The sequence below is a fragment of the Myotis myotis genome, unplaced genomic scaffold, assembly GCF_014108235.1.
Source record: "Myotis myotis isolate mMyoMyo1 unplaced genomic scaffold, mMyoMyo1.p scaffold_m19_p_20, whole genome shotgun sequence".
Classification (NCBI taxonomy): Eukaryota; Metazoa; Chordata; class Mammalia; order Chiroptera; family Vespertilionidae; genus Myotis; species Myotis myotis.
In genome coordinates, this window is record NW_023416325.1 from 5202693 (window position 1) to 5343579 (window position 140887).

General features: G+C 52.8%; 2 protein-coding genes across 2 annotated transcripts; both read left to right on the forward strand.

The window, feature by feature from the left end:
- The first annotated feature begins 331 nt into the window (after positions 1 to 331).
- On the forward strand, positions 332 to 51159 carry IGSF9B (immunoglobulin superfamily member 9B). Its single transcript, XM_036354404.1, has 20 exons — positions 332 to 546; positions 10988 to 11185; positions 13490 to 13636; positions 20034 to 20185; positions 20490 to 20607; positions 21756 to 21897; positions 22191 to 22336; positions 24826 to 24968; positions 25267 to 25407; positions 25495 to 25611; positions 25867 to 26017; positions 27059 to 27170; positions 29921 to 30096; positions 31654 to 31880; positions 32680 to 32764; positions 34574 to 34735; positions 35021 to 35066; positions 35670 to 37319; positions 44988 to 45109; positions 48231 to 51159. The coding sequence occupies exons 1-20, from the start codon at positions 483 to 485 to the stop codon at positions 48437 to 48439; spliced, it is 4308 nt and encodes a 1435-aa protein (XP_036210297.1). The 5' UTR covers positions 332 to 482; the 3' UTR covers positions 48440 to 51159.
- An 11448-nt stretch (positions 51160 to 62607) lies between these two features.
- SPATA19 (spermatogenesis associated 19) lies at positions 62608 to 66496 on the forward strand. Its single transcript, XM_036353484.1, has 6 exons — positions 62608 to 62685; positions 62852 to 62908; positions 63723 to 63815; positions 63981 to 64072; positions 66044 to 66121; positions 66433 to 66496. The coding sequence occupies exons 1-6, from the start codon at positions 62608 to 62610 to the stop codon at positions 66494 to 66496; spliced, it is 462 nt and encodes a 153-aa protein (XP_036209377.1).
- Positions 66497 to 140887: the final 74391 nt, after the last annotated feature.

The window sequence follows — 140887 nt, forward strand, 5'->3', positions numbered from 1 at the left end:
AAACTTGCCTTGCAGTGTGAGCAGAGAGAACAGAGCAGAGCCGCTACAACGCCTTCTCTCAGGCAATGCGCATGATTCTGCGGCTCTGGGCTGGCGACACTTCAACGCACCTTGAAATGGGCTCGCCTCCCCGGCCGTGACGGGCAGACCTCCGAGCCAATCGGCCTCGAGGCTGGTGGGCGGTGGCCAATAGGCGGGAGGTGGGGGCGGTGCCGGAGGCCCGGCCAGCTAGGCTTCACCGTGGGCTGGCTGCGCTCCGCCGGGGCTGGTAGTGCAGGTGCCGCTGCGCGGGGCTTGGGGAGCCTGCGCGCCGAGCCGAGCGGAGTCGCGGAGGGATGGGGAGCGGGCCGCCCGGGCTGCAGCAGCACCGGCGCGGGGCGTAGGCGGGTCGAGCGGGCGAGAGCAGGCGCTCGGGCGAGAAGTGTGCGGCGCAGGAGCACTTTGCGATAGGATGAGGCTCCGGGCTGGCGCGCGGTAGTACTATGATTTGGTATGTGGCCACTTTGATAGCAAGTGTGATCAGCACCCGAGGTCTCGCGGCTCAAGGTGAGTTGAAGTGCAGCGCCCCTGCTCTGCCCTCCCGTTGTTCGCAGCCCCTTCCTCCCCGTCTCCCGCTCCCCGGTCCCTCGGAGCGCCGCGCCTGTCCGCGGGCGAGGCTCCGGCTCCGGCTCCGGCTAGGCGGGCTCCGGCCAGGCACTGCGGAGAGGGCGGGGGCCGCGCGGGCCGGAGGTTCAGGCGGGAAGGGGTCCCAGTCCTCGGGCTGCTGGGCACTCGGGGAAAAAGACACCTCGCGATCGGGGTCGACTTCGCCCACCTTCGGCCCCACGTCTTCACCCCGGCGTGCCGTGCCCGGCGCCCTGAGCCGGCGCGGCGGTCTCCTGGAGCGCTGGGGAGTCGGCGGCTCCCCTAACTCTGGGTGCCGGGAGTTTGCGGGTGTTCGGGAGGCTGCTGCACCCGCGCCACCGATCCCAGACGAGCCCTCGCGGGGAGGTGCGACCCAGAGCCTTGGGACTCCTGGCACCCACGGCTAAGGGACTGGGTTATGGGCCCTGCGGGCGCCCACCGCTCCAGCGCGCGCCCCTCCTGACCCCAAATCTTGGCAGCCAGAGGTCGGGTCCTTCTCCCAGGGCGGGGGGCGCACGGAGAACCGAGAGCGGAGAAGAGGGGTGGGGGTGGGGGTGGGGGTCCCTCGGCGTGCTCAGAGGAGCGTCGGCTTTTGGCCAGCCCTGTCCGGCAGGCGTCTGCGCTGTCCGCGCCGCACCTGGGCCCGGCCAGGTAAAAGTTCCCGGGGAGCGCGGAGCGCGTCGCAGCCGGGCCGCCCCGGCCGCCCTCCCGGCTGCGAGGCAGAGCTGGCGGGGGGCAAGGGCAGCGGGGAAGGGGTCCCCACGGCTGCCTCTCGCAGCGCAGGGAGGTTTTCTCTTTCCCTTTTTCCCCCACTTTGTCTGAGCTGGGAAGGTAGAGGGAAGCCAGCGAGTTGGGTGATGCGCGCGTGAACGCGCGGGCTTTTGCTCTGGAGACGGGCAAGGCGACCTGCAAGCCGCTGGGTGGCACCCCCAGCTCTCGGCCCTTGTATGGAAGTAGGAGCGCAGGCTGGAGGGTGCCAGGTCTGAGCTCATGGCTCCCAGCCGCTAACACGGCCGGCGGGCGGCGGGCAAGTTTACGGAGCCCGGAGGAGGTGGCTGCGCAGAGAACCGGCCTTTGCGCGGAAGTCGGCGGGAGGACCCGCCTAGGAGAGAGCCCGCGCCCAGCCGGCGGGAGGGCAGCAGGGGTGGCAGGAGGCGCCTTTTACAGGGTCCTCTCCTCACCTTGTCTGGGCAGTGTAGGGGGCAGGGGAAGTGATTTGAGAAAGTTTCTGGAAGGGATGATTCCCATGCTATTCGGGCGGGAGGAGGGATCTGAAAACGGAACCAGAGGAGGGCTAAGGGAAGGGTGATTTTGTTAAATGGCATGGTGACCTGGTTGGTTTTCAAACCCTCCATTTGCCAGGTGGGAAAACGGAGCCAGGGAGACTGCAGGAGCCTATAGAATGGGGGTGGGTGCGAGGTGGGTCAAGTTGTGCTTGGGAATCTCCATCCTCAGCCTCCTCTCCCCCTGCTTCCTTGTAGTCTTCCAATGCCCTCATCCTCCCCTCCATTTTTTGGTACGTTCCTGCTATGGGACTGTCACTGAAAGCACAAAAGGATATGCTGGGATCTTTGAATAAAAAAGGAGACACTGAAGGGAAGCTCTGACATAGCCTCTGAAGCTGAGAAGCCAGGGCGAGGGGAATGGACTGTTTGCAAGTTTTAAGCACAGAATAAAGGAAAAGGCGCCGATGTAGTGCAGCAACACACAGCATGGCCAGACAGAAAGAAGGACTTCCTGGTGTTGCCTGGTGTTGGGCATGAAGGTTATGCCTTCTTTCTAGGTGTGGAGAGGGCCTTCTGTTTGGGGTGACTTGACCTGTACTCCTGCCTGCCACCCCTCATTGGTCTTGGGGGTCTTTTTTTTTTAGCTCAAAGAGGCTCTGAAGGTAGTGGTTAAGGACCTAGGCCTGGAGTCAAATGACCTGGATTCGAATCCTGGGCTCTGGCACGTGCTGGCCCTGTGACCTTGGGCAAGTTGTCTAAGCTCTCTAAATATCACTTGCCTCCGTGGGAAATGGGGTGAACAGGATGAGCAAGTAGGGTGAGCCTTCGCGCTATAAAGAAATGAGTGACTACCTGTTATATAGTAAGTGCTCAATAAATGTTACCACCATCACCATCATTTCATTATCTCTGGGGTTCCAGTCTTCTTAGTTTCTTTCCCTTGGGGCATTCAGGGCATCGGGCACCAGGGTATCTTGGGGAGGAGTTGAGAAGGCTGCCTCTGTCAGACAACAAGTACTCTTTCATGGGCTGACCTTGTCTTAGGGAGAACCTGGCATCCCTCTGCAGCCTGGGGAGATGTGTGGAGGGCATGCGGGCCACCGGGCTGCTGTGTGGAAAGCCTTTGAAAGGTCTGGGATTTTGTCCGTGGCCAGAGGTTTGTGGGAAGGATGCAGGAGGTTATAGCCTCACCACCTCTGCAGGGAGGGAGAAGGGAGGCCTGCCTGGCAGGCGCCTGCTCACAGGAGAAACAGCCAGTAGTGTTCAAATGCTGGCTCTGTCTGTGTGAGAGCTCAGCTGCTCTCTGACTGGCAGAGTTGACTTCCGGGGGCGGAGGGGGGGGGGTTGGAATTCCTGAAGGGGAGGGGCTTTGCAATGCCATGTGTGGGGTTGGGTTTGCCGGAAGCAGGGCTGCTCTAGCACAGGGGTGGAAGGGGGCAGCCCCTTGGGCATTGTTGGGTTGGGGCAGAGGTAGGGATGAGCTCCCCCTTTTGACTTGAGTTGTGCGTCTGGAGGGGATTGAGGTGGGTGGAGAGGCTGGGGAGGGAATGGAGAAGAGAGAGACTAGAGACGTATCTGGAGTCTGGTAGGTGGCGATTGGAGTCTGAGCATCCCAGACTTTTGCTGAGCAAGCTGAGCGGGGAGGGGGCGGGGAGCCCCCTGGACCACGCTTAGCTGACTCTGGGCCTTGATGTCCAGGGCTCCCTCCTCCCGTCTCCCACAGATTCTGTGGCTGGATTATCCCTGACTTCAGTGTCCCCAAATAAAGTGGAGCTCTGACTCAGATCCTGCGTGTAGCTGGACCAGTGCCCTCTCTGTTCTCCCTTTGGTAATGAAGATGAGAGGGAGGAGGTTTAGACCCGGAGCTGCTGGAAAGACCTCCTGGGCAGCCTATGGGCCAGGGAGGGCTGGCTCAGGAAGTGGCCAAGTGGGGTGCACAGGGCCCTCGCACGGCGTCAGAGGGGTTGTGTCGGACAGCATGCGCCCTGGGAGAAGCTGAGGAGAAACTGGGGGCAGAATCAGCTTTCAGCTCCTGGCCTGAGGCCCAGCACTTGCTAGACTTGGAGTTGTCAGGCCCCAGAGCTGGGTGGTTTCATGTTTATGGCTCTGATAGAAAGTGGGATCTGGTTACCCAAGGAGCAGAGACTGCCTAGCTGGGGAGATGCTAAAGCCAGGCATCTCCTGCCCTCCCTCTCTTCTGGCTCTGCTTTCTCTAGTGCCTGCATTTTCTCTCTCCCCTCTGCCCGCCCGGCCAGGGCGCCTGGGCGCGGCTCTCAGAGCCTGGCCTGCTCATTCTCTTCTCGTTGGCCCTTTTTTTTCCTCTGGTGTGCTGGGCACCATCCTGTGTGTCTTGCCCAGGGACTGAGGGTGGGGAGATGAAGCCCAAAGGGGGCCGGGCCTGGGATTTACCACACTTCTCCACTAACATCTCCCTCCTCCCCCCATCCTGTGGCCTCTTCAGGCTGGGGCTTGGGGCTCAGGGGAGCGAGTTTCTTCTGTCTGCTTCCCTGGAATGGGTGAGCAGCTTGTGTGGAGCGGCTCTGAATTGTGAAGAGCTGTCCGGAGGTGTGCGCGCATCTGCGTGCATGTGCATGTGTCTGTGAGCATGTGTGTTTGCACCTGTGTGTGTGTGTGTGTGTGCCCGCACACGTGTGGAACGCAGCAGGACAGGGGCAGTCAGTCTGCAGGCAGGAGGTGGGGAGTCACTCCTCTCCAAGTGCCGTGGGTGGCGGAGACTAGACTCAGAAGAACAGATGCCTCGCTTTCCTTATCCCCAGCTCTGCACCTGAGTGTAGGCAGCCCAGAAGTTTCCAAAGTTGGGGGCCCCGCCCAGGCTCTAGATTTAAGGATGCCTGAGGTTCCAAGAGAGAAAGCCTAAGTCGGGGGGACAAACCCAGGTCGAGCCCCCGGAATGCCAACAACAGGTGTGTCCTGCCCCAGTGGCTCTGACACCCGGTTTGTTACTCAGCACAGCCGAGTCGAGCAGGGCTGGGTCGCAGGGAAGATGGGCGAGGGTGCTGGGTTGCAGGAGCAGCTTGCAGCCTGGCCCCTCAGGGGCACTGCCCACGGGTGCCAGTTCAGTCTGCCCCAGGCAGCTGACCTATTTTTTTCTTCGGAATCTCCTGCTTTTGTGTTTTCTCTTGCGTGAATAAGCAGCAGGCTGGTGAGCAGAGGCAGGGCCTCCATCAGGGTGTAGGGGAAAATTCCATGTGGCCAGGGCTTTGAGAGAGGTCCCAAGGATGAGATGTTCCCTCTTGGCCTGTCCCTCTGTCCCCTGCCCCCATCTCCTTTACCTCCCTCCTGGTCACAGGACCTACCAAGACAGTCTGTGGCAGACAGCCTGCCCGGAGGGTCATCTTCACCATTGTGTGAGCCCAGCCAGACCTCATTCCCAGTGTCAGGGCAGGGAATGCTGACGCTCCGCCGTGAGTACTAATAGGGCTTTGATTTCCCACTTATCGTGTCTACCTGGCACCTTACCTGGGGATCGTGACCCTGTGGCAGGCAGAGCCTACTGTGTGCTCACCTGGCCGGGCCTGCCTGCCGGCTCCGGAGCACACGCGTGCATTTGGCCACGTGTGAGTGTGCAGGTGCAGGCCTCCGCCCAGGTGGTGGGCAGGGCTCGCGTGGGGTGTGGCCGTGCCTTGCTGCCGAGGAGTCATTAAAGGAGCAGAGCCGAGGTTGCATGACTGGCTCCATTATGGCTGCTTCCTGCCGGGAGCTCTTGGAGGAAGGGCTCCCGGAAAGATGGTCTGGCCGAAGCATTGCTGGAGAGGTCCCCCAGAGGAAGGCGGCCTGCCATTCCCGCCCCGCCTCCCAGGACCTTGCTGTTCAGAAGATGGGACATTCTCCTGGCCAGGCCAGTCCGGGCTCACCTGACCTCTGACTTCCGACCCGAGAGGTTTGAAGGGGAGTGGGGTCCGAAGGCTGAGAGCACACTGATGGGGAGACCATACGAGGAGGGGACTTCTCTGAGGACCTGCCTGCACGGGGGTGGGGGGTGGGGGGGTCCTCGCTGGAGGCAGATGAGGTCCAGGCGGCCTGTGGCCACCTGCCTGGTGGAGAGGAGAGCCAGGGCAGCATCTGGTGTCTGGACACAGCGTCCTGAGCCACACGTGCTCCGAGAGAGCGCCTAGCTTCCCTGTGGACAGCAGGGAGTCTGTCTTCTGTTTGCCGCCCGCCCTCCTTCTGGGCGAGCGCCTCCCTGGGCGCCTGAGGGCCCGCTCCCTGGAGTCTCCGGGAGCCTCCTGGCTGGTCAGGGGGGAAAGACTGGGGGGCTTCCAGGGGCTGTGCCTTTTTTGGACTCAGCAGAGATTATTTTTAGGTGGCAGTGGAGGTGGCAGTGGCTGCCACTCGTATTATTAGACAGCAGGCCTGTGGTTTGGGAGTCTGGTGCCCAGAGGAGGAGGGGGAAGGGAGAAGGAGCAGGAAGACAGGAGGAGGCTCCAGAGAGGACCTGGCCTCCTGAGGGCAGCGCTTCCTCGTGGTCTCCCTCACCACGGCGGCTGCCAGATCCAGCCGGAGGCTCCTGGGCCAGGTACAGTGACACTGAGCTCCGAGCCAGCCCACGTCGGCCAACTGCCTTCTGCAATGTCCGCCCCATCATTCTGGCCGGGTCCCGGTTACAGGAGCCTGGCTGGAGAGCCTTGCAGAGCATGCCGTGGAGAGGGGAGGTGGGGAGGGACAGCGGGGCATGCTTTGGGTGCAGTGGGGAGAGGGCTTGGTGCCTGGCCTGTGGCCGGCAGGATGGCACCAATGAGTGAAGCCAAGAGGGCGTGCAGGCTGCCCTAGCGGCCACCTGAGTGACCTGGCTGAGCCGCGGAGCCTCCCAGCTTGCTGGTTTGTGACATGGCAATGGCAGTGCTTCTGCCAGGTGGGCACCGTGGCCATTAAGTGAGCTCCGTGTTACATGCCCAGCACAGGGCCTGGCATATGGCAGGTGGGCAGAGGAAGCGGGAGCTCTCTGCACTGGCGCCAGTACCTTCTCTGATATTAGGAGTGTCTCCCACGCCAGTGCCCTGCCTCCCACAGCCCTGCCCTGGGAGAGCTCCAGGTGGTGAATGTCAGGTGTGGGGCCGAGCCAGGCCCTGGTCACCTCGTGGCCTCGTGGTTCTGTGCTCACGGGATCCAATGGCAGCCATGGACTCGGGCCCCCGCCGTGGACCACCTGGCCCCGGGAGCAGGAGATTTGTACCCCGTGGGCTTTCAAAGGTCAGCCAGACTGCAGGTGCCGCCTCCTCCTCCTTCGCCCCCCCCTCCCCTTTCCCTCCTGGGGTAGAACAGCTCCACAGGGGATTGGCAGGACCCCAAGGTGCAGATTGGCTGGGCTGGGGCACTGCTGTGTTCCGCCTTCTCTGAACCCGGCCTGTGAAATCCAGGACACCTCACAGCCTCCCACTGTCCTCACCCCTGCATGTCCCAGCTTCTCTCTAAGAGGTTGCAGCCCCCTCTTTGGGCTGCTCAGGCTCCTGTGATGGGGAAGGGGGTCTGGGGGGGTCTCTGTCCTTCTTGCAGCTTCTCCCCACCTCAGGTCACATCCATCCTTCTCTTCCCCTCCCCCCTGCCCCATCCTCCCTGCCTCTCCCTCTCCCTGCCCCGCCCTCCTCCCTCTTCCCTCCTCCCTTCCACCTCTCCCTCCTCCCTCCCTCCCTCTCTCCCTCCTCCCCCTTCCTTCCTGCTCCCTTCAGAACCAGTGGGCAGTTACTCCCGTCAGCTCTGCTGGGAGAAGCCCACCTGTTCCCTGGAGGAACAGCCTCGGCTCTCTGGCCCTCCTGGTTCTGGGTGCTTTGAAGGCCTGTGTGTATGTCCCTGTGGCTGAGTCTTCAGTGCCCGTGAGTTTCTCTCTCTCTCTCTCTCTCTCTCTTCCCCCCTTCATCCCTCCCCTTGGGCTGGCTGGGCCCTGCCTGTCTGATCTGCACTATACCCATCTCTGTGTCTCTCCTTTTTTGCCTCTTGAATCCCTTTCCCACTTTGGCTTCAGTGGGTGTCCCCTGGGTTTGAGGCCCCATCCCTCCTCTATCAAGCCCTCTTCCCTCTTCATTGCTAACCTGTCTGCTTCTTTTTTTTGGTAGCGACCTTTTTGGTACAAAGTGTTTATTAGACATGTTCTGGCTCAGAAAAAATCCGGCTTAGGGAGAAGCGCTTGTGGTGACGGAGGGAGAGAGCGTGTGCATGTGTGTGTGTGTGGGGGGGGAGGGGGATGGAGATGAAGAAAGCTGATAAATAGTTCAGGATTCAGAGAGCCAGGAGGGTGGGATTGAGTTTGGGGGCCAGGCAGGGCCTCTGCCTTCTTCTTGGGGAATTCCATCTCTTGCCTTTTCCCATCTTTGGGATGCTTATCTCACCGTGTCCTCTTTCAGCTGCTTGTGTCCTTGAGAAGAGATGGGAATGTGGCTGCCTGGCTGGGGGAGGGCGAGCCTCTCTGGATGCCAGGCCGCCCAGGCCCAGGGGCTGGCTGGGGGTGGGATGGAAACCTGGGCCCAGGTACTGGGTGAGGTGTGAACCAGGCTGCCTCCTTGCCATGCAGCGAGAAGGTGGCATCAGGAGGTGTGAATGAGCAGCTGGCACCGTGGGAACCCATGCCAGAGCACAGAGCCCACCCCCCTCCTGGGCTTGCCCCACAGGGTCCTCAACCCCAGTAGCCAGAGAGCTCTAGAGCCAGCCCACTGGCAGAGGTGGGCAGCCACCTGCCCAGCAGGGTTCGCTCCCTCTTTCTCCTGCCCTAGGCTCTAGTGCCAAGGCCTTGAAGGAGCCCCCTTCTGTGGACAGTGCCCATCCCCCCCACCTCTAGGAATAACTCCTCCCCCCACCATTCTGTATTTCCTCTTTTCATTTCCTCCAAAGTCTGTGCTGCACACACATGTGCACACACCTGTGCACACACACATCCACATGTCCCTTTGCCAAGAGCTACACACACATGCACAAACATGCACATGCACTTGACTCCCTCTCACTGGTAGCCCATTCCTCCTGGGTGCAGATCAGCCTTTGTGCTCATAGACGCTGGGAGGCAGGCCCTGCCCGATCAGGGTGCCCCTGGGGCTGTGGGGGAGGCACCGCTGCAGCAGGGCCGCTTCATGCTTTCCCTGAGGGGCTGGAATTCACACTGAGTCTGCAGCAGGGCTGGGGGTGGGGAGCTGGGAAACCTGCTGGGGCCTCAGGCAGGTGAGTGCAACACTCTGCTCCAAAAATACTCTGTGATCTTAGCTCTTTCTCTAGAAAACAGTGATGTCACTGGTAGCCAATCAGCTTCCGGAAGGTCTTGCCTCCTCCTCCTTCTGCAACTTGCAGGGGAGAAGCTGGAGAGGGGTGGGGGAGGGGGAGGAAGAGAAGGAGAGACACCGGGAGACACACCGACAATAGACAGACAGACACAGAACGCGATGGAACACGGAAACACACGAGCACACACCGACAGAGGCCCACAGGGGAAATAAAGCGGGCAGAACCCCTTCCCCATGCACAGCCAAACAGAAATCCATGTGCCCCCCTCCAACACTCACACGCACGCACACACACACACACACACACACACACACACACATGCACACACTCTGATAGAGACATTGAAACAGGGAGCCAGGAAAGCAGACAGAATCACCCGCAGAGAGTGGGAGCTAGAGAGACAGAGACACAAAGAGAGAGAGACACATAGAGACACGGGAAAGGAGCGAGAAAGAGCAGACAGACACTGCAGAGGCAGTGACAACTAGAGAAAGACAGAGAGGCATGAAGGAGAGACAAAGACGAAGGAAGGAGACAGGCAGGGGCACACAGGGGTCAGAGGTGTATGAAGAACCAGAGGCAGCTGACAGACAGACAGACAGACAGACAGACAGACAGACAGACTGCTCTTCTGGGCATCCTCTCCATGCAGTAGTGGGCGGGCCCAGTGGCTCCCTGCTTTCCAGCCTCAGTGAGCAGCTGCTGTCCATGGTGCTGCCTGCAGGGACCGGGACGGGAAGCGGGTGGGATGCGGGAAGCCCTGCTCTCCTCGGGGCTGTGTTGGAAGGTGTGAGGGAAGGCTGGATGGGGAGGCTTCCTCCGCTGCCCCTTTGGTTGGGAAGTAAGCTGGACAAGGTGACTCTGTGGGCACGGAGGCCGGTGTGGGAGTGAGGAGTGTCCGGCGGGAGGTGGGGGCTGCACATGTCCTTTCGGGGCTCTAGCATTGAGGGGTCCAGGAGCCTGCTGTCGGGTCGTGTGAAGCAGTGTCTGGGTTAACCTCCAGCTTGAGGGGTGGGGTGGGTCTTCTCACTGTGTCCCCCTCCGCTGCCAGGAGGATGGGTGCACCCTGTCCAGCTGTATGGTTTGTCCTCTGCTCATGGAATGGTGTTTTCCCCTCAGCTGGCTGGGGTTAGCGGGCCCAGGGCCCCCTCTGTCCCCAGCACCCCGCTCTCCTAATGGTGATATGTGGGGCTTTGCAGCATGATGGGTTTGGGGCTTGGAACCGGGAGAGCTGGAGCTCCCCCTACCCTCCACTGCAGGCCCAGCAGGGAGTGGGAGGAGAGGCCTGGCTGGGCTTTTCTCTCTAGTGTCGCCCCTAGCAGCCTCTGCTCAGCTTGTAGGGATTCCCTGCTCCTGTGTGGAGCACTCTTGTTTTGTGCTGCCAACATCAGACTGAGTGGGGTGGGTGTAGGAGGAGGGGCGGGAGGAGGCAGGAAGCGCCACCAGGCTCTGGCGCGAAGCCTCCTGGTGCAGGGAGATAGTCTGAATCCACCCTCGGCCATAGCGGCCCTGGCCACGGGTCTGCTGAGGTCCCTCCATCTTCTCAGTGTCCAGACCCCTTAGAATTCCTGGGGCGGGGGGTGTCACAGGGAGGGCTTGGAAATGGCTTCGCTCTTCTGGGGGGTGTAGGGCTGGCCTGCAGGACTGGAGAGAACTCCCTCCCTCTGCTCTTCCCCCCTCCTCTTCTCCTGAGGTTCATGGTTGGCGGGGTGGGGGGGGGGGGAGGTGGAAGATGCACTGGGGACCCTCTGGGGGGTGAGCGAGCTCCTCTTCAGGAGGAGGGCTGCGGGATAGCCGGCCCGGGGAAAGGGCAGAGGTCTTTGGACGTGGGCAGGGGGCTGCCTCTGGGGTCGCCAGGGCAGGACCTCCTGCCGCCTCCTTTTCTAAATCCCAGCCTTGCTGTCCCCTAGCTGCCCACGGCCTGCGAGAGGAGCCCGAGTTTGTGACGGCGCGAGCTGGCGAGGCCGTGGTTCTGCGATGCGACGTGATCCACCCGGTGACTGGGCAGCCCCCGCCCTATGTTGTGGAGTGGTTCAAGTTTGGGGTGCCCATCCCTATCTTCATCAAGTTCGGCTACTACCCACCCCACGTGGACCCTGAGTATGCAGGTACGGTCTGGCCCCTTGGCCTCTGTCCTCGCCTTTGGCTCCCCTCCCCTGTGGGGCCGGTGGTTAAGCTTCCTCCTGCCTTTATCTGTTGCCTCCTCTGTTCTTCTCATGGGTCTGAGAGCTGTTTTCCAGTCTCTGCCTCTTCCTTCCTGTCCTTTGGACTCTGGTAGGTTTTGATTCCATGGTGGGGAGAGAGGGAGGGGAGGTGATGCAGGCAGGAAGCAGGAGTCGGGGGTGGGGGTGGGGGGGGCAGGCCAGGAGGGCAGCTCTGTGCGGGAGGAGCTGAGTCACAGCCACCGAGCCTGGTCGTGTGCAGCTGTGGTGTTGCGTCTGCCTGTACCCACACCTCCCTCTCGCGCTGAAGTTGGGCCTCCTTCCCTCCTGGGTGTCAGTGTGTGTCTGTGCCTGTGGTGGCCGCCTGCTCTCTGCCACAGCTGCTCCTGCCAGCGGCGGCCACACTGAGTCACTGTCTGTGCCTGCCCCCGGCCTTGGTGGGGAGGTGGGGGGTGTGCACGTGTGAGCATGTGAGTGTGTGCTTGTGTGTGTTTGAACACATGAGTGTGAGTGTGTGTGAGCATGTGAGTATGTGAGTGTGTGCTTGTGTATGTGTGAACATGTGAGTGTGTGCATGTGTAAGCATATGCATGTGTGTGTGCGCGTATGTGAGCGTGTGTGCCTGTGTGAGCGTGTGCATGTGTGTGAGTGTGTGTGCCTGTGTGAGCGTGTGCATGTGTGAGTCTGAGCGTGTGTGCCTGTGTGAGTGTGTACGTGTGTGAGCGTGTGCACGCGTGCGCGTGTGCCTGTGTGAGTGTGTGCCTGTATGAGTGTGTACGTATGTGAGCGTGTGCCTGTGTGAGCGTGTGCATGTGTGAGTGTGAGCGTGTATGCCTGTGTGAGCGTGTGCATGTGTGAGTGTGTGCCTGTGTGAGCGTGTGCCTGTGTGAATGTGTACGTGTGTGAGCGTGTGCGTGCGTGAGCGTGTGCCTGTGTGAGCGTGTGTGTGCCTGTGCGTTGGGGTTTAAAGGACGGGAGGAAGCTGGCAGGACACTGCTTTGATCTTTCCTTCTGGCTCCTGAGTCTGCACCGCTTTTCTCTCGGAAAACTTCCGTTTCTCTCCCTCCCTCCTGTGCCTGTGTCTCCTTTCGTCTCTCTGGCCCGGCTGGCTTTGATAGTCTGGCTTTAGGCAGATTGCCAGTGCGGAGACAGGAGGAAGGCGGAGGAGGCTGTGACATTGGAGTGAGGCCGGCTGAGGTGGTGGGGGAGGGGAGAGAGGGCCTGAGGGTGCCCGGGCCTCCTCCCTTGTCCTGGAGAAAGGGGGGCCGCTCCCCATTCTGCTGGGCTCCTGCTGCCAAGCTTACCTTCTAGAGCTGTGAGACAAACTTTCAGCGAGCCAAGGATGACTTCTGGGGGGAAGAGGGTAGAGTTACGGAGGCCGCTGGGTGTCTGCTCTGCTGGCCAGCCCTGTCCTCAATCTCCAGCTCATAGGCCTGTGGCCTCGGCTCCTGGGGCCCTGGGCCCTGGCTGGACCAGCATGTTGCCAGCCCTGGTATCAGGGCTGGGAGGGGTCCTAGCACCCTGGTCCCCAGCCTGCCTTCCCTCTGCCAGACAGAAGGGGTATGGGGCGCGGGGCCCAGCTGGGATAGGGGTGTTACTCCACCTGAATGGAAGTGCTCTGGGGCCTGGCCTCTTCCTTCCCTCTCTTCTCCCCTCCCTCCCTTTCTCTCCCTCTCTCCCTCCCTCTTCCCCCTCATCTCTGTATCCCTCATGCCTTCCCTTTGTCCCTAGCGATGTTCGAAAGAAGGGGCGCATTCTAAGGCCTGAGCTCTTCTCAGTGCCAAGAGCAGGGAGGCAGTTGCAGCTGGGATGGGGCCCACTGAGGCTGGAGAGTGGGAGGGACTGGGACTCCATGGCTGAGGCTTTATGCCAGCGGTTCTCAACCTGTGGGTCACGACCCCTTTGGGGGTCGAACGACCCTTTCACAGGGGTCACCTAAGACCATCCTGCATATCAGATATTTACATTATGATTCATCACAGTAGCAACATTACAGTTATGAAGTAGCAACGAAAATAAATTTATGGTTGGGTCACAACATGAGGAGTTGTATTTAAAGGGCCAGAAGGTTGAGAACCACTGCTTTATGCCTTTTCCTTTGCCACCTGCGGCCAGAGGTCAGGGCCAGCTGTTATTTTGGGCCCTGCCCCCGGAAATGGCCTGCAGGTGACGATGGGGCCTGTGCCTTTAGCCGAGGTGGGGTGACGAGGTGTGGGCCTCACCCCTGGGCTCTTGTCTGCCTGTCCCCAGGCCGAGCGAGTCTTCACGACAAAGCTTCGCTGCGGCTGGAGCAGGTTCGCTCTGAGGACCAGGGCTGGTACGAGTGCAAAGTGCTCATGCTGGACCAGCAGTATGATACCTTCCACAACGGCAGCTGGGTGCACCTCACCATCAACGGTGAGTACGGGCCTCCTCCCGGGCCGGGAGCCCCCAGAAGCCTGCTGCCTGAGGGCCCGCTGGAGGGGAAGCCTCTTTTCGGGCGGCACCCCATCGCTACTCCCAGTCCCTGCTGCAGAGAGGAGCCTCAGCACGCTGGGCCCCCCTCAGCTGCCTCCCCTGAGCCTCGGGTCAGTGGGAGCCTGGAGGAGCTGCTCCCTGGGCGCGGGGCAGGGGTGTGCTGTGTGTGTGTGTGTGGGTGGGGGTGGGGGGCGGGGTGATTCCTCCCTTACTGGGAGGAAGGCATCTGGTTCTTGAAACCGGGACTAAGGCTTGGTGGAGGCACCATTCCCAGCCTCGGAGAGACCCTGCCAGCCAGGAAGTGCCTCCCCCCCTCCAGTGGAGTTCCCAGAGTCCCCCCATTACTGCCTTCCTTTGCAGGGTGACATTTTGGTTCCTTGTGAAATGCATTCATTTGCGTAAGATGTGCTGAGGGCCTACTGTGCGCCGCGCTCTGCACCAGGTGCTGGGAAGACGAAGCTGAGCGCACCCGGTTCAGCCCCTGCCCGGACCGGGTTTACCGTCTCCTAAACCAGGAGGATCCTGGGAAGGGGAACAGTTTTAATGGCTGTCAGTTATGGAGAGCTCAGGCTAAACGGGTTGTGCCGTGTGCCGTGCTGTTCCAGCGTTCGGGCGAGGAGGCCCAGGCGGAGGCTGCAGGGGAGCCTGCTGGCTCTGTGTTGGCCCAGGCAGGGGGGCCGGGTCGCCCCGGCTGGAGAGCCTCCTGTGTCACTGGGCGTCCTGACTTGAGAAGGCCTCCTCTGGAGGAGGCAGGAGGAGCTGGGGAACAATTGAAGGAGAGTGAACCCCATTGTGCGGGGGGAGCAGATATTTGTGTCTTGTTGTTCTGGCTAGACCCTCACTCTTCCTTATTCAGCGTTTGGCGAAATGTATTCAGCCACACTGTGCTGCAGACACTATGCTAGCTCCTGAGGCTTCGACGGCGCATGGGCTTGGGGCGAGCACACACAGCTGGGTCCTCATGGTTCTGATGTCTGGAGGTACCGTGGTTGGGAGAGGGATGGATGGCGTCCCACTCGGATGCTTCTCAGCATCAATCTGCCCCAACCTGCCCCGAGGGATGGCTCCGTCTGCCCACCTGTGGGGCCAGGTCGTCCTCCCAGGGCTCGGGTCTGGCGGGCCAACCCATCCAGGGTCCTGGGAGCACAGAGCATTTGAGCCAGAGCCCTGACCTCTGGGAAGAGCAGACTTAGAGGTGGCCGCCTGGGCCCGTGTTGGTCCAGGCTGCCGGACCCATTCGATGCAGCAGCCGGCTCGCGTCAGCCAGCCCCCAGAGACTGATGGGAGGCTGGCTTTAAATCCTGGGTGGGCTGTCCCTACCACCCGGCAAGCTTTTGAGTCACCTCCTTTGGCTGCAAGCTGTTGTGTGTGCCGGGAATGAAAACTCATCTTAATATTAGCCCCAGCAAAACATCATTAGGGAGGCACACCCGCGGCTGAAAGCCTCACTGAAGGCTGAGCCAGGAGTCCCCACGCTGCTCTGTCTCTCCTGTGCCCCTTCCTGCACCGGCTCAGCTTCCCTGCTCCCCCGCTCCTCCTGTCCTCCTGCTGGTGTTCATTCAGCAGCCTGAGACCCAGGTGTCCGTAGACACTACTTGCAGGGCAGGAAGTAGGGTTGTGTGTTTGGTACAGCCTCTGTCTTCGTTTGCATGAGTGGGAGTCGATTCTTCGGGGACTCCTAATTGCTCGGAGTGGAACCGGCATGGAATAAGAGGCTGCAGACACTTGGTTGATGTCATGAATCCATCACGTGGTAGCTGTCTGATCCTGGGCGACTTAAGTCACCTCCCTGAGCCACGGTTTTCTCAGTTACCAAGCACAATGCCTATCGGCAAAGCCGCCGTGAGGATTAAGGGCAGCGCTGTGTGAGAACGTGCCTGGCCCGGTGTCTGAAGGGTTCATGACCTGTGGGGTAATTATGGGTAAGATGCTGGCCATCTTCCTTCTCGAGAGAAAAAAACCAAAACACACACAGAGGAAATCAGAGGAGAGTGTGGCCCCAGGGATATATGGTGACACAGGAAGGACTTCAGGCTGCAAGATGCAGAGGGCTGTTATGGTTTGAAAGTGCTTGTGCGTCACCAGTCATTACCCATTCAAATCCCAGCGTCCGCTCTGTGGCAGGCTCTGGGGGCACAGCGGTGGGCAGCCACGTCCAGAGACATTTCGATATGGGCTTTGGGAGCGTCTCTGGGGGAACCACCCTGTGCAGAGAGAGAGACCGGGCAGGGACAGGGAGTGAGCCAGGTGCAGGGTGGGGCGGTGGGGAAGAGTGCTCCAGGCAGAGGGAACAGCATGCGCGGAAGCCCAGAGGAAGGCGAGCCGGCCCGCTCAGGGCTCAGGGAACGCAGGCAGGTTATTTATATAGGAGTGTTCGCTGGGAAAGCTAAGGATGTGCACCATCTGCTCCAGGCTTTAGAACCAGGCTCCTCACTTGCTTTTACCAAGGAGCCTACCTCCCAAATAGGTAGAACAGGCACAGACAGCTCCCACCGTGAGCGGGAGACCTCTCTCCTTTCTTCTCCCTTCCCTTCATCTCCTTTCTTCTCCCTTCCCTTCATCCCAGCGTACATGCTGTCCTGGCTGAGGAGGCTGGAGCCCCCACCACGCCATGGCTTCCAAACTAGAACGTTTAATGTCAGGCATTTTCTGACAGGGATCACCTTTGGAAAATGGAAAGGCCAGTGAAAAATTAGAATTACAAATTGTCTCCTTCTCCTTCTGCGTTTTCTTGAAGATCGGTTGTGTGGAAACAAACCCAATTATTTCTTTATCACATACAAAATACCTCCCCCGCCTCCCCGCGCCCCCCCACCCCCTCCTCCCAGCCAAGCCTCCCTTTAGGTTGGTGAGTTCCTTGGAGGCGAGGCCAGCCCATGTCTAACCTGCACTGGTAATTATAGGGCACTTGTAAAAAAGAATGAAGCCTGGAACGCAGCTGGCAAGCTAACACCGAATTCAGTAAATAATCCAGACTCAAACCATTATTTTCCTGAAAACTTGAAATTGTTCAAAGTACTTTCCTGATTAGCACCTAAATAATAAAGTAATTATGTAATTAGTAATTAATTTGTCACTTCAGGACATAATTTAATTTATTATCTTTCTTTTAAGCTTGATGCCAGAGGCAGTGGAGGCTGTGGCTGTATTCACTGTGTTTCCAGGGGCAGGCTTGGTGGTGGTGGGGGCGCGGGTGAGGGGGTGAAGGCGGCGGGGGAGGGGGGGTGTCTGCTGGAAGTGAGTGCACATTTCGGGGCAGGAGGGGAGGCCTGGGAGTGAGGACAGGATCCCCTTTTAGGGTTTGGATGATTTTTGCCATTACTCTTGGTGTAGGAGACACTGGATGAGAACTGCCTCCTTTGAGGATGTCTGTAGAGTGTGTCTGTGTGTGAGTGATGGAATGTGCTTCTCAATTCATTCAGTATTCACTCTCCCAGAGTCCCCGTGTGCCCATGCTGAGCTAAGGGCTTAGGAGGTTATGGGAGAAAATGGTCGTGTTCATTCTCTTAGGGAGTTTTTTGTGTTGTTTGTATTGGTCTGTAGGTGTGTGCATGTGTATGCACATTCATTCATTCATTCATTCATTCAACAGATGTTTGTGGAGTACTCTATTACATGCCAGGAACTATGCTGAAAGCTGGGCATGTGGTGGGATTTGTGGAAAAGATCTCTGCTCTCCCAATGAGAGAGAAACCCCATCCATCAGCTGCCCCTACTGGGGACTGAGCCTGCAACCCGGGCATGTGCCTTGACTGGGAATCGAACTGGTGACTTCTTGGTTCATGGGTCGATGCTCAACCATTGAGCCACACTTGGCCAGGCAAGACCTCTGCTTTCTTTTTTTTTAAAAAAAATATATTTTATTGATTTTTTACAGAGAGGAAGGGAGAGGGATAGAGAGTTAGAAACATCGATGAGAGAGAAACATTGATCAGCTGCCTCCTGCACACTCCCTACTGGGTATGTGCCCGCAACCAAGGTACATGCTCTACACCGGAATCGAACCTGGGACCCTTGAGTCCGCAGGCCAACGCTCTATCCACTGAGCCAAACCAGTTAAGGCAATCTCTGCTTTCTTAAGGAGAGGTAGTGGTAAGTGCTTTAAGGAAAATGAAACAGGCTAAGGGGCAGGGAATGCTAGAAGTGCCATCTCAGATCAGCTGACCAGGCCAGGCCAGATGGCATCTTAGCAAAGAACTGCATGAGCTAAAGGAGAGACGATTGTATGGAGCTCTAAGCAGTGAGGACAGCACATGCAAAGGCCCTGCGGTTGGATGTTCTTGGCGCATTCGCGGTAGACAAAGAAGGCAATATGGTTAGAGCACAGAGAAGGGGAGGAAATATGATAGATGAGGTTGGCAGAGGGGCAGGGGAGCACCAAGGCTAAAATGCCCTGAAATCTTCTCATTGCTTCAGAGGCTCCTGAGGAGATGATAGTGATTGTGCATGTTTACATTTTACAAGATCCTTTTTTCCACACAGATGTATTTCTCACATCGATCCTGGAGGGCGGGGGCTTCAGGAAAAGCCCAGAGAGGCTGAGTTACTTGCCCAGGGTTACCCAACGAGGGGCAGGCTGGTGCATGAACTTGGTCCTGAGCTTTGGATGCCTCGAGATGAGCTGAGCGTGGCATTGCGGCCCCACAGGGCTGGTGTTCAGAGAACGGATGGTCCCAGGCGGCAAGACTGACCATCCTGCCTCTATAGGCAGCTCTGAGAAGTGCGGCCCAGGCTCTTAAAAGCTTTATCCAACACCATGGCATTTTAGTTAAAAATCCAACGCAGGTGGCCAGGTGGTGGTGTAGGGGGGCAGCCTTGCATAGTCAGAGGAGCGTTAGGAAGGTAGCAGCCTGGCTTTCACGGCCCCGATGGAGGCAGGCGGCGAGTGTCTGGGTGTCACACCTGGCCGGGCTGGGGCCGAGGAAGCAGGGTGTCACGCGTGGTCATGAGGTGAAAGGGAGGGTGATGGGACGTCTGTGGAACTGGTGGCAGCAGCTGCGGGCTCTGTGGGAGCCTGGGGACAGCTGTCTTGTCTGTCACCGTCTTAGTGCTGAGCTCAGTGCTTCCCTGCAGATGCTCAGCAAACGTGGGTTTGTTGGGAATTTGCCAAATACAACGGAAAATGTGTCGAGTTTGGACACAGCCAGGCACGCTTTGAATTCCAGGTTTCCTCTCCCAGTGTAAGATTCATGGGCAGAGGATGTCTCCACCTCCCCTCCTCCCTCCGTACACCTTGAAGAAGGTCAGGCATGAGCCTACGAGGAATGGTTGCACGGGTGGTGCCTGGTGCGGGAATGATCACCGGGGCACGGTGCCTGTTGTGGGCGCGGTGCTGGTGTGGGCACGGTGCTGGTGTGGGTGTGGTGCCTGGTGTGGGCTCAGTGCCTGGTGCGGGAATGATCACCAGGCCACGGTGCCTGGTGTGGGCGCGGTGCTGGTATGGGTGTGGTGCCTGGTGTGGGCTCAGTGCCTGGTGCGGGAATGATCACCAGGGCACAGTGCCTGGTGTGGGTGTGGTGGCTGGTGTGGGCGCGGTGCTGGTGTGGGTGTGGTGCCTGGTGTGGGCTCAGTGCCTGGTGCGGGAATGATCACCAGGGCACAGTGCCTGGTGTGGGTGCGGTGGCTGGTGTGGGCGCGGTGCTGGTGTGGGTGCAGTGCCTGGTGTGGGCTCAGTGCCTGGTGCGGGCTCAGTGCCTGGTGCGGGAATGATCACCGGGGCACGGTGCCTGGTGTGGGTGTGGTGCCTGGTGTGGGCTCAGTGCCTGGTGCGGGAAGGATCACCGGGGCACGGTGCCTGGTGTGGGTGCGGTGGCTGGTGTGGGCGCGGTGCTGGTGTGGGTGCGGTGCTGGTGTGGGTGTGGTGCCTGGTGTGGGCTCAGTGCCTGGTGCAGGAAGGATCACCGGGGCACGGTGCCTGGTATGGTGCGGTGCTGGGCGCGGTGCTGGTGTGGGTGCGGTGCTGGTGTGGGTGCCGTGCCTGGTGTGGGCTCAGTGCCTGGTGCGGGAAGGATCACCGGGGCACGGTGCCTGGTTTGGGTGCGGTGCCTGGTGTGGGCGCGGTGCTGGTGTGGGTGTGGTGCCTGGTGTGGGCTCAGTGCCTGGTGCGGGAAGGATCACCGGGGCACGGTGCCTGGTATGGGTGCGGTGCCTGGTGTGGGCGTGGTGAAGGTGTGGGTGCGGTGCCTGGTGTGGGCTCAGTGCCTGGTGCGGGAATGATCACCGGGGCATGGTGCCTGGTGTGGGTGCGGTGGCTGATAGGGAGGGGGTGTAGGGGGGGTATGACATGCGGGGCAGTAGCCCTTGAATCACACCCTGAGCCTTTGCGGTCTCTTTGCAGCTCCCCCCACCTTTACAGAAACACCCCCCCAGTACATTGAGGCCAAGGAGGGGGGCAGTGTCACCATGACCTGCACAGCTTTTGGGAACCCCAAGCCGATTGTCACCTGGCTCAAGGAGGGGACACTCCTAGGTGCTAGTGGGAAATACCAGGTAGGTGTGCTGTTGGTGGGGCCACTGCCCCCCCCCCTCCCTTCTCCCTCCCTTCTTCCTCCCTTCGCCTCTTTCTCCCTCTCCAAGGCAGTCTCCCTCTCCATGGGACCAGTGATGCTGTGCAAAGGCACAGAGGGAGATGGAAGCAGCAGGCACACTGGCTGGGGTGTGTTGTTGGAGGGAGATGAAAAACGAGGCCCCTCCTCCGTCTCCCCCAGTGCATGAGCCCCGAAGCCCCCTCCGCCTGAGGGGGGCGTTGGGCGGGCTCCAGGTGGTGCTGAGCTTCGTCTCTCCCTGGTCCCAGGTGAGTGATGGGAGCCTGACGGTGACATCGGTCAGTCGGGAGGACAGAGGTGCCTACACCTGTCGCGCATACAGCATCCAGGGAGAGGCAGTCCACACCACCCACCTGCTTGTGCAAGGTAACAGGGGTCTCCCTGGCTGCTTTGTGCCTGGGGCCTTTCTCTGGGAGCCCCGCAGAGTGTGATTGCCTCAGCTGGGGGCAGGGGGAAGTGGGCAGCTGTGAGGAGCCGGGCAGGGCACCTCCCAAATACCACAGACTTAATGCGGGAGCTCCCACGGTGGCTTGCCGTGGCTGTCACCTGGGTGGCATGAGGCCCATGCTGGGTGGGTTTCTGTATCTGCCCAGGTAGGGTTTAAATAACTGAGGGCATTTGGCACTTGGTAGAGCTGGGGTTTGCACGGGCAGCACCTGGAAATGCCAGGCTGCCCTGCCCGGGGCCCAGACGGTTCAGAGGGGTGGTATCTGGGCGGCCAGGTCTCTTCTCTTCTCTGAGCCCACCCACCTGCTCTGCCTCTGCCCGCTGCCGGAGGTTGGTGGTGGCTGTCCGGGCTGCCAGGACTGCTGGTCAGCTCTTCCTGCCTGCCTGCTGACTGTTGTGCTGAGTAGCATGGGGCTAGGGTTCCCTCTGCAGTTTGGAGGAGAACTGGCCTCCTGCAGGAGAGCGCGGCCAGGGCAGCTGCAGCTGCCTGGAAAGCCAGCCCGGGGACGGGGATTCTCCCCTCTGTTTGCTCTGCCCCCCCCACCCCAAGTCCTCCCTCTGGGCGCCCTCTTACCCTCTGCTGGGTGAGCAGGGCATGCCTCTCGCTCCTCTGGGCAGCATTGCTCCTTGCTCTGGACTGAGAGAGCCCTGGGGGCCTCCCTCAGGGTTCTCGGAGAGAAGATGGGCAGGAAGGACCCTGTGTGTGTGTGTGTGTGTGTGCGTGCACATGTGTGTGTGGTGTTAAATGGCTAGCATTTGTAGAGGGGTTATGCATGGGGGCAGGGGGCAGGTAGGTGCCAGGCGTCTCCCGCTGGCTCAAGGGGGTGGGGCACACATCCAGCACCACCTGCATCTCTGGGGCCTGTAGGCAGAGTAAGGGCCTGAGCACTGACAGCAGCGAGAAGCGTCTCCATGACAACGGCCTGGGGCTGTGCTGCTGCCTCCGGCCAATGCTGCCCCCAGCCTCCCTCTCAGTTCCAAGCACCAAACACCCTTCTCAGAGGCCCTGGTGCTCCCTTCTCCCTGGACCCGCCCGGTGAGGTCATGCTGGTTTCCTGTGTCCCCAGGGCCTCCCTTCATAGTGTCCCCTCCTGAGAACATCACTGTCAACATATCCCAGGATGCTCTGCTTACCTGCCGGGCGGAGGCGTATCCCGGCAACCTCACTTACACCTGGTACTGGCAGGACGAGAATGTCTACTTTCAGAAGTGAGCACCCTGCCCAGACCTCCTGGGGGCGGGGCGGCCAGGGGCCCCTGGCCAGGCCTCCGAGCAGGGCCTGCTGCAAGCTGCCCTGCGGCTCCGGCAACTTGGAGGGGGTGGTCCGTGCACAGGTCCCGCCTGTGAGGGCCGTGTCTGCACCGAGAGGCCCTGGGATGCAAGGGCGCACTGGGCTCTTCCTCGTGCGTGGGGGTGAGGGGATGCGTTGCTCCCCTGGTGTTCATGGAAGATCCTTGTCTCCCCCCCGCCCCCTTCCCTGTGTCGCCTCGTCTCCTCTACAGTGACCTGAAGCTGAGAGTGCGGATCCTGATCGACGGCACCCTGATCATCTTCCGGGTGAAGCCCGAGGACGCAGGGAAGTACACCTGCGTCCCTAGCAACAGCCTGGGGCGCTCCCCCTCGGCCTCCGCCTACCTGACTGTGCAGTGTGAGTAGGGGCAGGGCGGGCCTCAGCTGGTGGGGGTTCCGGAAGGTTCGGGCCACCTTAGCCAGACGGGAGGCTGGAGGGCAGCCTCGGGTCAGGGGATGTGGGAGGAGGAATGACGGAGACAGGAAGCCAGGACAGCCCAGGAAGAGGCCCGCACCTGGGACGGTCATTTGAGGTGAAACCAGCCTCATGGTGTCTTCTGGGGGCCACATTCTGGCTGCCTCACGTCGGCTGAGCCAGCCTCAGGTTGGGGTCAGGGGTCGGCAGACCTTCTGGACAATCGCACTTGCACTGGATGCCAGCCAGCACCTGTCTCCACCTGGGGTCGGACACTTGGTGTTTTTTTCTCTGGCGTCTGAGGAGGTGTAGCTTGAACCCATGTGGGGTTAGATGTCCATCCGCCTGGACGGTGTGAGGGGCCAGGGGACAGGCCCCTCTTCCGGTCCAGCTCCCCCAGCACCTGGCTCCCTCTCGCTTCCTCGTGCCCCTTCTCCGGGGCTGCCGAGCTCCCAAGGAATGAGCTGCTCTCGTGCCAGAATGATGGGGGGCTTTTGTGCGAGATAAGAATTCAGTTTCCTGATCTTGACGACTTCAGCAGAGTCACTGCTCCCCGCCCCCTGCGAGCCAGCCATTGTGAGAGAGCAGGATGAGCCATGAGGATTCATCTCTTCCTTTTGATTTGCTGATGGTCCTGTCACTCAGGCAACAAAGGCCCCATTGCTGCCGTAGGTGACGGGCTCTCCATCACTTGAAGGCAGGAGAACTGCTCACCCTGAAGGCCAAGGCGGGGAGTGGCAGGGTGAGGAGGGTCACCGTCTGGAGACCTGGAGTCCGCACTTGAACAGGGGGCCACATAGAACAGCAGGTGACCCCAGGAGGCGGCTCACCTCTGACCCAGCCTCGCAGAGCTGGGTGCTCGCCTGTCTGCATTGCATGCGTGTGGAGGTGGAGCCAGCGGGACCCGGAGCCTGCCAGAACTCCCATGCTCCCGTGCCTACTGCTTTCTTCCCTGTGCAATGATTTTGCTGCTTGCGGCCCAGGCATCACCTCTCCACTCTGCTGGCCGCTGACCGCGAGGACTGTCAGCGTGCTGTGTCAGGAGGCCCACGTTGCTAAGAGCTGTGAGGCCCAGGCCATCAGGTCTGTCCCACCCAGACCTACAAGTGAGAAAAATCCAGGCAAGAAGCTATTATAAGCGACTTACCGTGTGCCTCGCGCTGTGCCGGACGCGCAGGGACCAAGGTGAGGGGGACACCTCTTCGAGCAGGATCCTGGCTGGCTGATGTCATCTGTGCGGGAAGGTGGCAGCGGCGGACAGAGAGAGCAGCGGGGGAGTCTCAGAGGGGCGATGTCTCTCTCCAGGACTGAGGCCGGTCCTCTGAGCCATGGGTGCTTCAGTCTACCTCTCCCACTTGTCCCTTTTTACCTCCTTCCTGCCTTCAAGGAGAACCCGGGGTGCGTGTGAGATTTTTCAGGTGGGTGAGACAAGGATCTTTATTTCTGCTAAAAAGCAGTGTTCAGAGTATTTCCCATTCATAAACGCTTTGAAAACCTTGGAGGAAAAGGAAGAAAAAAAAACACACCCTCTACCATACAAAAGTAGGAGGCTCTGTCTAAATATATACCTCGGCCTGGTATTTATGTAATGCTGTTCTCTGAAGAGCTCCAAGTGCTTGAAAGATCCCAGCTCATTCATCCTCTCCGCCTCCCTGGAAGTTCCTCGTCTTTCCCCTCGGTAGCCCTCAGGGAAGTCGGGGGGAATCGGAAGGTGATGGATGACTCACCCACATGGCAGGGTGCGCGGCTCTCGCTGCTGCCCCAGGAGCCTGTCGTCGGCTCTGTGGCCTGGGCTGAGGGTGCCCTCCAGCTGCACAGAAGGGAAACTGAGGCCTGAGATGGCAGCCAGCAGAAGGGACAGAGGGGAGCCACCTGTGGTTTGGCCTCGCCCACCTCGTGCACAGACGGCCATTCATTCCTCTTTGGGCTTAGGGTGTGGAGCGAGGAACCGGCTCGGTGATAGGACTTGGGGTCAGCAGGTGGGGGAGGGGGTGGTCAGGGTTGACTTTGAAGGTGGGAGTCGAGGGAGGGGCTGGGGAAATGGACAGGAGAGCCCCGCCCATCGGGCAGCAGTGTTCACATCTGCTGGGCTGGGGCAGGCAGCTCGTGCCTCAGTGCCTCTGGGCATTCAGAACAGAAGCGCTGGGCATCCTGGAGGCCGGGCAGACAGAAGCCTGCAGCCTGCACTGATGGCTCAGCGTGGCCTCGGGGCCATCAGCCCAGGAGGCCGGGGTTTGCTGGCCGCGGTGGGCCCAGCACTCAGCTCCGTGTTGAGCATTGAGGACACCAAGTGCTCACTGAGTGGGGGGGGAGGGTGTGAAGGGCTGTACTTTGGGGGGTGCCTGTGTGGTGGCTGGGCCCCCGCCGGGAGTTCTCTCTTCTTGACTTCCCTCGTGTCTTTCTTCTCTCCCACCCGACACTACCCTCTCCAGACCCAGCCCGTGTCCTCAACATGCCCCCCGTGATCTACGTGCCCGTGGGAATTCATGGCTACATCCGCTGCCCCGTGGACGCAGAGCCGCCGGCCACCGTGGTCAAGTGGAACAAGGACGGCCGCCCCCTGCAGGTCGAGAAGGTGCTAGAGAGACGCATGTGGGGTACCCATGAGACGCACCCTCCCCACACTAAGGTGCTGCCTCTGGGGGTCTGGGTCCTGCCAGGAGCCTTCCCCTGAAGCTCTGGCAAGCTTAGAGCTGCTGCCCATGGGGGTCCGCAGCTGGCAGGGCACCAAGACACCCCTTCCCAGGGCAGCTGGTCTCTGCCCGGCCTGCCCCCAGGGGGGCTAGTGGAGCCGCCCTGCTCGGGTCTGGCCCTGTTGGGGCCAGGACTGGTGCGCACCCCTGACCATGGCCCTGCTCTGCTCCCTCTGGCAGAATCTCGGTTGGACCCTGATGGAGGACGGCTCCATCCGCATTGAGGAAGCCACAGAAGAGGCCCTGGGCACGTACACCTGTGTGCCTTACAACACCTTGGGGACCATGGGCCAGTCTGCTCCCGCACGGCTTGTCCTGAAGGTGAGGCCCGGGGCTACAGGGGCCTCTGAGCGGTGGTGCCCATAGTGCCCCCCGTGCCCACCTCCACGCCCGCTGTGCTCCCTCCAGGACCCCCCGTACTTCACGGTGCTACCAGGCTGGGAGTACAGGCAGGAGGCCGGCCGGGAGCTCCTGATCCCCTGTGCTGCTGCGGGGGACCCCTTCCCTGTCATCACCTGGAGAAAGGTACCTCTGGGTCCCGGAGCTCCCGGGACTCGTGCTGGAGGGAGGGTGTCTGTGCTGGGGGGCCATGTGCTGAGGGGCCAGGGGACTTCTTGAGGGCGCCCTGGCAGGGGGCGTGGAGGGCAGTAGCACTATCTTCCGGCTCCTCCGACCCTGAGGTGTTGGTGGCTTCTCTCCTCCCCTGCCCGACCCGGCTCCTCCTCTCTGCGCCCCCACCCCCCGCTCCCACCCTCCTCCTTGCCCCCTTGCTTGGCCAAGGTAGGGAAGCCCAGCAGAAGCAAGCACAGCGCCCTGCCCAGCGGGAGCCTCCAGTTCCGAGCCCTGAGCAAGGAGGACCACGGCGAGTGGGAGTGCATCGCCACCAACGTGGTCACCAGCATCACTGCCAGTACCCACCTGACCGTCATCGGTACGGCTGCGGGCAGGCAGGGGGTCCGGGTGCTGGGGACTATGGGCGTCTCTGGCCGTCAGTCCACTCTAAGCTGGAGCCTCTGCAGGTCTCCGGAGCCTTCTGCGGGCTCTGTGAGGGCGGGGACGTGGGGCCTCTTCTGGGAGGTCTTTTTTGTCCCCAGCAACCCCCTGACACAGAGCTGAGGCCCCTGCATGGCCAGTAGCCATGGCTCGGAGCTCTGAGGCTGGGGCCTGTGGGGAAGCTGGGAGGCAGGAACGGGGGATCTGGGAGGAGGATGCCCCGAGATGAGATCCCTGGTGGGGCCTGGCACAGAGCAGGCGGCCGTTCACCTCTCCTGGGGCACCATTGGGCATTCTGCTCCCGCTGACCGGCCTGAGGTGCGTGCACAGTTTTGCCTGCACTTCTGGGTGCTGACAGCTGCAGTGGTAGCCACAGCCAACACGCCGGGAGCGTTTCCCGCCCGTTTCAGGCACTGACCAGCGGTGCCTGGCCATGTACCACTTGGGAGGGGCAGCCGCGATGGCCCAGGGCACGTGCGTGGACGTGAGGCCGGCGGAGTGGGCACCTTGCTCAGCGCCGCCTCACGGATGCGTGGTGGGCAGGGCAAGCCAAGTTGAAGTTCTTCACTGCTCACGCCCGAGTTCGGGTGCGTGTGGCTGTCTCCTGAGGCTGGGGACCCTATAGGAGACGGTTTGGGGTTTTTTGGCTTTGCCTGTGACCGTAAGGAAGTTTCTGTGCTCGGAGGCGAGCACAGGGCTCTGTCCTCGGGTGACGGAGTGATTAGGTCTCCCTTCGGCCCACGCTCCCAGGGCTGTGCCCCTCCTGCCGGGTGGACTAGGTGGCACGGTGGGCTGGGTTTCCTTCTCGTATCCTCCGACCCAGCAGGCCAGGGTGCCAGCTCCTCCCAGCGCCCCCAGCCCCAGCCCTTCCACGTGGGGTGCCGCCTTCTGCTACTCTGCAGCAAGGTTTGCGGGGGGCCCAGGTCAGGGGAGGGAGGCTCAGTTCTTTCGGTCTGAGAGGTCTCCACTTGGTCTCCAGGCACCAGCCCCCACGCCCCAGGCGGAGTCCGGGTCCAGGTCTCCATGACAACTGCCAACGTGTCCTGGGAGCCCGGCTACGATGGAGGATTCGAGCAGACATTCTCAGTTTGGTACGGACCTCTGTGAGTCAGCCCCGCATGCTTTGCTCTCTGCTTCTCCCTCCCCACCCCCACTTCGTTCGGTCCGTGCCTGGGTAGGTGGGGTTCTGAGAAGGAGACGGTTCTTCACCAGACCCCACAGGAAGAGGTGTGTTGACGCAGTGGCTAAGGTCTTGGGTGGGTGGGTGGGTGTGTATCTGGGGGACTCTGGGCACCCCTGTATTCCCAGCCAGAGGTTTGGGAGGCCGGGGCCTGAGCTGTCCATCACGCTCTGCTTTCTCCTCCGCTGACCTCACTGTTGTGACCTTGTTGTGTCCTTGGCCCATGCTGCCTTTCGGACCCCGGTCCTCTGGAGTCTGGGGGAGACTCCTGGTCTCCAAGGGCATTGCGAAGCAGCCCAGCCGGAAGTGCAGAAGCTGAGTTTTATTCTGTGGCCCCCTCCCCGGGGGATTACAGAAACCAGTGGGGAGAGGAACTCCCCTTCCTGGCCAGGTCTTCAGCACATGCATGTTCCCTCGAGGACCCTGTGTCTCTATTGTGTTCATGTCTCTTATGCATTTAGCCAGATTCAGCGATTTGACATCCTTGCCCAGACCGGGGGGTAGGTCGAGATCAGAATCTGGCTGAGGACCAGAGGGTTAGAAAAGGGAGAAAAAGGCCACAGCCGGCACCTCCCATCGCCTCTGGGTGGCCCTTTCCGACATTGCTCTCCTGAGCCAAGAACTGCCCGCCTGCACCATGGGCATCCCTTACAGGGTGGAGGGATGAGCCCCTCACTTCTTCCTCGAGAAGGAAGAGACCTGTCTCCCCTGGGTGGGTATCCGTGCCAGACTCAGCCCTGGGAGGAGGAAGCTTCAGATCCAGGAGGAAAGGCCTGGCGATTCAGGGAGAGCCCCCGATACACCTCTAACAGCGAGGGGACCTGAGAGGGAACCCGCTCCTTCCCATCATGGGGACGAGGTGGGTTTTTCCCAGACTGACATCCTGGGCATATTGAGTTCTGGAGCGGCCAGCTGGGCCCAGGTGGTGAGCTGGGGGACTCTGAGCTGCAGCCAGATCACCCCTCCCCTTATCTCTAGGCCTCCCCGGCAGGGTGGAGGCAGGGCGGGGTTCCTCACCACCCTGCTGGGTGACCCCTGCAATGTCCCGGCCCCGCTGGGCAGCTCCCTTGCTAGGGCCGCGTTGGGTGTGGCCGAGCCACCTTTGGGGATGCCAGGGGGCAGGTCTGGGCAGCGGTAGGGGTTTCGCTGGCTGCTTGTGGCTCTGCTCCACGCTGCTGCTCACCTGTGTTGCTTTTTACTCTTTGCTCACTTGCTGTGGTGCCTGGGCAGGGAAGGGCAGGTGAAAAGGTTGGGAGGTCTCCTTCCCTCCGTTCTTTCCAATGACCTCTCACTGTGTAATGACATTCATTTGGCGCTAGCATTTTTGGTTTCTTTTTTTTGTTTTTTCCTGTGCTTTTCACCACCTCAGCTTCAACTCCTGGGCATACATGGTACTGAGCCTTCAACCTACAGGGGAACCTGTTGGGCACCCACTAAATGGTAGCTCAGGCCTGAGAGGGCTGTGTGGCATCTCAGTCCATGGGGCGACGGCTCCTCCCAGTGGTGATGCCGGGCACTGCACCCGTAGGAGATGCAGATGGAGCTGGGTGGTGGTGGGCTGTGTAGAACAGGTGTCAGGGTGACCTTCCCCTTCATTGTGGTTTCCAACCCGTCAGGCCTCAGGGAAGCTGGTCCCCACTCCGGGGAAACCCCAGGCATCTTTGTTGTGTACCCGGGACCTACCTCCTCTTCCGACTCCAACCTGGTTGGACTGAGAGAGCCCCCTGTGACTCCACTTCCCACGGTTGGCTGTCCTTGCGAGGGTGGGTGGCCGAGGTCACCTGAGTGTCGATAGTCCTGCTGTTGCCAAATTGCTCATCGTCACGGTCGTGATGTGGTACCTGCCTTGTTTCCAGTGTCCTCAGAGCCTCTCTTAGGGTTGTGACCAGGCTGAGATGATCCCAAAGCACAGTTGATAATTTGACCAGTGGTTTTTTTTTTATTTATTTATTTAATATTTTTATTGATTTCAGAGAAAGGAAGGGAGAGGAAGAGAGAGAGAGAAACATCAATGATTTGAGAGAATCATTGACTGGCTGCCTCCTGCACACCCCACACTGGGGATTGAGCCCGCAACCTAGGCGTGTGCCCTGACTAGGAATTGAATGGTGACCTCCTGATTCATAGGTCGATGCTCAACCACTGAGCTATGCCGGCTGGGCTTGACCAGTGTTTTTTTTAAATTATTATTTTATTTTATTTTATTGATTTCAGAGAGGAAGGGCGAGGAAGAGAGAGATAGAAACATCAATGATGAAAGAGAATTATCGATCGGCTGCCTCCTGCATGCCCCCTACTGGGAATTGAGTCCGCAACCCAGGCATGTGCCCTTGGCCAGAATCGAACCTGGGACCCTTCAGTCTACAGGCCGACACTATCCACTGAGCCAAACCAGCCAGGGCTTGACCAGTGTTTTGAGCATGACTTACACCTGAGTGTCCCTTGTGGAAGAGGAGGTGCCACGGGGGCTGGTGACCTGGCATTGTGAGGCGTGGCCCCTCGAAGTCGGGTGGCCATCCTTCCTTGGCCGTGACCTCTTCCTTGAACCTGGGGAGGCCAGCCCAGCGCTGCCGCCTCCGGGAGGACCGTGCATGCTCTCGGTGTCCCCAGTGTAACCCACCCACCCTCTTGTCTTTGATCCTCTCTCTTTGCTGTGGCCAGGATGAAGCGGGCGCAGTTTGGACCCCATGACTGGCTGTCTCTGCCAGTGCCCCCGGGGCCCAACTGGCTGCTCGTGGACGCCCTGGAGCCCGAGACAGCGTACCAGTTCAGCGTCCTGGCCCAGAACAGGCTGGGGACGAGCGCCTTCAGCGAGGTGGTCACTGTGAACACTTTAGGTGAGGCCCTGCGCTGTGGTGCTGAGGGTGTTTCCCGGAGGAGCTGGCGTGGGTCAAGGTCCCGCGTGGTCCGGGCGGTGGCAGGAGGGGTCCCGGAAGCTGACATTGTCGTGCTTGCTGCGTGCCAGGCGCCTTCCTGGGTGCTTTCTGTGGTCCTGTCACTAGAGCTCCTGGGAAAGATGAGTCGTTCCATTTTGTGGGGCTCGTCTGTACCAAAGCACGTCCCCCCCTCCCCCCCCCCACGTCACTTTGGGCCGATTCCTTGTGCGTCCTTAGCTGGACGGAGGAGGCTTTGAATTTGTCTTCCTGGTCAGGCCACGTGTCCGCGCCTTCCTGTGGCTTCACGGGTCGGGGGACTGGGAATCCTTCCGCCTCCTGTACTTCGGCCGGCCCTTCCCTCTGGCCCCGGCTTTGTTCGGTGGCAAGCGTGTGGCTGACCCTTCCTTCCTGGGCTCAGCGGCCACTCCTCCCACCTGGGGCCAGAGCGGGCAGCTAGGAGCAGGGGGCACCACCCAGCTTGCTTTACTGCCACCCGGGGGGTAGCAGGGACAGTGCCAGCACTGCTTGGGGTCTCCTCGTCGAGTCTTGATTCCCCCTGGGCCTCGCGGGGAGCTGGAAGAACAAACGGTGTGCGGGAAGATATCCCTGCTTCCTTGGGAAAAGAACCTGAGATACGTTTGCAGTATTTTTGTAAAGATGCTATCTTATTAAAAAGCTGATTGCATTTAATGTGTCCTCCTTCCAAAGCTCCCATTTTATCCCTTCTTATTCTTTTTAAAAAGATTGATTTTAGAGAGAGGGAGGGAGACAGAGAGAGAAACATCAATGAGAGCCCTAGCCGGTTTGGCTCAGTGGATAGAGCGTCAGCCTGTGTACCAAAGGGTCCCGGGTTCGATTCTGATCAAGGGCATGTACCTTGGTTGCAGGCTCCTCCCCGGCCCGGGCCCTGTTCCAGGTGCATGTAGTAGGCAGCCGATCGATGTGTTTCTCTCACATTGATATTTCTCTCTGTCCTTCCCTCTCTCTTCCACTCTCTCTAAAAATCAATGGAAAAATATCCTCGGGTGAGAATTAAAAAAAAGAAAGAAAGAAAGAAAGAAAGAAAGATCAATGAGAGAGAGAGAGACATCGATCGGCTGCCTCCTACACATCCCCTACAGAGGACTGAGCCCGCAACCCGGGCATGTGCCCTGACTGGGAATTGAAGCAGTGACCTCTTGGTTCATGGGACGATGCTCAGTCCACTGAGCCGCACTGGGAGAGCCACACCGGCCGGGCCCATTTTGTTCCTTCTGTGGAACTGGGCTCCTCCTAGATGTTGGAAGTGCCCTGGACACAGGAGCCCAGGCGCTGGCCCACAGCCACGCCGCCTTCCTGTGGGGCGGGAGGGCTCTCTTCTGGGACACCCTGGCCCCTGAGATGGTGCCTGCACAGGCGTGTGGCCTGTGACCATCGCCTCAGGGCTACGGTGCCCCAGGGACACATGCTGAGCCAGAGATCGCGTGGACGGCGAGGCCACGGCGACCTCAGCACTGTCTCCCTTCTCTCCCGCCGCAGCATTCCCCATCACAACCCCAGAACCCCTGGTGCTGGTTACCCCACCGCGGTGCCTCACAGCCAATCGGACCCAGCAGGGTGTGCTGCTGTCCTGGCTCCCACCTGCCAACCACAGCTTCCCCATCGACCGCTACGTCATGGAGTTCCGTGTCGGAGAGCGCTGGGAGATGCTAGACGATGCCATCCCAGGCACCGACGGAGACTTCTTCGCCAAGGATCTGTCACAGGTGGGCATCGAGCTCCCCCTGCTGCTGCGTCCCACATTCTGGGAGTGACAGGACTCCTGGAGTCCCTCCCTGGATGCGGATCTGTGAAGTCTGGCCACGGGCTGATGGACCACACACACCCTGTTCATGTCTCCCCCAGAGCTGCCCATGGTGACTGGGGTTCCCCAGACTCAGGACCAGCTCTCCCAGGGGCAGTGGGGGTTGTATCACTGAGGGGTTTCTCCAAGCGCAGACACACAAGCGAGGGCAGGGGACAGGGGGCAGGGCAGGCCCGGGCTGGGTCACCAGACACTGACCTGAGCTCCTTGCTGGGAGCCTAGCTACGATGGACAGGAGTTCCCAGGACTGTCTTTAGCTTCACCCTTTACCGGTTCAGAGCCCGGGGCATACATTATCTTTTTGCAGTCAACCTCCTTTAGCTGGAGAGAGAAAGCCGCCTATTCCCTGGGAAAAGACAGTCTCGCCTACCTTCTGTCTCCCTTCCCTGGACACTCAGGGCTGGAATTGGCTCGTGGCTCCTGCGAGCCCCAGAGTGCCTCTCTTCCCATCTTTCCTCTCCATGATCTCACTTGACATCAGCTGTGGTCAGAGTATTTACACCACAGCAATTGGCAAAGGCTACAAACCAGAACTTCTTTTTTTTTTTCCACTTGAGAGCGGGTTGTTACACGCTTCAGGACCACTGCTTTGGGTGCCGTGTTCCACGACACGTCCTGGAGGGGTCAATGGTGGTTCGGTCGGTGGCGGGTCAGTGGCCGCTCAGGTCCCTGGCTGATGGGTGTTGTCCCTCTGGCTGTAGGACACCTGGTATGAGTTCCGGGTTTTGGCCGTCATGCAGGACCTGGTCAGCGAGCCCAGCAACATCGCCGGCGTCTCCAGCACAGGTACTTGGGGGTAGGGGTCCTTTTACAGCTGCGGGGACACAGCCCAGAGCCCCAGGGAGTCAGGTCCATGCTCCTGCTTCCACGGCGGGTGGGGTTTCGCCATCTCGAGCTGTGCTGACCTTGGTGTCCATAAGGAAGCCGCAGAGAGGAAGTTAGCAGATCTTCTCATACTGTTGTCAGAAAGAACTGGTTTAAGTTCTTTTTCTTTCTTTCTTTTTTAAATATATTTTTATTGATTTCAGAGAGGAAGGGAGAAGGAGAGAGAGATGGGAACATCAATGATGAGAGAGAATCATTGATTGGCTGCCTCCTGCACACCCCCTACTGGGGATCAAGCCCACAACCTGAGCATGTGCCCTTGACTGGAATCGAACCTGGGACCCTTCAGTCCGCAGGCCGATGCTCTATCCACTGAGCCATACCGGCTGGGGGCAGAGTTATTTTTCTATCAACTCCATTTCCTCCCGTGTGACCCTCTGTAATGGGGTGGGGCCAGAACAGAGATAACATGTCGTCGAGCATCCACTGAGCGCCTGCTGTAAGACCGCTGTAGAATCATGGTGCTTTTATTGGGAAAACTGCCGTTGGGTGAAGGAGTTGCCCTTCACTCCTTCCTCTCCCTAGATTTATTTCAGACTCAATAAGGCCCCCTCCCTGGCATTTTCTCAATATCACTTTTTTTTTTCCTTACCTCTGGTCCCATGTCTACACATCATTCTCCAGCTACAGTGTCTGAACCCCGCAGGTCCCTGTCTCCCCGTGGAGTGGCTCCCTTGGTTCCCTAGACTCAGGACCAGCTCTGGGGCAGTTGGGGGAGGTGCTTGTTTAGTGAGAAAGCAAGGGCACCATTTCCATGGGCACTGCTCCCCGGGGACCAGCTGGCAAGGAGCTGGGCCAGGCGTGGGGGCAGGGGAGGGGACAGGGGAGGACAGAGGTGGCATGAGAGTGTCAGGTGGAGTGGAGGTGACTTCTGTGCTCTGTGGGGCTTTTTAAATTTTTATTTTATTTAAAAAATGTTTATAATCTGACGATTACATATATATATATATATATATGTTTAAAATATATTTTTACTAGAGGCCCGGCACATGAAATTCATGCGCAGGTACGGTCCCTAGGCCTGGCCTGTGATCAGGGCCATCTTCTGCTGCCCGCAGCCAGCCCCGCCCCCCGCTGCCACCCACCCCCGGTTCCCTGTTTGCCATCAGGTGATCGGTGCCTGACGGCCGGAGAAAGGGACCAAGAGGTGGTTAGTGAGCCTCATAGTGACTGGTCCAGTGGTTGTTCTGGTTGTTCTGTCATTAGGGTCAATTTGCATATTACCCTTTTATTATATAGGATTGATTTCAGAGAGAGGAAGGGAGAGAGGGAGAAAGAGATAGAAACATCAATGATGAGAGAGAATCATTGATTGGCTGCCTCCCACACTAGGGACCGAGCCCACAACCCGGGCATGTGCCTTGACCAGGAATCGAACCATGACCTCCTGGTTCATAGGTTGACGCTCAACCACTGAGCCACGCCGGCTGGGCATAAGCACTAGATTATTATATGATATTGAAATTGTCACCCCCACAGGGTAAGGTATTGATGCTCTTTCTTCTTTACCAGCTATGTGGTGGCTCCCTGGCTGTAATCCACCCCCTCCCCTCCTCCCCTGCCAGGCAACCCTCCTTGGGGCTGGAGCCTGAGCCTGAGCTGTACCGTTGTCTGTGCTTAAGGCCAGGCCACCACATGGGGGCTGGGTGTCAGAGTGGGCGGGGCCTTGGGAAGAGGACGCCTCCCAGGACTCCATGCCCCTCCCCGCAGACATCTTCCCCCAGCCGGACCTGACGGACGATGGCCTGGCGCGGCCGGTCCTGGCTGGCATCGTAGCCACCATCTGCTTCCTGGCGGCTGCCATCCTCTTCAGCACCCTGGCCGCCTGCTTTGTCAACAAGCAGCGCAAGCGTAAGCTCAAGCGCAAAAAAGGTGGGTGCTGTCCCCACCCCCGGCTCTACCTGGCCTGGGTTCAGAAGCTCCCCGTCAGGAGAGACGGCCTGTGTGTAGGGTGGGGCCCTTGAGAAGAGGGTAGAGTTGCCAGTGGGACTTGATTTGAAAGAAGGAGAAAGGACATGGGGACCGTGGGAGAGTCTGGAGAAGGCAAGCGCCTGGGGGTGGGGACAGGCTCCCTCATGGCTCAGCTCTGGGCCCTGTCGACGCTGGCATATGTTTTGGTGTCTCGGCCTCAGCAGGTCTCCCCCTCTCTCCTTCCAGACCCTCCGCTCTCCATCACCCACTGCAGGAAGAGCCTGGAGTCCCCGTAAGTGCCCCAGCCCGGCCCCGGGGGACACGCTGCTTGTGGTGTGCGGGTGGACGGTCAGGGTGGACGGTCAGGGTGTGACAGTGGGTGGTCCACCTCGCTCAGCCCGTCTCGGCTCTTCTCCGCTGGTTACCGCTGGTTGATCGCGCTGTTCCCCGCAGAAGGAGCAGTCGTGTAAATGATCCAGATTCGCCGAGAACCCATTTTTCTTTGGCTTCGAGTGTAGTTCTGTGATTTATTTTTCGGTCATCCTAACAGATTTGCCTTCTGAATATGTTTTGCGTTGTCATATTATAATGAGCTTGCTTTCTGCGAGCAACCTGGGAGGGAGTGAAGTGGCAGGTGGGACTGGACAGAGCCCAGCAAACCATGGGGAGGAGCGGAATAGAAGTAGAAATGCGGGTGCTCACTCAGAATACACACCTAGACAAATGGGGAGTGTTGGCCCAAGGGTTTCACGCCAGACTATGCAGTCACCTGCGGTCTTGTTCCCTAGTCCTGTCTTCCCTGGTGACTGTGGTTGGCGTTGGCTCAGGGAACACAAAGGAGTAATGGCCCGTGTGTCCCCTGCCTCACCCTCTTGCTCTTTGCCTGTCCCCACAGCCTGTCCTCGGGCAAGGTGAGCCCAGAGAGCATCCGGACGCTCCGGGCCCCCTCCGAGTCCTCTGACGACCAGGGCCAGCCCGCAGCCAAGAGAATGCTGAGCCCCAGCCGGGAGAAGGAGCTGTCCTTGTACAAGAAGACCAAGAGGGCCATCAGCAGCAAGAAGTACAGCGTGGCCAAGGCGGAGGCCGAGGCCGAGGCCACGACGCCCATCGAGCTCATCAGCAGAGGCCCCGACGGCCGCTTTGTGATGGGGCCCTCCGAGGTGGAGCCCGCGGTGAAGGGCAGGCGCATCGAGGGCTTTCCCTTTGCGGAGGAGACGGACATGTACCCCGAGTTCCGCCAGTCTGACGAGGAGAATGAGGACCCCCTGATGCCCACCTCGGTGGCTGCCCTGAAGTCCCAGCTGACCCCTCTGTCGTCCAGCCAGGAGTCCTACCTGCCTCCACCAGCATACAGCCCCCGGTTCCAGCCCCGCGGGCTGGAGGGCCCCGGCGGCCTGGAGGGGCGGCTCCAGGCGACAGGCCAGGCCCGGCCGCCCGCCCCCCGGCCCTTCCACCACGGCCAGTACTACGGGTACCTGAGCAGCAGCAGCCCTGGGGAGGTGGAGCCGCCGCCGTTCTACATGCCGGAAGTGGGCAGCCCCCTGAGCTCGGTCATGTCCTCCCCGCCCCTGCACACGGAGGGGCCCTTCGGCCACCCCACCATCCCCGAGGAGAACGGAGAGAACGCGTCCAACAGCACGCTGCCCTTGACTCAGACCCCCACGGGCGGGCGCTCCCCGGAGCCCTGGGGGCGACCGGAGTTCCCCTTCGGGGGCCTGGAAACCCCGGCCATGATGTTCCCCCACCAGCTGCACCCCTGTGATGTGGCCGAGAGTCTGCAGCCCAAGGCGTGCCTCCCCCGAGGACTGCCCCCCACCTCCCTCCAGGTGCCCTCGGCCTACCCGGGCATCCTGTCGCTGGAGGCGCCGAAGGGCTGGGCCGGCAAGTCACCGGGCAGGGGCCCCGTCCCAGTGCCCCCCGCCGCCAAGTGGCAGGACAGACCCGTGCAGCCGCTGGTGAGCCAAGGGCAGCTAAGACATACCAGCCAAGGTATGGGCATCCCCGTGCTGCCTTACCCCGAGCCGGCCGAGCCGGGGGGACACGGTGGCCCCAGCACATTCGGCCTGGACACCCGGTGGTACCAGCCCCAGCCCCGGCCCCGGCCCAGCCCCCGGCAGGCCAGGCGCGCTGAGCCCAGTTTACATCAAGTGGTGCTACAGCCCTCCCGGCTCTCGCCTCTGACCCAAAGCCCCCTCAGCTCCCGCACCGGCTCCCCGGAGCTGGCCGCCCGGGCCCGGCCTCGCCCCGGCCTCCTGCAGCAGGCCGAGATGTCCGAGATCGCCCTCCAGCCGCCGGCCGCCGTCAGCTTCTCCTGCAAGTCCACGCCGTCCACGGGCTCCCCGTCCCAGAGCAGCCGCAGCGGGAGCCCCAGCTACCGGCCCGCCGTGGGCTTCACCACTCTGGCCACGGGCTACCCCTCCCCTCCTCTGGGCCCCGCGGGGCCTGCGGACAACTTGGATGTGTTTGGACAGACGCCTTCCCCTCGAAGGATGGGGGAGGAGCTGCTCAGACCAGAGCCCCCCCCACCACAGTTACCTACTTCAGGGTGAGTGTGAGCTGCTTTCTCCCGCCCACCTGCACCTGGTCATTTTCCTGCCCCCCTCCCTCACTCCGCCCTCCACCCGTCCATCAACCAGAATGACAGGGCTTGTCTGGAATCGCTGCAGCCTCCCTGTGGGGGAGTTCTGGTCTTGGCATCAGCAGGGTGTGGTCAGTTGGGGTGGGGTGGGGCTTACCTGCCCAGGTACCCTGCCAGGAGCAGGAGGGCTCTTCTCCATCCAGCCCAGGGCTCTCAGGAGTGGGCACACATGGGCCTGGGGAGGGGCGTGGCATGCCCCAGGGATGGTCACCCCAGTTCCTGGTGGAGTGGAGAGCTCACCAGGTCCCTGGGATCTTGGCTGTGGGGGCGGTGCCAGGGTTTGCCCGGAGACCTCGCATCCAGGCTCCTTTGCTTCCCAGCCCCTCCTCCTTGCTTGGCAGGACCCTGAAGCCTGGCCTCCCTGGACCCCCAGGCCAGGGGCGCCCCTCTTCCCAACCCTGCCCTTAGTGGCCTAGTGAGCCCCAGGCCCCTCCCACGGCCTCTCCCGGGGGGGCTTTGGGGGGTATATCCTGGATGCTGGGGGCCAGATCTCAGGCTGTGAATCAGGGGCCTGGAACCACACACCCCACCCCAACCTGTGTGCCTCGCAGGAAGCTGCAGACAGACAGACAGACAGACAAGCTCCTGCGATCAGCCTGCCCGAGAGAGCACACTTTAAACAGCTGGTGTTCCAGGTACCAGTCAGCCTGGACGCCTGTCTGTGCCTTTCTCTGTCTTTCTCCTCCTCCTCCTCCTCCTCCTCCTCCTCCTCCTCCTCCTCCTCCTCCTCCTCCTCCCTGTCTTTCCTCCTCAAGTCTGTCTTTCTGTCTCTTTCTTCCTTCTCCATCTTCTCTGGGTTGGCCCAACTTGCTCAGAAGAGCCTGCAATGTCTCAGTAGTACCCCTGCCCCCTCTCCCCTCCCCCCCCCCCCCGCCCCCTCCCTGCCTCCCTCTTTCTCTCTGGTTCCGTCCTTTGGTCTCTCTTAGTGTGGCCGCCTGTGCGGGGCGCCCAGCTCCAGAGGAGCTGGCCGGGTGGTAGGCAGGATGGGTGGTGGTTGAGGAGGAGCCCAGAGCCCTTCCCTTGCCCCACTCACTCCCACCCTGTCTGGTACCTGAAAGTGCAAGCCTCCCCTCCCACCCCACCTGCTCCTGGTGGGGGCGCAGGGCGTCCTGGGAGCGGAGGGGAGCTCCAGCCGGCGCCAGGCCAGGCGGCGCGCGTGGTTGCGTGGTGCCCGTGGTGTCTGCCGTAGATGCTGTGGGCGCAGCCGTGTCGTCCGCTCTGCAGCGCGCTCATCTGCTCTGTCCCATCGTTGGTCTGGCTCTCTGTCTCTCTCCTCTCCTTCCCTCGCCCCATTCTCTGGCCTCCTTGTCGGTTCTCTGGTCCCCGTGCTCCCCCCTCCTCCCCTCTGGGTGTGCGTGGGTGGTTGCCCCGCGGCCTGTGTTGATAACTGCTTTGTTTCTGATTGATCTCAGCTATCTGGGCAGTGTTGTCGAGACAAGCCTCTCCTCAGCTCAATAGGTAAGGGAGCTCCGCGGCCGGGGGGCGGGGGGCGGACAGGCGGACGGGGCTTCGGCAGGGCCATCGCTTCCTCTACAGGGGAATCCAGACCATGTCCCTTCACCCCCTCCGTGGGGGCGGCAGCCTCTGCTCCCTGAATCCACGGCTTCTGGGTTCCCCCCCATCACGCTGCTCCAATAGCCCCCCCAGGCCACGCTCGGGCACTGCCTTGCTGCAGCTTCTCGCCCCGCCCGCCCCACATGTCAAGCTCTCTCCCAGAGCCGCCCTGCAGTCTCCTTACTCAGACACCTTGCCATTCCGCTGCCCACACACCCAGAGCTGCCCCGGAGGTCCCTCGGGGCCCTGCATGCACCTGAGGGGCCCACAGTGCCCAAGACCTGCTTGGCCTCTCTGTAGCCTTGACCATCTGTCTGGGGCCACACTGGTACCAGCAACACCCATTCTCTCTCTGCCCCGTTTTCCCAGCAGCCTCAGGTAAAGCACCCCTTTCCCCTTGGACCCCCAAACTCAGACCTTCTCTGGGGTGGCTGGCCCCTTGCTGTCTTCCTGGGGTCTTATGAATAGTTGGTCCCATCAGGGAGCACAGGGCTGGGGTGCGGCCCAGCTCCTTCCCTTGGCCACGGACGGGGTCCTTCTTAGGACCAGGCCACTGGGGTCCTCTGAGGGCGGGGCTGGGAAACGTCCCCATGTCCACGCTCCTTGCGTTCTGCTGCTCGCCCTTGGCTGTTGCAAGGCTGGGCTGTGGACCTTGCCCTTAGGGTCACATGGCTCTCGGGGTCCCTGTGGCAACCACTTCTGACCCTTGAGTTACAGCTGCAGGGAGTCCAGGGGAGCTCGGAAGAGGCAAGGACAGGTTTCCCAGGCAGGGGGTTGAGGTGGCAGGAGACACATACTCGCCCGGGATGGGGGCCTGCACTCCTCCTTGCTGCCCCCCCACCCCCCCGGGGTGGCTCCTTTCGGGGGGGGGGGGAGCGGGTGTGTCTTAGGAACTGGGCATGCAGAGGGGTATCAAGTCTCTTAAAAAGGCTGTGAGGGTTACGCAAGGCTCGCTCTCGGGGTAACTAGGGAGACGCTTCTTTTTGCCATGGACGGGAGTGCGCAGGCCCCTCTGGCGCCCCGGCTTCCGCAGGTGGAAGCTATGCCTCCCATTGCCACCTGAGAGATCCGGGGGGGCTGGCCATGCTAACTGGGGACTATACAACATTTGCAGTCGTCAGAAAGGCGTCCCGTGGTGAGGATGCTGAGCCATTTCTTTACAACCTGCAGCTAAAAAAGTGCCAGCAGCCAAGAGGCTCTAGAACAGTGTGTGGCGTGTGGCCGGCCGGGGCCCCACTTCGGCCGCCGTGCGCACTGGGAAGACGTGCAGGGTCAGGCGGTCTTTTTGAGCTCCCCTGCACTAGGGCCTCCGTGGCCTGAGGGGGGACGCTCAGAGTGGCAGTGACTGGGCTGTCCTCTGTCTCCCGCTCTCCCTCCATGCGGCCCAGTGATGGCCCCGCGGTCACCACCACCCCCCCAGGGGTCACAGCTCCAGGACCAGCTCTCACCCCACTCCTGGAAAGTGCTGGACCCCATTCTCATTGCTCCTGCCCCTCCCCTCCCCCAGCTGTTGCGGCCCCTGCGGCCCCATGGTTCCCTCCGTGTCAGATCTGGGAGAGCTGAACTACTCTACGCTCACTGCCCAGCAAACCTAGCAACCAGGGGCCACACGAGAGAGCATGGCTCCCTGGAGCCTGGCCCGCACCCCCTCCCAGGGGAGTCAGGCCTCCCACAGCCTCGGAGTTAGACCTTGACGGTGCTGGGCTGCGGGTGCTGGGCTGCGGGAGCCGCCACGCCTCCTGCTTGCTGCGGGCTTCCTGGGTGCGGTCGCTGCGGGCCATTGGGAGGCGCAGGCTCCTCCTCAGACGCTGTCCTCACGCTGCGCCTTTGCATGTGTCTCCACTCGGTCTTGCTTGGAGATGTGACACGTCTTGTCTACGTCCGTTCTCGCTCTGTTTCCTCCAGTCGCTTCCCTGTTCCTTCTCCCCACACCTGTAGGTGTCTCCCACCTCCCCTCCTCCTCTCCCCTCTCCCTTTTCCTCCTCTACCCAACCCCCTCTCAACACGGGGTATCTGTGGACTATTCTTCTGTGAATGGCTGGGAGGCTGAGGGGTTTTCTCAGCTCCCTGCTGGGGACCAGTCGTCGCACCCCTATCCTCAGAGCTCCCTCTGATCCCCTTTCCCGTTAATACCAACTTTGGCCGCCATTGCACATGCAGGTGGGTCTGGGAGCGTGGAGGGGGTCCCCTTTTCCTAGGGGAGCCCTGGGAAGGCGCTCCCATTTGGAACAAGCTTCTGATTTGGGAGGCCAAGCACTTGGCGGGTGCCCCGATCCCTCTAGAAACGGACCATCTGTGGGCAGAGAGCGGAGCAGCTGCCAGCCAGGTGCCTGGCTTTCTGCTTCGTACCAGTACGTGGATCATAGTCCTGCCTTTTCCTTGGCTACACTGTGTACGTGTGTGGATTCCCTCAGCCCGCCAACCGCAGGGTCTAACCAGACGGCCGAGCCCGCTCTCGGGCAGTTAGGAAGGAGGAGGCAAGTGCTCGTTAAATCGTGCGTCTGCCTGGTGACTGGAGGGGTCGCTGAGAATGGTGTCTTCAGGGTCCGCTCTGTGGGCATGAAGGGCAGGAAATATCCTTAATGGATTTGGATTTTGGCGTTCCTGTCCTGTGTCTGCCTACATTTGAACCAGGAGGTCTTTTTCTCCACTCCTCTGGGCCATCATAGAGCTAAGCAGCTAAGGGAAGCTTAGCTAAATGGTCATGATTTGGATTTTGTATGGATTTTATGGGGAGAGGGAGGGAGGGAGAGAGAGAGAGAGAGAGAGAGAGAGAGAGAGAGAGAGAGAGAGAGAGAGATCAAGTCAATTCCAGGCAATTTTGGGTAGTTCTGACCTGCAGAGAAATGCTACTCGCAGTGTCTGGGGAAGGCGATACGGCAGATCCAGGAAAATCCCTGAGCCCGAGGCCTTCGTTGTTCAGTAACGCTCTGACTCCTCGGGAGACGGAGCACCCAGAGTTGTGGGTTCCTGGATGCTTGAGCAGAAGGGACTGGTCAGGAACGAAACTGGGAGCTCAGCTTCCCGGAGAGCCCAGGGCTGGATTCCGTCCTGTTAGGGAACCTGCAAGCCAACCTCAGGTGCACTTGCCACCTTTATAGATGGAGTTGCTTAACCCAAGCTTCCTGAGTCCGAGAGACACCAGCGCCCTGGGCCTCATGACCTGGAAATGCCCCAGGTGAGCTTGACCTTGACGGACATGGTCACCCTCCTAGAAAAGGGAGGCGATTTGATTCCAAAGGGCTTGGCAGGTGGCGGACGAAGCTGGTTGGAGCACATGTCACATATCTTTTCTGTGTAATTCGATAAAAATAAAGACCCGTTTTGCCCTCCTCTCACCCTCCCTCCCTACTGTCCCGCTAGACTCTTGGTTGTGGGTTTTTTCTGCCTGGGGAGAGTGCCTTGGTGCCTCCAGGAGCCTTCTCCTGTCGTGGTTCTGCATTTGAGGGCTGAGCTCAAGGTGGGAACAGGTGACCAGCCGGTGTCCTGGCAGGGCCCAAGCTTGGCTGTTTTCCAAGAGAAAATGAACTTATCCTCCTCAGCGGAACAGGATTGTTTGGGAGTTTTTGCCCGGAGCAGCCAGCGTTGCCCCACCCCAGGTGTGTCTCAGCCCGACTCTGCCCCCACCGCTGAGACTGTCAGTGATGACCCCAGCGAGTTCCTTCTGGCCGGCTGATTTCTCAAATGACACGTGGAAGCAGGACTTTTCTTTGCGGGTGGCTTCTCTACCCGCTTTATTAGGAAGAGTTTGGAAAAATAGGGCCGCCTGGTGTTGAGAATCTTGGCTCTATCAAATACTGTAGTCACTGGGTAATTGGACCAGCTACCTGGCCTCACACCTCAGTTTCTCCCTCTGAAAAATGGGGCCACTCTGTAGTGTTTACCCCGAAGGGTTGTTGTAAGGATGAAAGAACATTGCTGTAGAGAAAGTAGGTTACTGCCAGGCCTGGTAAGTGGTAAATGGATGCTATGTGATAAAACACGGGAATAGTGACAATTTGTGCATTGTAATAATGAAAACATCCCTGGAGGTGTCACTTGGCTTGGAGAATCCATAGACTTTGTAGAGTCTCTCGAGCCCTGACGGTGATGTTTCCTGGGCCCACTTGCTACGCAGACCACGCATCACTCACTGTGCGGGGTCCCTCCCAGGAGGCTGGCTGGGCCCTGGAGACGGGCAAACCGCACAGCAGGTGTATACCTGTGAGCTTCCTTCCATGCAGACACCTTAGTCAAGACTGAGAAGGGGTGAGGACACCCCACCAGCATTGGAGCATCCTGCCCCTCCTGCTGTAGCCATCTCCACCCTGTGCCCGCCTCCCCCTTCCCTTCCAGCTGCTGCCGTGAGGATCTCTATGGGTAGACTGCGGAGCTGGGGAAGGAGGAAGGAATGGGGGATTGGCGGGTTGGTGTTTGGGGTGGGAGACCTGCCTTCCCATGGTGAGTTGGACCGAGTGCCTTTGTGCGCGTGGAGGGTGGGGCTCCTGAGCTCCGTGCTGCCAGGGGCCGTGGAAGACCAAGACGTCGCCTCCAGACCCGAACTTTGGAGGCGCTTCTTGATACTTTATTTACTGAAGGGCGATGGAGGGATGCCATCCACCCACGAAGAGGAAGGTTGCTTCACTGCCAATTCTTGCAGGAAACCCCAGAGGCCAGAGGCGTGTCTACATTCGTTCGTCTGTAAGTTTCTTCTCCCGCCTTCCCACAAAGACAGTCCCGTATTGGGGCCGCGCAGCTGCGATCGTCCCGCCCCTTCTCATGTTTTAAAAATGCCTCGAACTGCTTGCTCACCGCTGAGGACTTCTCTCCCCGTCCCAGGGTGTCTGTCCTACTCCTTCTCATCAGGATTGACCGCAGACCGTTGCGATGGAGCTGGAAGAGGGAGCTGAGGGGGCTGAGGCAAGAGTGCAGTTCCCTGTGGCCCTGGGAGGTCTCGGCCTCCCCGATCGACCGACCGACCGACCGACCGACCGCGTGCGGATGCCGGCTCTGGTGGGAAAGAGAGTGACTTTGTCCCTCAGGCTCCACGTTTGGCTCACGTTGTGAAGAAACGCCATTGATAATGCATCTTCTAGACTTTCTTCTTTTACGGCTCTTAAAACATTCTCTCCAGGGTGCACAGATGGTCACAGGCAGTCGTCCTTCAGCTCTCTTCGGTCCCCTCTGTCACCTGGGCTGCACGGGCTTCTCTTAAATCATCGACTTGGTTCTAATCATGCGTTTGGTCCGCCAGGCGCATGGCACTATCCACTCGGCTGGGGGAGAGAGAGAGGCCACGAGGCATGGTCTCCTCATCCAACAACCTGTTTCTCCGTTGAATCTTAAAATAGAGAGATTCATGGGATTCTTGCTACAGTTGTCATGGGCTTTGCAAGGCTGCGGATTTGGACTCTCTTACCATCGCAATCTACTTCTTCCTTTTGTTCATTCTCTCACACGACTGAAGGAGTCTGAGCCCAGCCCCCAGAGGGCCGGGGAGGCCGCGAGTACCGGGGTGCTGTTAGCTGCGGGGTTCTCCCCGAGTCTCGTGCGTGGAGAGCAGGAGCCTGGAGGCGGGTTTCTTGTTTGGCGCTGGCCTTCTCTTCTCTGGAGGCGGACAGTGGGTGGGGGGTGGGGTTGCCCACCTCCCGCTTTAATCTGCGCTTTCACTTTTTTCTTAAAGGTCTTGATGGCGATGACTTCTCAGAACTTCAGACGCCGAAGCGGCTTCCTGCTCCGAACCTCACTCCTCCGGCCTGAGTTCTGTGTGATGGGCTCCCTACTAAAGTCTCTCTCCCTTTTCTAGGTCTTCTGATTGCTCGGCAGGCCCGCCCACCCAAGGTGGGCACCCCCGAAGCTGCAGCTCTCACTGGCCTTTCTGTCTCCCAGGCGCAACAGGGAGCCAGGGGCCGGGAGCCCTCGTGGGTCTGGGACTCCATGGAACCGCACTCTGTCCGAAGGGCCGGCTCTTGCTCTTCCGGCCCTGCTTCGAAGGCTCCCCGTCCGGGGGCTGACCCGCGCCCTCTGATTGTCCCTCTGCAGGACACATCCACCCGCCCCCGGGAACGCCGCTGCACCTGAGAGGCTGGAGGCTCTGAAGTACCAACGGATAAAGAAGCCCAAAAAGTCATCCAAGGGCTCTTCGAAGTCAAAGAAACGATCCGGTAAATGGCGGGAAGCGCCTCGCTCCCCTTTCCACCTCGCCCGCCATGATTATGGGGTTGTTTCCTTCGGGACCCCCGGCCTGGGGTTGTCTTTAGGATTGAACCCATCAGTTCTCTCACTCTCTGTTTCTCTTGAACTCGAATTTGCAACGAACGCACCATCGAATTGTCATGTAAGAATAAGAAAGAGAAGGTTAAAATCTCTGCTTGTCCTTCCAGTTCTGTTCCCTCCCGTCTGGGAACCGTTCCTCTCCGTGGCATGTGTGTTTTCAAGAGCCCTTCTGCATACACCGTTAGGAAAGTTGGTGTATTGTGTTAGTCTATTTTTAAACAACCTAAATCGTATTGGAGTTTTATCCATTCTGCAACGCTTGGATCTCCGTATGTATTTCCTCCCTGTCGTTTCGGGCCTTCTAGGTGGGCGTGGGAATGTCGGGGTCCCGCTCCGTGGTCAGGGGACGTTGTGGCAGGGACCTAGCTTCTGCAGTTGGTCATGTTTTTCTCAAGGAGAGAGGGGAATCTCGCTTTGTAAAAGGTCACCTCTCGCGAATTATGTCTAACGTTTCTCCAGAGGTTAATAGGTGGCTGCTAAGAGCGTAAAACCAGGTCAGCCCTTCTTGGATGTAGAGAATTCCTTAATATTCCCCCATACTCTCTTTGTACCAGTGGTTTTAGGGATGTGACAGGCGGTCAGAGAAAACGGCGGAACAGGATCTTGTCAGTCTGGAATGGCTGCTGTAGAGGAACTTGCTTTAGAGACGGGGTTACGGGGAAGTGTTACTCAGAGGCCTCTTGAATCTTGGGGAGAATGGGAGCACTTATTTCTCACTTTACCGTTGGGTGGTGCTATTATCCTTTTAGTTTATAGGTGGGAATACTGAGGCAGAAAAAAGAAGAAAATGAAGTTTTTGGAGTTTGGGTGGGAAACTGGATCTCAAAGCTGAATTTTCAACTCCTATAAGCTCATTTCAGCCTAAGACCTCTATCTATTACCTATCTATCTATCTATCTATCTATCATCTATCACCTATCTTTTTTTTTTTTTTGTAAAAAAGGCATATCAGATGTCCACGTTCTCTCGTCCTGTTCCTTTATATATTAAAAACTCTCAAAGATGTCTTTAACCCAGGCCTATTCCATGAGCTCAAGTCTCATATTTCCAGTTGCCCGCTGAACCTGCATTTGGATAGTTTAGAAGCCTTTCTAAGGCCCAGAACAGAGTTATTGATTATCCTCTCCAAATCTTTCTCTGTTCCTCCCCAGTTTCACAAATAGCACTGCTACCAGCCCAGGCACGCAGGCCCCTCCACCACGATTCTTCTCTTGCTCTTACATCCAATCCATTGGGAAGGTCTGTTGGCTCAGCGCTTAGAACATATCCTGAATCTGACCCCACTTATTTCCTGTCTCAGCTGCTAAAACTGCACATTCTAACACACACTCCTCCCTCGCCTTGACTACGGCAAGCGCCTCCTCTTGGGTCCTCCTGCCTCCAGCCTGGCTCCTTCTACAGTCTACTGTATACACAGCCACCAAAGTGACCTTTAGAAAATGTAACCACATATTCTCTCCTTTAGTCATGGGCATGTGCCTACTCATGCACACACACACACACATGCACATGCATGCACGCACACACACACACACACGCATACACATGCACGCATACTTCTGATTCAAACCTTCCAGAAACTTCCCACTGAAACCAGCACAGATTTAGAACTTCTTTCCCTAACCGGTGTGGCTCAGTGGATAGAGTGTCAGCCTGTGGACTGAAGGGTCCTGGGTTTGATTCTGGTCAAGGGCATATGTCCGGGTTGCGGGCTCGATCCCCAGTGGGGGGGCGTGCAGGAGGCAGCCGATCAATGATTCTCTCTCATCATTGATGTTCCTAGCTCTCTCTCCCTCTCCCTTCCTCTCTGAAATCAATTAAAATGTATTTTTTTAATAAAGAACTTCTTAGGCCGCCCTGCCTGCCTGTCCTGCCCTGCTTTCTCTGCTCACTCGGCGTGAGCTGCGACGGCCTTCCTCCTGTCTCTGGAACATGTCACGTGTGCTCCTAACTCAGGGCTTTCCCACGTGACATCCCTCTGTCGGGAACACGTTGCCTTGGGTCTTTGCAAGGCTCGTGAGGGTTTCTCTGTCAGAGCAGCAGTGTCTCAGCCATTTGCTTCCTCGTGACCCTGGTTTATCTTTTTCTGTAGCACTTGCAGTGTCCGCACCTTTGATTTCTGTAGTTTTTAAGTCTTACAGTTTGTCCGGCTTCCTCACTCCCACATTGAAGTGTAATCTTCCGGAAAACAAGGGCTGGATCTCTATCCCCAGCAGGGCCGCGAGGCAGAGGCGTGGCCCAGGCGCCAGAAAGGACCAGGCCCGACTCTATGCACATGACGGAGCTCTCGTGTAAAACCCACCGCTGCTTGAAGGGAAGGGGTGGGGGGTGAGTGGGATGAAAACAAATGTGTGAAGCCCCAAGCCCAGCACCTAGAATGGTGCCTGGTACTCAGGTGGCACAAAAAAGACATATGAATATTCCTTTTAGAAAAACCGTTACCTAAGAATAGGTTTTTTATTGATCATTTTTTAGAAAGAGAGAGAGAGAGAGAGAGAGAGAGGAAAAGGGGGAGAGAAAGAGAAAGGGGACCAGCCCTGCAATATGCCTGACCGGGACGAGAACCTGCAACCTTTTGTTGTTTGGGACAAGGCTCCAACCAACTGAGCCACCTGGCCAGGGTAGTATTTCTCTAATAAAAAGAAGAAAAAAAGGAATATTCTATAAAATATGTTACATAAGTATATTCAAGATTAAATAAAAGATGAAATAGAAATAAGGATTGGCTAGATCCACCTGCTTCTTTGACTCTGGGGAGCAGGAGGGGGGCAGCCGTGGAGTGGGTTCTGTGGGATGGGCCTCCCAGTCAAGTCTCTCTGGGGTGAGGAAGGCGGTTTTTCTCTCTCTGCTCTGGTCCCCCGTGTACTCAGAGACCCATTTGTTTAAGCCCGAAGCCCGGAGGATGCGTCCCAGCAGGTGCGCGAGGTGCGTGTGCGAGGGCCGCGGTCTTCCTTCTCACCCACTCTCTTTTCTTTCTGCCTCTCCTGTGCGCCCGTCCCACCTCCCTAGACGGTCCTGCCTCCCAGGCTCAGCAGCTTCCAAACTCTCAGGTCCTGTGGCCCGACGAAGCTGTCTGCCTCCGGAAGAAGAAGAGACACGCTCGGCCGGACCCCTTTGCCCGCCTCTCAGACTTGTGCCATCGCCAGCTTCCGGAAGACCAGACGGCCATCCTCAACAGCGTGGACCACGACGACCCCGGCCATGCCACTCTGCTGTGACGACACAACTCTGAAGTGCTCCCGGAGTGAGAGCGCGGGCCGAGGGCCGGGGCGGGGTGCGCCGTGCTGGGTGCCGGGGCCTCGGCTCCCTCCCCCACCACCACCACCAATGGCCTGGCCGGTACTTCTGCTCACACCTCTGTTCTGCTTCCGCCCCTTCATCTCTGGGCAGAGCGGCGTCTCCTCCACACCTGGCCCGCTGGCCTCGTCTTTAGGACATGGGACCGGGCAGACCCTCCGGTGGTGGGTGGAGGTCAGGACGTGGACTGGGGACAGGGCGGGATGCCTGCTTCCGCCCACCGCTCCCCTCTTCCTGCCGTGGGTTTTTCTCACTTCTTCAAAGATCTTTGCAAGTGAGGAGGCAAGCGGTGGCTTGTACTGCTCTCAGCTTCTGCTTCGGCTTTTTAAGTCCCCCAAGCGCTGCATATATATAGATATAGGTGCAAATCATAGGTTCGTAGTGTGTGGGCTTCTCTATGTGTATATAGATGTACATTGAAGCAAAGTGCTGTTTATTTCTGTGGTCAGTGAAAGAGGCGGAAGCTCAGTAGTTGGACCGCGGAGAGCTGGGTGGGTGTCCTGACGCCCGTCTCGGGGATTTTTTCTTCCTGAAACAGGAGTCACGCCTTCTCAGCCGATCTCACCATTGGACTCTCCACCATCTCCCACCCAGAGCGGAAATGGGGGCTTGCCGTTGATTTCCAGCTGCCTGCTTTGGGGGTTCGGCAACGCGTTGCCCCAGAACTAAACACAAGCCTGTATTTCTTGGTTCCTGGGTGAAGAAAGGGGGGCAGGCAAAGGGCCGGACTGGCATCTTCCTTCCACGCTTGGGTTCAGAATGGAAGCTTCTTAGCGGCAGGGCCGAGAAGCAGGCCTGCACCAGCTCGCGCGCTCACCCATCAGCCCCTTCAGGTCCAGCCCGGGCCGGCGGGAGCCTTGGGGCCAAAGGGCCTCCGTTCTGGAGCCGCCTGCGCTGCACACCTCGCTGCCGCTGCTCTATTCATAGCCCGCCTCCTGCTCGGCGCCCTCGGAGCGCGGATCCAAAGCCGCTGACTGGGTTCTTCCTTTCCTTTTGTGGGAGCTAATTTCCCAGATTGATTAATTGCCACTTGCGGGGAGCCCGCCGGCGGCTCCTCTCCCTGCTCTCCACGTGCTGCCTGCAGACTCTGCTCTGCCCGGGCCCCCTCCACCCTGTGGGCCCGGTGTGGGCGGAACGGGGTCAGATGAATCTAGGATGTCTGGGGGTTCTGGGGGTGCTCTGGACCCCCTCTCTTCCCCTGGTTCCATTTAAGTGGAACTGGCTGAGGCATGGAATGAAGGTGGAGGGGGCGCTCTGCCCAAATCTTGTCCTAGTTCAAACTGTTAGCACCAGACGCTTCTGCGAGGTCATCTTAAAATACCTGAAGATGCACCTCTCTCTCTCTCTCTCTCTCTCTCTCTCTCGTCAGATGATGGCACTGTCCAGGCACAGGACAGAGTCCGAGGGGGCGGGCGTGTCTGGTTTCTCTTTTCTCCTCCTGTGCAGGAGCCGCCCTGCTAGCTGCCGGGGTCCAGGTGGCTGTCGGGTTCCTTGAAGTCTTTCCTTCTTGGTGCTGCTGTCCTGGTGGGTTTGGGGACATCTACCTCTCCTCAGTCACCTGCTCACACATCGGCCAAGTCAAAGCACTGGAGTCAGCCCGGCCCCGTGACCGAGGCCGGTGGGGCCTCCGAGAGCAGGAAGCCGCTCCTGCTGGGCGCTTCCCTCTCAGGGCTGGGCGCTCTGGCACCCAGACCTGGTGCTTTCCTCCTCTCAGCTGAGCTGCTGCGCGTGGGCACAGTTCCACCACGGGTCTGCCACCCCGGTCGCAGCCACAGTCCGTTTCTCAATGCAAGAGGTAGAAAGGGGCGGTGTCTGGCCCTTGTCTGTCAACGGCCTCATCTCTCCGGGGCTGGGCCAGCGCCCTGGGGAGGACCCTGGACCTTTCGGCTGATGTTACACATCTCTGGACATCCAACTCCACTTTCCCACCGGCCCGCGGCCCCAGCTAACGGGAGCCGGGGTGGTGGCGGTCTTCCTTGCAGGGCAGCACTGCCCCTGCCACAAGCCCATCAGCAATCACAGACACCTCTGCTGGGCACGGGCCCCGTCTGTGCTCGCCACCTGCAGTTTCTCACGCGGGCCGGGTCCCGCTGCAACGCCGACGTGGGGTGTCAGGGACGTGGGTCTGCGGGATGAATTAGGTCAGACTTTCTCAGCCCTGCGTTGGAATTCTGGGCCCTTCCGGTGACAACAGGAGAAGACGAGGGGGAAGCTTTGCCTTTTTGGGATGTCGTACAGGACCGAGAGCCAGAGTCTGGGCTGGGGTGCCGCGGGCTATGGCTGCGCTTTCCAGGGGGACCCCACCACCGTGAGTGTCGCCAGCGCTGACCAAGGTGCTGACTCCTTTTTTTCCTTCCTCTGGCCACGCCCTCACCTCCAGCACATCAGGCTCAGTGATGGGAGCAGTGTGTTGCTGGCCATCGGGTGGCAGCTGTGCGGGGCGAGGGAAGGACACAGGCCACCCTCTCCTCTCCGAGTGGCCGTGGGCTCATTTCTCCTCCCAAGAGCGCTTCCTTCTGTGACAGTGTCTTTGAGGGCCAGCGGCCTTCCTACCCCCTGGGAGCTGTTTCAGTACCTCCTGCAAGGACTGTGACGGGAATTGCAAGAATGCAGCACCTCTGTCCCTGGGGGGATGGAGGGATGGTGTCTCCGGTAGACATTCAGGTGCTGGTGGAGGGGTGGGGGGGGAGGGCCTGTGTGAGGGTGTGCACGATGGGGTGCAGCCATTTCTAAGGACCAAATGTGCTATGTTCTCTGTCCCTGAGCAATGGCCACGGGCCCTCTCCAGCCTCCTAGGACAGTGGTTGGCAAACTGCGGCCCCTTGAGTGTGGCTCTTCCACAAAATACCACGTGCGGGCGCGCACGTACAGTGCGATTGAAACTTCGTGGCCACACTCAAGGGGCCAAAGAGCTGCATGTGGCTCACGAGCCGCGCTTTGCCGACCACGGTCCTAGGACTTTCACGCTCCACCGTGCGGGAGAGCATCTGTCTTCCAACCTTCCCGTTCACGGCCTGGCAGCCTTGCCGTGGAAGGAGCTCAGACAAAGACCGATTCCCAGGTCTCGTCGTGGGCCTGGCCCTCCATTCTGCGTCTCCACTGGACACTTCGGCTGTGTCAGGCTCGGGATTCCGTGGGCCAGGAAGAGGGTCAGATGCTGTGAGAAGGAGCTTGTCGAGCACGTGGGGGACCCGCCGCCGCCGTGGTTTGGGGAAAGAAAATGAGCTGTAAGGAGAAGGGAGTCCCGCGTCTCGACAACACTGGTGGGTTTGGGGGCAGGAGTGGGGTCCTGAGGGAGGCTCGTCGTTGTGGTGGCCCTGCCCAGCCTGTGCTGGCAGCGTTGCCACAGCCTCGCCCAGCCTGTCCCCCTGGATCTCTCCTTGAGGGGGTTGGGGGGGAGGGCGTGTGAGGGGCCTTTAGAGCTTCTACTTTCTCAGCAGGAAAGCTGCTTCATCCCCAGGGCTGGCAGGGTCCCTGTCCCCCTTCGAAGAGGCCTGTGTCCCCCTCGTCATGTTCTCCAGGTGGCGGGGAACGGGGTGAGAAATCATGGCTCTCCTTCATGCTCTCTGCGTTTATTTTTGATTTGGGATCTGAACGATCGCGGGTTGAACTGACGTCAGTGGTTTTCCTGTGTCGTTTTCATGCAGAGGAAACTGGGGAGGATGAAGAGGTAGAGTTTCCCTGAGTAGGTTTTTATTTATTTTCCCCAAGGTTGGCAAAACGGTAGCTTCAGGGGAGACGCAGACTTCTGGAGCATCAGGCGACACTGCCACTCCAGGATTGGGATCCAGGGCTGGGGCGTGGGCAACGGGAGCTGCTTCTTCCGATTTTATTAGAAAAAGCGTTGGGGGGCTCGGGGCGGGTTGGGGAAGAATTGTACATAATGTCCTTTTAGGGCCATGCAGGGGAACGTAAGAGAAGACTCTCGTGGTTAACCTTGGGCTTGCTTTGCTTGCATGAACGGAGCTTCGGCCGTCGCAGGGGCTGCTGGGAGCAAAGGGAAGGAGCGGCTCCCTTGGGGAAGGGTGCAGGGTCTCCCCAACTTCTCGGCCCAGCTCTGTCTTCCTGTCTCGTCCAACCTCCCCCCTCCCGGGGGCTGCACTTGCTGCTTTGGGGAGAGGTCCCAGGAGGGGTGCTACCGTCCAGCTGGAGAATGAACGAGGTGATCGATGGGGTGGGTCTTCAGGAAGTGGGGTTAGCAAGCGGGGGCAGAGGGAGGAGGTCACGTTCTTGTGCCAGGTGTCGGTGAGGGTGGAAGGGGAATGGAGAGGGGGGTGGGTCACAGAGTAGAAAGTGGGGATCCTGGGATAAGACAGTGGGACCAAAGCTGAGGGACATCAAGGCAAGGCTTACCCTGCTCTTTGGGGCCCATGATAACATAGCTGCCCCTAAGGGGACTGCGTGCAGGTTGGAGGTCATCTCTGGAAAAGGAGGAGGAGTGAGGCCCTGGGGTTGGGGCGGGCTGAGAGGGCGTGGCAGTGAGGCTCACTTGGGGGGCACATGTGGGAGAGTGGTACTGTTATTGCAGAAAGACTGTGGGGGTGGGGTCTTGGAAGAGGTCTTGCTTCTGAGCTGGGCTTCCTTGCTTCTAGAATTCCTCTAACACTAAGTGCCCAAAGCAAACAAGGACATAGTGCTCTGATGTCTTTCAACGTCATGTTTGTTACCGGGAATGGGGGGGGGGTCTCCTCAGGCCCCCAGAGAGGAGCCTTGTTTGAGATTCCCCGGCTGGCACAGCTCTGGCAGTGGAAGCGGGAGAAGCACTCTTGTGAGCTCCATGGGCTCGTTCTCATCAGCAGAAGTGGCAGGTGGACTCCCCTCCTCTTCCAGGACCTAAAACTGTTCCTGAGCCACCGTTGCTGGGGATGGAGATGAGGGGTTGGGACTTGGCCTTTGCATTGACTACCCTTCTTTTCTGAAGGGCGGAGACCGCCTTCAGACCCGGAAGCTACCCTGGGGGTTGGGGGGGGGGGGCTTGCTACCTAGAGGTTCTTCCCCTGTTTCTCTTCCTTCGGCAGGTTAAGGTCTCCCCCCACTGGTCTGGTTGACGCAGGAGAGGAGAGATTTATGCTAAGACCAGAGCAGAAGCCTCTGTCCTCTTGGATGTCCCCAGCTCTGCCTCCTTGCGGGTCAGGAGGCAGAATGACACATTTCTCCTTTAGAAGAAGTCAGTGCGCCAACACTCAGAGCCCGGATTGGCCTTCAGCATTCCTGCAGCTCGTCTTCCAGTTAGGGGTGTCTGTCTCCACCCCTCCCTCTAACTGGGAGTGAGGCCACGCTGGTCCAGTATTTTATTTCTGGGCCACCTTGTCTATACTTCTCAAATATGTCTTTCAGGAGCAAATAACATATCCCCGCCCGATGTTTTGTGTGCTGGGCGGCTGAGAGGGCGGAAGTGTTTTCATGACCTGCTTTGAAGTTGATGGAGTAATTCCTCATAGAGGAGTCTGATCCAAAGGTCCCCACAGAGGAGCCTTGTCTTGAGATGCCCAGGGTTTCTGGGTAGGATAAGGGAACAGGAAGAATGAGAGCGATGATTCTTCATAGCTGGCCATGCCTTGAGGAGAAAGAGTGTGAGTATCTTGATTGCTAAATGCTTGGGTTAGAACAGCAACCAGCAGTGGAGGTCACGGGTTTTCTCTCCTGTGTGGGTCTGTCATGGTCGTTGGGGGTTTCTGAAGAGAACCGATGACACAGGTGTCAGCTTTGGAGCCCTGGCCGGGAGAGCGAGGGTGGGGGATTGGAGCGGAACACGTTTTCCGTTCCTGCCCCTGGTCCCTGGTTCTGCCTTTCCCATCCCACGAGATGGTAACAGGCATGGCTGTCAGGGAAACGTGCTCCCCCTCTCCCTGGCGCTGGGTTTCCTGGCTTACTATTATTTTAGGAGCTGGGGTGAGGTCTTCCCCTCCACCCCATAAACACAGCAATGAGGTTCCCTTTCCTTCCTCCCCCCACTTATTTATGGCTCCAGGGATCTTGACCTTGTGCATGGTTTAAGCTGGGGAGGTGGCGGGGTGGGGAAGGGAGTCTGGGAGGGGAGAGAGGCTGGGCTGGGGCGGGGGGAGTTGCATTTGCAGCCTTAGAAATACCACAAGCATGCTTTTGGGCCATGTGTGGGGTGTTCACATATGTAGACAGAAGGGACACACGCCAACTCTCCTCGTATTGGTCATGAGGACATAGGGCCTTTTTGCTTCTTTGAGGTGAGGGCATCTGTGAAACCTTGTTTCCAGTGGAGGGAACGGACCTACTCGTGGTCATGTTACAATCCTTGGAAGGGAAATTGTCCATTGCTCTATCAATGGATATTTATAAATTGCCTACGGCCAACAGTCAAAGGTCTGTCATGAGTAGATGGTGTCCTGGCTGGGTCAGAGAAGGGACTGTCTCATCTGTCCCTCTGGCGTTCCCAGGTTCTCATGTGGGCTTTAGCTCCCAGCCAGCTGTCTATTCTGTGCTCCTTTCCTGGGCTCAGGAAGTAAGAGTATGTGTGTGAGAAGGTGTGTGTGTATGCGCATGTGTGTGTGGTGGTGATGTGTTTGTGGTGCGTGTGTCTTGTGTGTGATGTATGTTTGTGTGCTGTGGTGTGTGGGTGTTTGTGTGTGGTGTGTGGGTATTTGTGGTGTGTGTTTGTGGTGTGCTGTGTGTGTGTGTATGTGTGTGTGTATGTGTGTGAAGAGATTTGTAGGGACACACTAGTTCACCTGAGGAGCCTCAGGCCTCTTTCTGGTTGACCTTTTCTCTGGTAGGCAACTTCTGTTTTGGTAGGAGGGTGCAGTTAGTAATATACCACCTTCAGTGTATTTTTTATGGAGATTGTATATAAAATATATAAATATATACATATAATTTGTTCTATTTTAAGGAGACGGGGGGACTTAGGTAAGGGTGGGTGGGTGCAGGGATCAGATGCAATAGTCATGCGTGGGAGGCTTCAGGCACGGGAGACAGCTGGGGCTGGGAAATGGGAGGGCAGGAGACTGAACTGGGCCAGAGGAGTGGGGCCTGGTGCCCTCAGCACACATATATACATAGAGAGGAAACCTATATACAGTCTATCTAGCTAGCTTATCTATATATCTATATATCTATATGAAGTCATAGTTCGCTTTATTTTTGTACCTGTGCTTAGAGATGTTTGGAGCAGGATACTAGCTCATGCCTTGGTGCCCCCGCCCCCGCCGCCCCCCCGCGCGCCCCCCCCCCCCCCCCCCGCCGCCTTCCCCTATGCCTCTTCCTTTGAGACGCTCTGTTCAGAGTTGCTTGGGTATTTCTGATGGAAATGTGTATATACGACAAATCTAAAAACAACAAAGCGAGCCGGAGGCTGTGGGAGCGACTGGGTCGGATGGCTCCTTAGCCCAGGACCCACAGTGATGCTTGCCACTGGGATGGGGACACTATGGCTGGAAACCGTTAGCACAGGTGCTTCCTATGGTGAGGACGGAGAGTTGCATTCGCCCCCATGTGGCTGTGGGTTGGTACTCAGTTCCCCCGAAGGGATCCAGCCCAGCAGCTCAGGGGCTTACAGTGCCTGTCCTGACTCAGGCATTCCCAGAGGGTGTGGCGGCGGGTGGAGGGAGGCGTCTCGAGATAGCTTTGGGAGGCTGCCTGCATGGACTGTCTCGGAGAAGAATATCCTGCTTGCTCTTGCTGCAGTTTCTTGGAACCCGTGTGAATGTGATATCTAGTATAAATATACTATATATGCTCCCCCCCCCACAGTTAGTATTTTACTTGGAAAATAAGGTGGCATTGGAGATGGGATGGTTCCATCCCGGGACAGTCAGTGGAGGATGAGGAGTGAGAGAAGGGCGTGGGGCATAACGGGGAGGAGGGAGCCAGGTGGAAACTCCTTCTGGCACCTGGCCTGGGACTTAGAGAACCGAAAAGTATATCGGAAGAACTTGACCCAGAACTGGAGATTCTGGGGAGCAGGAGCTCACTGGTATTGGAGCGGAAACCGTTGTGGGCCCTGAAGGATTCCTTTCTGAGAATTCAGGTCTTCGCATTTGCTGCGAGAGCCGCACGCCTTGCAGCCATGGCAATGGTCCCCTGGTGCTGGCTCTTTCTTCCGACTCGCCAGGAGCTGAGAGCCGTGTGTTTGGAGGTGGTGCAGGGCCAGGTGGTGCAGGCAGCCAGGAGAAACTCATGGCTGAGTCTCTCTGCTCCCATCCGGCTTGTCAACTAAAAGGCAACAGAACCCTCTTCCCCAACCGAAGGGGCAGCTGCCCAAGAGCTCTTGTCCCATGGAGTTTGATCATTAGAGGGACCCAGATGTTTGATCATTAGATGGCTCAGCCATGGGAAGGACTCTTTTAACATGTTGGGGTTTTATGGGAAGAGTAGGGTGGGTAGGGTGGAGCTTGAGTCTGACTCCTGACCCCTGAAGAAGGGCTTGTTCATTGCTCATGTAGACCTTATGGGTCACTGCCCTTCCCTCAGGCACTGTCCTTGGGTCCCTGAATTACCTGCTCAGAACATCCCCAATTTCCAAGGACGCTGAAGGAGTACTGGAAGGGCTCCAGTACTGGGTCCACGTGGCTGTGTGTCTGTCCTCAGAGGTGGTTGTTTCCAGCAGTTTTCTCTGGAGGCCAGAGGGGCAGGCAGCCAGATGTTTCTTGTAAGAATTTGAAGTGGCACATTCTGTGCCCCTTCCTGGCTTGCAGTCCCCCCCCAACACAAAGGAGCCTCCCCGTTCCTGTTCTAGAGCCACCCTCCTCTTTTGCTCTACACACCCTGTCCCACACCCGGTGCACATGCAACTAGTAGAATAAATTACTTCAGCACAACAGGCCCCTCGGAGGGTTAGTCCCTCCACTAGGTCTCGTGTTGTTCTAAACTCGACTTCTGTCCATGTTAAGTCCAAGGCTCGATCTGTAGAAACGTCAGTGGCCACCTGGTATATGAGATCAAGAGTCACTGACCTACCTGCACATAACCCATCCCATCCTCCAGCCTCCAGTTGGGCTCTTCAGTTCTGTGAGCAAAAGTGAAGACAAGAAACATAACCCCTACCTTGAAATTATGGAGCTGGGAGGGGATGTCATTCTTACCTCTGCCTTTTTCTGGCCACACACCCTCAGAAAGATGGTGAAAAGGTAGACACTGGAGAGGAAAAATAGCCCAGCAAAGAGCTTCAATTTCTCTGAAGAGCCAGTCTTTCCTAAAGGCATAAGTGGATTGAGATCTGATGGGATATGGAGTCAACAAAACTTCCTGTCTTTGAACCTCTCAGTTAATGGACAGGTTGGTGGAATGGGTGCTCTGATCAAGCTTTTGAGACCCACAGTCTCTTCCAGGAACATGAGCTGTTCCATATGCCTGCGCTGTATTCCCTGGCTCTCATGTAGTGGAATTGTTTCAATTTGGCAACCTCTGTCTGCTGTATGGAACGAGCATTGGGAGCGGACAGACCCCCTGGGAATTGCTCACCCAAGGATCAGTGTGGGCCCCATCCTTCTCTCCCTTATCAGTACATCTACCAAAAGCTTGGGGAAGAAGGGCTTGTTCATTGCTCATTGACTTTTTGCTGGGTTGCTTCACTTCTGTTTGCTGTTGGTGTTAGGTTGAGCCACTGTGGACAGTATAATAGGATGAAGGAGCACTTGTCCATGAGAGCTTGGCCATGACATTGGGGTGAGGGATGTCTCCTGTGTATAGTGCCCAGGGCCTGGGAGAGGGGGTACGTTATGTAATGATCTCCACTGCTGGAACTTTAGACTGAAGTGTTACCAGGGGAGTGGTTGGTTTAGTAGAGAATAGCAGTTTAAAGCTCCATTTACCAAGTCGTATACATCAATCTCGAAAAATCGTAACGTCTCGTGGGATTTCATTTCCGAACTACCATCTGTGGGGCCCGAGATGGAGGGCACGGGATGGGATGTGCTTTCTCCAGGCGCTCCTTCTCCATAGCCCCCGACTGGAAGGGACCGCATCCTGTTTCCTGCCAGTGACGTCTGGTTCCTTTTATCTTCAACGTTTCCTCTTGTCCCGGGAGAAATTTATCATCCTGGATCGAACTCTTCCATTGCACAGCTGGAGGCAATTTTGTTGGCATTGCGCTCCCCCATTTCACCCCCGCGCTCTGTGGACATGCAGAGCGGGGGGACTAGGCAGTGTGGGTGGGGAGCGGCTTCTGAGGCTGCCTCCTCCAGACCTCTTAAAGAGTCCATACCTCTAGATGCCTCTTGCATTCGTTCTTCTTTTCTAACGAGTCTGGATACGACTTATCAGTTTCGTCCTGGGGGTTCCGGCTCCCATTTCGGACTCTTTTATTTCCTCCTTCAGCTTCCTTTGGGGGTCAGCCTCCATCCATGCCAGGTCTTCGGAAGACCCTTCAGCCTCGTTTCCATTTCTTGAATGTCGAGTATTACAACATAACTGCGCTAGGGTGCTTTATGGTGCTGTTCTTGAAGAGGCCAGCTGGACTGAACCTCCTCTGTCCCACTGGTTCCTTAAACTTTGCTGTATTTTGTTTTTTTTATTTGATTTACACCCACCCTCCACCCCCACCCCGGGGTTTGGGGAGGGAGCTGGGGGAGGGTGGCTTTTGTGTTTTCTCTTTTCTGTATGTATGAACTGGTTAAAGTCAGTGATCACGGGCAGCTGACTTCATGGTATTGGTTGGCTGACTTTGGTTAACGATTCAAGACAAACCAACACATTGTACAGCTGCACACAGAACACCTTTGAGTGTGAACTTGAATGGCAACTCGAGGCTTACTATTTGAACTTCAGGTATGTAACTGAAAAGTAAATAAAAACACTATTTTTTCAGTAAGCTTTTTTTTCTTCTACAAGACAACTTAGAAATCAAACTATAAGAACAGTAAATCGGTGCTGTACCAAAGCCTTATATGAACATGTTCGACACTCTGTATAACCTGTCTCTGGTGAGCTCCCTGCTCTGTCACCTTCTTCTCAAAAGCCTGGGAATGCCAGCGAGTGCCAAGCCTGGGGCTGGGTCTTGGGGACCTGTGGCCATGGGGACCCTTTGGAGCAGAGGAGGATGGTGAGGTGGGACCATTCTGCTTCCTGAGTAGATCTGAAAGGACACCAGGCATTTGTGTTTGTGTGTGTGTGCATGTGCGAGGGCTGGCGTGCGTATGTGTGTGTGTATGTATGTGTGTGGGTACACACGTGTGTGGTGTGCATACAGGTGCACATGCCAAAGTGAATGCTCTCCCTGGGGGCCTGAGAGGGAGGCCCAGGTTGACTCTGGGAGTCGGGTGGTCATGGCAAAGGCCTGTGTCTTGTCTCCATCCCTGTCCTCACTGTCAGGAAATGGAGGTGTATATGGAAACAGCTACACTCTCCACTAGGTGCTTTTTCCTCAAAGTCTACAAACTCTAAGCATTTACAAAGGGCCCGTCCAGGAGGCAGGCACCTCCAACCACCAAATCACAGTCTGTCAGCTCTTGCTGGCTTTCCTGGGAAAGGGGCTTCCTCCTACAGTGGCCCCTGACCTCTCATCCCTGGGTCTGGGCCTGTTCTAGCTGCTGCCCCTCTAGGTGGGCTCTGACGGTGGTCCTCCCCCTCTTCCCGATCAACAAAGAAGACCCGCCTGGAGAGGACCCCTGAGCCACGCCTGCTCTGAGGCCCTAAGCAATAATGCCTTCCCTGGTTACCCAGGACAGTGAGTCCTTTGGCCTTAGACTCCCGCCAGTTAAAAACTGAGTGACGCCTCTAACTCACTTAGGGAGAGGATGAGTCTTCGGCTGCATGGCTCGGGCTGCCGTGGCTCGGGCTGCCGTGGCTCGGGCTGCCGTGGCTCGGGCTGCCGTGGCTCAGGCGGCCACGCCAGGCTCCTCTCGCTGGTATTTTCAGGCTTGCCGACTACTAACCAACTCATTGCCAGTAACACTGCATGTTCATATAGCGAGTTAAAAATAAAACATGCGAACACATACATGAGCAGACAAAAAGAAAAGAAAAAAAGAGGCGCATCACATGAGCGGATGTGTAAGCCCCTGAAGGTGTGCTTGGAACGCGTTGCAAGTGAAACAGATGAAAAGAAGTTTAGTATTTAATGGCTTCTCATGTAACATTAGTCTGCTTCAGAAATGTTTTGTATTTTGCTATAAATAAACATTTGCTAAAAAAAAAAATGTATTTCTAATGTTTATTTGTACCCAGGAAGTACTTCCCGATGTTGTCTAATGTCACCACTGGCTTAGGTCTCCCTCATCAACCCATTTTGAAGTCACAGTCTTAACGTGATTCTGAAAGGAGTTGAGACTTGACGGGTAAGGAGCTACCCTTCATTCACTAAGCAAATGTGTACCGAGGGCAATAGTGTGTCTTAGTCCACTGTCCCAGTCACTTGGGGCCCAACAGTGAACGAAATGGACAAGGTTCTGGTTCTTGTTCTTCCAGGGCTCACCTGCTAGTGGGAGGGGACCGACAGGGAACACTTCACGCCACAAGAAAATCACTGAGAATTCAGTGCGGCAGCAGGCGCTTTTGGGACCCATGGAGCAGGACGAGGAGCCCCTGAAGTGCAGAGGGAGGGTCTCTGCAGCTGAACATGGAGCTCTCCGCGTGGGCCTCCCTGAGGAGATGGCCTGAGCATAAACTGGAAGGGGACTTGCTTATCCCCGTGTCAAATGCACTTTTTTTTTTTTAATCTTCACCCGAGGGTATTTTCCCATTGATTGTTAGAGAGGGTGGAAGAGAGGGAAAGGCAGAGAGAAATATCGAGGTGAGAGAAACACATCGATGGGTTGCCTCTTGCACACGCTCTGACCAGGACCCAGGCCGGGGAGGAGCCTGCATCCGAGGCTCATGCTCTTGACCGGGATGGAACCAGGGAATCTTCAGTCCACGGGCCGACTCTCTATCCACTGAACCAAACTGGCCAGGGCGAATGCACGTGTTTTTAACTGGATTTCTTTACAATATCTGAAAACATTAAGAACCACAAGAGACGCTGGCTCTTCAGTTATGTGACGAAGATAGTTTTTTTTTTTGTTTTTTTTTTTGTTTGATACCATTTTGTCTAAATGGGTCTCCAACAGGCTGGCTCTGGACCACATTTCACACCCAGGAGCCAGAGGCTCAGTGACTCCCATGATTTCCAGTGTTCTTTGGGATATTCTAAACTTCCTTCAATTTCTTGGGGAAGGTTCTAGATGGGAATAGCAGCTGTCTGAGCCCCTTCCAATTCCCCATCCCCCCGAATCTGAAGTCATGACCCCAATCCCCTTTTCATTTCTACTTTATTGTCCTCCCACCTAGGCAGGCCACCATCCATGGGTGACTTGAATAATCAGGAAATATCTTCTGCAAGAAATGGTGCTTTTACTTTTTATGCTATATCTCTTATTGTTTGGATTATCTCTTTCCCCTCTCTCTGTAAGAATAAAAAATGCCAGTGGCATTGTTTGAATGAATAGAGGGCCTGGGTCATTTTATTACAAATTTATTCTTTCTTTTTAAAGCTTTTATTGTTTTGGTTAATCCTCATTTGAGGATATTTTTCTATTGATTTTTTTTTTTTTTGAGACTGGAGGGAGAGAGAGAGAAACATCGATGTGAGAGAGATACATCTATTGGTTGGTTGGCTCCCACATGCACCCAGACCAGGGCCAGAGATTGAGCCTGCAACCAAGGTACATGCCCTTGACCTAATGGAACCTGGGACCCTTCAGTCCGCAGGCTGACGCTCTATCCACTGATGAGGGCACAAACTTATTCTTTTGATTCATAAAATATCGTTCTCCTTCAGCATTGTCAAAACTGGGTGACCAGCTATAAGCCCCACAATCTATCTATTATTTGTTTAACTTCCCTCTTGTGTCTTTCTCAGGCATATATTGGCTATACCTTATGCTTACCCCTCCCCCCCCTACCCCCACACACACATCCCCATTTCTGAGCTATGGCATCATTAAAGTAGGTTACTTTATGATTTCCTTTTTCTATCTCCACTCTCAATGCCCTGGAGAATAAAGGGCATTGTCACATCATCATTGGACAGCCAATCAGGTGGGCACCTCCCTTCAATGACCTCTTTGTTCCAGAAGAGTCCTTAGGCTGCTTCAATGGATGGAGGGAGCCAAGAAGAAGGCCTGGCCTAAGTCCAAAGATGATAATTACCACATGGATTATGTACATTCTCGCCCGGAAAGGTGTAGGGTGCCCCTTCCCACCAAAAACCAGTTCGGTAAGTGAAGTGGATGGGAGCCAGACAGAACCCTTCTCCCTTCTGAGCCCCCTGCTGCACTTCTGGAGAGAAGACCTTACAATGTCTAAGTTTGGATAAAAATGGAGAAAGAGAGGGGCTGGATCTCCAGGTGTTTTGAGGGCATCAACTTATCAATTTGTTGCAGGACATCGAAGTTGTGGAAACTGAGGCTGTGTCTGTACTAGAGCACTGGTTGAAAAAAGTGAGTAAAAATCCCTTTCTGACTCAGGGTACCCCAAATTCTAGAGAGCTGGCCTCAGTGGGTGCAGGGATCTGGACTTCCCTCTCCTTCGAATGGGAAACTCAAGTTCATTGGCCCTGCCTAGAGCCGTTTCTAACACACCAGATGTCCTAGAGCAGTGGTTCTCAACCTTCCTAATGCCGCGACCCTTTAATACAGTTCCTCATGTGGTGGTGACCCCCAACCATAAAATTATTTTCGCGGCTACTTCATAACTGTGATTTTGCTACTGTTATGAATCATCATGTAAATATCTGATATGCAGGATGTATTTCCATTGTTACACATTGAACATCATTAAAGCATAGTGATGAATCCCAAAAACAATATGTAATTATACATGTGTTTTCCGATGGTCTTAGGCGACCCCTGTGAAAGGGTCGTTCGACCCCCAAAGGGGTCGTGACCCCCAGGTTGAGAACCACTGTCCTAGAGGATGCTGGGGCTTCTGTCTTTATAAGAGATGTGCTGGAAGCGCCACTAGCCCTTCTCGAGCATACTGGATGCAGGGTTTCCGATGTGTTGCCCCAGCTCCAGGGCGTCTTGGGAATCCCTTGGGATAAGGCCCAGGACTGAGTGACTTCCCTGGAACCCCACGGGGAGGTAGCCGTAGGCGAGCTCATTGCAGGCACCGTGAGACACAGAGTTTGGATGTGTGGTTGTGTAGAATGTGTGTTGTGATGGAGAGGAAGAAAAAAAGAAAAGGACAAAGAGAACGAACTGGGGGGGTCAGATACCAAGTGACCCTTTGAGGGGGAAATGACTCACCTTTCAGACCGAAGAAGAGGCTTCCCAGGATATAAAGGAGAAGATGTCCAGCAACTGCCCTTCCATCCATGGCGAAGATATCCATGTGACCAGAGATGTGGTAACTGAAGAGTTGGAGACCATCATCCTGGGGGCATGGGGAGGGAGGAAGGGGGAAGGCAGGAGGTCCTATTGCCAAGGATCTGGGCTAAGTGGGTGGGGCTGGTCCAGGCTTCGGGAGTCCTTCTTGGGCAGCGATCACGTGGACCCTTCCCGGCTTTCCTAGGTGAAGCACCATCTCTCAAAGTGCGATTTGTTAACAAGCCCGAGTCAAGAAGTCCTAGAGGAAAGGACAAGAATCCAGTTCATAAGATGGAGGTAAAGCACCTCTTATTGTCTCTGAGCCACGCTGTGAGGAGGGAGAAGCACAGAAGGCACAATCCCGCCAGCTGCTGCGGGCTCCTGGCTAACACAGACCCACAGCCATTCTCCTCAGAGCTTGATGCCTTGCCTTTGGCTGAGAACACTCGCAGCCTTCCCCAGGGGTCTTCCGGGAGCATGGCAGCCACCTTGAAAGCCCAGCGCATCCCTAAGTTTTAAAATGACGTTAGGGGTTGGGTCACGGGGGTTGCTCACCCTCTCCTAAACGCTTCTGAGTACCTCTCAGACTTTAGTGATTTTTGCGTTTGATGGGTTCAGACGCGGCTGCACTTTAAAGAGCTGTAAGGACATAATCTCTTAACATGCAAAAGCCAAAGGAAGCCCTCATCTGCCAGGGAGGTGAGGGGAGGTTTCCAGGCTCCGAGGCTGGAATTATGTGCTTCTGGTGGCTTTGCCAGCCTCCCACTGTGCCTGCCCCAGACTGACCTTCCCCATCCTGGCACGGAAGTCGCCACCTCAAGGCAGGGAACTGGGCCTGGATGCTGGCTCGCTCCGTTGGCAGGAGCTTCCCTGTTTCCTTTCTGGGGCTGCGCTCACACGGGATCTTTTCCCAGGAGAAGACCTATGGGATTAAACTGCGAAGGAGCCCTCTCTCATCTCTGTAGGCTCTTCCTCCTCCCCGTACCCCACCGCCAGCTTTGCTCTCTTCTCTCCAAGAGGATATATTTCTCAGAGAAATTTATTTTTGCTTCAGGATATCCATTTTCAGGTGTTTACCCCTTCCGGTGGCATGAGCAATGGAAATGGGGGTCCGTCTGCGCAGTAATTACAAACAGGAAGGGTGGTGGAGGCCTCCCTGGGAAAGAGGTTTTTGGAAAACCTTCCCAAAGTCCCTAAAACCATAAACGTTGGTAAATTATAGTCACCAACATTTATGGTTTTAGGGACTGTTTTTCTACTGGGAAAAGATCCGAAGTGGGCACAGCCCCAGGAAGGAGACAGGGGAGCTTGTGTGTGGGAGGCATGTCCATGCCTGATATGGCTGCACGGAGGGACTCTCAATGCAGCACTTTCCCAGCTTAGATAATCGAAACATCGCTTTTCACTATAGTTTTAAACCTCAGCTGCGTGGCGTAGCTAGGTTAAAGCACAGCGCGGGGACCCAGGTCGCAGCAGTCCTAGGACGGCTGCCAGGCCCTCGCAAAATGTTTCCGGGAGGACATTTTCTTGGACTGACCCGTGAACTGGGCAGGGCCCAGGTAACAGGAGCTGGGGCGGGCTTCCCACAGATGCAAGAGCCTTGAGGACTTAGCCGGTCTGGTTCTGGCCTCTGGGACCCAGTCCTGTGGCCCTTTCTTCTCTGAGGCCTGCCCTTCCCCCCCTCTATTGGGGTACGCTCTCTCTCTCCTCTGGAATCCTGATCCAGCTCCTCCTGGTTGAGAGAGATCCCTGAGCACGCCTGTTCCCCCCCAGGCAGTATCAATTCTGTCTTCACATGCAAAGCCACAAGGAACGCACCTAGAGCAAGGCATTGTCCACGGAAGGCAGTTTCCACAGACACAGAAATCGGGGATCCAGTGGGCAGGCTGATTTCACTAGAGTGGAGTGTTTGTGAAGGCAGGAGGGGTGTGGAGTTGGGGAGGACAGAAAGGGGACCGTGGAGAGGAAGACAGATCCAAGAGGGTGAAGTAAAAACAATAGTAGCGATGAGGTGCCTACAGAGCCTCTGTAACAGTTTTCTAGAAGGATCTCTGAATCATAGTGACTATGGCACAAGGCTGATCACACAGAGCTGACAGTGAAGTTAGGGTACCCTTGAGTTCCTGGTACTGGAAGGGTCAAGGCTCAGCTCAAAAGTCCATGCCATGGGGTCAAAACTGACCCTTCGCACGACTGCAACCCCAGCAGTCTCGCGATGCCTGGTGGCAAAGAAAAGGAAACAGCCCAGGCTTTAATGGTGTGTTGCAGCCATACCCGTATCTTCCAAGTGCCAAGTGAGGTGAGAGATGAAGTTGTGCGCGATCGAATAGAGCAGGTGAGACGAAGGTAAGCTGCTGGGACAAGTTGCTTTGTATTCCTCACTGGGAACTAGTGGGGTGAGGTGGGATGGGCTGCTGGCCTCGCTTCCGATGGTTTCCCTGAGCTCCAGCTCATACCTAGATCCGGCGGAGCCTGGAGTGGGTCTGGGCAGAGTGCCTCTTTGTAAGACACTGCTCCCAGGTCCAGATGGGGTGATGGTCCAGGCATGGGCTGCCTGCCCCGCCCACCTGGGGCCGTGGGCTGGGGATCTTTTCTGGGTGGGCTCTGCCATTTTGCCTACCCCCTTCTGCCTTGTCCCTCTCCTCTGTGCCTTGCAGTTTATGCCATCTTTCGGATGAGTCATCTCAGAATTTTGACAGAAATTCCTACTCAGAGTGCTGAGAGCTACAGGTGAGGAGCCGGCGGAGAAGAGGGCTACGCTGGGCAGGGAGACAGTGCCCTGGGCAGGGGCCTGATAACCAGGCTTAGCTTTCCCTGTTGGTGATGGCCTGCACTTGGGGCCAGTGCGGGCGGGAGAGAAGGTACTAACTGCCTTAGGCTCCCGCAGTACCTCCCTTAAATTTCCTTTTTAAAAAAATTATTAAAAATTAAATTGATTGTGGTGACATTGGTTAATGTGACCGTATAGGTTCTGAGTGCACATTTCTATATACATGATCTGTATATTGCACTCTGTGGCTACCACTCAAAGTCGGACCATCTTCCAACACCATATATTAGACCTCCTCTACTCCCATCACCCCTCCACCCCCTTCCCTCTGACAACCACCACGCTGCTCTGTGTCCATGAGTTTCAGTTGTATATCTCACATGAGTGAAAGCATGTGGTTCTTCGCTTTTCCTGCCTGACTTTTTTCACTTAGCATGATATTCTCAAGGTCCATCCATGTTGTCGCAAGTGGCAGTATTTCGTCTTTCCTTATGGCTGGCTGATATTCCATTGTATAGATGTACCACATCTTCTTTATCCAAGGACACTTCGGTTGTCTCCATGTCTTGGCCACCATGAATAAGGCTGCAATGAACACAGGGATGCATATATTTTTGTGAATACACATTTTCGGGTTTTTCAGGAATGTACCCAGAAGAGGGATTGCTGGGTCATATGGTAGCCTCAATGCACGGATTGCTCAGGTTTGCCTGCATGTTGAGTGGGGAATCCTTTGTTGAGTCATCGTGGTTCAAGTTGTTGAAATTTCAGCGGGAGAGACCAAGGGGATCTCTCATGTTGCCATTCCTCGGACACCACTCATTAGATTTCTGGAAGGACTTCAAGTCAAGTTCAGTCTGGCCTCTCTGCCTCTTTTAACCCTAATATCATAATCCAGAGCTTCTCACCTGTGCACAGGCTTGGGGACCGCCTGAGATGGGGTGTTAGGTTGTGGCGGGGCCCGTGGGTCTGCATTTCTGATGCTTTCAGGCAATGCCACTGCTGACACCATTTTGAACCACAAGATTGCAGGGCACTGGAATCAGGAGAGAACATGCACGGGTTTGGGCCCTGCCATTAAGTAGGGCCATGACTTGGGTCACGTGGCCTCTTGGCCTGCACTTGGTAGCAGGGGTCACAACAGTGGCTGTTTATGTGGCTCTGGAAGGTGGGAAACCATCCATTCAGGAGATGGTTACTGTGCTCCTGCCAGGAGGGAAAGACTGTGCTGGCTTTCATGGGGAGGGGGCGTATTGGGGGGAGGGGAGAGGGAAGGGGGTGGGGCTAGAGGAGTGATTTAGAATCAGCTGACCCCTGATGAGCTTAAAGGAAGACCATGGAGATGTAACACGGCATTTATTGAGCATTTACTATATGGGGCTTCTGCACAAGGCACTTAGTCAAGAGTTCTCATCTGATTTCAGACAACGTTAAGAGGGGGGCATTGTTCATGCCCATTATGCAGATGGCAGAGGGTAAGCCAAGTCTTGGGAGCCGACGCTGGGTTCCAGTCCAGCTCCCCCGTGGCGAGTTGCTTTATGGCTTTGTGCCTCAGTTTCCTCAGACTTCGGAAGGTTGCCTTGCGGACCGTGGCATTCAGCCTGTGCTACACACCGTGTCAGTGGTTTGCTAATATCAGTTGAGAGGAAGAATCTGAGGTGCTCGCAGGGGCTTCTGAAGTTTGAAGCAGCCAGGCTTCCGTCCCAGCTCCGTCCGACACACCACCACCTGTTTCTAACGTGGATTCCCCGCTCTCTGCGTCCCGCTCTCTGAAGGAGGAGGCGTCGCACATCTTGTCCTTTGTGATCATTTCTGTCGTCATTTCCCTGCTTCCCAGGTTGATGTCCTTCAGGGTCAAGGGGAAGCCTGTGTAAGAAGAGTGTCCACCTCCTCTTTGACCTGAGGAGCAACCTCACCTGGACAGAGAGAATCCAGTGGACAAGCCCTTCCTTGTGACAGTGGCAACACTGGAATATTCACAGTGAACTGCTAATAAAGAGACATGCTATTTACCCACCATCGTAGCGTCTGGTATCAGTGTTTTGCCATTCATTCATTCATTCATTCATTCATTCATTCATTCATTCATTCATTCATTCTTACATTCATTCATTCTTACATTCATTCATTCATTCATTCATTCATTCATTCATTCATTAATTCATTCATTCATTCTTACATTTACCAGACACTGAGCACCTCATGGCTTGCCTCTGGGGACACAGCGTTCAGACCTGGGTGACAGAACACACTCATCCTAGCTCTGGGGGAAGACCATGCTGGTTGCTCCTGGACGGTTAGGAGGGGCGCTGGAGAGAACTGGGGTGGACTGAGACGGGAGGGATTTCCTGAGGTAAGTGTGGCTGGTATGTTTCACTCAGGTGTTGATTTTTGCCTTCCCTAGCACGCTTCCTGTCTTTATGGAGATCCAAGTTTCTGACCGATAGCCTTTCCCTTTTTCTGAAGAACTTTAAACATTTCTTTTTTTTTAAAAAAAAATTTCTATTAATTTCAGAGAGGAAGGGAGAGGGAGAGGGAGAGTTAGAAACATCAGTGATGAGAGAGAATCATTGATTGGCTGCCTTCTGCACGCCCCCTTACTGGGGATGGAGCCCACAACCCGGGCATGTGCCCTTGACTGGAATCAAACCCGGGACCCTTCAGTTCGTAGGCAAGGAGTGGCTGGCACGCAGGCTGCTGGAGCTCAAGTGCTGTTGAGCCCCTTCGCAGCGGTTCTCAGCCTGTGGGTCGCGACTCCTTTGGGGGTCGAACGACCTTGCACAGGGGTCGCCTAAGACCATCGGAAAACACATATATAATTACATATTGTTTTTGTGATTCATCACTGTGCTTTAATTATGTTCCATTTGTAACAATGAAAATACATCCTGCATATCAGATATTTACATGACGATTCATAACAGTAGCAACATTACAGTTATGAAATAGCCACGGAAATAATTTTATGGTTGGGGTCACCACAACATGAGGAACTGTATTAAAGGGTCGCGGCATTAAGAAGGTTGAGAACCGCTGACTTAGTGGGACAGAGCCCTCTCCACTCTCCCAACTCAGAGGCTGCTTCTCCAGACACCATCAGATGGCACCCTTTGCATGCGGAAGGGTTTCCGGAAGGCGAGCTAGTCTCTCTGGGTGTGTGTTGCCGGGTGTAGAAAGGCCATTGCGTGTCTTAATTTAATGGTGAAGTCAGTTCACATTCATGTACATGAACTGAGCTATTCATTCAAGCAAAATGTAGTGGGCATTTGCACCCAGCAACGTGCTGGGTCGTAGGGGAGCGGGTGCGTCTTCGGCCACACTCCCAAGGAGCTCAGGGTGGAAGAGGGGCGGGCGGACAGGCCAGCAAATAGCCAAACCTGGTGTGAAAACAAACGAAAGAGTATAGATGGTAGCGCAGAGTGGGGAGTGTTTTTCTCTGCTCCAGAGAAAACTCACCGACTTCCCAACGGAGGTGATATTTAGGCCGAGGCTTCCCAGGCTCTGGCAGTAAAGGAGGGGTCTCCCAGGAAAGGGAAAACCCACAGGAAGGAGGCAGGATGTGGTGGGGGAGAACAGGAGAGGAGGTTGAGAGGGGCGCAGGTGGGGCTCGTCCAGGTGAGCGCACAGGTGGGGCTCGTCCAGGTGAGCGCACAGGTGGGGCTTGTCCAGGTGAGCGCCCGGGAGCAAAATAACCCCGGGAAACCCGGCTGGAGGACCCGGAGGGCAGGAGCTGAGCCTGACATGCTGGCCAGGAAGGGCGTCTCAGGGGCGAGAGGTGCAGGGACCCAGCTTCAGGTACTTGCCAAGACCTTCGGTTTTCACTCTGTGCTGGGAGGAACAGTTAAGGAGCGCAGAAGCTCCGCCTGTCTCCCACAAACACCTGGAGTTTGGGGAGGGGTGGGGGGGGGACCTGCGTTCGTCTTAGGGCCGCTGCTCCTTCAGCACCTAGGGAGGAAATGCAACCATTAAGTGGCTCAAATGGAGTTTTGTTCTGCGCACGATTAACCCCGGGAGGGGAGTTCGGGAACAAATATGCCTCCTCTACCTGTATTACAGGGGACGGAGCCACGGTAAATTACGAGAAAATCACTGGCAAATTTGGGACCAGTCAGCTGTGACCAAGCCATTTGTGTAGTTAAATGGAGCAGAAAGAGCTAATAAAGCGTTTGTGGGTCACGTATCTTCCCCGCCAGGGGGTCGGGTGCGGGAGATGAGGGTGGGCGTGGGAGCAGGTCCAGGCTGATGAGGCCTGTGGAGTTTCACCTGGGACGTTGTGGTGGTGGTGGGGGGGGTTGTGGTGGTGGTGGTGGTGGGGTTGTGGTGGTGGTGGTGAGGGTTGTGGTGGTGGTGGTGGTGGGGGGTTGTGGTGGGGTGGTGGTGGTGGTGGTGGGGGTTGTGGTGGTGGTGGGATTGTGGTGGTGGTGGGGGTTGTGGTGGTGGTGGCGGTGGTGGTGGGGGTTGTGATGGTGGTGGTGGTGGTGGGGGTTGTGGTGGTGGTGGTGGTGGTGGTGGTTGTGGTGGTGGTGGTGGTGTTGGTTGTGGGGGTGGTGGTGTTGGTGGTGGTTGGTGTGGTGGTGGGGGTGGAGGTGTGGGGGAGGGGGGAGGCCCCTTCCCATCCAGGGGTGCAGCATTGCCGAAAGGAGAAGTCGTGCATTCTAGCAGAGCCAGCGGCCTTCACCCAGCCTCTGCCCCTGGGGTCTATGCATAGATCAGCCCTCAGTTGCCACAAAGGGCCTCGGGACACCAGGGGGACAGGACACTCCTGAGTCTGTGGCTGCGGAGTGAGGTACCAGCTGGGGACTAACATCACCTGCTCTAATGAACAGCACCCAATGTGGTGGGAGACCCAGCCAGCGCCCTGGGGTGTCCACGGAGAGGTGGGGCGGGGGGGGCTGGTCCATCTCCAGAGGAGGATGGAAGGCGCCCAGCCAAACCTGTAGGGGAAACACGGGCTGGCTGTTAGAATGTCAAGGGCTCCGGACAGAGGGCAAGGGTGGGAGATGGGGCGATGCCTGGCAGGCACACTGCCGGGGCCAGGTGGCTGGTGGGGGTGTCGGGGAGGAGGGGGGCGCCTGGACTCCCAGGGGCACCTGTCAATCTCTGAGACTCCACACCAGCTGCAGCGCGGGCTGTGGAGGGCAGAGCTGGGACCCGGACACATGTGGCACCTGGCCCGCCCAGGCCCCTCTTGGGGGACTTACCGGTGGGCGCTGACCGTGCAGTGCCCACATCCCGGATGGCTGTGTTTCGGTTTCCATCGCCTCCCCGAGGGCTCTGCGGCCCAGCCTGTGGGTTGCTGCTTCGGGGGCTTTTCCCCTGGCCTTGACCCCTCCCTTGGCCCCTGTTCAGTCCTCAGCCCACCTTCGCCCTCACCCCGGCTTCTCCCCCTTCTCCCTGGTCACCCCCTCCTCGCCGCTCACTCCTTCACTCCTGCTTTGGCCCCCCACCCCCTGCTTCTTCTCGGAGTCCCAGGGCTGGGGGACCCGGAGCCCTGCAGCACCGCAGGAGGGTGCACTGGGGGCTCCTGCTCCCTGGGCTCTTTGGGGGGCGGAGGGGAAGAGAGCGAAGAGGGAGGTCAGCAGGAGGTCCACACCCACAGCTTTCCTTAGAGCCCTCCTGGCACAGCCACATCTGTGGTTGCTCACACACTTCTGTCTGCCGAGGTCTCCACCTTTCGGGGTGCGCCCACAAAGGGGGTGTGCGCCCTCGAGCCCCCCATACAGTGTCTGACACAGGAGCTGGTGGGGACTCAGGAAAGGAAGGACCCTGCCAGGTCCCAGGTGCCAGTCCGGCCTCCAGGGTTTGCGTCTCCATTTTCCAAGTGCCTTCTCCCATCTCTCATTTCCGGCGCCCCCCACAAGGCGTCTCTTGGTGGGTGGGCCGGGAGGTCCCACAAATGAAGGCAGGCGTGTGAGGAAGGGTCTGGTGTGAGCCCATTACCTGGAGAGCAGCGGACATGGGTTCCCACCTTCTAAGTGGGGCGCCTGGGGGCTCCCTGGGAAACTGTGATGGCTGTACTTTCCCCAAGAGGAGGCTCCTAGGAAATGCACACAGTGGGTGCTTTTCCTGGGGAGCATGGAGCACAATGGGGAACATGAGGCTCCTGGTGTTAGGTGGCTGGGGCTAGAATCCTGGCTCACCATTTGATGGCTGTGTGACCCTGAGCTAGGGGCTCAACCAGCCTGTGACTCGGGCTCCTGGGGTCCTCAGGAGGATCAAGGGAGAGGACCCCTGTAAAGCGTGCCCACGTGCCTGGCACTTGGCAGAGCATCGCCCACAGCGTGGTGCCCGTGGGGATGATAATGCCAGGAAGAGGCACTGTCCCAGCACAACCCCTTTCTGATGAGACGGTTGTTGGCGAATCTTCTCTCTCTTTTTTTTCCTTTAATATGTTTGTATTGATTTCAGAGAGGAAGGGAGAGGGAGAGAGAAACATCAATGATGAGAGAGAATCATTGATTAGCTGCCTCCTGCACGCCCCACATTGAGGATCGAGCCACATCCCAGGCATGTGCCCTGACCAGGAATTGAACTGTGACGTCCTGGTTCATAGGTTGACGCTCAACCACGGAGCTACGCTGGCCGGGCGGCTGTTATTCTGCATATTCAGAAAATACTCCCATCAGCCCTTTGCGGTGGCAGCTGGTGACTTAGCCACCGCATACAGGATACTCGGGGATCGCCCTCCGGGATCTGACGCTGGGAGGCGAAGTCATGCTGGTGCATCTAAAGATGCTGGGGGACCACAGACCGACATTTACTTCAAATAAAACCATCGGGCGTTTATGTGGGAGCCAGTGTGTGAGAGCGTGTGTCAGAATCACGCTTCGTCAGGTCAGCGTCTGTACCTCTTCGCGTTTGCCCAGAAGAAACAGAGTCCTAACTTTGCCAGCTCCGAGACCTGCCCCTTTGGAGCCGGCTGGACCCCCTGACTCCCCTAACACTCTGGGGAGGGCTTCTCTGGGTCTGCGTGCCAACCGGGGAAAGGCACGGCTTCCTCTGGCCTCAAGCTTTCTTGGGGTCTGGGGAGAGGCCCCCCCGACCCCCCACCCCGAGCCAGGCCTGGACCAGGCTGGGGCATGATGTGGCATCTTTCGGCCAGCAGATGGTGCTGTTGACTCAGTATTGCCGGCTGCTGGTCCCTAGAATGCCGGCCCTTCATTCAACCCCAATCTACTTATTTCTCAGGTATTTCTGCCCTATTCCCTGCACACCAGCCACCAGCCATGGTCTTGTGGGGGGTGGGGGCAATTTCCCTTCCCACTCAGGGCTCCTCGGCTTGGGAGCCAGCCACGGACAGTGGGCCTTTGTTTTGGAGGGAGGAGGTACCTTGTTCTCTCTGGCTTCAGGCAGAGGCTGGGGGAGTGAAGCCTCCTTGGCATTCCACCAAGCGCAGTCCTTGCCTGCACACCTCAGGGCTTCTAGGATGCCTGTAACAAGGCGTAGAATGGGGGTGGTGGGGGTGGGGGTGGGGGTGTGTGTGGATAAGGGAAATGCCAACACCGTGAATCAGGCCTAGGGCTTCAGATTCCCTTTGGGGACCTAAGTTGTGTCCACTTTTGCACAGCTGGGCATAAAGCAGGCCTTCTCCAACTTCTGTGGGCATCAGAATCCCACCAGATTACCAGCATACCTGATAAAGACGGAGATATTTTTGGTGCGTGATTACCATTTTATTTAAGTATGGGTGGTGTATAATATTATAGAGTTATCTTAGTTTCAGGCGTACACTATGGTGATATGACATTTTTATCCCTTACAGTGTGATCACCTCACTCATTTCAGTAACCATCTGACACCATGTAAACTTACCACAATATGAATGACTACATTCCCTTCACCTTTTCCACCCATCCCCCGGCCCCTTCCCCTCTGGTAACCATCTCTTTAGTCCAGCCGTGGGCAAACTACGGCCCGCAGGCCGGATCCGGCCCGTTTGAAATGAATAAAACTAAAAAAAAAAAAAAAAAAGACCGTACCCTTTTATGTAATGATGTTTACTTTGAATTTATATTAGTGCACACAAACACTCCATCCATGCTTTTGTTCCGGCCCTCCGGTCCAGTTTAAGAACCCATTGTGGCCCTTGAGTCAAAAAGTTTGCCCACCCCTGCTTTAGTCCCTGTTTCTGTAAGTCTATTTTTTTTTTTAAAAGATTCTACATATAAGTAAAACCATACACTATTTGTCTTTCTCTGCCTGACTTATTTCACTTAGCATAATACCTTCTAGGTCCATCCATGTTGTTGCAAATGACAAGATTATATTCTTTTATTTTTTTACATTCAATATTATTTCGTGTTGTTTCAGGTTGACAGCGTAGTGGTTAGATAATCATAGAGTTTACAAAGTGTTCCCCCTGATATTTTCAGTACCCACCTGACACTGCATAATTATTTCACTATTACTGAGTGTATTCCCTATGCTGTATTTTACATCCCTTTTGTAACTACCAATCTCTACTTACTCCCTTCACCTCTTTCACCCAGTCCTCCAGCCCCCACCCGCTCTGGCAATCATTAGCATGTTCTTTGTGTCTCTGAGTCTGTTTCAGTTGTGATCTTAGGCTGTGGTTCTCTGAGTTCGAGCCCAGCTTTCTCCTATTCCTCTAACCCTAGGTCACCCCGAAGTGCTCCCGGGACACGAATGAGTGGCCGCAGGAGAAACGCCTTCATCCATTACTGAGGGATATCTTTGACCGTAGTTGTCCTCTTTGTATCATGGTCGGTCTGAATAAATAAATTCTATTTATTCAGAATTTCAGTTTTCCTACGGCAGAAAGAACATCAAACTTGAAGTCCCAGCGCTATTACTTCCTAAAATGTGTAATCAAGGGCAAGTGGCTTAATTTCTCTGAGAATCATTAAAAAATAAAAAAAAATACGCATATAAATATTGATTCCTGCTCTCTCTCTCTCTCTCCAATAGGGTGATTAGAGATGAAGTGAGAGACTCAAGCCGTGCTCTGTGAACTGTAAAGAACAACCTAAGTGCATCCCCTGGGGGCAAGGATGGTGCGCATCTCATTCACAGCTGCCTCTCCAGCAGCCGGCCCGGTGCCTGGCACACAGCAGGTACTCATAAATAAATGAATGACGTCCACTGGGGAGGGTCCAAGCTCAACATGAAGTTATGTGGACATGATGAGTGATGGTAAAGAGAATGGAGGCTTAGAGTCTTTTTTTTTTTTCACCCAGGAGCTGCTGAGGGCAGCTGGGTAGGGGGTACCTTGGTTGTAACAAACAGTTGTTGAGTCACATGGACACAGCGAGGGGGCAGAGTGAGGGCGTATGGCCCAGGCGGAGGCCAGCAAGGATGTTCTGAGTCAGGTTAGATGGGCACTTGGCTCAGATTGCCATTCTGGTCTGCCTTTTTCTTAAGGCAAAAAGTTGAAGAACGACATAACCCGGCTTTGCCTCTGAAAAGATCCCTGGGTGTCTCTGCGATCCAGTTTTCTCATCCATCAGACGAAGACAGTAATAGCTATGCTGACAAACCTCATAAAACATTGTCAAGATCAAATCGAGTGTTTGATAAGGGCTGCGTGGCGCTCCGATACACAATGCAGACGCAAGCTGCTATACAGTAATTAGGCTCGCTCCCGATTGCGGAAGGCATCCCACTTCTCCAGGCTAGCGGCCAGAGAGCCGTCTCAGAGCTTTGAGAGCACTTGCTCGTAGATCATCTCAGTCTCTCTACCCCATCCGAGATGTTGAGTCATTATCATTCCCATTTATCAGAGAATGAAACTGAGGCTCAGAGAAGTCAGAGAGGTCAATATACACGGCTAGGTGCTGGAGGCCAGCTCTCAAGCAACACTTTCTGATTCTAAATTTGGTTGCCAAGACGAGGATGGTAGGTGTTTGTGGAGCTTGGATGTGGAGAGGTGGGGCAGGGAAGTCAAGGTATAGGTTATTTGCTTATTTAAAGAAAAATGATTTTACCACTTTCTTTTAAAAAATTCACTAGAGAGAGAGAGAGAGAAATATTGATTGGTTGCCTCCCGTAAGCTCCCTGACTGGAACCCACAACCCAGGTATGTGCCCTGACGGGGAATTGAACCCATGACCCTTCAGTGTGCAGGACGATGCTCCAACCAACTGAACCACATTGGCCAGGACTCAAGGTATAGATGTAAAGTTTGCTTGTACGGGCAGAAATGGACTTCCTTAGAGTGACAACTGCTGTTATGATGACACACAGTCCCTGGAAAATAAGGCAGCATCAGAGCACAGATTAATACATAATAAAAATTGCTGGAAATGCTCTAGGCAGATGCTCGCTGTCACACAGAAAGCTTAGGGAAATAAGGCAAAGCCATAGCACACCAGCTGATGGCCATTAAATACAGAGGCTAGAGGACAGCCTAGTGCAGCTGAGATCGGAGCCTCACTCGAACCGGGACAGCGGCCATTGAGAAGGGTCACAGTACCCGGTGGAAAGGGTGAGGGGGGTGGTGCTTCTGCTCACCAAGAAGCCCCCCAGCCCGGCCAGTGTGGTGCAGTGTTTGAGCGTCTACCTATGAACCAGGAGGCCATGGTTCGATTCCCGGTCAGGGCACAAGCCTGGGTTGCGGGCTTGGTCCCCAGTGTGGGGTGTGCAGGAGGCAGCCGATCAATGGTTCTCTCTCATCATGGATGTTTCTATTTCTCTCTCCCTCTCCCTTCCTCTCTAATATAATAAATATATATTACAAATAAAAAAGAAGTGTTCCCCCACAACCCCTGCCAGGAACAGTTCTTAGGCAGTTAGGGAAGCCAGGGAGCAGTAGCAAGTTATCTCTAGGAATTTCCCCCAGACCCTGTGGTCCACACTCTGGCACTTTTTAAAAAAATATATTTTATTGATTTTTTATAGAGAGGAAAGGAGAGGGATAGAGAGTTAGAAACATCAATGAGAGAGAAACATCGATCAGCTGCCTCCTGCACACTCCCTACTGGGGATGTGCCCGCAACCAAGGTACATGCCCTTGACCAGAATCAAACCTGGGACCCTTCAGTCCGCAGGCCGACGCTCTATCCACTGAGCCACACTGGTCAGGGCACTCTGGCACTGTTAAGGAGTTCTTGCATTCTTTGAAAAGGGACGTCCTGCCCAGCCAGTGTGGCTCAGTGGTTGAGCCTCCTGTGAACCAGGAGGTTGTGGTGGGCTGTGCAGGAGGCAGTCGATCAATGAGCCTCTCATCATTGATGTTTCTCTCTCCCTCTCCCTCTCCCTTCCTCTCTAAAATCAATACAAATATATTTTTTAAAAAAGACTTTCCTTTTCCTCTAGTGGAGCCGGCGTGCCCCTTCTCAGAGGCGGGACTGCTGAGAAAGGAATGTGTCGCCATGATTGTTTCCTCCCGACCACATGTTCTCTGCTGAATGGAGACTCGCTTATTCTTCCCGTGCGTTCTTCATTCCCTGTCCTGGCTCAGCCTTCTCAGCCGAGCAGATGTGAGACCGAGTCCTAGCCACGAGGGGAGAGGAGGAGGCAAAGGAGGGACCGGCCTCTCAGGCGCCCCAGAGGGGAGGCGTCCCCGTGGGCTTGCATCAGCACCACCATGCCCTGTGCCCAGCCGGCGTTGTCTTTGCATTTTATCAATACCACCCAGGGATCCGGCTGTCCCCTCCTGTGGGTTTATTAATATTGCCCTGTGATCTGTGGGGAGCCGACACACTTTATATTCCAGCCCCATCTCGGCTTCTCCAAACGTAGACACCATATTTAATTAGATTTTCTCCCTGGCTCGGGCAAACAGAAATTGAACTCCCAGTCTATCTCTGTTGCTCTGGAGACTGGGCCTGGCAGGAGTGGACAGCGCTCACCCCCCTCCTTTCCCATCTCAGACAGTCAGATTCCAGCCCAGGCTCATGGCTGAGGTCAGTCTCTGGCCCCCAACTGACGTTCATCCTCTGTCACCCCCTGCCACTCCCCTGAACGACGTGTCCAAGGGTTTTGCTGCTCTAGCTTTCTGATCTTCCCGCAGACTTTGGAGGAACCTGCGTGTTGACGTGTGGCGTGCAGAGGAGGAGCTGGGGGGATGGAGAGAGGGCGCAGTCTGTATGTGGGTTACGGGGGGAGGGGGTGGATGGGGGAGGAGGGAATTCTGCCTGAACACACGGAGGCAAATGGAATGTCCTTTCAAGATGATGACACCCCCTCCCCCTCCCCCCTTGGAAGAATCTTAGAAAAATCCACTTACTTTCTGTGTCACCATTTTTTTCCATCTGTAAAATGGGGAGGAAAACAGATTGGGGGAGGGGTTACGGAGAGAAGGCAGGAAGGAGTGGTCCTGGGCCAGCTTTCCTGCTGAGGAAGGTCCTTCGGGCAGAAACTGGGCAGCCCGGGTTCCAGGCTGGCGTTACCCCTCACTAAGACCTGCCTCTGGGAGCCTGGGACCCAGCAGGTCCTCAGGAAATCGTGCCCCCCACTCCCCCACCGAGGTCTCACTCTCTGAAGAAATTCATGTTGTACATTTGAGACTCAGTTTCCTCATCCACTGAATGGGGAGGATGACTGTCACCCGTGCTTGTCCCATAGATGTGATGCTCAGATAAGTCTGCGCGTGTGAACGTGTTTCATAAGGGGTGACGCTCTCCATGGGGACCAGGGTTCCCCTTCCCAGTCTCATCTTGGCTTGTAACTGCTTTTGGAGGAGAACAGGGTGTGGGTGATGTGACTTGGAGTTGACATGGTTTTTATTCTCTTTAGCTGGGAAAGTTACCATTTTAATTAGCCTCCCTCACTTTAGATAAACTGATATCAGATGAGACAAAGAGTGGAAAGAAAGGAGAAAAGAAGAAAGGAAAAGAGAAAAAATACAAAGAAGGGAAGGGGAAAAAAAGAGAGAAAAAAAGCAAGCAAGCATCACAGAGGGTGGTTTGCCTGAATTCCTTGGGTCTATTTTAAATGGCTTCATACCAGGATGTAAAACTGTGTACGTAGACTTTATTTTTGTTATATTTTAAAAAATGTATCTTGATTGTTGACAGTATTACAGATGTCTCCCTTTCCCCCATTGACCCTCCACCTGCTATGCACATATACTTTACATCATGGTGAATATTTTGGAATTTTTATATTTTTTAATTTTATGTTATATTTTTATTGATTTCAGAAAGGAAGGGAGAGGGAGAGAGAGAGAGAGAGAGAAATATCAATGGTGAGAGAGATTCACTGATCAGCTGCCTCCTGCACGCCCCCTACTGGGGATTGAGCCTGCAACCCAGGCATGTGCCCTTGACCAAAATTGAACCCGGGGCCCTTCAGTCTGCAGGCCGACGCTCTATCCACTGAGCCACACTGGCTAGGGCTGTTTATGGAATTTAAGGGAGAAGAGCTGCTCAGCCTTCCTCAGAGGGTGGGGAGGGCGGAAGACAGAAGGGTCTGCATTCTGCCCCCAGGGTGGCCAGGAGAGAAAGGAGCTCTAGGGAGGCCCTCACCAGCACCCAGAGCCATCCTCCCCCTTCCCCGGGGCCTCGCTTCCCCAGCGATGGGTTAGGGGAGCTCCGCCCTATTTTCGGGGCCACGGGCAATGCGGTGAGGGGGCAGAGAGAGGACCCCGGTTCTCCCCACGTGACCCCGGAAGAGCACAGTGGGCGTGGCCAGGGTGGGAGTCAAAGGCTTTGGAGTCGGATGATCCCGGGTTGGACTCTCTGGGGCCGCACTGCTTACGAGCGCAGTGACCTGCGGCCAGCTGTCCATCTCAGGGAGCCTCGGTTCTGTTGCCCGCACCAAGGGGAATCGTGTCTGTCTCATGGGGCTGTGGTGAGGGTTCCATGGAGCAATGCCCGGAAGGCCCAGGAGGAGGCCTGTCCCTTTGGTCCCTGGCCTCTGTGCGTGTTGGTGTCTTTGCTGTCTCCATGCCTGAGTCCCCAGAGTCCCTGAGAGAGAGGCTCAGGGTGCTGGGTAGGGACAGGCTGCCACCGGTTTCCGGAGAAGCCACATTTGCACTCCGGCTCTGAGCTGAGACTGACTGAGAAGCAGGAGTGGGTGGGCTCCCGGGAGAGAGGAAAGCAGCTTAGTGGTCCGGGCAGAAATCAAGGTCCTCAGAGGTTCCCTGGGAGCAGGGGCTCCGACCTCTCTGCGTATCAGCTCCCTCCACCGGGCCTCATTTCTGCAGACAGAAGTCTCACTTGGAAGCCACAGCTACCAGCAGGCAAAGGGGAGACAGTTCTGTGCCCACGCAGCTCAGCCACGAGGTGCTGCTCAGAGCCCCCGAGTGGGGGGGAGGGCGTGCTTCCCTGAGCAGCCCCTCTTTCTTAGGGGAAGCCCCGAGACTGCTGGGGCCACAGGGCTGGTTATGGCAGAGCTGATGCTAGAACGAAACCCTAACCCAGGGACTGGCTCCTGGCCCCATGCTGCCTTCTGGCAGCGGAGCTCTGGCTATTCCCAGCTTTGGTTGGGTTGCAGCGATGGTAGGGAAGATCGCAGGAGCTGCTCGCAGTTTCAGGGCTTCCTACAATAGAAGTCTGCTTGCTGCTCACGTGACAGCCCGATCGTTTCTGGGCAGCAGATGGCACCCGATCCCAGGGCGCTGCAGGAACTCCAGCCTTCCCATCGCGGCTCTTTGGGGAAGGGCTGCTGTCTCTTCCACCAGAGGGCGGAAGAGGGAATCCACCAAGGCGGGGTGGGGGCGGGGGTGGGTGGGGGGTACGGATGCATCTTAGAAGCTTGGCCTGGAGAAGGCACCTTCCCCCTTTCCCCCTTTACTCCTGTCCCACTGCTGAGAGCTCAGGTGCGTGAAGAATGTTCTTGGTCGGGTATTTGAAGAGAGAGAGTCCTGACCTTTGGGGGCACCGACGAGTTGACATTGAAATGGGCTTTGAATAACAGAGGCCCATCTATAATTTTCTGTGAACAAAGGAAACCAGATGGTGTCTGAAGTTCCTTTGGTTCTAACTTTTCCTGAGTCTGCGGTCTGTGGTTTAGCCAGAAGTCTGTCTCCACGGTTACTGTGCCATGGCTCAGGTCTCTAGACTCTGCACCATGGTGCTTGCTGCCCCACCCCCTCTCCTGATGCTGCCTGGGCCGATTCTCCTCGGGCCTCTTCCAGGTCTTTCCATGATCTCTCCCGGGAGATCCAAGTGGATTCCCATCCCAATGGTTAGCAGAGCTGGTGCCAGGCAGGCTGCCCCTCGAGGCCCAGCAGGGCTAGGATGTGCAGGTGCAGAGAGAGGGGGTGCAGAGACCCTGGGAAGTCAGTGCGAAGTCACTAACCACCCTGCTCTCTCCCATCCCCTCCGCCCACAGGAGTGAATTCAGGCCCAGGGAGACAGGACCAGGCAGCTGTACTTCTGGAGTGCGCTTATTAATGGAGGGAACTGACAGAGGAGGAGAGTGTAATGACATCATAGTGTGTCCGATCTAATTACACTAATGGATTTTTACGGCTCATCACAGGGAATCCCCGTTGGGCTTGTGTCAGGAATTTCCCAGAAGATCTGGAGAGGCCGTTGGGAGAACATCCCAAGACCTAGGACGTGGGAAGCTCTTCCTGCTGTTCCATTTGCCCCCTTTGGTGGGAATGGCTGGGGCTGCTGGGTGGACTGGGCCCTGAGAGTGGGGCCTGGCAAAGAGAAGACGCCTGGCAGATGCCGGGAGGGAGAACAGGAAGCTGTGGAGTTGTGGCTCCAGCAGGAGCAGCGGAGGCCTGGCCAGGGGCTGGGCGGCTGGGTGGGCTGTGTGCTTGGACTGTCCTCTGCGGGCGGGAATTGCAACCTGACCACAGTGCCAGCTTACCCACCTGCTGCCACCTGCTGCTCTCTGCTGTCTTCCCACCAGAAACTTGAAAGCACACTTTCAACCACATAGGGCACATCTCCCATACTTTAGCCAGAATGTTATCCAGTTCGTTGCTTATCTTCACTTTTTTTATGTCTCTTTCCAGCCCTCCCTTCTCCTTCCCCAACGTTGTGTATGTTTTCATGATGGTGTTAGACTTCATTTAGAGCTGGGCAGGTAGCACCTTGCTTATTGAAGGCAGCCTGAGAAAACTCAGGAAGCCAAATAATCCTACTCTCACCTCACCAGCTGCCTAAAATTCCACACTTTTTCTTTTTCTTTTTTTTTTGCTTAAATCGTATATTTATGTTAAAGGGGCCCATCTTCCTTGGGCGTGTGAAAAAAACGTGTAGTGGTTTAAGGTGTCATCCATCGCATCCATAATCATTATATCAATTGGAATAATTTCCAGATCCTTTTTTGAGGGGAGTTATTTAAGGGAGTAGGGATACTGACAGCCCTGAAGGGAGGTGGGGCTGTAAAAGACAAAAGGGGGAAGAACAGTGACACTGGGGTCGCCACACAGTCATTTTTCCCCTCCAGGCCTACATCTACAAAGGTCACTTGTAGGACACACGGCCTATGCCTCTATCTTAGACGGGCCAGTCTAGGACTCCGATGCCTTGTAGCGTAAGGGAGCCCAGGCGGGAGGAGCCATGTTCTTTGCACGACCATCCACAGCAGAACCCTCTCGCCCTCAACCGCATTATCCCCACTAGTCCACAGCGGATGGGGATGTAAGCAAGGAAGCAGTTAGTCTACCCTGACGGGCAAAGGCTATTTTCATGGCATCCTTTCTGAAGAGACAGCAAATGGCACTTGTAGGTAGGTCCATTTTCCTAGTGGATGGGCAGGTCAGTTTCCTGCCTCTCCCACTCCCTCCAGCTGGGCTGATGACCTCGAGGGTATACACATGAGATAGAGTCAGCCAGATCACCTACTTGGGCATTTGGGTTGGGAGTTTAAGAAGTTAGCATTATGCATTTGTGGATGACAGAAGCCCAGCAGGGCAGCTGCTGGTCACCACGGGTCACCTCTGTGCACAGAAGCAGGGGACTGGCTACAGAAAGAGGACAGTGTAGAGAGGGTGGGGATGGCACCATGCACAGGTGCTGGTCCCTCCTGTCCCTGGTGTCCTCCTCGAGGCTCTAGGAGGGGTTCCTGATTCATGTAATGAATTCTCTGTGACTGAATTTAGTTTGAGTGGCTTCCATTTATAGTAAACAACTTTTGACTGAGACAGAAGCAACATAAAAGCATCTTCATGGTATTTCAGGCAGACAGAGCAGGTTACAAAATAGACTGTACATTATAATCTTGGACTTGTGGCACTATCCTATATAATAAAAGGGTAATATGCAAATTGTCCCCTCGGCTGGAAGTTCACCCTGAGTTCGACCAGGGGGCGGGGCCAGCCCGCCAACCACCTGGGGCCCCTCTCCCCTGCCAGCCCAATCCGATCAGCCTGATCGGGGCGGGCCGGCCAGACCCCACCCATGCATGAATTCATACACCGGGCCTCTAGTTTAGATATAAACATATAAGGAATATAGAGCATACACCAACTTATAGACAATGTTTCAGAAAGAGGGAGGCAGTATAGGTCATTTTTAAAACTTTCTCATGTTTTTGGCATTTAAACTTTTATACCCCCAGCTTCTGACCCCGGAAGTTCTCCCCTCAGCCCAATGGGCGCCAGATGTGAAGGCAGGCTTTTACCCTTTGGGACTTACTGAATTCTTTAGCTTCTGTCCCAGCCTTGTTCTGTCTGGCCTGGCCACCTCCCAGGAGCCAGTGAACTTGGATTTGTCTCATTTTCTAAAGCAGAGATGATGGTCTTTGGCCCCAGGGATGTCCCTCTTCCTTACTACTTGCCTCTTGGAGGCACGTTGCTTCAGAACTCTGGCAATCACGTTGCAACAGCAGCGCAGTCAAACTCACAGCAGGGGGGAGACCGGGTCCTGAGAAACGCCCTCTCCCGGCCGGTGTCCAGAAGTGCTGACCAACCCTCTCCCGGAAGGCCGTGGGTGCTCTCTCTGCTTCCGACCATGAGGATGTTGGCCAAAATGGAATTGTGCCAGCTCCATGTACAATGCCGCTGGTGGGAACTCCTATTATGAAAATGCGGATGAAAGTTTCCTTTCATGGCTTGTTTTCATCATCATCCTTGCGGGGATGTTCTCTGCCCCCAGCAGGAATGTTAGCCCAACGTCAGCCCCATCCTTGGGTTAGTACAGGAGAAGCGACCCTAGGGGTGAAGCAGACAGCAGGTGGGAAATGAACTTGACCCCAGCAGTCTGCCTGGGCCCTGGATTTGGGAAATGTCTCCATCCTGAGAATGCCCAGGCAGCTCCAGACAGGGAGTGCTGACCCTGTAGACCAGCGGTTCTCAACCTGTGGGTTGCGACCCCTTAGGCGGTTGAACGACCCTTTCACAGGGGTCGTTTAAGACCATCCTGCCTATCAGATATTTACATTACGATTCATAACAGTAGCAACATTACAGTTATGAAGTAGCAACGAAAATAATTTTATGGTTGGGTCACAACATGAGGAACTGTATTTAAAGGGCCAGAAGGTTGAGAACCACTGCTGTAGACAGTGCAGCTGACCAGTGCGCGAGAGGCGGAGGGAGGCGTTTTCTTCCTTCAGGTTTCTGCTTCCCCTGACCTTGCTTTCCTTAGACTGTTAGACTGTGACCTGGCCGTGAGCGAGGCATCACTTAAAGGGATCCAAACCCTCTAAATAGTTGGATACTTATGTTGAGAGAACAGGATTTGGTAGGGGCTTTGCCAAAGCAATCCAGGGTTAGCATGTACTGATGGCTGTCAGAGTCGGTGACGTGTGACAGCCGGAGAGAATATTGTTTAACCATCAATATTGAGAAGGATTAGGGCGAGCACTTCACATTTTGTCCTCTGGAATGAGGTCCAACATTTACCCTACCCTCATTTGGTCAGTCTCTCCTGCTTCTGATTGGCCCTCTCCTCACTCATCCCCCACAGCCTCCTGTCGCTGGGGGAGACACACACTGCACCTCACTGTTCTGGGTTCAGAGCACGCGGGACTGTGTGCCGAAGGCTTTCCTCAGCCTCTCTTTATGGCTCCTTTGAAATTTCACTGTCTCATCAGAGGATCGAAGTCAGGAAATCCTTTACAGTGAGGTTTCTATGGACAAGAGATGAGGAGGAATCACAGTATCACAATATCCACTTGCAAATATCATTTATTAATTTGACAAGACGGGGGGGGTGGATTTAGGGCTTTCTGAGCCAGAGCCTGAGAGGCTAAAGATCTTCAATCTCCGAAGCTCAGGAAATGGGTCCAACAGGCCAGCAGGATCACTTCCCTGCTGTGTAAACTCGCGTTTTAGCCCAAGGTCCTTCTCAGTGCAGGCGGAGCCTCTGTGGAAAGCAGGCTCAGTATGGCAGCTGTCCGAAGCCTGGCTCTATTCCCTTCCCTCCCTCCACGCCTCCTTTCTCGTGGGCCTTGCTGTGGGGCTGGGACCTCTTGGGGGTGTATCAGGTGCACCGCATTCACTGGGCTCCACTGTGTGAGATGAGTCTCAGCTGGAAGCCGCAAGTGTGGGGGGTGAAAATGGGCTGATTGAATTTGGTTTGGGACCAGCTCCAAGTCCTGTAAGGCTTGCAAATGTTTGGGGCGTGATTTCCATATCACTCCAAAGTTGCTTGTCTTTCTCCTAAAGGCGAAGGCTGCTGCCAAGAGTGAAGAACATGAAGGTGGAGGCTGCCCTGAAGATGGAGAAATGAAGTAAACTCATTTCTGGGGCTTATAACGTGTGTGTGTGTGTGTGTGTGTGTGTGTGTGTGTGAGAGAGAGAGAGAGAGAGAGAGAGAGAGAGAGAGAGTCAGTCAGTCTTTGGTTCCTCGCTCATTCCCTATAATAGAGATCATAGTGCCAAGGAGAAGCCTAGGGCTCTGCTAGGCATTCAGCCAGTGACAGAGGCACAGTATGACATCTGGACAGGGGATCCTTGGAAGAAAATGAAATTATAAAAATGGTGAAGTGTAAATCTCGGATTCTAGAGAAGGACATGCAAGGCAGGGTTGGCAATGCCTTTAGAGTGACTCTCAATGAAGCCATGCAAATGAGGACACTGAGCAGGAAAAGCCAGGGCAAGTACGTTGGCAGTGGGAGCTGCTGGAATGAACCCCTTTAGGTATGTTCCTCGCTGGCTCTGGACCATATAGTTTATAGTTTGTGGCTGGAGATAATGACCCTCTTGGAACTCCCTAGTTAGAGGTCCTACAGGGGAAGGAGATTCCAAGATGAATACTAAGCTGCTGTCCTTGTCCGTGAGAAGTTCACTGCTGAGCTGGGTGAGGAGGTGCAAAGCTTGGAAAATGCTTTGACATGTGTGCATGTGGTAGGAGGAGGACTAGGTAACTTCTGAGGTTGTTTCTAATCTAAAGTTCTGAGTTTCTACAAGCCAAGTCAGTCATATCATTCATTCATTCATTCATTCATTTATTTGTCTATTAATCACTTTTAGCTCATTTAATAATCTACACCCTAGGGATAATAGTGACAAACAAGACAAAAATTACCTTGTTCATAGGGATCTCAGAGTTCTAACACACGTTGAAGAGATATTTGCAAGGGCATTTGGCATAAGGAAGGAACAATCTATTTGACACAGACTTAGGCAGACCCTCTGCTCAGATAAAGTGATGTTTAATCGATACCTGACAGATGATTGGCTAGATGATGAAGGCTGAAGGAATGGGGACAGGAAGAAGGTCTTTGATGATACAAGCATAGCACACATGTAGGTCTTGATGCAAGGAAGAAGATGGCATTTTAAGGGAATGGAGAAGTAGCCAGGTGTCTGGGAGTGAAAGTTAGGGGGAAGGAGAAGATGAAGTTAGGGAGAAGGACAGGAAGAAAAACAGATGCTGAATTATACCTGTCTTTGCAATGGATTATCTTTATCCTAAAAAAGGGGGAAATTATTAAGGGTTTTAAGAAGGGGACTGATACTCTGTCAGCTGTAGGTCAAGTCATTCCTCTGTAACCAAAAATGCAGGTTCTACTGCCTGCCACAACAAAAGCCAAACTGTGAAACAGGTGATGGTGCGAAAGAAAACAGGTTTATTCAGGTGCCACAACCTGGGAGAATGGTGGGCTCCCATCTCAAAGACCATTTCTCCTTTCTGCTCAAGCCCTCAGTTCTTATAGGAATAGGGAGGGGAGAGCTTTTATTCCTATCCGATTGTATTGCTAGCTTTTGGTGTGCCTGGGCCATATTCATTCACCTTTTGAGCCTTTGACACACTCAGTGTAAGACCCTACCCCTGTGCCATCTTGGCCAATGTATATGCAATAAATCTTTCTCAGTTTTTACCTTACTTGAAATTTTCATAGAAGCTAATATTATTAAACAAGGAATCATTCTTACAACCTTTTTTTTTTTTCCTATGCCATCTTTATTTTCTACTTTGGATTCTAATCTTTACCCAAACCCTGAATGTCTGCTCCCTGGAATTCTGTCTTTTGCTCCCCCGCCCCCCTTCTACTGTAGCCCTTACTGTACTGTCACTTTACAGGGCTCATCTATTGGACCATTAGCTCCCTGAGGGCAAGGATGGCATCCTGTCTTCAATGCATCCCTAGGGCTAAACCCAGAGACGAGCAGAATGCATTCCTGAGCACCCGCACCTTGCTTATATGGTTTGTGAGTTGCCGCACTTGCCCTAACACTGCAGTGCCTGAGGGGATGCTTGCAGAGGGAGCAAAGCAGAACAGATGCTGGCGAATGGCTTAGACATGTAACTAATGGGACCAGGATAGAAATACAGTGTTTTCCGAAGAAGATCCTCTAGGGATTTCCTTTTCTACGGTTTTGCCTATGTGGGAAATGCTAGTTGTCTTCGGCTATTTAAAATAGATACTTAGAAAGCTCTCGGGCCTTTAGTCCTATTTATGCCTTTCAGATTCTCTCAGGTCTATTCTGGTCCCTTGCTCCCAACATACCCAGAACTCTATCTCTGACTTGGCTCCCAAAACCAAACATTGAAAGTGAAGTCAGATTTGGACACAGATTTTCTGACCTCAAAATGTTTCTACATTGACTCATGTGGTCTTCATTGGAATACTATGTGTGAATTCAGTCATTAAAAATATTTCTCCATCTAGGCACTGTCCACAGTGCTGGAAGGCGATGGAGAAAAACGGGCTTGAATGACAAGGACACAGCACCTGCTGCCTTTATTCTCCTTTGAAGCCGAGGAAATGAGGGGCTTGCCAAATTGCAAGGACTGTTGGTAAATGAAGGAGCTGGGATTTGAGTCCAGACCCTCTTACCCTAAACCAGTCGTGGGCAAACTATGGCCCGCGGGTGGGATCCAGCCCGTTTGAAATGAATAAAACTATTGAAATAAAAGACCGTACCCTTTTATGTAATGATGTTTACTTTGAATTTGTATTAGTTCACACAAACACTGCATCCATGCTTTTGTTCCGGCCCTCCGGTCCAGTTTAAGAACCCATTGTGGCCCTCGAGTCAACAAGTTTGCCCACCCCTGGTCTACACTCACCTTCTGTCCCTCACACCACCTTGCTAAGTGGCCCACTGAACTCTGAAACGGAGTGGAAATGTGCTTTATTGCCATGTGTAGTTTGCAAGTTTTGTCTTTGTCTTCAAGAGAAAGACAGAGGAGCACCTCAGATGTTTAAAGCAATGTTCGGCTTTTGCTTTCAAGTTCTTTAATGTTGAATGGCCCAGGTTCCAGGGGGACTTTTCAGTAAGGATTTCAAGGCTTCTGCAGGCCTGGGTGGGTCTGACAGCCTGAGCGGCTCTCTAATCCTCCCTCCACACGCCCGGCCTCTGGTTGCGGACATATTTTTTCCTGGAGAGGGCAGAGGGCAGAGGGGGAAGAAGTGTGGCCTACCCTATCCAGCTCAGGGCTTACTGATGCTCTGAGTCCTGGGGGCCCAGTGGCTGGGGTCTCCACCCCCACCATGCCACCCTTCCTCAGGAGAAAGCAAAGGTTAACTGAGATCACACAGCCAGGTGGATGCCCGGATTCGCTTTCCCGGGGGCTAATTATGGAACCACATTAGATAAAAGTCAACATATGTTGTAAAAGGCACTGAGTATCACTGCTTGACAGTTTCTAACAATGTGCTCATGTAACAGCTGTCAAAGGCAGTGCTAGAAAATGAGTAATATGTTGATTTATGTAGATCAGATCTGTCCTCACGCTCCGTGTGCAGGCTCAGCGCTGTGGGTGGAGACTGGGGAGGGTGGTGAAGGAAGGAAGGAATTTCCCTCATTTTCAGAGGCGCCTGGAAGGCACGGCTTCAGCCTACAGCAGCTGTTACATTCTGAGGTCCTTTGGAGAAAAAATGCCTAGGGGACATCTGTTCCCTTTCTACAGCAGGGGGAAGAGTACACCCAAGTCCCCAAGGGCACGGGGGCTGCTGAGGTCGCCCGTGTGTTCCCTGGCCTCTGACAGGGCTTAGGGTGACCCCAGGGAGCCCCCCTCCAAGAGACTTTAAGGGAAGAGGCTTCTATTGAAGTAACCACTTTGGATTTTTTTTTTTTTATACTTAGAGTGTTTTTTATTTATTTATTTATTTTTTAGAATATATTTTTATTGATTTCAGAGAGGAAGGGAGAGAGAGAGAGAGAGAGAGAGAGAGAGAGAGAGAGAGAGAGAAAGAGAGAGAGAGAGAAACATCAATGATGAGAATCAATGATTGGCTGCCTCCTTTACACCCCACACTGGGGATTGAGTCTGCAACCTGGGCATGTGCCCTGACCAGGAATCAAACTGTGACCTCCTGGTTCATAGGTCAACACCATTGAGCCACGCCGGCCGGGTGAGTTAGGGTGTTTTTAAACAACCAACTCAACGTTCTTATTTGCTTTAAGTATCTCCTTCTATTTGCAAAGTCCATTCAAAGAGGAAGTGATATGTTTTCTCTTGCATTGAAGGAGCTGTCTGCTTTTTCTGGGTTGTTTCTCTCAAGGCCATGCGCAGGGCCCTGGTCTCTCAAAGGGTCTGGTTACTGCATCATTACACTGGTGTTACCTTTGGAATCTCCATTAGGTTGCCTCTGGCAACTCTCTGTCTTCCTTCTCATTGCCTTTGCTACACTATTTACTCCGCCTCGGTATTCTCCTTCTCTAAATGGTAAGAAGTGACTTAGTAAGAAAAGTAGGCCAAAAGCTCAAAGCCAGCCCCTGAAAGCTAACAGCAAATCCAAATTCTTAAATCATGACCACTAAACGTGTAGTTTGAGGGGGATCTTTCACTAATGGACAGAAACAAATAGTTCTACTTACTTGTTGGTATTTATTGGAACAAAAATAGAAATTCCCTATTTATTTCTAAAGCCACCAATAGTGTCTCTGCAGGAAGATGGGGGGATGGACTGTAAATCACATTTGCCTGTTGTTCAAAGTGGGAAACAGTGACCGCCAGACGTCTTCCTTCAGGTCCAAGGGTATGAGCCCTAGAGCGTCCTTTCTTCTCTCGAAGGTTGTCTGTTCTCTTTCAGGTCATAGCACTGACTGCGTTGACACAGGCACGTTCCTGCTTCTGACACACACAAGCCACCCTGCTGGCTGGCAGGCACTGTGTGTCCTTCCCTAGTGCTGTCTGTCCTTCCACTCCCAAGCCCAGGGTGCTGCCCCCACGGAACACGTCTCTACTAGGCAAGTGTCCTTCCAACTCTGGATTTGTTAAGCTCCCGGGAGGATCCCGAGTCGCATCCAGACAGAATGCACTTCCAGCATCTAGCGAACAGAGAGAGCCACTCGCAAACCCTGCTTAGACCGTGAAGATGCTGTAGAAACACTCGATAGCACACCCAGTTAGTGAATGTTTGCCGACCCTGTACATGTCTTAGGCCACGGATGTAGTAAGAAGTTAACATTCACAATAGGCCTAGGGTCATTCATGTAGCCAATCCAAAGTTTTCATCTGCAAACACAGGTGCCCACTCTCCGGAGATAAAGGATTAAACCAGTGGTTCTCAACCTTCTGGCCCTTTAAATACAGTTCCTCATGTTGTGACCCAACCATAAAATGATTTTCGTTGCTACTTCATAACTGTCATGTTGCTATTGTTATGAATCGTCATGTAAATATCTGATATGCAGGATGGTCTTAGGCGACCCCTGTGAAAGGGTCGTTTGACCGCCAAAGGGGTCACGACCCACAGGTTGAGAACCGCTGGATTAAACGAATAGCATGGAGCTGGCTGCTCTAGAATCCAGTGGAGTTTTTGGTGACCCAAAATCTCCCCTGGGGGCCTGCAGCCTCTCGGGACAGCTCTATCGCTACTTAACCGAAAACTCACAACGACTATAGAACTTGTTTGAAGACAATCTGAGCTAAGCCTGCAGGAATTTTAAGAGCAGTTATGAAACATCTGCAGTAGGAGAGTGTGGGGTGAAGGAAGTCAATTATAGGCAAAAAGGGGGCACCTATAATACTTTCAACAATAAAGAAAAATTAAAGAAATTATTTGTCCATACAAGTGGTCAGCAAAAGATTTTAGGTAAAACGTTTCTGCTAGCTTAAGACAGAAAGGTAATATGAGGCGGTGGAAAGAAGATGGAATCCTGAATCAGAGGGTTAGAGGACGGGTTTACCATCTGTGTGTCCTGAGCAAGTTAAGTAATGTTTTGAAGATTTGGCATTTTTTATCTGTAAAGTGAAAATAATCATCATCATAATAATCATAGCTATCTTATGAAACTGTGGTAATATTAAATTAGATAATGAACACAAAAGTGCTCTTCAAACTAAGTATAAATTTACATTTGCTGTGTTTCCTCTCTTCAAAGGCACATTCCCCCATGTTTTAACATTTCTAAGATTAATGTTTCTTATAATTGATATGCATATTCAATGCGGTGGGACTTTTCTTTTCCCCTGGAAAGTTATTAAATTGATGGCGTGTCTTGCAATCAACGGCTGCTTAGAGACATGAAAATGTGGAAGTTCAATAAAATGAGGGCAGATTTATTATTTTTCATTCGGGTACTTAAGCCACCTGTTCAAAGACGTAGCCACCAGTTAGTAAGTGCATTTTGTTACTTGCAATGTAATACTATCTAATGCAGACACTTTTCTACCAAATTTCCTTTTCCTCTGAATTCTACTTGATGTCATAGTTGGAACAGTACCTGCTGGTCAACATTACTAATTGGCAAGTTGAAGAGGGTGATGGGGGGGACCTGTGGCAGAGCAGAGGCCGCCTTTGTGCATGGAGCTGAACTGGAGGACTTTGGCCAAAGCTGAGCTTCTCCTCCTCCTCCTCCTCCTCCTCCTCCTCCTCCTCCTCCTCCTCCTCCTCCTCCTCCTCCTTCTCTCTCCTCCTCCTTCTCCTCCTCCTGTTCTCCGTCTCCTCCTTCTCCTTTTTCTTCTCCTCTTTCTTATTCTCCTTCTCCTTCTCTTTCTTCCTCTTCCTCTCCTCCTCCTCTTCTTCTTCTTAAACATATTTTTTATTGATTTCAGCACAGAAGGGAGAGGGAGGGAGAGATAGAAACATCAATGATGAGAGAGAATCATTGATCGGCTGCCTCCTACACGTCCCCCACTGGGGATTGAGCCCGCAACCCGGGCATGTGCCCTGAACAGGAATTGAACTGTGACCTCCAGGTTCATAGGTCAAGGCTCAGCCACTGAGCCATACCCGCTGGGCCAAAGCCTAGCTCCTGCATCCTCCATCAACCATTCCAGCTCTCGGCGGGCAAACTCTATAGAAGGAGCCTTATAAAGGGAAAGATTTTACTGTTGTTAAAAGACAAGATGACTTAGACACCAAAATGCCATTTGCTTTCTTCTGCATTGATTTTTATTAACTTTAATGCAGACTCTTCCTTGTACCTAATTGTACCATTTTATTTTCAAATACAAACACTGTATTGACAGTCTTATTCCCTCATTGACACTTCTGCAGCCTTTTGTTGTCTTTTATGAGGCGATTCCAGTGAGGGAAAACATTAAATGGAATTTACGGTGATATATTTACCCGGCTAGGTTGTAACTATTTCTAAAATAAATAAAACTTTTCAGACAAGAAGACTGAACAAGTGCAGGTATCCATGATGGCATCTCACTTTCCCCTGGGAGGGGGAAGGTGCCTCCCAAGTCCACAGGCGGTTCCCTAAGGCCCTTCTGGTTTTCCCAAACAACCGCTCTCTACACAGAGTAGCTTGTATGGAACTGTACACCCTGTGAGTGGCCCAATAAATATTAATTAGTAAAATGTACATAAGCCACTGAGGCATTTTTTTTTTCCTTAAAGATATGTTTTTAGCAATAAAATGCTCCATTTTGATCTACTGGGTAGAGTCCGTGTAGGCCTCAAATCATGATCCCGAATTCTACCGCTCACATCCTTTGGAACTTGAAAAAAAATATGAACAAATTTGGCCCAAAATGAAACTGGAAAGACATAAAAATGAAGCAATAAATGCTGTGAGGTGCCAAGTTCAGAATTCAGCTGCTCCAGTGGAGGGCCTCTGGGTGTTTGCTATGCAAATCTCCGAGTCCTACCTTCATCAATACCGCAGGGAGACAATTAGGGCTAAAATAAAGATTTCTAGATAACAAGCACAAATAATAAATAAATAAATAAATATACAAAACAAAGAAAGCTAATGTGACTCTTTTATTTTTATAAAATACATTTTTATTGATTTCAGAGAAGAAGGGAGAGGGAGAGAGAGAAATATCAATGATGAGAATCATTGATTGGCTGCCTGTGCGCCCCTACTGGGGATCAAGCCTGCAACCCAGGCACGTGCCCTTGACCAGAATCGAACCTTCAATCCACAGGCTGACACTCTATCCTCTGAGCCAAACCAGCGAGGGCCCATTTTATATGCTAAGTGGTTAAACACTCAGGCACTCAGAGCAGGCAGATCCATGTTCCATCCTCCACTCAGCCTTGGCCAAATGATGAACCCAGTTTGAGAGCTAAGACTTGGTTTCCTCATCCAAATGGTTATGCAACCTCACGGGTTTGTCATGAAGACTAAGTGAGAGAATATGTGCGAATCAGTCCGCTGAAGCTGCTACTATCATTAAAGTTGCTTGCTGTGCCAATCATGTGCCCTCTTCTTCTTCTTTTTTTCTTTTTCTTTTTGTTAATCCTCACCTGAGGATATTTTTCCATTGATTTGTAGAGAGAGTGGAAGGGAGAGGGAGAGACAGAGAGAAACATCAGTGTGAGAGAGACACATCAGTTGATTGCCTCCTGCATGTACCTTGACAGGAATCGGCCTGGGACCCTTCATTCCGGGGGCTGATGCTCTATCCACTGAGCCAAACCAGCTAGGGCATGCCCTCTTATGCTTCTCCTGAGACAACCTCCTTAAAGCCCTGATTGCTGAGATTCTTCTGCTGCTACAAACCAGACCAAAACCTTTTAAAATTAATTGGATTCAATGGTCTCATGTCATTTGGCATTACTCTCATGATCTAAAACTTAAATTTTTTCTGGAAATTAACTATTTGTTTCATTTTGTGATTATATTTGATGACTCTTCTTGAAAACACCCACTTAATAATAAGGAAATAATGAAGTTTTATTTATTTATTCAGTATTAAAAGCATCAATGTGGTATACTAACGTTTAAAAAAATTTAAACTTACATCCTGCTATATGCATACATCCGTTCTTTACATAAATGGATTGAATAAAGAATTTAAAGTTTATGACAGATGTCCTCTTATCATATGCCAATTGGAAATAAGGTTATATTTACATATAAGCTATATACCCATATATTTATAAATGCGGGTAAAATTTAAAAGTTTCAGCTTCTATGCATATCCTTCCATGTGCATAATCATTCATTTCTTCCTTCCAGAATTATTTCCTTTGAATATCTGCTTCGTACAAGACTTTGTGGTAGCCTGGGCCAGTGTGGTTCAGTTGGTTGATTGTTGTTTTATACACTGAAGGGTCGCTGGTTTGATTCTTGGTCAGGGCACATAGCCAGGCCAATCCCCAGTGGGGGTTGTATAGGAGGCAGGTGGTTGAAGTTTCTCTCTCACATCAATGTTTCTCTCTCTCTCTCTCCCTCTTCTTTCCTCTAATATCAATAAAAAGAAGACATTGTGGTTTGGGAGATGTGTGTGTGTGTATGTATGGAAATAAGGACATATGGTTATAGATAAATATAATATGCATACTCATAGCAAGCACGTAGCTATAATTATAAAACACACCAATTTATCACTAGATGTTATGGACTCAGTTTCCCATTAACTGGATACAATAAATAGTTTCCAAAACTATCTTGTAAAGAAGATGCATTTGGTTAAGAAACAAGAACATCCAATGAAAATGCAAGTTTTAGAAATATCTGAGAGAGTTAAGAATAGTTAGTGAATAATAAAATCTATGACACAAGGACCTGATGTTAATAAAAGCAGATGCCAGCTACTCCCGAACTGTCCACAGTGGGAAGGGAGAGGCGGAGGTTGGGTTTCCGGGCAGCTCAGCTATCCCTCTGGGAGGATTCAGATACATCACTGCTTTTCAAACCTGGGGATATTTGAAAAAATACAAGTGCCTGGACTCCCCCCCCCCCCCCCCTCCTCAGACCAGCTGCACCAGACACTCTGGCCCAGGGTCCGGGTGTCAGCGATTCAAGTCCGCCCGGTCATTGTAATGTGCAGCTAGGGGACAATAGAATCCATTACACAAGGACCCTGTGGCCTCTGCAAATGGGAGTGCAAACCCAAATGACACTTTCTTTTTCTTTTGTTGCAAGAAGCTGGTAAGTTCTACAAGGAGTTTCAGTGCCATGGGAGGTCAGCTGGGTTATAATTAGCTCTAATTGGCTCTCCTAGCAGCTGAAAGGTTCTCTCCCTACAGCTGCATGAGACTCCAAAAGGGGAGGGATGTGCTTGACCTTGACCTTTAAACACATCTAAGAAGTCCCTTCCAGCACATTCTTATGGCCAGTGACCTGCCGCCCAGCAGGGCCAGGCTACACCCAGGAAATTGATGGAAAACAGTCTCACTGAGTCAGATGCTCTCTCCCAGGTGCCAGTACCACTGACGCCCAGAGAAAGGACTGGGTGGGGAAGGAGGCAGCACCCTCATTTCTGGTCAGCGCTGCCCCTTCACTTGTTCAGCTGCCACCCAGTAACTTTGGGGTGCGAACTCCCCTTCAGGCGGAGAAACTAAGCTCCGTACGTATTTAATGCAGAAGAGAAACACTTGATGCCCGAAAAGGTTCCATCCATGTTGCTCCCAGGCAATCAGTCCTGAGCAATTAAGGCGGCTTTCACGTTGCTCAGGGCCTAATGTTTTCCTCGTGTCTCCAATTTCGTCTTTAACAGCTTTGTGTACCAAACACGTGGAACCATTTCTCTTTCCTGAAATAAGCCTGGTGTTCACAGCTTTCTTCTCTGTTTTTTTCTTGTGTGTCTGTATTTTCCTCTACGCAGGTACCTGTGTGTGGGCACCACCTTTGTCGTCCTCACACAGGGCGTCCCGTGGAAAAGGGGCCACACAGTGGCTGAATGAGGGGACGAGAGTGACGTGGCAAAGTGATGGGATATTGCCTGGACTTCCAAGGGCCACGAAATCCAAGTCAGAATGAAAAGATCCAAAGGCAGCATGGCCCCTGCCCCCAAGGTGACGGCAGTCCAGGGTGGGAGCAACCGTGTGAGGACAGGCATACTGCCATCGGGGTGCCGAGCAGGTTTCTCCTGCCTTCTCTCCTGGGGAGACCTGGCGGGAGGAGAGGAAAGGACAGGGGCTTGCTCTGGTGCCCTGGTGGTTACAGTGGTCTGAGGGGCGTGGGGCCGGACGGCGGTGGTATTATGTCTGAAGGAAAGTGGCAGCGATGGAGGAGACTAGCATTCTTGCGTTAGAATCTAGGTCACGGTAGCACAGCTGAGAGTGGACTAAGGTACGAAGAGAGTCAGGTGAAGAGGCAGGAATGGCAGAAAGCGACTGCCTCCAGCAGCCCGGGATGCCAAAATGTCCCTTCTCTTAAGCGGAAGTCAGTATTGGCTTTGGGTAGATGGAATTGGGTTCAAATCTCGCCTCTGCCACGCGCTCATCTCGCATCCTTGGGTGGGATACTGCCCCCCTCTGTGCCCTCCGAACGTGGGGATGCAACTCTTGCTACTGCAAGCTAAGCTCGCACTGAGCAGCAAGAGTCTCCCGGATGCGGAGGCCCAGGTGCAGGCCCCGAGGGACTGAGGCTCTTGGACCCGCCCTACTCACGTGTTGCCTCCCCTCCCAGGAGGGGAGTGGCTTCTTCCAGAGTCCCCAGCAGCGCTCTCCGCCTGTGTCACCATCCACGCTGACCGAGGACGGCTGTATGAGGGTCGGAGGACGGCTGTAACACAGTACCACCGCCTGGGAGGCTTACAACACCAGGGGTGTATTGTCTCACAGCCTGGAGACCAGAAGTCCAAGATCAAGGTATGGACAGGGCGGTGCGCCCTCTGAACGCGAGGGAAGGGCCTGTTCCAGGCTTCTCTCCCGGCTCCTGGGAGCTCCCGCCCTGGGTGGTGGGGTAACTCCATGCTTCCCATGGCGCTCTCCCTGTGCTGGTCTGCGCCCGCATTTTTCTTTTTAGTCAGGACAACAGTCATATTGGATCAGGGTCCACCCCAATGGTATTTGAACTTGAAGACCTCTGGAAAGACCCCCATCTCTAAATCAGGTCACATTCTGAGGCCCTGGGAGCTGGGATTTCAAAATATCTTTCCTAGGGGAACATAATACAACCCACCCCTGCACTAATGACTGAAAAGGGAGTGAGACCTGCCACAGCTGGTGTACATTGTCCAGGGTGGGGTGGACGTTGGGGAATTGTCTGCTGTGCCCACGCGTGTTCCTCGTGGGTCCTGGTGAGAGGAACGGAGCACTCAGTACCAGGCGGGGACACAGCACCCAGAGCGTGGACTTAGACTCCACGTGTTTGTCTGCATGTGACCTGGACCCAGGTACTCAGCTTCAGTGGAGCAGCGATAATGATGGAGCTGGTGTGGCCCCCCCGGCAGGAGCTAAATGAGACGATCCGTGTAACGAGCTCAGCGTGGTGCCTGGTCCCACTGCACATGCGCACGAAACGAGAGTGTCACTTGTTGTAGTTATTAATATTACTGCAGGACCTGCGGTGGCCATGGGTGAAGGAGCTGCCCACGTGGCTCCTTAAGAGACTCGAGTGTCACCAGAGGAGCAGGGACATGAGAGCACTGGGCTTTGGAGTCTTTGAAATGAAGGACCTTAGGACGTTCATGGGAAGATCTGGCAAAGATACAGGCCTGAGCTCTAGCCAGTTTGACTCAGTGGATAGCGTGTTGGCCTGCAGACTAAAGGGTCCCAGGTTCGATTCTGGTCAAGGGCACATGCCCGCGGTGTGGGCTCGATCCCCAGTAGGGGGCGTGCAGGAGGCAGCCAATCAATGATTCTCTCTCATCATTGATGCTTCTGTCTCTCTCTCCCTCACCCTTCCTCTCTGAAATCAAGAAATATATATTACAAACAAACAAACGAAAAAGATGCAGGCCTGGAGGAGGCTGCGGGCCTACGAGCTTTGTCACTGGTTAACTATTAATTGTGAGTGTAAGGAGTTAGCTCAGGGACAGGCTGCAAACCAGGAAAGGGGAGGACGCAGACCAAACTCCGGGAGCTTCTGTGCTTAGGCAGGCACGGGGTAGAAAGAACATAGAGACCCCGAGGTCCTGACAGCATTCTTATTGGACATCTCAAGGTGCAAAAGGAAAAGCTGTAATTGAGGGGCGTGAACTCGAAAGGAGGAGGCATGGGGCGGTCTCAGCTGTAGCTCACCTGAACGAAATGCAAAAACTTGGGAGTGGAGGACAGAACTAGGCCTAGGGGAGGGGGACCGGATGGGAGAGTTTGGGAGCTGAAGGGAGGAGGATTCAAGTCCAAAGCTGAACATTGGGCAGGAAGTTGAGGTTCTGCGGTAATGTGAAGGGCAGGGTGTGTGTGTGTGTGTGTGTGTGTGTGTGTGTGTGTGAGTGTGAGTGTGTGGGTGAGTGTGATGTGTTGGGATTACAGCAGCGGTTCTCAACCTGTGGGTCGCGACCCCTGTGGCGGTGGAATGACCCTTTCACAGGGGTCGCCTAAGACCATCCTGCCTATCAGATATTTACATTATGATTCATAACAGTAGCAACATTACAGTTATGAAGTAGCAACGAAAATAATTTTATGGTTGGGTCACAACATGAGGAACTGTATTTAAAGGGCCAGAAGGTTGAGAACCACTGGATTACAGTGAGGTGACTGTGAGTTGCAGCCAGCATGCAGGCTTGGAGTCCAGTCTGGGCAAGATTCAGAGAAAGACGCCAGACTGGGGATAATTTGGGGGGCTTCCTGGGGCTCCCGGTGGGTGTATGGCATTGTGGTGAGGTTCAGTCTGGCATCAGGGGGTTGAGGACGCTGCAGCGTGTCTGGACCACATGGATGCAACAATATAGAGGCACAGAGATCTAAAACCGTGCATGCACATTTGGGGCTGGGGGTGGAGAGGAGGATGCCTTAGGAAAAGATGCTATCTAAAGCCTAGGCTTTTTCCTGTAGTCTGGACCAAGTTGAAGACTCTGCCAATGTTATAAACCAAAAAGAATTTTCCCCCCCAGCCTCGTCACAATACTTTGAGGTTGTGAAATGAATGCATCCTATAGTTATTTACTGGCTTATTCTTCATTTGTGGGTTTAAGCACCGGGCTTTTGTGATTCCTTCTATGTTTATGATCGGCTTACATTTCTGTTGTGTGTTCTAGCATGTCATCCCCCGGGGAAACTAGGGCCCAGGTCCCTGTCAAACACTCTGTACCGTCTAGCAAAGTGTTTCTAGCTGAAGATAATTTGGTATATTTTTTTTTGGGTGGGGCCAACTAATGAAAAGACAGTACGTTATGAATGAAAAATGTTTTCAGTGTGGGAAACAGTAATCAAGTGTTAATGTACCCATGTTCTGATGTGAGGAGGGAGGGGGCAGTAGAGGAATTGGCATTCAGAGCCTTGGTTCCCGGTCTCCTGGCTCTGCATCAAAGTCTCCTCGTAAGGCAGCGGTTCTCAACCTGTGGGTCGCGACCCCTTTGGCGGTCGAACGACCCTTTCACAGGGGTCGCCTAAGACCATCCTGCATATCAGATATTTACATGACGTTCATAACAGTAGCAACATTACAGTTACGAAGTAGCAACGAAAATAATTTTATGGTTGGGTCACAACATGAGGAACTGTATTTAAAGGGCCGGAAGGTTGAGAACCACTGAGGCAATGGTTTCTAGACTCTCCTCACACCGAAATCACGTGGACATTTAAAAAAATACAAATGCCCATTTTCACTCTTAGACATTCTCATTCCATTGGTGGTCTAGAGTATATGGAGTGTCACTATATTTTAAAAATATATTTTTATTGATTTCAGAGAGGAAGTAAGAGAAAGAGAGAGAGAGAGATAGAGAGAGAGAGAGAGAAACATCAATGATGAAAGATAATCATTGGTTGTGGCTGCCTCCTGCACACCTCACACTGGGAATTGAGCCCGCAACGCAGGCATATGCCCTGACCGGGAATCGAACTGTGACCTCCTGATTCATAGGTTGATGCTTAACCGCCAAACATGTCCACGCCGGCCGGACCTGAATGTCACTATTTTTTAAAACTACCCAGATAATTGGAATCGATAGCACAGGTTGGGAATCCCTGTCCTAATCTCTGTCAAATTGAAATGCATAATCTCATCACTGCAGCTTTCAAAACACAAATAAAAAAGCCTACCATAAATATATATGATACTGATTTACAAATCAGTATTCTACATAGGATATCACAAATATTATCATTTATATAGTGTAGAATAAAATAAACCAGTATCGCAAATAGAACATAGAATAGACTAAACTGCCTAAACTGAAGTATATAAGATATCCAAATATTTAATATAAAATAAAAGAAGACTTTTGGGTTAGTAAGAAAGGGAACTATTATTTAGTTTAAAAAAAAATTGCCAGACTATTGAAAGAAATCAATTTAAATGTGGGGGATTTTGAGGGGCTTGAGAAAGAACCTCCTCCACAGAGCCCACACTCAAAATGAGCCAAGAGATGAACACGGTAAGAGACGTGATAGATATAGTCAATATATTATGCTGGTCACTGGTAAAGACGGGGTGCAGAAGGCGGGTCTAGATCTCTTAGAAAACAAGGCTGGCTACCACTTCGCACCTGGGCCGGGTAGGTTTGCCCAGGTAAGTCCCCGATGGCACTAAATGCGTTAGGTCTTCTCGGGGCAGGGGTACTTTGGGGTGAAGGCAGAGGAGCAGACCAGCAGAGAGCTCACAGGACAAGGACAGAGCCAGGCTTCTCCCATGGCACCAACAGAATAAATCACCTGCCTGGGATGGGATTTAGGGGTGTGGGGGTGTGGGTAGGGGGAGGGGAGCCCTCCACATGAAGGAATGGGGGTATGAGGCTCCACACCCATACAGAGAGACTCCTCCACATTCACCCAGATGATAGAATTCAATGTAAGAGAACGAATCTTCCAGAAAAAAAAGCAGGTACTACCTAGGTGGCTATTTTTCTGCCTTCTGATTAAGGATGGTATTGCTTAGCTTCGGAATGGTGGAAAGAATCACAGAGACGGATCAATAATTTTGACTACAGACAATTTGGGGGTGAACAGATGATTAAAGATTTTTTAAAGATGAAGATAGTACATGTTGGTGGGAGGATAAATTGAGGCAACCTTTCTGGATATAAATTTGGCAATTTATTTTAAGAGCTTTAACATGTTCATATCCTTTGACTCAATAATTCCACTCTTAGAAACCCGAGAATGTAATCAATGATAGGGTCAAAGATTTATGGTCAAAGATGTTCATTTCAGGCTATTCATCATAATGAAAAAAGTGGGACCAACGGAATGCCCAACAATATGAGCGTGATTAAATACATGGTGACTCCATACTATGGGAGTTTTGTGTTTCAAGTTAAAATGGAGCTTTTAAATACTTTTTAATGGGGGAAATGTTTGCAAAAAATTAAGCCATATATATATATATATATATATATATATATATATATGGCACAAAAAATAATACATTGTATAATTGTAATGGTGAAAAAATAGCTTTTATTGTAAACTATTTCAAAAAATGCATCAAAATGTTAACAGTAGTGATTGGGATTGTAGCTATCTTTGCTTGCTTTAAAATAATAACAATTCTGGTTTTTACATTACACTTAGATGAGTGCTTATTGATCATGTTCCTTAAAAGGCCATATTTTTGTTGGGATCTGAAGGTCATGGGGTCCTTCAGCATGCCAGTCTGGTAGCGCTGGGACCAAGAACCACCTGCCAAAGTCCCAGTAGGACTCCTAGGCCTTCGCCACCGAGGCCACACTCATGGCAGTTTCTGGAAAAAGCACTTTGGGAAGAGGTGTGAGAGAGATACCAGAGCCGGGGCACCAGCTGGGCCAGTCAGTGTGCAGGCAGAGCTGCTGGAGCCAGGCCAGGTACCCAATGCACCGACTGGCGCCTCCTCGGAGCATCTGCTGCGCGCTCCTGCCCAGGCGCACTGCCAGCAGCGCCGCCAGCCCGGCTGCAGGCGTGCTCCTGGCGCTTTAAATGGGGCATCGAAAATAGCCCCCGGCTGCTCCTCTTCCCAGAGAGCCGGGGTGTTTGTCTGCAAACCTAGTTGATAACATTCCTAACCTTGCCGTTGCACCCAGGCCTGGAGAGTGTGGCCTGGTACAGAGGCGAAGACGACTGCAACAGCACATAGAGCTCCCTAATGTGGAAAAGGAAAGACTGAAGCCGCCCCAGCCGGTGTGGCTCAGTGGTGGAGCGTCGACTTGTGAACCAGGAGGTCAGGGTTCGATTCTCCGTCAGGGGGGCAGCGCTGGACAATTTGTAGTACAGTGGGGCCTTGACTTACGAGTTTAATTTGTTCAGAGACCGAGCGCGTTAACTTAAATTACTCTATCAACTCAATGCAAAAAATCAGCCCAGAGACAGCCGGTATCTCAAAAAACTCGTTAGTCGGGACACTCGTAAGTCAAGGCCCCACTGTATTTAAATGATTAAATGACACAGGATGTAGCTGATGCGCGATTAGGAAGTTAAAACAATGTGCAGTGGCAGGAGGCGCGGGCAGCTGAGGTGGAGATGTTCGCGACGTGCAGCGGTGTTTGAAGAAACATGGAATGGCCGAAACCGGTTTGGCTCAGTGGATAGAGCGTCGGCCTGCGGACTGAAAGGTCCCAGGTTCGATTCCGGTCAAGGGCATGTACCTGGGTTGCGGGCATATCCCCAGTGGGAGATGTGCAGGAGGCAGCTGATCGATGTTTCTCTCTCATCGATGTTTCTAACACTCTATCTCTCTCCCTTCCTCTCTGTAAAAAAATCAATAAAATATATTAAAAAAAAAAGAAACATGGAATGGAACAGTCGGTGGTACCCGATGTTCCGCAAACTGCCTCTAACCCGCTCTTCCTTTGTCCGTGGCAAACTGTGGTTCTATTGGCTGCGTGGTCCTGCCCCGAGGCCAGGCCCCTGTCCAGGCCTGAGGGCATTTTCTGTAGAACTGGGAATGGGCTGGACTTGGCGGCTAGAAAGGGGAAAAGCTTCATGTCTCCGTGTGTCTCATTTGCTTTCCCCTCCGACTCCAGCAGGCACAGGACCCGAATCAACCAGCGAACAGTAGGGAGGAGTGAGGGAGAGGGACTCAATCTGTTCCGATGTCTGTCTCCCTGATCCTTGGAACAGGGAGCCGGCGCCACCTCCGAGCCCAAGTGTTCTTGTATGGGGAGCGCATCCTTTTAAAGAATTAGTCTTCAGCGTTCTGTCAATTACGGCCTCCAAATCTGGCTGAGTAATCAAATGCCAGCTGACAGCAAATATCAAACTGCTCGGGAGCCGGAGTGAGACACAGGCAAGTGGGTTCTGTGTGATTGCTGTGGTAATTTGCTTTTTAATCTTTAATACCAATTAAATGCAGGGGAGCCGAAGCCCGAGCATCGCTCAGATGAGACAGCCCACCAGCGGACGCTGCGAGCTGCCCAGCACGGATTTCTTGGCTCCCGTGACTGCATCGGGTCTTGGGGAACAGGGATTCTGGCAATGACCGTGGACTCTGCACTGTCAGCAGGCAGGGAGCCCTCCCAGCCCCCCCTGCCCGCATGGCACTGCTGGGCCACGTGCCCTCAAAGGCTATGATCAATTACCTTCCCCTCGTTGTCCCAGCATCACTGTGGGTCTAATTTTTTTTTAGCCTTCATGCTTCGGGGGAGAGGGAAGGAGGAAGAGAAACAATGTTTACTGGACACCCTCAGGTGCAGTTACATAGCAGAGGCTGTTCTTGGTGGTTCGTGCCAAGACATCCATGTAGGCTCATGTCTCTGAGACCAACCCCAGGGGAACTTAAGACCAGTGATCCGTGCCTGGCTGGCGTGGCTCAGTGGTTGAGCATCGACCTACGAACCAGGAGGTCACGGTTCGATTCCCAGTTAGGACACATGCCCGGGTTGTGGGCTCCGTCTCCAGTGTGGGACGTGCAGGAGGCAGCCGACCAGTGGTTCTTTCTCATCATTGATGTTTCTCTTTTTCTCCCTCTCCTTTCCTCCCTGAAATCAATAAAAATATATTAAAAAACAAACCAACCCCCAAAACAGTGGTTCTCAGCCCAGAATGGCCCCCCTTCTCCAGGGACCTTTGGCAATATCTGGAGATATTTTGCTGGTCTCAGCTGGGAAGAGGGTACCACTGGCATGTGGTGGGTATACACCAGGGATGCTTCAGAAATCCTACAATACGCAGGGCAGCTCATACATCAGTGAGTTATTTGGCCCAAAATGTCAGTGATCCTAAGGTTGAGAAACTTGCTCTGGACTGAAAATGGAAACTTAGAAAAATGAGAAAATTTTTGGAGTTTTAGAGGTTTTTAAAAAAACATATTTATTGATTTTAGAGAGAGATAGAACCATCAATGATGAGAGAGAATCATTGATCAGCTGCCTCCTGCATGCCCCACCCTGAGGATCAAGCCCGCAACCCGGGCATGTGCTTTGACCAGGAATCGAACCATGACCTCCTGATTCAGAGGTTGATGTTCAACCACTGAGCCACGCAGGCCAGGCTCTAGAGATATTTTTGAACTTGTGAGTGATGATGGCGTTGACTGGAGCACGACAGCCAGCCCAGAGCCCTGAAGGCGGGGCTGCTGCAGGCTGCTTCTGCTCCCGCTCCATCATGGCTGTGGGAAACACAGAAGCTGTCCCATGTGGCAACTCAGGCTTAGTCGAGGCATTCTCAAGACCAGTGAGGACAGGATTAGGCCTGGACTTGTTTGGAGCTGGCGAAACAGGTGGAAAGTCCTGTACTTTGGGCAGTTGCTTCCTAACTTTTCTGATCTAACCCTTCCCCCGCACCTTCCTTTCCGACCTTGTGGTCATTTTTAGCTAAGTGTCTCCTTTTACCATTGTTTCCTTTGGGTTGACAAAAAGTAAACTCTTGAAGAAGGTGGTGGTTTTGTGGAGCAGGAGGCGATGACCGTGGTTTGCTGGTTCCTACAGTTCTCCGACCTGGGGTTTACTCACCTGAGCGGATTAGGCTGATACTGAGGGGGCTTCTGGCTTTCCCACACTAATTGTCTGATGGGGTAGCTGGTACTCGTAGGGGAGAGGAGCTCACTAGCCAAAAAAAGGAGATGTTTGAGAAGAATGGCAGTTTTTAAAAAAAGTGGCATTATGAAAAATGCATTACCATCCATCAGAAGCAGAAATATTAGAACATACAGACTAAGATTTTAAAACAAGCCTAAAAAACATAGTAAAAGAGGCAAAGAAACAGAGAACATGAACAAGAAAGTAACAAGGTGAAAATCTGGGTATGAAATATATAATAGTTGAATAATGATGGATTATTTAGCAAAATGGATATAGCTGAGGAATGAATTAGGGATTTGGAACTCTAGAGTGAGGGCTTTCTGAGAAAGAAGATAGAAAAAGACAACAAAATAGAAAAGCTAAGAGAGGGATGAACAAAGGAGTGTAAAAATGAATATCCAGTCTATAGGGGTACCACCAAGCCAGCAATGTAGAGCAGATAAAGGATATACAAAATAAAAATAGGAAAAAGATACTTTTAGCCCAGCCAGTGTGGTTCAGTGGTTGAGCATCAACCCTTGAACCAAGAGGTCCTGGTTTGACTCCTGGTCAAGGCACATGCCGGGGTTTCAGGCTTGATCCCCAGTAGGGGGTGTGCAGAAGGCAGCTGATCAATGTCTCTCTCTCATTGATGTTGCTGTCTCTCCATCATTCTCCCTTCCTCTCTCTCTCTCAAATCAATAAAAACATATTTAGAAACAGAAAAAAAAAACCTCTTGGTAGAAATAATACAGATTTTCTGGAGGAAAAAAATAAGACCTCTGATTAAAAGAGCTCTTATTGTGTCAAAGAGGAGAGATAAGGGAAACCTTGATCTTACTACGTCAAAGGATAAATGGTAATTTAATAGTGGAGGACACTTACCTTAACCAGGTACTATATCAACATCATTTATCCTCAATGTGATGCACTAAGACGGATGGGCACCACACCTCTGTGGTATTCCCCCCTAAATTTTAAACCTCAAGCCAACCGTTAGAAAACATCAGACAAACCCAAATTGAGGCCGTTGTACAAAATGCCTGCTTAGTGTTCTTCAAAAGTGCCCTGGTCAGGAAAGACAGAAGACTGAGGGACTGCCACAGATTGAAGTGAATCCACAGACTATGGAGACATGACATCTATATGCAAGGTAGGATTATGGGTTAAACCCAGAACAACAACAAAAAGGAGATTAGTCAAAACGATGATATGTGAATGTCTGTAGTTTACTTAATAATATTGTATCACTGTTAACTCTACTATTTTTATGTATGATGCTAATGTTAGGGAAAATTGAATAAGGAACGGGGATTTTCTATACTGTCTGGGCAACTCCTCTGTAAGTCTAAAGTTCTTTCAAAATAAAGAATTGAAAATATGCAAATCCATTATCTCCAGTGTTGAAAAATTTGATGACTAATTATTATATGAGTGCCTCCACCTCCTCACCACTACATGGTAAAAACAATCTTTATAATTTTAGACATTCTAATAGACGTGTAGTGGCATCTCATTATGGCTTTGATTTGCATTTCCCTAATGACTAATGGTTTGGGGCATCTTTTCAAACGCTTATTTGACATACACTTGATAAATGTCTGTTCATATCTATTTTTTTAAATTTGCATTTTTTTTCTGGTGCTTTGAGGATTCTTCACCTTCTGCAAACAAGCAAGAAATGTGATGCACAAGTATATTTTCTTGGACATTTTGGGTCAATCTCTAAAATTCTAAAGGAGAGATAGAATAAGATTTGTGTTACTTTGGATTGGGCAAAACATTTTCAGATACAACACTAAAAGCACAATCCATCAACTAAAAAATTAAGTTGGGCTCTACCGAAATGAAAACTTGTAACGTCTTTTTCTGGTCTTATTATTAGAGTAATGCTGGCTTAATCAAATGAATTTGGAAGCATTTACTTTTCTTTCATTTTCTGGGAGAAGTTGTGCAGAAATTGGAATTATTTCTTCCTTAAATGTTTGGTGGAATTTGCCAGTGAAGCCATATGGGCCTGGGATTTTCTTTGGTTGGAGGGTTTCAACAATACATTTAATTTTCTTAATAGATACAGGGGTATTCAGGTTACTATTTCTTCTTGAGTGAGTGTTGGTCGTTTATGTCTTTCAAATAATCAGTTAATTTCATTTAAGGTGTTGAAGTTATTGGCATAAAGTTATTCTGAATATTCCCTCATTATAATTGAGATCATTACAGGAGCAGTGGTCATGGCCCCCTTTCCATTTCAGATATTGGAAATTTGTGTCTTTTTTTTTTTATTAGTCACTCTGACTAGAAATGTATTAACTTTATTGATTTTTATATAAAATCCAGTTTTGGGTTTCATTGATTTTTCACTGTTGTTGGTCTTTCCATTTCATTGATTTCTGCTCTTACCTGTATTATTTCCTTTTCACTTCTTGCTTTAGCCCTAATTTGCTCTCCTTCTGAAGTACCCTTAGGTGAATGATTTGAGATCTTTATTCTTTTCTAATTATAAGCATATAATGCTACATGTGTCTATCTAAGCACTGCTTTAACGGCATTTTATAACTTATTTTCATTTTTATTCCATTTAAAATATTTTAAAATTTCCCTTGAGACTTTTTCTTTGACCAAAATGTTATTAGCAGTGTTTTTTTTTTTAACTTCCAAATATTTAGATATTTTCCAAATACCTTTCTGTTACTTAATTTCTAGTTTAATTTCTTTATGGTCGGAGACCTGATTTTGTATAATTTCTATTCTTTCACTTTTGTTAAACATTGTTTAATGTCCAAGAATATAGTGCATTTTGATGAATGTTCCATGTAAATTTAAAAATCAATCAGATTCGGTCAATTTTGGCATAGGCTGTTGTTCAGGACTTTTATATTCTTAGTCATTTTCTCCCTACTTGTCTTGTCAGTTCCTTTCAGCAGCAGTTTTCAACCTTTTTATCTCATGGCACACATAAACTGATTACTAAAATTCTGTGGCACTCCCAAAAATATATGGTATTTTTTTGCCGGCCGATCTGACAAATAAAAAGGGTATACTGTTAATTCGTTTACACCAAATGGCTATTGGTGGGTTGGCTGTTGCCACTTTTTTATTTGACAATCTAAAGGAAAAGAGGTCAGTGCTGCTGACTAAAATAGTCAGGTATTGCATTTATTAAAAATTCTTGCATAACACGGGTTGAAAATCGCTGACTTAGAGCACCGAGGGTGCCAATCATAATTGTGAATTTGGTTATTACTGCTTCAACTAGATAAGCTTCGAATTCATATATTTTGAAGCTCTGTTGTTGGTTCAACCACAGATAGAATTACTATTTCTTTTTTTGAGCATGGAACCCTTTATTATTAAGTCATGTCCCTATTTATCCGTGATAACAGTCTTTGCACAACAGATAAGCCAGCTTTCCTTAGTCAGTGTTTGCACGTGGTGCAGTGGAGTTAACACGGCAGATCCGAGGCTACTGTCCTTTGAAAGGCCCATGGGCAAGGTTGGCCCTGGGCTGAAATTTGGGATGGATTTCTCTTTATCTTGCGTCTCAGTATTTTTTCTCTCTGTAGCTTCCATTCAGTGCTCTTTGTCCTACTTCATTGGATTATGTAGAAAAAAACCATTTCCGTGTATCTGGTGTGGAGTAATTTGTTTTGAGTTAATATTTTGTAAGGTATGAGTGAAGGCTTAAGTTCTTTTTTTTTTTTTTGCATATCCAGTGGTTGCAGCACCATATGTTGAGCAGACTGTACAAATTCGTTTACTGTAAGCACAAGACTTATTTTTGAACCCTGAACTCTGTTCCATGGATCTATATTTCTATCCCCAGGTCAGGCCCACAGTGTCTTGATAACAGTGGTAGCTTCAGAGTGAGTTTTGAAATCTAAAGTGTCAGTACCCTGACATAGTTGCTTTTTTCTAAGTATTGTTTTAGATATTCAAGTTGCTTTGCATATCCTTATAAATGTTGTAAACTGCTTGTCAATTTCTACAGACAAACACTGCTGAATCTGAGGGTGGCCTGTTACACAACAATAGGGAAACAAACAATAGCACTTATTTATCCCACACAGTGTAGTCTTTCTCTCTCTAATTTGGACCCATTGGAGGTACTTTGTCTTTTTTAATCTATGACATTTTACTTGATTAAGTTTTGCTCATCATTTCAGTCACCAATTCTCTCACCCAGTGTTTTGTCCATGTTTCTCAGCTGTGAGTCATTTGCAAATTTAATAACCATACTTAGGTGTGACTTTGGCAAGCTCTAAATAAACATCATTGAGCCTGGACTGGCATGGCTCAGTGGTTGAGCTCTGACCTATGAACTAAGAGGTCACAGTTCGATTCACAGTCAGGGCACATGCCCAGGTTGTGGCTCCATCCCCAGTGGGGGGTAAGGGGGGCTGGTGGGTGGGGATGATGCAGGAGGCAACTGATCAATGATTCTTTTTCATCATTGATGTTTCTATCTCTCGCCCCCTCTCCTTTCCTTGAAATCAACAAAATTATATTTAAAAAGAAGAGTTAAAAAAGAAACATTGTTGAAGAGATCAGGAGGGGCCTCACCCTGCTGTGTGCCAATAAGAGCCAGTCTCCAGGTGATGCCCTGGGCTTGAGCCCCTGAAACAATACTTTACCAGCGGTTCTCAACCTTCCTAATGCCGCGACCCTTTAATACGGTTCCTCATGTTGTGGTGACCCCCAATGTCATTGTTACAAATGGAACATAATTAAAGCATAGTGATTCATCACAAAAACAATATGTAATAATATATGTGTTTTCCGATGGTCTTAGGCGACCCCTGTGAAAGGGTCATTCCATCCCCGAAGGGGTCGCGACCCACAGGTTGAGAACCGCTGCTTTAGACCTTGTGGAAAACCACTGCATCGGGGAGATATATTTTTCTTTTTTATTTTTCCTGTGTCGGCAAAGCTGAGGTTTTCTGAGGAACTTTTTTTTTTTTTTTTTGGTCTTTGCAATGCAGAAGATTCTTATTCCTTTTGATGAAGAATTCAGGGATCCGATCCCTTCAGCCCTGCCTCATAAAAGATGACTTAGGGTGAGACCTCCGAGGGAGGAACACATGGTCCTGGGAATGTGCAGGACAGCGGAGACCCAGAATGCACTTCTGGTGAGAGCCGGAGGGAAGAGCTCAGGGTCGCAGCAGAAGAAGGGCCGCCCTCCGCAGAGGCAGAGCGAGGACACAGCCAGAGGAGACGCACGGCGGTCGGTCTTTTTGTAGCTGAAATTGCATTAAGGGGAAGAGAGATTCAAGAGCGAAAAATTGACCCACGAATAAGTGAGAGGAGAAGATGGATGTTGATTCTCCGCTGCCTGGGACTCTGGGCGCACTTGGCAAATCCGTTCCTGGCAGGAAAAGCAAAAGCAACGTGGGCAATTAGAAATAACGAAGACCTTGCAGAACTAGCAACGGGCAGACATGAGGCGATGCTCGGGACAGAGAGGCATAGATTATCCGAGTGCATGCAAAGCAGGGAGGGAGTCCCAAGGATTATGGCTCTGGGAAGCGGGCTTATCAACCCGGACTCACGGGGTTGCCTCTAATCAGTGTAAAGCGAGGAGGATAGGAGAGAGGAGGCCCGGGTTTCTCATCGGTGGTTGTGATCACAGGCAGGACCCTTCACCATGTGTGCATCCTCGCCTGTGACAAACTCAGCCCAGTGGTGATCTGACCCTTATTCCCCCCCTCCTTTTGCTAATGGGGAATCGTCCCTTCTCCATCCGAACGCTTTCGGTGGCCCTGCCAATCAGAGTGCTCAGGCTCCCCAGGTGGAGGGAGAAGCTCACAACCCGGCCAGGCCAGCCTGCACCGGAGCATCTGTTTTAGACGGAGGGGGACAGAGATGCTCAGAGTGGAGCCATCTCGACGGCCACACCAGAGAAATGTTATAAGTCGTTGTGTGGCTTCCTGTACTTTCCAAGGCTTGGCCTCGTGAGCGATGCTGGCCTCCTTCCAATAAATAGTTTTCCCCTCTGAAACTTAAGTGCAAACAATGTCCGTTTGGTTGTCTCGCCACAGAAGGTTACCAGATACCAGGGAAGAGGATATGTTTGGTTGCTGAGCTGGGCAGCAGCGTGTGGGGGCCTGTCAGGTTCCCCAGGACTGGCGGGCGGACCTGAATGACATACCTTAGGCTCTGGATCTTAGCTTCCTTGCTATCAGCCCCAGTTCTCTGGCTGTCTGCAAGGGGTATTTTTATCCTCACCCAAGGATATTTTTCCTGTTGATTTTTTAGAGAGAGTGGAAGAGAGAGGGAAAGACAGAGAGAAACATCCATGTGAGAGAAACACATGGATTGGTTGCCTCCTGCACGAGCCCTGACCTGGGCCCAGGCCGGGGAGGAGCCTGCAACCGAGGTATGTGCCCTTGACCGGAATCGAACCTTCAGTTCCCAGGCCCACATTCTATCCACTGAGCCAAACCAGCTAGGGCTGCAAGGGGTATTCTTAGAGTAAATAAAATGCTATGAAGTGCTTTGATTGCTTGGGGAAACCAATTAAAAATTAATCCAGGATGGTATGGAAATCTGGGCTTGTCCCTTCAGCTAGCCCCGGGGACCTCAACATATCTGGCGGTGACTCAGAGGAGAAGGGTGCTTCTTTGCGTTTCTTATTCTGTCACGCTCTTCCCTCTTGATTTGCCAATCTGGGCTAAAAAGGAAGGAAAACACACAAAGACAAAAACCCTCTGCAACTAATTAATTATTTTGCCAGTTTGATAGGGAAGTGGAAAGAAAAACAACCCCATTAAAACCAAAGAACAATAATTTTTAAAGGAACCTAACTAACACATTTCCATGAAGTCAATACGTTGGACCTGGCATGAGGCAGTAAGCGTGCTAGGATGCTAAAAACACTTCAAATTTACATATTTTAATAGGGCATGGTAAAAGCAAATACTCCAACACAAATAATTATAATATTTTAATGGTGTTTCCTCAGGGCTTAACGTTTTAAAAATAAACATATATAAGACACACTCAGTGTTACTAAGTGGCAAAGATTCTGCCACGCCCAGCTGTATTTCTTGAACTGCACGAAGGGAGAGAAGTGGAAATATGGTTTGCTTCATGTCTTTGAATTACAGAACTGCTAGGGGTACAGGCCTGATGCTGTGGGTCCTGTTGAGGGAAGACAGTCACAGCTCCAATTCTACCCGTTAGTATTTTCATCACTTACCCAGTTACTCATTAGCAGAGTCCAGACACATAGTAGGGAGTTTGATAGGTACTTTTAAATGGGAATTCTTTGCCAGCTCGTTAGCAGCAGCATCCTACAGATTTCATGGATCACGGAATACCAGGGATTAAAGGGGAGCAGACAATTCAACGATGCCTACAGCCTGGAAAGTAAAGACACTCTAAAATACCTAGGCTAAACATGTCAAACTCAAAGGCTAACACGGGCCAAATAAGCGAGGCACGTGGCCCTGCAGGCTGTGAGTTTGACATGCTTGACTTAGACTCTTCCAGGAGGTCCAGCCTCATTTCTTCTGCAAGCTGCCCGGGAGCCACAGCAGTGAGAAAACCACCTCCATATCGACCAGCAGTAGCTGCGAAGTTGTCTCCAAGAAGCTACTCTGAACAAGCAGCTCCTCTCCCATGGCCCTCAGAGCCACCCGACCACAGGATGCTGACACATCTTCCCTTGTGCTTCGGGTCAAACTCTGGGCTCTTGGCTCGTGGGATTCTATTGCCAGAAGAGACTTGAGGTAGCTGTGTTTAATCTTCTTCATTTCCCTGGAGGCCCAAAGAGGTTTACAAGTCACCTCAGCTGATGAATCCTGTAAGGTCACAATTTTGCAGGCAGGACTTGGAAAATGGTGGCTGTAGAAGTGTTTTTAATTATTTAATTTATTTTTAATTCTTTATTGTTTAAAGTATTACATAAGTCTCCTTTTTCCCCCATTGACCTATCTCCGGCTGCCCCCACCACCTAGCACATGCCCTCAACCCCCCCACTGTCTGTTTCCATTGGTTATGCCCATATGCATGCATACAAGTCCTTTGGTTGATCTCTTACCCCCTCACCTCCCGCCTTCCCTCACAGGTTGGACAGTCTGTTCGATGCTTCTATGACTCTGGTTCTATTTTCGTTCATCAGTTTATGTTGTTCATTATATTCCACAAATGAGTGAGATCATATGATATTTATCTTTCTCTGACTGGCTTATTTCGTTTAGCATAGTGCTCTCCGGTTCTATCCATGCTGTTGCAAATGGTAAGAATTCCTTTTTCTTATAGCAGCATAGTAGTCCATTGTGTAGCTATACCACAGTTTCCTTACCCACTCATCTGCTGATGGGTGCTTAGGCTATTTCCAAATCTTAGCTATTGTAAATTGTGCTGCTATGAACATAGGGGTGCATATATCCTTTCTGACTGGTGTTGTTTTTGCAGTAGCACCAAAACCTTGGGCAAATAAAGCAAGCCCAGCTGGGTTCCCAGCCCCTGGATTCCTCTTTCACTCCCCAGCGAGGTCAGCTTGGTCCCCATGTGCAGGCCCAAGTGAACCCCAGAGTCCAAGTCTTACCTGCTCTCAGACGGGAGAGATCTCGGGCCTTGCTATTCAAATACACGTGGCCTGTCCTGGATCCCCCTGGATTCTTGCTTGGCCTTTGTGCGTTGCCTTCATTTCAAGGAGCAAGACCTTTCTCTAGTTCCTGACATTTTTCTCCTGCCTTTTCTTTCTTTCTCTAAAACGCCTGTTCTTGGGATAGCAGAGACCTGGACTGGAGTCTCAACTTTGCTCCTTGCTATGTGTGACTTGAGCAAAAACATAGTCCTTCGGAGTTTCAATTTCTCCCTTTGCAGAGTGAGGATAATATTACTCCTTCATAGCGATATTGTCATTGCTGGTGTTTAGGGTTGGTTGATATAGCAGAGTCTGGGATTGCCATCGAGGGGTGAGTAACACAGGGTGGAAATAATTGTTGTTTATTACTCCCTTGGCCCTTCTTGCCATTCTCCTCTCTGTCAAATTCTTCTGGCCCCAAAATGGCAGTGGGGCCTTGCTCTGACTGAACAAAATGTCAGTAACCCCAACCCTAACCCTAACTCTAACTATAACCCTAACCATAACATCCAGCTTCTCTGGGCTCCCCAGGATGGCCAGCCCTGAGATCCAGTCACTCACTTCCACTCATTTTCCAATCTCCCCTGCTTTTTGTCTTGGATCCTTTCCCATGACTGCCTACCTGACCTAGGCCCGATACTGCCATTTCCTTTAGGTAAGTCTCTGACGCTGGCTCCTTCCCAGAGGGCAGACCCAGTGTCTGGCCCCAGGGCCCCCCAGCTCTCCGTGTGGCTTTGACTTGTCAAGATTCCCCAGGGAAAATACCAGAGAATCTTCCTAACCTAAGTTTGCTCTAGTCGTAGGCACTATTATATAGGCCTACCCTTTCCCCTGCGTAGCCTTCCTACTTTCCATCCTCCCAAGGCTCAAAAAGGGGAAGCAGGTATCTACAACCCCCAACTCAGGACTGCTACTCAACTAAATAAAAAAAAATGCTGTGAAAATTGGGTATGGTGAAAACAGAAAGAAGTCGAGCCCATTAAAAGTCATTGAGGGTTGCTGCCTGAGTTCCTGGTAGTGTGAGCATAAAAATTCATAAGGCAGAGGCAGGGAGAAGAAAAAAAAAGCAGGGTTGAGGTGGGGTGGAGGAAAAGGAGAAAGGGATTAAGAGAAAAAAAAAACGAGAGAAGGAAAGAGCATTGCTCAAATTTTTTCAATTTGTTCCTTTATTCTTAAATGCACGAAAAGTGATTGAACCTCCCTTTCCTCCCTCTACAAATGCAACTCCTTTATTTATGTGTAGAGTGTACACTGCAGCATTTTCCATTTGTTCATCTGTTCCATATGCAGTGTGTGTTCTGGTTGTTTTCATATGTATATATTTTATCTCCCCAACTAGATGCTGAGGGCAGCTCTTTGTGTCAAGTGAAGTGTTCAACAAATGCTGGGCAAATAGATGTCTGAGTTCCCAGCTCTCATTCTGCGCCCCCAGCATTATTCTCACTGACACCTCACTCCACTAGCTACTCCCCTTATCCGCCATACTGTCCAAGCCAGATTTTTGTCGACTCTCTCCTCTTGCTTCTTCATTGCTAAACGTTCTCAAGTCCTGACGTTTTCTTTTTGTTGTTGTTGTTAATCCTTACCCAAGGATATTGTTCCATCAATTTTTAGAAATAGTGGAAGGGAGGGGGAGACACAGACTGAGAGAAACATCGATGTGAGAGAGACACATCAATTGGTTGCCTCCTGCCCGTGCCCTGAAGGGGGCCAGGGATTGAGCCTGCAACCAACGTACGTGCCCTTTGACCGGAATCAAACCCAGGACCCTTCAGTCCATGGGCCGACACTCTACCCATTGGACCAAACTGGCTAGGGCAAGTCCTATGGTTTTTTAGAGTGTTTTGTGTCCATTAACTTTTTTCTTTTATTTCTGTTTCTACCATTTTAGTTCTCACTCTCATGGCTTCATATTTGGATCCTTGAAATTGTCTCTTTACACTTCTTTTCTCTGCTACTCTTTCTACCCGTTGCCCATTTAATCCTTCTGAAAAGAAGTTTATTGCTCTACTTAGAAACAGTCCCTTAGCGGACGAGGTGGCCGAGTGGTTAAGGCGATGGACTGCTAGAAACAGTCCCTTGTTGCTTATAAATAAATCCAGTCTGTGTCTGTGATCTGGTAGTCAGGAACAGGCTATCCCTGATGTCTAGGGTGTGTGCCCTCCATTTTCCCCAATGTGTAGCCCATCTTAGTGATGTGTGAGCTCACTTTCTGCAAAGCACATGGCACTATTCTCAATCAGCCTTGGCTTATGCCACCTCCCCTGCCGGGGTATTCAGTGGCTTTCCTTTCACTCACCCACATCCAGGACTCAGCTGACGTCCTTCCTCCCACACGAAGCCTTGTCAACCATTTTGGGCCTCAGGATCCTCTGAGCTCTATGGCATGTACTGTTCCCTTTGGGATTTAATCATATGTGCTCATGCACGGATGTGCTGTTGTTTCCTGTGTTTCCTGTCATTTGGATATAACTGTGCACCTTTAATGAGCAGGAGCCAAGCCATGCCATACTCCTGCCTCTCAGCACCATTTAGCACATTCTCCCTCTGGCCAGGCAGTGTGCTAGGTGTTGGGGACAGTGATGAGTGAGTATACCGCCATCCAGTCATCTAGATTCACCTAGTAGTCTACACTCTTGCATCTACTGGTCTAGAGTTAGGTCTCGGTAAGACCTAAGGTCAAGTTCTACTCTACCACTTACCAGCAAGTTAGGTAGCAACTCTCAGACTCAGTTTCTTCATGCATTAAACAGGGATATTTGGATAATGGGGTTGTTCTAAACATTGAATAGCTCACATGTGTAATGTTCCTAGCATGGTGCTTGACATGTAACTTATTAGTAAATATTAGTGCTCTTCTCCTCTGACAATAACAGATCACAGGTGGCTTTCACTGTCGAATGTTTCCTTCTTACCACACACACAGGGTCATGTACTACAGTGAGAGAGGAAAGAGAAACCACACGTTCTAGTCTCCTAGCTTTATTTAGAAATGAGATGATGGGCTTCCATGGGCCTTTGCCTTGGTTGAACCTTGTAGAACGTAAAACCTGCCAGGGAGCAGTCCGTGGAATTGTAGATTTCCCGTGTAGGCTGTAGATCAACCACCTGGATGAGCTTCTGACCTTTTTATTACTTTCTTGTTCACCCGCTCATGTGGCAAGCACTACGCACATAGAAGGCTTCTCATGACTACTGGTCAGGTTGAATAGATGGGGCCTTGTTCAGGCAGACTGAAGGAGAGGATTGTGATGAACAGACATCACCCAGAGGGAGTACCTCCAGGGGGTGGGTGGATTCCTCTGCTCTGTGGAGCCAGAGCTAACTTGCCATCTGTTTTGCATCCCCCTTCTGCTTCTTCCTCGCTGCCTTGGTCCCATGCTCCCCGCCACTGTCCCACGCTCCAGCCCCATCCCAGAGGCCTCAGTCGGCCGAGAGCCATTCTCGGGACTCTGTGTGACCCTGACGGGGGAGGGTGCCAGATAGAAGGTGGAGGATGTGTGTGTGTGGAGAGGGGATAAGGAGTGTGAGAGGAAGAAAGTGGGAGGTAGGAAGGAAATGAGACAGAGAGGGGGAGAAAGGCAGGAGAGAGAAAGGGGAAACTGAAGAAGTGGAATCAGAAAGGAGGGGCTGGGTGAGAGAAGAATGGGGAGGTTGGAAAGGTGAGAGAGAGAGAGAGAGAGGAAGAGAGAGAGAGAGAGAGAGAATTTTAATGATACGAGCAAAACCCTATATCCTGCCATTGGAATCATGGGCCAAAGAGCAAGAGACTGTAACCAGGGCACAGCAGAAGCAGAACAGCAGACTGGGGATGAGTTCCACATTGCGGGGAGCAGTGGACGACGTATCTGAGATGCCCTTACCCCTGAATCAGAGGCGTTCTCCTCTCCAGGAGCGCTGGGCTTCATATCGTTTGGATCCGCATTGGGCACTCGCCCATCCCTCTGGGAGAGGAGATGGAGAGAGACTGTCATTTCGGAATGGGAATGGAGGGATGTACTGATGGAGGCTTGTCCGAGGGGGTGTTTTATGACAGAGGGCCCAGTCTCTCATAACCATGGCCCCAATGTTCCTGTAGAGCCTGACCCTAACGTTGTTCTCCATGCAGATCTGGTCTTCAGCGGAGTCCTAAGAGAGGGAACCTTTGCACCTGCCACTCCTCCCTCTGGAGTCTCCTACCCTCCAGGGATGGGGCGGCTGGGAGAACAGTTGGGGCAGCACCTCACTTACCTGCTCGTGAAGCTCCCAGAAACCAGGGAACTAATGTCTGTTTCTAAAAGCCGGCCTGGGGCCAATGGGGTCGCTGTCATGAGGATGGATTCTCCACCTCAGAGCTCTGAAACTGCCCTGTTTCTCAAAACAGCCGTGTTCCTAGGCAACTCCCTGTCAATCCACAGAGGGCTGTGAGGGAGAGAGACCTACGATTGCACTTCAAGGAGCCACAGATACAGCTCGTGTGCCCTTCTTCTGGGATTGCAGGAGGAGACTGGGGAGCACATTTGTGCCCCTGGGAAAGCTGGAGGTAAAGACACTGAAGAGCTAACAGGAACCACCAGAGTCCCAAGGATGAGATGAGATGGTGGCGATAGCACACTGGGGCGTAGGCTTCCGGATTTGGGGCTAGACTCAGAGGCACATTTAGCCACCACGGCCTCTGGTGACCTGGCCAGCCCTGTTCTCTCGGACCTTCCTCAGCTTCCCGAGCTCACAGGGTGGCCCCCTCCTGCCCCTTGCTGTCAGCTCTGAAGACATTTGAATAATGAATTCTGTTTAAGACTGAAAACCTCGAAGTTCCATCTGTAACAAGACTTGAAATAATTACAGCTGATGATTGCCTGGGACACTCAGCCAGAAAAAACAGAACAGCTTCTGGCCGCCAGCAATTACAAGCAGCCCCGGCTTCAGCACAGATAGAACTTTTAAATGAATACATGAATACATTGCTGAGATCAGAAGGCAAGAGAGGCTGCTGGCGCTGGGGGCGGGGGGAGGAGGGGCGGGGAATGAGTGGGCAAAAACTGAGAGAGAAGGAGGGAGGGAGGGAGGGAGAGAAAGAGAGACCCCCGATTCTTTGCCCATCCTGATTTATAACTATGAAATAACAAAAAAAGTTGACATAGAGTGGTACCCTATGGGTACTGTTCCAGGGCCTGCTCCGGTTTATACTCTTCTGGGAGAAGTGACAAAGTAGCTTGCTTGTCATCCCTGTGGTGTGGAGTTACAGAAAGTGGTGCTTTCTTCCTGCACGGGGCAGGGGAGATAGGATAAGCTTTGGAATCAGAGAAAATTGGGCTCAAATGCCGGTTTTGTTACAACGGGTACCTTGCTTAGGGACCGAGCTACTCAGAGCCTCAGTTGTCTCCTCTGTAAGTAACGTCTTCAGAGTTTTCTCTTGGGAATGAAATAGGACGCCGCTTTAAAGCATCGTACCCTGCTGTCTGGAACAGAGTGAGCATTCGGTGTATTTGATGATCGTCATGCACAGGGCCTCCTTCCATCTGTGCATTTGCTGACCCATCTGACCTCCCTCTCATGGCTTGAGAAGAATCAGGGTATTCAAGACTCTCTAAGAAAAAAATGTAGCTAGTCACTTGGTCAGAGACTTTAAAAACAAAACGGCTTGAACGTCAGAGCTGCAATGGTGTGGACAGGGCGATGGCATTCTGACCTTCTGGTTCCTTGACTTCTCATGTTAGGCAAGTTTACTTTGATTTCTCCGACGGGTTCACACGTCTGCCTTTGACGGCTAATTCCAACCAGGATTGGAAGTGGAAGCCTAACATCCCCCCCCTTTTTGTTCCAGTCTTTAATGGTAAACTTTATTTATTTATTTATTATTATTTTATTTAAACAAAATTTTAATTACACTTGACATTCAGTATTATTTTACATATGGCACCATGCGTAGTTATTACAGTGTCATTGTCCTAACACTCTTGGGACTTTAAAAACTAGTAGATGAGCCATCAAAGTCCCGGTCATCAGACACTGGAATCAAGATTTTCCACCTGATTTGCAGGCTAAGATTTTGGTGCAGCCGGGCTCCTCGCCAGCCTCCCTAGCTGAACCCTCCCACTCCCATCTGTGAGATCTGTGAGGGCCGCTTCCTGTCCTCCCACTGCAGCCATGAGAGTGGGAGCTCACAGACCAGCCCCTGTGCGAACCACTGATGCTCTCCAGGGAATCACCGTGGCCAACTCAGCGGAGCCCTTTCTCCTCTTCAAAGCTGCCTTGCGTCCCCTCTGTCCGTCATCTCTGCTCACGTCCTCTCTCATCGACAAGAACCTCATGGGGCTCGGCTTTCCTTCTAAAATTCTTCCCATTAAACTCAAACAAGAGGCGCCTTCGGGGAGCCCTGGCTTCTGTGCCATCTTCCTGGCGTCAGCTGAGCAGCCAGGGATGGGAAAGTCAGAGCATCTCTTGAATCTGATCAGTTGTTTTGACTTTGCTCCCAGAGCTCCCCTGGGCTTGAAGGTTGAGCACGTCTCAGCCATTCAGGAGCTACACCGCTCGCTACCAGCCCTTGTTTGTTTGCCTTCGGGCTATCTCATCTCTCCTTGCTGCTTGCCCCTTGTAGGCTGAGGGTAGGGGGACAATAAACGAGAAAATGAGGCGGGAGAAAGCAGCTGCCCTAATTTAAAACGAAGTACCAGTACATGGAGGCATCAGAGACCAGCGAGAGAAGCAGTGGACATGGGATCTGGGTTAGAATTTGGGATGCCTGACCTTGAATGAATCTCAGAGCGAACCTCAGGCTCTTCACTGGTTAAGCTGGGTTGCCATGACGCTTGGACTTTACAAGTCAAAGTGTGTGGAAATGATAGCCCAGAGAGGGCACTCAATAAATGGCACATCTGCCTTGGATAAAATTCTCCAGATTTTCCTTCTCCCTTGAGGACTTCACCTTAATCTCTACTTTTGGGAATGTAGGAGAAAGGGCTACATGGATTGGCGGGCAGCAGACTTTCCATAGACCTACGAGGGCCATAGTCTTTCTAACATTCTCCTAGAGTTACTCAACACCGAGAACCCTCTCCCAGTTTCCCTGGGAGTAATGCCAGGGCTCCTGATCAGGTTTCTGTGAACCCCACCTCCTCCCTGAAGCTTCCACAGAGCTCCCTGCCCAAGGCCAGTCCTGGGCTCTGTGAAGTGCTGTGCAGAGTAAAGGGACTGTCTTGGCTGCTAAAACCCCTGTTTTTATCATTAGCTATTGGGGGGCTAGCCAATTTAAGCCTTTTTTTTTGATCAAGTTTGGGTATACCTGCACAATTGGATAGTAATTATAATACAATGCTGAACAATTTGCTTAATCTCTCTGAGCCTCTGTTTTTTGTTTTGAAGAACTATTACTATTGAAAAAGATCAGCTTGACTTTATTGGAATATATCCTTTAACCATATATTGCCTTGTATTCTATCTGTCTATCTATCTATCTATCTATCTATCTATCTATCTATCTATCTACATACCTATCTATCTATCATCTATCAACATATCTGTTCTTTTTTTTAAAATATATTTTATTGACTTTTTACAGAGAGGAAGGGAGAGAGATAGAGAGTTAGAAACATCGATGAGAGAGAAACATCGATCAGCTGCCTCCTGCACATCTCCTACTGGGGATGTGCCCGCAACCCAGGTACATGCCCTTGACCAGAATCGAACCCGGGACCCTTCAGTCTGCAAGCCGACGCTCTATCCACTGAGCCAAACCGGTTTCGGCAACATATCTATTCTTATGCACTTGAGGTTCTTTGAGGCCTGAAACTATGTCAAAGATATTACACATTTATTGATTATTAAATAATCATCATTGAGATCGTTCTGGAGCTAAAAGAAGTCTAATGATCCATGATTTCTACACTCTACAAACTCAGTTGAGAGAGGGAGAAAGAGAAGAGATAGAGACTTCTAAATTTAAAAATTGGCTTTTATTTTTTTCTTGTTCTTATGACAGTATCTTCCATATGGAATGTGAATTTCTCAGTAAATACTTATCAATTGAGTGATAAATAAGCTTAATTTTCTCATGGCAGCAAGGAATGTGTGAATCTGAAGTGGAATTAGCAACTGGTAGTGGGTTTTTGGTTAAACGTGGTGGTGTGAACTTGACTCCTCCCCCAAAGTCCACTAAAATGACAGTAAAGAATCTGAAAACATATCAATAAATAGAGATTAAGAAAAGAGAACAGTATAGGAGAGATGACCATAAATATTAGGAACTAGAAAGACAGGCTAAAACTTAAACTTCTGTGTGTGTGTGTGTGTGTGTACACATGCATCATGAAACAAAAAGCAAACTTAAGTCTTGGGCCTTAGCTTTGAATACACTAGCTACCTACCTCTGTGGAGACAAAGAGAAGGTTGGATTGCTGCAAAGGTCCTAGGTTCTCTTCCCCAGCCTGTATGGCTCTGTGACCACTCTGCCTGGACCCCAGCAGAAACCTGGAGGTTTGCACAGGGGAGGAAGAGGTGACATTGTTCCCAAAGAAAGTAGGACCACGTGAAAGTCTGCATGTTCAACAGTAAGACTTCTAGCTTCCTTCTCCTCTTCCCTAAACCAGGCAACCAATCCTCACAGCAGAAGTGGGATATTTCCTCTCTGGGAAAACCGACTGGCATTGAAGAAAATATTTTCAGATATTGAGCATAGCCGGGTTAGAGTCCCGCCCACTGGAGCTGCATGCCCGTTGTTGGTTCATGAGGGAGTTTGCTTCACGTTGTCTTCATCCTGGGACTCAGTGAACAGCTGTTATCAGGCACGTGGCCATCATCCTGGCAGAAGGAAATTGAGTTGTGCATTCTGCACTGACTTCTACAGCTCCCTATTTCCACACACGGTTCATTGGCCAGAGCAAGTCACATGGTCATGTCTAATGTTAAAGTTGGGAAGCGGGTGAAACTTTACTGTGTGCCTGGAAGGAGAAGAACTGGACTTTCTGGATAGCAGTCTTCCCATCTGGTCCCCAAACATTCCCTGTGCTCTTCCCTTCACCCTCCCAACATATACTTACGGAATGGGACAGAACAACTGTAGTAGATGCTCTTACTCAGGCAGGGGAGGAGGGGAGCCTGCAGTGGGGATGGTGAATCCACTGGGCAGTCCTGTTTAGGGTCCCTGGTCTAAGAGAGGAAAATGTTCCTTGATTGTGCCTTGCTTCCTTTTCCTGCCCTTGTTCCCTTGCCCACTATTTTCTGCGGGTCCTTGCTTTGCCTTTCTCAGTGGTGTTTCTTTTATAGTATCCTCCTTTGCCTCATTTGAGGTGTATGTTGTGGGCATATTCCTTCCTTTGGAACCAAGTAGGCTTTCATTTACATCCTGTCCCTAGAGAATGGGAACTCAGGGGCCATTTTAAGTGTTGAAGCATCACAGTCCATGCTGATGGTACTTTTGATAATATGAAGCTCTCAAATATTGTAGTTGGCTTATTATTTATTTCACTAGAGGTCCAGTGCACGAATTCATGCACAGGTGAGGTCCGGCTGGCCCGCCCTGATGGGGGCCCATCAGGGCCAGGCCAATGGTGGGGAGGGGCCATGGGCAGTTGACCGGTTGGCCCCACCCCCAATCGGGGTAGGGGGGGCTGATGGGGGCAGGGCTGGCTTGGGGGAGGGGCTGTGGGCGGTCATTCGGTCATTTGGTCGTTCTGCTGTTCGGTTGCTTGGCTTTTATATATATATATAGATTAGAGTCAGCTCCATGTACAAATAATCACACATTGGCCTTTAATAGACAATTTCTTAAATTTGTTGTATTTATTTGCATGGGGTGAGTATTCCTGAGCAAGTAAGTCTGTGTGTGGGTCTCTCACAAGAATGCCTGGATATATAGCAGCCCTCTGTCTCACCCCGACTGAGTCCCTTCTGGTTTTCACAGCCAGATGTTGTGGGGACTCCTTTTCCTGGTACTGGGAGTCTGGGCTAAGACTGCCAGGTGTGGGGCTGGGACCCCTTGCTCCTCAGGGGGGACCTCGAATGCTGAGGTACCCCTCCCTCTTTTTAACTGCCACCCATGTGTGTGGGACAAGCTGTTTAGCATCTCTGTCCTTCCCACCGGTCTCCACGTAGCTTCCTCTTTATGCCCTTAGTTCTAGGAGCTCTGTTCAGCTCTGCTTCAGGCGGCTCTCAAGGGTGGTGGTTATATAATTGTAATGGCGACGTAGTCATAGGAGGTGAGCACAGCATTCACCTACTCCCCCATGTTGACCAGAATTCCCCCTCTTGTCTTTTAAGATAATGTGTGCATATTATTTTGTTCAAATGAAACCTCAGATGTAAGTGTCTCAGTGTAACAGTACATGCTAAGTTGAAAAAACCGTGACCTTGATTTCTGACACAGACTCATTGTGTGTGATCTTTGTCAAGCCAGTTAAACTCTTCAGTAAAATGTTTCCTGTTTCTTCATTTACAGAAAATGGGGGTGGAGGCTTAGATGATGTTTAAGTTCTCTCTGGCCCTTACATTCTAGAGCTTTAGAGGAAACACGTCCCCTTCCACAGAGTGGCTTTGGATCCCCCGAGAGTTGCCGTCCTCCATGAGGTGAATAGACTCTTGTGGTTACCTGACTAGATCTCCTTTCAGAGAAAAGACCAGGTCTAAGGGTGAGGGCCTGAAATCCAGGGCCAGGTACCAGCTTGGGTTGCATGGGAAGGTGGCTGGTGCATGTGGTTTATTTAGACACTTTTAGTTCTGTATCCCGGGGAACCCTGGGGGCTCCCTGCTGTGTAATGGGGCTAGCTAGAAGCTGATCTGGCAGCTCGTTAACACTCAATTAAAGCTCTTCTCTCCAGTATGGCATTAACTTTTTAAAAATTTATACATGCAATTGAAGGAATTAAAGTGCATCTGTGGTTTTTCAAAGCAGCTCATGTGAGGGAGGCTGTAAAATTGTTCTCATCTGCCCAGTATTCAGTTCTCAAATTTATATGTGCAATTGAGTTGGAAATTAAAGCTCAGTTTTAAGGTGGGTGTGAGTGTCTAACATAGCACCCCATTAACCATTTTAAATTTATAAATGTAATTAAAATGAGATTACTTTGGAATTAAAGAATATAGGGAGGGAAAAAAATACATGCACACTCTTGGGACTATGCTGCCCCCCTCCCTTTCCTATAATCTGAATTTTTGATGAGTATGTTGTCATCAAAGTTTTTACTTCTGTAGAACAGTGAGCTAAGATGTTTCCATGCCAGAATGTAGAGGTATTCTCATTACACTTGACACCACCCTTCCTTGCCTCTTTTTTGTCAGGTTGAAGAGGAGGGGTTCTACTACCCACAGAGTTTTGGAGGATGTGCATTGTATGGTTGTCATTTTAAGACTCATTAGTTCCAAGAATGTTAATTCACTATCTGTATATATAAAAGGCTAATATACAAAGTGTCCCCTCGGGAGTTCGACTGGGAGACCAGGAGTTCAATCACTCACTATGATGTGTGCTGCCTACCAGGGGGCAGCACGGAACATGGTGGGCGACCAGTGGCAGTGGCACTGCGCTAAGGGGGCGAGGGAAGGAGGAGGCAGGGAGGCAGGGAACCTGATCACTGGCCTGGCCTAAGGACCCTACCTGTGCATGAATTTTGTGCACCAAGCCTCCAGTAGTGATATAATGCGGAGGGTGGGGGGAGGGGGACCTAGAGATTACATTGTCCAGTTCCTGGAGTTATGCGTGAACTGGTTTTCTGGTATTAAGGGAACAAGTACAGTGGACACCCCCATCTGTAGATACAGGCTCTTGACTTCATCCCTAGGTCAAGCATGTTCCTTTTTTCACTGGGTGGCCCCTATACAGAAGGCAATTTCTGGCTCCTCAGGAATATGCAAGGATTGGGACAGATGCTGGTGAGAAAACAAGGGCAGCTCCCCATCTTTCTGTTAGCATAGGTAGCTGGATGTTAATACAGGAAGAGAGCAAAGGGAATCAGACATTGCTGTTTCACCAGGAGGTTCCAGCTTCACACGCTTCCCAGAAAAACCACCGGTCCATTCCCCCAGGCCACTGAGGGGAGGGATAGAGAAACAAAGGAGGAGGTCAGTCCCAGCGCAGGAGGAACCCAGATGGCCACCCTAGAGGCCTGTCAGTCCAGGCTGGGGAAAGAAGGGATTGGTTGGGAGGTGGGCCCATCAGAAGCCTGTGAAATCTTGGGAAGTTGATGGGTTATTTTGAGAAAATGCCTGATCCTTCCCAAACCCGAGATCATATAACCCCAGGGGACAAAGCCTTTCTTTCTCTCCTGCTCAGTAATACGCACAGCCATGTAGGTCTAGCAGCACCCCGTGTGAGCTCCGAAGGACTAAGCTGTAACATGAAACAGAAACTCTGGACGCCGCCTTTGTTTTGTTTGTCCTTGATGAAGGCAAGATCGGACTTTGTCCCTGGTGGGACAGACAGAGGTGGGACATTGGAAACCCAAGGGCCGCCTCTTCTATTTCCACAGGCCTAAATCTCGCCACACCACTGTTTCCCCATGTGTGGGTCTGTGGAATGCTTTCCATACGATCCCCTGGGTTAAAACAAACAAACACAAACAACAAACACCACACACACACAATTTCCACCGCCAGCATTTCCATGGGTCCGAGCAGCATATTCTAGAAAATTAGAGAATTCCTCTGATATTTGCTGACTCCATGACATTGTCAGAGACTTCTTTAAATATTTCCCCCCTTCTGGTTCAGACTGGTTCCTTGAAGACCACTGTCTCTTCTCATTGTACGGTTAGGAATGTCTGAATTATGGGAGGAATGCCCATGGCTCCGGGAAATTCCCAGGTGAAGGTGCAGCCTGCTGTTCTCTGTGAGGATGAGACACAGGGATGCACATCAGCTGGGCTCAGCTCCAAATGCCCCGTCTCCCCTGTCTGTCGTGCCTCCTTCAAGGCCGGGGGCTGGTCTTCGCCCTCCTGGCCCTTCCTGCTCCCTCCTTGCCACTCAGCTGGCCCCCTGTTGGCAGGCAGCTCCCCACTGAGTCCTGAATCCCTACCAGCGGTTCTCAACCTGTGGGTCGCGACCCCTTTGGCAGTCGAACGACCCTTTCACAGGGATCACCTAAGATCATCCTGCCTATCAGATATTTACATGACGATTCATAACAGTAGCAACATTGCAGTTATGAAGTAGCAACGAAAATAATTTTATGGTTGGGTCACAACATGTATTTAAAGGGCCAGAAGGTTGAGAACCACTGCGCCTAGACTTTCTTAGGCCAGGCACGACCTCCCATCTGACCCATGTCACTGTGCTAAGCGAGGGAAGGGGGAACGGGCACCACTTTATTGTCTATAATCTAAGTCCCTTTATCATTCATCCTTGTCCTTTTTAGAAGTCTTTGAATCAAGACCCTTTTCTTCTTTCCTCCCCTCATACATTTGCATGCTCACTGAGGCGAAAAATTACATGATTTCAAGATTGCCCTGAGTCCTGTTTCAGACCCTGGGCCCGCTTAGCAGGGCCATCGCTTTGCAATTAGGCAGGGGCTCACAGTCCTTACTTAATACCCTGCCGCTCCCACCCGAGGACTTGCTGCTGCTCCTGGCCGCCCCCTCCCCACCCCCGTGCCTGTCTGTTGCATCCAGAGTTGTCTGTGTGGCTTATGTGCCCCTCCAAGAGCAGGCCTGAGGAAACCACCATGTGAATCATGGTAAATCAATGACTGCAGAAGAAATGAGTGGACCCATTCATGAAGAACTATATTTGAAAAGTGCAGAAGAAAAGACTAAGCTTTCATCTTTGATAATAAAGTTAGTGCTGCTATTAAAAAAAGACACAGCCGTAGCTGGTTTGGCTCAGTGGATAGAGTGTCGGCCTGTAAACTGAAGGGTCCTGGGTTTGATTCTCATCAAGGGCACCTGCTCTGGTTTCAGGCTCAATCCCCAGTAGGGGGCATGCAAGAGCAGCCAATCAATGGTTCTCTGTCATCATTGATGTTTCTATCTCTCCCTTCTCCCTTCCTCTCTGAAATCAATAAAAATATATTTTAAAAAACAACAAGAGGAAATTGTTGACTGCTTCACCCCCTGCTGCATGTTGCTGAAGGTTTGCAGGAGCCTCCAAAATGCATAAAATACAACAAATTGAGCAAGTTAGGGTTAAGAGAAAAGATACAAGAGAAATCAAAACAAGGCCCCTTCCCTCCTTTTTAAAGAGTGTGTCATACTTGCTGGCACAGAGAAATATGAACAGTGGTGCCCACCAAGGCTCAGGGCAGGGCAGCCGTGGGCATCCTGGAGCCTCTGCGAGTGTGGAGGTGGCTGGCATCGCTGGAGGCGTGGTGGTTGCTTCTGCTACCAGGAAAGCTGGAGTCAGGATTCAGGCTGACCTCCAGCACCTGGGTGGGCCATTTATTTTTATTTATTTTTTAAAAAATTAATTCTTCATTGTTGAAAATATTATATATGTCCCCCTTCCCCCCTGATTGACCCCTTCCAACCCACCCACGCCCCTCACCCCAGGCCCTCACCGCCCCATTGTCTGTGTCCATGGGTCATGCATCTATGCATGCAAGGTCCTTGGTTGATTACCTCCCGCCCACCCATGGGCGGGCCATTTATACGCATTTCCATGACCTAATTAATCTTCACTCAGCTTCATGATTTTCTCATCCATCTTTTCTCTTCACCCCCAATTCCTCAGTTATTTGAAAGTTCCTGCAAATCTGTGGTGATGAGGCACAAAGTAAATCAATGAGTTAGAAATTATGGGGTTTACTCAGAGGATAAGAGAAGCCACTTATGATAAATCTTACTAAATTAACCTAACTGGAAGGAAGGCCAGAACAAATTGTCTGATTTAGGGGACTTCATTTGTGAATAACTTTACCAATTTTCAGTTCATTTAGCGAGAATTGACTGAACACCTAATTAGTGCATGACCTTGGTCTGGGAGCGTCTGCTGGAGATACTGAATAACAACCCAGACAGAGTCCTTTTCTCTCTGGACCTTTCCTTCAGGTCGGGGTGGGTGGGGGAAATGAGCTGGGAGTTGAGATAGAAACAAGTGGACACTGAGTCTACTCTCTCTACCCCTATGGGTAAGTGGTTCTGCTGAAAATGAGCCCATCTAGGCATCAGAAAAATGAGTTTTTGTAAACTGTTTCTTGAACTGCAAATGCCTCTTGAATGGAGAGAGGCTCTGAGTGTGTGGAACCCAGAGAGCAGCCTGCACTGGGCTCCTCAGCTCTGGGGGGACCTTGCGGGGAGCACTTCACTGCTGGCCCTGCCTCTGGGGGCCATTTCTGTTTGGAGTAGATGGAATGTGAAATGTCACCTGACTCTACTGTGCAGGCGTGTTCTCTCCCTGCCAATCCCTGGGCCATCAGAAACACTTCACATGGAATGAGACAATCTATATATATAAAACGCTAATATGCAAAGTGTCCCCTCGGGAGTTTGACCGGGAGACCAGGAGTTCGATCGCTCACTATGACGTGTGCTGACCACCAGGGCGCGGTGCAGAGTGAAGGGAGGCCCTGCCAGCAGCCGGGGAAGGGAGGCACTGGCCAACAGCTGGAAGGCCCCAATTGGCCCTGATCGCTGGCCAGGCCTAGGGACCCTACTTTTGCACGAATTTTGTGCACTGGGCCTCTAGTAAACATATAAGCAAATAAGATGATTTAGAGTGATATATATAATATCCAGAAAAATGAAGCAGGTCGAACCACCGAGGGTGGTCAGAGATAGTTCCAATAAGACAGTGTTCTGGGCACAAGAAACAGCTAATGCCAAGATCCTGTGGCACAAGCACCCAGGGGTGCATAAGCAACCGCGAGGGAGTTTAGCAAGACAGCATGGATAAGCAAGGAGGCCGGTGGTCTTAGTGAGGCTCCCCGGGGCCAGGTTGTGAAGAGTCTTGAAGGCCACGTGAGGAGCTATTCTGAGTGCAATGGCAAGCCACTGAGAATGTTGTCATCTGGTTGATGTTTTAAAAGCTCTCTGATTCCTTTTCCGAGAATGAAGTAGCAGGGGAGGGTAAGAGTAAAGGCATAGAGACCAGTTCAGGGCGATCTCTCTGGTCCAAGGTAGAGATGAAGGAGGTATGGTCATGGTCAAGGCCTCTGTTCAAGTCCTGGGTGGCTCGGGCGTCTCCCCACCATGATAGTTCTTGGGCACATGCACTAGACCTCCACGCCTTATTTGCACGGAGTCACTTAGAGCCCACACTGCACACATTAGCAGATTGTCTTAATTAGGTTGTGAGTGTGTCTGGGTCGGATGATTATGCTCACAGCTGGGAATGCTTGCTTCGATTACAGGTCCAGGGGAAAGATGTGGTTGGTGTGGGCATAAGTGTGTGTGTGTGTGTGTGTGTGTGTGTGTACGCCTGTGTGTATGAGACCTACCTCAACCTGGCTTCTCAGGACTCAGTTTCCTTCCTTCCAGTGACTGGGACATGAAGCTGTAGTAATGAGCATCATGGGAACACTCAGGCATTCTGGGAAAGTCTTCCTACTCACTGGGCCTCAATTCCCACATCTGTAAAGTGACCACATCAGATCCGAAATCCCCCCTTGCAGCTCGAATGTGAACAGAGTTCTCTGCTTTTGCGCTCGGACACGCACAGTGGCTAATAATTCTCCTTGACGCATGGAATTAGGACATCACTGGCGATTACGCGAGTGCCTGCTGCTTGGTATTTAAATCAGCTTGGTCCTCCCATGGCAGCACAAATCCTCTCCGTATCTAATTTCTAACATTCATTTGCCCCAAATACCTCTCTCCGTCAATTTGTTTTCCCCAGATTAATGGAAAGGTAGGCTTTCGCCTAGACCAGCGGTTCTCAACCTGTGGGTCGCGACCCCTTTGGGGGTCGAACAACCCTTTCACAGGGGTCGCCTAAGACCATCGGAAAACACATGTATAATTACATATTGTTTTGTGATTAATCACTGTGCTTTAATTATGTTCAATTTGTAACAATGAAAATACATCCTGCATACCAGATATTGACATTACGATTCATAACAGTAGCAAAATTACAGTTATGAAGTAGCAACGAAAATAATTTTATGGTTGGGGGTCACCACAACATGAGGAACTGTATTAAAGGGTTGCAGCATTACGAAGGTTGAGAACCGCTGGCCTAGACCAAATAATCAGGGATACCAAGTGAGGTGTTGCTGTGACATTGGCTGCCAAGGGGGAGCCAAGTCTCTGATGATGAGGTTGGAGTCCAAATCAGTGACAGGTTCATTGCCATGTCTCTTGGGCTGAAGCAACCTGAGGGCAGTGTCCCTGTTTTTGTATCTGGTACCAGGTCTAGCTTACCTGTAGGCACTGTACACCTGCTACTCATGATCAGGGAGCCTGACCAATAATGGAGGCCCACCTGCCACTCAACACAGGGTTGAGGGGGGGGGGCAAGCTAATTGCTGTTTCCACAGGTATCCATCCATTCACACCACACCCCTGCAGCGAGAAGAGAATGCGCCTTATCTTGAAGCCTTAGAACTAGGGAGGCCGCAGGCCAATGTGATTTGCGGGTGCCTTTTAACACAGCAGCAGTTTTTCAGCAAACACATCAAACTCGTAAGGGGGTTTTGAAAGTACATCTGTTTGAAATGAGAAGGAAAGAAACAGTGATTCTATTTTTCCTCTTAAAGAGAAATTCCTTTTAATTTGGGGGGAGGGGAGAGTTGAGTGCATTGTGTGGGGGTGAGCAGAATGATTCCCAGCGGAGAATCGGGCTCAAGCAGCCCCTGGTCTGCCCGGGAGCCGGGAGGATAAAATATTAAGTACGAGGGTAGCAGCAATGTGGTTACCGCAGACCTAATCAGATGAGCAGTTAAAGGCCTGGCATTCTTTAGGGAAGCAAATGATTGATCACCTTGCAAAAACAAAAAAGCTGGCTCTTTAGATCTGTGTTGCAACTTTAAATATTTAATAAACGCGTATGTGAGTGTGAAGGATTTGTTCTCATCACCCGGCTCCTGGTTGCCTGTGATTTTTGGATGAATTGATCAAACATGCCTTTTTGGGGACTTCTGAGCTAGGCCACGGATGCAGGAGGCACCATTTAAAATTCTTGTCCCATCCTTTCTTGGCATGGTGCTCATTGAGGCTGCGAGACCACGCAGCCTGGGGGAGGCTGTGCTTGTGCTGGACCACGATGGGGGTGGAGACTCTCGGGAACACTGGCCGACCTCACAGGCAGCGGGTGCAGTGTGCCCCCTGCAGCTGGGAGGTGGCACGTTAAAGCCAGAACATGACCCAGCTCAGAAAAGTAGCTGTTTCTTGCCGACGCTGTTTGTGGGTGTGAGGATTGTCAGCCCGCAGCCTTTCTGGTTCCCACCATGCCCCACAGGTGGTGGTGGCCCCTTAGAAGGTGCTACTCAACCTTTACTGCCGGAGGGCAGCAGTGCGTGAGAGCGGTGGCATGGCTGTGCACAGTCACGCCAAATTTGCACAGGCCCTGGTTACAGTGAGCTTGAAAGAGGAGGGAGCCTGGAGGAAGCTGTGATGAGGATGTACCTCTCAGGCTGTCATTGCCAGAGGCCTCCTTCTAGTCACCTGGTGGCTGTAGGTGAGTAGCAGTGTCAGGTGATAACTGTCCACCCTGCGATGGACGGGGACACATGTGTCAAATAGACATGACCCATGTACTAAGGGAATGTCAAGATTTTAGTCTTATTTGGACACAATACTGAGTTTAATTGAATTCAGAGGCCCTAAAGGCTGGTGAAAGAGATTGCAAGGAAGGTGTCTGGTTTGGATTCGTTGAAAGGACAAGATGCAAGGTCAGCCCGGTTGGCATGGCTTCATGGTTGAGTGTCAACTTATGAACCAGGAGGTCACAGTTCAATTCCCAGTCAGGGTATATGCCCGAGTTGCAGGCTTGGGGGGGTTGTAAATTGGAGGAGGTGGGGTCTTAGAGAATCACCAGGGTGAAGCAAACAGAAATGGCTGCCAGTCAGCCCTGTGACTGGCGAGGTCCAAGCACAGGAACAATGATTCCTGCAAGCACCTCCGTCTGGGAGAAAGCCGCCTCGAGTTCCTGCCCCAATGCCAGACAATCCAGTTCTTCCTCGTACGTGTCTGTGTTCCCCAAAGCCTTGCCTTGGTGTTGGGGCTCAGAGGAAGCACAGCCTTGTAAGTTCAATTTGTGGTGCTGGCCTTTTAAGAGGAACAGCTAGGTCTCCAGCAGCCTCTGTGTCACTGAGCCCCAATCCGCACTGGTTTTTACAGCCTGTAGTTCTTACTGCCCCAGAGACTTCTTTCCCCAGCTCTTGGACCCTGGTCTGGGGTTTGGTGTGGGGCTGGGCCCCCTTGCTCCTCTGGGCAGCCTCCGCAGAGACGATCTCCCTCCCGATTAAAAAAGCAGCCCATGTGGGTGCCAGCCCAGCCTGTTCCACGCCTCCGCCCCTCCTACCAGTCTCAGTGCACTTTCTTCTTTACTTCTCTAGTTGTAGGACTTCCATTCAGCCAGCTTTCCAGTGATTCTGGATGATGGTTGTTCTGTATTTTAGTTGTAATTTTGATGTGGTCGTGGGAGGTGGTGAGTACAGGTATGCTGCCATCTTGCTTCCTCTCCAATTTCTTAAAGTCAATACATATTTATTAGGTGTTTATTAGCTCAGTCCTTATATTAATGACACGAGGACAAGGCCTGAAAGATGTATATTTGGCCCCCGAAGCAGCAGGTCTCTGCCAGAACTGGGCTCTTGGAAATAGGAGGCCACTGTCAATCTTACTGGTAGTTTGTGCAAGTGCATTCTCTGGTAAAGAGCAAAGAGTAGAACATTTATTCAGGGAGCATCTCTGTGATTATCTCCAGAACTTAGGGCAAGTGGGAAAAGGGGGTAAAGACAGGTTATTCAAAATGTAAAGACCAGGAATTAAAGGCAGGAACCAGCAGGAGAAGCAGGCGTTGGTGGGAGAGCCCAGATTACTGCCTTTATCTGGGACTGGGCTTAGCAAATCCAAACCAGCCTGTGCTGAGGGAGCAGATGGAGAGGAGGGTCCTTCTTCTCGGGCCTTTGCTCAACCTGAGAATGAAACAGATGGCCCCCTAACAGCCAAATGAGGCCAAGTTGGGGTGCACAATGGGCCTACCCCACTTGTCTGTGTGCCCTGGGTTTCCCAGTGACTGGGGGGGAGGGGGAACGCAAGCTTTGAGCGGTCGATTGTCACATTGGAGAGAAGAGAGGCTGGAGTGAGGGTTACAGAGAATGAGGTGGGGGGTTCTGATGGCTCACTTTCCTTTAGTGACAGCTGGTAGGCAGCTGTGGAGAGATGTGTGTGTGTGTGTTAACAGCCAGAGTGACTGGGTGTTTATTGAATTGCTGTGGATTCTCTAAAAGCAAAGCAAGCATACTAAATTGCTGCAAATTACCAAGGGCTTTCCTAATGTTCAATAAAAATACTGTGAACATTTAAGGACACAGGCTCTGCAAATGGTCCTGACTGGTCGTAGGGAAGCTCTTGCTTTGAGAACAAACAGCACAGGATCTTCAGTACGAATAAATGGAATCAGGCGAGTGATGGTCGCACCTGAGGATAAACAGTGCATATTCAAGTAGGCGCAAGTGTCCTTTTTCAGTATTTGCTTCCATTCACTTCGAGCTGTTTTCCTGCCTGGCCTCTGCCCACCTTGCCCTTAAAGAGATGATTATTTTGGGGTCCTGCCTCTAAGATGTAGTGTACCTCAAATCTCATTTGGGCTGCTAATCTTCTGGTTCAGAGATGAAAAGAAGTGCCAAAGGATGTGTGAATTTTTTAATTGTCTTCCTCAATGACCTCCAGTTCTCATCAATTTTCTCAGTATCTCCAAGGCTACCCAGCACAGCCCGGGGACTGGAATATCTTAAGGAAGGCAAGACCAGGATTTTAGACTAGGACACAATTCCTGTTGGGCAGTCAAATCCTTCCACGCTCTGTACCTGGTTTCTTCACCTTCAACCTAATTTCTTCCTGTCCTTAGGACTTTGAAGTATTGCTCATTTCCTCCCTGACTTAGGTCATGTTCATTGGACAGAAATAAACCATCATTTATTGTTCTAAGGAAAAAGTATCAGTAGATTCAGAGGGTTGCGGCTTTTGGCCTGTAAAGTACAGCAGAGCTGGGCCTCTGAATTAAATTACACCCCCGTGTGGAAAACCAACAAAGAAATAACTGTTTAGGGGCCAAATGCACTTTGGGTTAAATCAGTTTGAAGCATCAGAAACATTGTTAGAAATATTGGAAGAGCACAGCAGGTAGCTAGGTTTGCATTTCGTAACCCCTGTCATTCGATGCTTTGCTCCCACAGGGAGGGTATATGAGGAATTTCATTGTCTTCCGGCTGGTAATTGCATTTAGGGATCTGACACTAGCTTTGGTGGTTTGCACGAAGCTTCATGGCATAGGTGCTCTGCCTCCTGTTTGATAAGCATTATGATGGCTAACTTCCCCTCTCAGTATGGAATGCTTTTGGTCATGAGATGACCTCAGGGAAAGCCAAAAGGACTAATGAAGGTGCTTTAGTGGTGAGCCCAGGTGCGGGAGCCAGAGGTACTGAGGCTTTGCTACAGCCTCGGAGATTAGGCGAGAAGGCCCAGGGCTTTGGGTCAGGACAGATGCTTCTTGAATCCAGACACTAAGTGGGCAAGAAGCAACAGAGAGCACATACAGCTGGGCCAGAGAAGGATGGGACTAGCAAAGGGACAGAGCGCAATCGGAGAAGAACAGGAAACTGGACTCACATTATTGCCTAGCCCCGTGGTCGGCAAACCGTGGCTCGCGAGCCACATGCGGCTCTTTGGCCCCTTCAGTGTGGCTCTTCCACAAAATACCACGTGCGGGTGCGCACATACAGTGCGATTGAAACTTCGTGGCCCATGGGCAGAAGTCGGTATTTTGTGGAAGAGCCGGTATTTTGTGGAAGAGCCACCCTCAAGGGGCCAAAGAGCCGCATGTGGCTCGCGAGCCGCGGTTTGCCAAGCCGCAGTTTTCCAACCACTGGCCTAGCCATACACACCACCCAGCCATGGTCGGACCAGCATTAGGGGCGAGACAAATAGAAGACAACCAGCGATGGGGCTGAACAGCAGGTGTTTTCCCTCCAGAAGAATTATTAAGCAGCAATCACAGGAGAGGCAGACTCCTGTCGCAAGCAGATGGGCTTGGTTAGCAGCTTGGCAAATGGGTGCTCCCAGGTCCATCGGATGATCCCCGAGTCTTCATCCAGGACGCACTCTCTCCTGATGGGACAGAGGCCTGGCCACCTCTCCTGGCTCCGCACAGTCCACAGAATAAGATACACATGTGACCTCCATGCCACGAGTGCCACTTCTCCCATCTGTAAATCAGGAAGTTGCTTTTCTGATTCCTCAGGTTCCTTCCAGATGCAATTTCTCATGCTCCATGTCAAATCCTTTGGGGAAAAATCATTACAGGAAGACAATTGTGCAATATGCTGTGCACAAAGCTCAAAGATGTGTGTCCCAGGGAAAGTCTATCCATCTATCATCCATCCATTCATCCATCCATCCATCATCCATCCATCCATCCTTCCATCATCCACCCATCTATCCATCATCCATCCATCCATCCTTCCATCATCCATCCATCTATCCATCCATCCATCATCCATCCATTCATCCATCCATCCATCCATCCATCCATCCATCATCCATCCATCCATCCATAGATTCATTGCTCCTTTCAATGATTCATTCATCGATTCAGTAAACATTCTTGAGCACTAATGGAACAGCCAAACTTATGATATTTTAAGCTCTGAGAGGGCATGGACTACACTGTTTATGTTGAGATTGTATCTATCCCCAGTGCATGGAAAGCAACAGGTGCTTACATACTTGCCAAATGAATGACGAAGGTAACTACACTGCCTGTGTTAGCACATCAGGGTGGGGAGTGGTTCTGTTCACTTTGGTGAATTTCCCAAATTTCTTGGCAGTGGTGCATATCTGGGTGCTAACTAAATATTTGTGAAAGGAAGGAGGGAATCTGCGCGGCTGCAGCTGCTTGTGTTGATGCATTTTGGCCACATGTGTGTATAGCACCTCCTTTGTCAGTGTGGTGTAGCAAGGTGAGCATGAGGAGTCCGGAGCCAGAGGACCTAGATTCTCTTTCTTATTCTGTTTCTAGCGGACTGTGCCAACTTGCACAGACCAGGTAGGTAGCCTTTTCGGATCTCTTTTCTCATCTGCAAAGTGAGAAATCTCTTTTGGCTCCTTCCAGCTTTTGAGTGTGGGATTAGACTGTGAAGAATAGGTGAAAGCAGCGAGAATGCCCCTAAAAGTGATAGCTACGCTCGGCTGGTGTGGCTCAGTGGTGGAGCGTTGACCTATGAACCAGGAGGTCATGGTTTGATTCCAGGTCAGGGCACATGCCCGGGTTGCTACACATCCCCAGTATGGGGCACACAGGAGGCAGCCAATCAATGAGTCTCTCTCATTATTGATGTTTCTGTCTCTCTCCTTCTCCCTGCGTCTCTGAAATCAATAAAAATATATTTTAAAAACCCAAACAACTTTATAAAAAAAGTGCAGTAGCTGCTATTATTACAATGGTGGGAGCATGTCTGCTTCATCGCAATATTAAAGAAAGGGATGTATATTCTTTCCGTATTCAGTAAATGCTTTTGAATGACAATAATAAAAAACTGGGAAATGTTTTCTTAACACTTTTTTTAGGGCTCACTAAGTGAGAGGCACTGTTTTACACGCTTTACAACTATGAATACGTTTACTCTTCATAACAACTCGATGAGGTATGTGCCAGCATTGGCCCCGTTTACCTAGCAGAAAACAGGGACCCACCCAGAGGGGAGAAATCAGCTTCCCATGGCTACCCAGCAAGTGAGGGGCAGGCTAGCGTTTGAAGCCAGGTGTCCCGGCACCAACGCCTGGGATGCGAGCCACCTGCTGTGCTGTGGTTTGCTTGACAACTACATTGTCCGCTGTGATGGCTCCAACAGCATGGGAGCCTCGGTCCCTACCACAGGTTCACACAGCCTAATTGGGCACATGAAATATTTAGAGAATGAGAAAGTGGGCAATAAAGCCGCAATGGGAGGTATAGATCACCGGAGAACAGGAAAGTCTGTAATAGGTACCTTACTTTTATATAACACTTTATGCCTTGCTGAGTGCTTTTACATCCATCATCTCATTTATTCCCCGTAACAGCGATCATTATTTATTGAGGGCTTACTATGTGCCAGGCACTGGGCTAAGTGCTTTGCTTCTATTATGCCAACCAAGCCTCCCAGCAAAACTATGCTGGGAGTGTCGAAAGCCCAATCGACTCATTCATAGAAGCACAGAGCGGAGGAGTTGGGACTGGCTACAAGCACAGCTGGCTCCAGAGACTCAAGCAGCGTCCCCGGGACTTGTTCTGTCTCTCTCTTCCCTCCTCTGTCCCTCTCCCTTCCTACCATGGCTCCCCTTCACACTCAGGTGAGCTCTGTTCCCAGCATGGCCCAGAAGCCCAGGCTCATGTCCTCCCTACTGTAAATGATCCCGGCAGAGAGAGGACCTGCCTCCAGCATTTCCAACAAATGTCCTGGAATTGAGCTCCTTTTGTGTGGCCTGTCCCTGAACCGGTCACTGTGAGTAGAGGGTTGGAGTATGCTGATTGGTTAGACCTGGATCAGAAGATAAGCCCTGTCGGTCCTGGAAGGAATTGACCCATCAGACCTCAAAGATAGTGAAGGCGATGTTTCCAGTGTAAGGAGAGATGAGTGCTGGGCAGTCATAGAAATAATAAAAAAATAGCCTGCATCAGTTACTTTCTTCATCCCACGGATGGGGAAAGAGCATCTGAGAGCTGGTGTGCTCTGAGCCAGCTGCCCATCCAGAGGCAGAACAGCGTTTGCATGAGGCATGCCCGGTCCTTTTCACCCATCTCACAGATGGAAACAGCGAGGCACAGACCGATCCAATGCCTTCCTGATGTGTCTAGATCAGCGTTTCTCAACCTGTGGGTTGCGAACAATGAAAATACATCCTGCATATCAGATATTTACATGATGATTCATAACAGTAGCAAAATTACAGTTATGAAGTAGCAACGAAAATAATTTTATGGTCCGGGGTCACCACAACATGAGGAACTGTATTAAAGGGTCGGGGCATTAGGAAGGTTGAGAACCACTGGCCTAGATAGAGGGAGGTGCCCTAGGATTCAGCGTGGTCCTGCCCATCTGGGGCCTGTGGATTTTGAAGAGTTTTTAAGGAAGAAAGCAGGGAGGCTTAGGTCAGTTTTTGCCACTGCAATCGCCTCTGGTGTGAGGGAGGTCTCGGGGAGTCTTCAGGGTGGAGTGAGTGGGGTTTACCAGGCTAATGCCCACTCAGATTTGGCCAATAGGGGGAGGACTTGACACAGGGAAGATGGTACCCACCCGCCTGCCGTGTAGGAGGGCTCAATGGAGTGACAGCTCTTGACCAGAACTCAACCCTTGTTCTTTCTAAATGCTGTCCCTCCAGCCCTAGCTTTGAAGCCACACAACCCAATTTCTCCCTGTATGTCTCTGGTGCCTCCTGAGCCACTGTCCCTCTGCTGTACCCCAGGATGAGTGCCTACAAGCCAATGAGTAAGTGCGCGGGCCCTTTAAGTGGATGCCTGGGTTGCCAGCAGCCTTCCATCTTATTTGCACAGATAGCATCCCTTCGGCTTTTCATGGCTAGGTGTTGTGGGGGCTCTTCTCCGCAGCACTGGTGCTCAAGGCTGGGGAGCCCTGTGTGGGGCTGGAACCCTGCACTCCTCAGGGGTGACCTGTGCAGGCGAGATATCTCTCCAGATTCTCAACCACCACATGTGGGTGTGGGGGCAGCCCTTGCACATGTCTGCCCCGCCTACCAGTCTCCAGGGAGCTTCTTTATATCCTTAGTTATAGGATTTCTGTTCAGCTAGTCTTCAGATGGTTCTCTGGGTTGATTGTTGTATAATTTAGTTGTAATTTTGATGTGGTCATGGGAGAACAGTGTTCACCTACTTCATGGTCTTGACCAGAACTCAACCCTTATTCTTTTTAAAAAAATTTTTTAAAAATTGATTTCAGAGAGGAAAGAGAGAGGTAAGGAGAAAGAGAGAGAGAGAGAGAGAGAGAGAGACATCATTGATCAGCTGTCTCCTGCATGCCCCCTACTGGGGATCGAGCCCACAACTCTGGCATGTGCCCTTGACCTGAATCAAACCAGGGACCCTTCAGTCCACAGGCTAATGTTCTATCCATTGAGCCAAACTGGCTAGGACCCCTTGTTCTTTCTAAAGGTGACAAAGCCACCCTACTCCCTTGTTGAAACAGTGCTCCACTATCCCATGAGTTCAGACTTCTTTCACATCTACAGATTCTCCCCTCAATTTCCCTTGATGGACATGGGATGTTATCAGAGTACTCC

Excerpts from the sequence above, each read along its gene's own strand:
- IGSF9B (XM_036354404.1), top strand. The coding sequence starts at position 483 with ATGATTTGGTATGTGGCCACTTTGATAGCAAGTGTGATCAGCACCCGA. Across the intron at positions 547-10,987 it reads CCGAGGTCTCGCGGCTCAAG|CTGCCCACGGCCTGCGAGAG; the intron begins GTGAGTTGAAGT and ends GCTGTCCCCTAG. Across the intron at positions 30,097-31,653 it reads GGTCACTGTGAACACTTTAG|CATTCCCCATCACAACCCCA; the intron begins GTGAGGCCCTGC and ends CTCCCGCCGCAG.
- SPATA19 (XM_036353484.1), top strand. The coding sequence starts at position 62,608 with ATGATAATTACCACATGGATTATGTACATTCTCGCCCGGAAAGGTGTA. Across the intron at positions 62,909-63,722 it reads TAGAGCACTGGTTGAAAAAA|ACCGAAGAAGAGGCTTCCCA; the intron begins GTGAGTAAAAAT and ends CTCACCTTTCAG. Across the intron at positions 64,073-66,043 it reads ATCCAGTTCATAAGATGGAG|CCATACCCGTATCTTCCAAG; the intron begins GTAAAGCACCTC and ends GGTGTGTTGCAG.